Source organism: Siniperca chuatsi, linkage group LG8, assembly GCF_020085105.1.
Source record: "Siniperca chuatsi isolate FFG_IHB_CAS linkage group LG8, ASM2008510v1, whole genome shotgun sequence".
Taxonomy (NCBI): domain Eukaryota; kingdom Metazoa; phylum Chordata; class Actinopteri; order Centrarchiformes; family Sinipercidae; genus Siniperca; species Siniperca chuatsi.
Window position 1 is genome coordinate 26,263,163 of NC_058049.1, and position 144,179 is coordinate 26,407,341.

General features: G+C 40.2%; 1 long non-coding RNA gene across 1 annotated transcript; it reads left to right on the forward strand.

Annotated features, from left to right (window-relative positions):
• The first annotated feature begins 37,136 nt into the window (after positions 1 to 37,136).
• Positions 37,137 to 41,038, forward strand: LOC122880187. Its single transcript, XR_006378856.1, has 3 exons — positions 37,137 to 37,566; positions 38,747 to 38,919; positions 39,820 to 41,038. It is a non-coding gene; the product is annotated as an uncharacterized LOC122880187 (long non-coding RNA).
• Positions 41,039 to 144,179: the final 103,141 nt, after the last annotated feature.

A 144,179-nucleotide genomic window follows, 5' to 3' on the forward strand; every position in this document is an offset into this window, starting at 1 on the left:
ATTAATGATGTTGAACAGTGGCTGTACTTACCAAGTGAGATACAGTATTATAGTACAGTTTTTTGTTTGTTTTTTTCCCCAGGCTTTTATTAGCATTTGGTGTGGCAGTTGGGCCATTTTGTCGGTCCTCATCATAGGACAGGCTTAAAAGCATTGGGTTTAGGTTAGTTAAGTGTTAACATTAGAGTTTGGGAAGGAATGTAATCACACATGGGCTTCACAGGTTAATAAGTCAATTCATGTGTGAACATGTACACACAATTTGGGATGGTTACATAAGTGTTCATGTATAAAGTAGAAAGAGGCTGTGATCAAAATGTGGACTTAATGAAGGTCGACACAGCAGCTCGACCATGGGAATACTTTACAGAACTACAGAGGGAGAGAGAGAGAGCTCTACAGAGCTACAGTGAATTGTCAGAGCTGCTCCACTGTCAAGAGTTGATGAGAATACATTAAAACACGGTTGTTAAGAGCTTTAATGACAGGCATCAAATGATGAAATAGACAAAAATAAAGCTTAACACTCGCATCCGCAGTGTGACTCAAAGTGATGAAAAGGTTTCTCTCCAAATGGATTTAGGTTCGCCTCTCAGAGTAGTGTAATGTCTAGTGGGGATTAAGTGCTTGGGCCTCAGTGACGGATGTTCCATGATGAAAGTATTCGAAATACAAAAGCTTTGTTATTAGTAGGAAATATGAACATGGTGAAACAATTCAGAAATGATTGGTACCATGGTTAGAAATAAACATTGCTCTAGTCAGGTGTTAGGATTACAGCCAGGGGCAACAGAGGTTACGGCAGTTGGGTTGTGAGTAGAAAGAAATTCATTTAAAATCCAAACAGGAAAAATTCTGGGAAGCAAATGGGAAATGCTCGCCTGTCTTTAAACATTTTTACATTTTTAAACAACATTATATGCTGGGAGCTTTGAGTAGTCGAAAAGACTAGAAAGACACTATACAAGTACAGTCCATTTAGCTTAACTGCATTGTTGGCTTAAGTTTGTGTGAATAAGTAGCTGAAGGAGCATGAATAAAGGCTGGAAGCTAAACTGGAATGTTTTTAGTTTGTAGCTGAAAGTATGAATAAGTAGATAAACATTAATAAAATACTTGAAAAAGTTTGAAAATGTCTAAGTGTGTGTGTGTGTGTGTGTGTGTGTGTGTGTGTGTGTGTGTCAAACATTAGCTCATCTCAATCAGCTGTGTGTTTCCAGCTGCAGTCAAAGCTTGTGTGTGTGTGTGTGTGTGTGTAGCTGCCTGCTGGGACACTGCATACATGTGTTTCTCCTATACTGTATGTAAGTTAAAATACCGTAAGAGAGACGAGAACCTCTCCAACCTCTAATGTGTCCATTAGAGCAATTTAGAAATGTCCCCGTTTCTGGTTTTGAAAAAAACTTTCTGACCTCAGTCAATATGAAAGTCTGTAGGGCGGTTGGCTGTCACTGTTGTCACTTTGAAGCTGACTGTGCCAGTTGTGTGAGTCTGTTTGATTCCATAGTTACATGTCTGCGGTCAGCAACCATTTTCCTATGTTTTGATGTAAAATGATGTATGAAGAGTGAAAATTGCGGGAACGAGAGCAAGTTTAAAGCTGTGTTCACACCAACTACGAAGCGAATATTCGCACATTCAAATATTCAGATCGATCTGGGCTAATGCTAGTGCTAACTTGGTTAGCGATAGCTGGAATCAAGTACCAGACACATTTTCAGAATTTACCAGGTAGTCCTCATTTACTTTTCTCCACGCATACTCCTTTTTTGTCTGTTCTCTGTATAAATATTAAGTAGTAGCTATCATAGAGCATGTAGACGGCGGCTACAATAATGACAGTGGAGGTTGGCTAATTAGAGCTAATAAGTAGTTGAATTAGTGTGATGAAGACCCAGGGATTGTGAACATGATTCTACATGATTCTACGTGAATGTACGAATGACTGGGAAGAGATGGAAGATGAATTTGTTTGAAGCTTTTTTTAATTGACTCCTATTATAATTTCTTATACCTAAAAGAAAGTTGAATAATTCAAAAAGTTTTAATGGGATTTGGAAGTTTATTAATACCCAGAATATATGAAAGATGTGGAACAGTTTGATGTTTGAATAGAGTTTCTAGGTGAAAGTATGAATGAGTAGTTGGTGTAAAGTGGGTAAATATGGACATTTTGAACATTCTGTCCATGCATTTTAATGCAGAACATTTCCTGGGAAATCTGGAATATTTTGGAAACTATGAAAGGTATTAATGAGAAAAGTAATAGCAATAATGTCCAAACTGAGCTGAATATTTTGATGTTTGAATTAAGTTTCTATGTTGAAAAATGGGGACGAATCAAAAAAGCATGACGGAAGAATACTTTTTTTTGGTAGCAGAAGAACATAGGAACAATGTAGAAAAAAGTCCCCTGTAACTGTTATGCTATTAGATTATCATTACTGATGCATTTATGTCTAAGCCACATTTTGGTTTGTAAAATGTCAGAAAATAGTGACACTTTTCACAATGTTCAAATTCCATCCATCCATCCATCCATCCATCTTCTTCCGCTTATCCGGGGCCGGGTCGCGGGGGCAGCAGTCTAAGCAGGGACTCCCAGACTTCCTTCGCCCCAGACACTTCCTCCAGCTCCTCCGGGGGGATCCCGAGGCGTTCCCAGGCCAGCCGAGAGACATAGTCCCTCCAGCGTGTCCTGGGTCTTCCCGGGGCCGCCTCCCGGTGGGACATGCCCAGAACACCTCCCGAGGGAGGCGTCCCAGGAGGCATCCGGATCAGATGCCCTAGCCACCTCAGCTGGCTCCTCTCGACGTGGAGGAGCAGCGGCTCTACTCGAGCTCCCCGTGTGACTGAGCTCCTCACCCTATCTCTAAGGGAGCGCCCAGCCACTCGGCGGAGGAAGCCCATTTCGGCCGCTTGTATCCGCGATCTTGTCCTTTCGGTCACTACCCAAAGCTCATGACCATAGGTGAGGGCAGGAGCGTAGATTGACCGGTAAATCGAGAGCTTTGTCTTTCGACTCAGCTCCTTCTTTACCACAACGGTCCGATACAGCGCCCGCATCACTGCAGACGCTGCACCGATCCGCCTGTCAATCTCACGCTCCATCCGTCCCTCACTCGTGAACAAGACCCCGAGATACTTAAACTCCTCCACTTGGGGCAAGGACTCCCCACCCACGCGAAGAGAGCAAACCACCTTTTTCCGGTCAAGAACCATGGCCTCAGATTTGGAAGAGCTGATTCTCATCCCAGCTGCTTCACACTCGGCTGCAAACCGTCCCAGTGCATGCTGCAGGTCCTGGTTTGAAGAAGCCATCAGAACGACATCATCTGCAAACAGCAGAGATGAGATCCTGTGGTTCCCAAACCGGACACCCTCCGGCCCCTGACTGCGCCTAGAAATTCTGTCCATATAAATTATGAACAGAACCGGTGACAAAGGGCAGCCCTGGCGGAGTCCAACATGCACCGGGAACAGGTCTGACTTACTGCCGGCAATGCGAACACAGCTCCTGCTCCGGTTATACAGGGACCGGACAGCCCTTAGCAAAGGGCCCCGGACCCCATACTCCCAGAGCACTCCCCACAAAGCGCCCGGGGCACACGGTCGAATGCCTTCTCCAGATCCACAAAGCACATGTGGACTGGTTGGGCAAACTCCCATGAACCCTCGAGCACCCGATGGAGAGTATAGAGCTGGTCCAGTGTTCCACGACCGGGACGAAAACCACTCTGCTCCTCCTGAATCCGAGGTTCGACTATCGGACGAATTCTCCTCTCCAGTACCCTGGAATAGACCTTACCGGGAGGCTGAGAAGTGTGATCCCTCTGTGATTGGAACACACCCTCCGGTCCCCTTCTTATACAGAGGGACCACCACCCCGGTCTGCCAGTCCAGAGGCACTGTCCCAGACCGCCACGCGATGTTGCAGAGACGTGTCAACCAAGACAGTCCCACAACATCCAGAGACTTAAGATACTCAGGACGGATCTCATCCACCCCCGAAGCCTTGCCACCAAGGAGCTTGCCAACAACCTCAGTGACTTCGGCCAGGGTGATGGATGAGTCCGCCTCGGGTCCCCAGCCTCCGCTTCCTCTTCGGAAGACGTGACAGCGGGATTGAGGAGATCCTCAAAGTATTCCTTCCACCGTCCGACAACATCCCCAGTCGAGGTCAACAGCTCTCCACCCGCACCGTACAAGGTGTTGGTGAAGCACTGCTTCCCCTCCTGAGCCGTCGGACGGTTTGCCAGAATTTCTTTGAGGCCGACCGATAGTCCTCCTCCATGGCCTCTCCGAACCTCTCCCAGTCCTGAGTTTTTGCCTCTGTGACCGCCACGGGCTGCAGCACGCTTAGCCTGCCGGTACCTGTCAGCTGCCTCGGGAGTCCCATGAGCCAACAAGGCCCGATAGGACTCCTTCTTCAGCCTGACGGCATCCCTTACTTCCGGCGTCCACCACCGTGTTCGGGATTGCCGCGCGACAGGCACCAGAAACCTTGCGACCACAGCTACGAGCCGCCGCATCGACAATGGAGGTGGAAAACATGGTCCACTCGGACTCAATGTCCCCAACCTCCCGGGATCTGGGAGAAGCTCTCCGGAGGTGTGAGTTGTAGACCCTGCTGACAGAGGGCTCCGCCAGACGTTCCCAGCAGACCCTCACGATACGCTTGGGCCTGCCAAGTCTGTCCGGCTTCCTCCCCGCCAGCGGATCCAACTCACCACCAGGTGGTGATCGGTTGACAGCTCCGCCCCTCTCTTCACCCGAGTGTCCAAGACACGCGGCGGAGGTCAGATGATACGACAACAAAGTCGATCATCGACCTCCGCCCTAGGTGTCCTGGTGCCACGTGCACTGATGGACACCCTTGTGCTTGAACATGGTGTTAGTTATGGACAAACTGTAACTAGCACAGAAGTCCAACAACTGAACACCGCTCGGGTTCAGATCAGGGGCCGTTCCTTCCGATTACCCCTCTCCAGGTGTCACTGTCGTTGCCCACGTGGGCGTTGAAGTCCCCAGTAGAACAACGGAGTCCCCGGTGGTGCACTGTCTAGTACCCCTCCCAGGGACTCCAAGAAGGCCTGGTACTCTGCACTGCTGTTCGGCCCGTAGGCCGCCACAACAGTGAGAGACCTGTCCCCACCCGGAGGCGGAGGGACGCGACCCTCTCGTTCACTGGGGTAAACTCCAACACGTGGCGGCTGAGCTGTGGGGCTATGAGCAGGCCCACACCAGCCCGCCGCCTCCCCGCCCGGCAACGCCAGAGAAATGGAGCGTCCAGCCCCTCTCGAGGAGACGGGTTCCAGAGCCCAGGCTGTGCGTGGAGGCGAGGCCGACTATATCTAGCCGGTAACGCTCAACCTCCCGCACAAGCTCAGGCTCCTTCCCCAGCGAAGTGACATTCCATGTCCCTAGAGCCAGTTTCTGTGTCCGGAGATCTGGTGGCCGAAGCCCCTGCCTTCGACTGCCGCCCAGATCTCTCTGCACCGGCCCCTTACGGATCCTCCTGCGGGTGGTGGGTCCACGGGAGGACGGCCCCACGTCGCTCCTTCGGGCTGTGCCCGGCCGGGCCCGTGGGAAAGGCCCGGCCACCAGGCGCTCGCCGTCGGGCACCCACCCCAGGCCTGGCTCCAGGGTGGGGCCCGGTAGCGCCAATCCGGCGACGTAACTGGCCTTGATTTTAAATAATCCATAAGGGTCTTCTGAACCGCTCTTGGTCTGACCCGTCACCCTGGACCTGTTTGCCATGGGTGACCCTACCAGGGGCATACAGCCCCAGGCAACATAGCTCCCAGGGTCATTCGGGTACTCAGACCCCTCCACCACGTTAAGGTGGCGGTTCAAGGAGGGTGTTCAAATTAAAATAATTAAAATAATTGTAAGGAAAGCAGTAAATCCTAACATTTGAGAAGCTGGAACCATGAAATGTTTGGCATTTTACATGAAAAAATGACTTTACAAATATCAAAATCATTGCCATTAATCTGTCAATCAACTACTCATTTCAGCTCTACTCGTACATATTGTTTGGTACAGTAGATTAATTAAAACAAAGTGTCATATTTTATTAGCTTTTTATATGTTTTGTATGTGTTTGAAAAGAAAGTAGCAACTAAAGCTGTCAAATAAATGTAGTGCAGTAAAAAGTACAATATATCCCTCTGAAATGTAGTGGAGTAGAAGTGTCACGTAGCATGAAATGAAAACACTCAAGTAAAGTACAAGTACCTCTGATTTGTACTTTTGTACAGTACTTAAGCAAATGTGCTTAGTTACTTTCCATCACTGATACTAGATAACACAAGTTTTCAGTGACAGATGTCACTAAGATGAAAAGAGTCACAGTCATAAAAGACATGTCTAATGGACAATTGGAATACGATGACTAGTTTTGGTTTTGATGAAACATGCAGGCTCGGGGCTGGTAAAATAATAATACAGAGGGAAAAAAGAATGGAAAGAAGGATGAGAAATATGTTTGGATTAGAGTGTATGTCTTTGATTATATTAGATCATTGTCATTTTCTTCTTTTTTGTGGCAGCCAATACTGCACTCAATATCTCCTTGAGAGGTAATGAGGAATTTCTCACTGGGCCCTTTTTAAGCTTTTCAGTTCTTTGTCTCTGCAGGTGAGATTTTAGAAATATCTATTTTGCATATTTTTCTACTTCAGATTTTACTGTTTTCTCAATCCGTGTGTTTTTGTAATGAGCAATTTAGTCAGTTTTTGTATTAGAGAAAATATCTTGTTTTTAGCTCCACTTTCTGTCAAGCTTCCAAGGCCCTTATTCTTCTTTTTTTTTTTTTTTTTTTACATATTAGTGGAGTTAACAGCTTTTCAAGTATAATTTATTACATTTAGTGTGCTACCAAATGGATTAGTGTTTTGTACACAGTACAGGTCGCTGACTCTCTCTTTCCTCTGTGCTACTCTCATTGTTACGCACACACACACACTCGTATGCTTGCACGCAAATATTAGCACATACACTCTCACACATGCATGTTCACACACATGCACAGGCACATGCCAAGGCGCAAATAAGTAACTCTTTTCCTTCTCTAAAATACACACACACACACACACATACTTGCAAACACACACACATCATTACACCATCCATTAGAGGCAGACAGGTGACAGCAGGCAGTGGTGGCATACTGTGACAAGAATGACACCTTCTTTAATCACAGAGGACACACATACAGGCACACACACACGCACACACCTATGCATAGTAATAAAAAGGACAAAACATAATGAACAACATAGGAAGAGGTGGAGGAGGAGGGAAGGAGGAAGGGAGGGCAGAGGAGAGCAGTAGATGGAGAGAGAAGACAACATATTACAGCGACTAAGAGGAGGGATGAGGAGATAAAAATGGCTCAGCAGAGCTGAGAGGCAACAAATTAGAAGACAAGATACCAAACAAAAGAAGACAAGGGAATTTCCTGCTGGAAAAGGCAGGGTGAGACAAGCGAAGACAAGTGGAAGCAGGATGTTGAAGAAGACGGCCGTATGATTCACCTCTTCCCCAATGAAATGTACCAGATGTTCAGCTGTCAGGTGTTATGAACTTGTCTGCTCCTACTGTGTCCTCTGTCATCTGCTACTAGTGAGAAAGACCGCAGCCTGCTCTCAAATTTTCTTCTGTCTCTTCATCTTTACCTTTCTCTCCTCATTTTATGTTTTCATCATCTTTAAATCTGCCCTTTGTGGTTGTTTCCTGTGTCCTTTCATTCTCTTCTCCTTTCTTCTCTTCTGCAGTGTCTACCCAACCTAAGGGAAAGGGCCTCTTTTATTGGTGCAGCAGACCTCCTAAAGTGTTCCCTTAAGGAGTAACTTAACATCAAATCCTGTACAGGGAGCCAGTGCAGAGAAGCTAATTTGGGAGAATTATGATCTCTTTTCCTAGTTGTTGTCAGTACATGTGCCGCAGCATTCTGGATCAACTGGAGAGTCTTAAGGGACTTATTGGGGCAGCCTGATTAATAAGGAATTGCAATAATCCAGCCTAGAAGTAACACATGCATGGACTAGTTTTTCTGCATGTTTTTGAGACCAGATGAGCCTGATTTTTGCAATGTTATGTATGTAAGAAAAGGGCAGGTCTTGAAGTTTGTTTAATGTGGGAGTTAAAGGACATATCTTGATCAAAGACAACTCTGAGATTTCTTACAGTGGTGCTGGAGGCCAGGACAATGCCTATCTAGAGTATACTGTAACTAACTATATAAGATTTCGATAATGTGTTTCAGATGTGTTTGGGGCCAAATACAAAACTTCAGTTTTGTCTGAGTTTGACATCAGAAAATTGCAGATCATACAGATTTTTTATGTCCTTAAGGCATGCTTGAAGTTTAGCTAACTGATTGGTTTCCTCTGGCTTGATAGATATATATAATCGGGTATCATCCGCATAACAATGAAAGTTTATGGAGTGTTTCCCAATAATATTGCCTAAAGGAAGCATATATAAGGTGAATAGTATTGGTCCAAGCACAGAACCTTGTGGAACTCTGTGACGAACTTTGGCATGCATGGATGATTCATTGTTAACATGTACAAACTGAGATCGATCTGATCAATAGGACTTAAACCAGCTTAGTGCAGTTCCTTTAATGTCAATTAAATGTTCCAGTCTCTGTAATAGGAAGTGATGGTCAATGGTATCGAATACAGCACTAAGATCTAACAAGACAAGTACAGAGACACTTCCTTCATGCAATTAGAAGGTCATTTGTAACTTTCACTGTGCTGTCTCTGTAATATGATGTGATGATACTCTAAATCCTGACTGAAAATCCTCAAACTATTGTTAAGTAGAACGTCACACAACTGATTAGAGACTTTCTCAAGGATCTTACAGACAAAGGGAAAGTTCGATAGAGGTCTATAATTGGCTATGTTGGACTTCACAGATGAATTTGTTAATTTGTGTGATTTTAAACTGAACTTTCATTAAGAGACTGCATGCTCTTTTGTATTGCGGGCAGCTGTGGCTTAGTGGTAGGGCTGGGCGTCCACCAATCGGAAGGTTGGCAGGTCGATCCCGGCTTCCCACAGTCCGCATGTTGAAGTGTCCTTGGGCAAGACACTGAACCCCTAATTGCTGTGTGTGTGAATGATTAGTTTGTTTCTTTGAAATGGTCAGTGTATAAAAATAGCCATTTGTACAATTTATCAAGTCTCACACCCATGTCTATAATTTTCACCGTGTTGCCAATTGGAACAGGTAGAAACTCTTGTGGGCAGACAACACTTTGTATGAGCTAGTACTTTTTAAGTAGACCTTAAGCACTGTAAGTTCAGTTTGTTAAAGGGTTCCAATTGGCATGCACACACTGCAGCAATTACTTTGGGTTGCAAACCCACCATATTCCCTGTAAGAGCCATTTTGTTTTTGACTGTACTTAACTGGCTGGCTTTCTGTCTGCCAAATTAGTAAGTCTCACCCTTTCTCCCCTTCAACTCCTCCTTTGGTATGGAATAAGATAACACGCTCTAAGCTTTTCTTCCTCTCTTCTCCCCACTTGTGTTCTTCTCTTTTACTTTTCTCTGCTATTTTCTGTCTCCAGATCAGAGCAGGAAAACAGAAATCTGCCCTCAGCTTCTGCTTTTGTTGTCCTGTTACTTCCTCAACTTTCTTCTTTCTGACACCCTTTTCTTGTTTTTTTGTGGTTTTCTTTCCTGTATCTCTCTGTCTTCATTTCATCTTACCTCCATCATCCAGTTCCTTTTTTTGCCCTGTTTCTGTTTTGATTCTGCTCCAAAGCAGTTCTTTTTTTTTTTTTGGAAAACTTTGGAAACACTGCAAAAACAACAACATTCTTTCAAAAGTGCCATACAAGGTTTAAGTTGTTATTGTTTCTTTGGTGTTGCTAATGGTGACTACAATATGTCCACACAACAATCATAGAACCAGAGCTTATACATATAGCTTATACAGTGCGTGTGACATTTCTCGAAGGATATGGAGGACAGAATTTTGTCTTTAAATTCCAATCTGTGATCTTGGAGTGTTCTTTTTCATTTCATATTTGTGTCGGAGAGATGGAAACCCATCCTCTGTCAAAATCCGAGAGCAGGATGTTATCGCCTTTGCTCCTCTTTAGCCCTCTGTCATCCTGTGTAAATGCGAAACACAGCAACCTGTTCTCACCTCCTCTGCTCTTCTCTCGTCCCCTTTCCTCCACCCCCCACTTCCTCTCTCACCTGGCAGGACTATAAGAGCAAACTGTCGTCACTTTACCATGCTCCAACACCTTTCCAGACCTTGCCTTAAAGTTTCATTTCCTGTCCTCTCTTCAGGCTTTTCTTCTCACCTCCTCTGTTTTCTTTCCCTGCCCATCTCTCTCCCGTTAGTCTTTTCCATACACATAAACGCGCATTACACACTTTACATACATTACACTCACTGGTTTTTTGGTCACTTGGGGGCAGCAGAAACAAGTTGTGAAACATCACCTTTTCAGTTGATATGACGATCTTGTTAGCAATCAGTTGCTTATTTACACATCCAGCAGTTATGGAGCAATGTTATTGTTCATTTGGCGTCCTATTTGTGGCCACCTGGTGACAAGTGGTGTTAAGGCCAATATTCACTCTCTTTTAGCTCTGTTTTTGGTCTCTACCAACTCCTGAGGGAAATATTTGGCTTGTTAGCTGCAAAATGCTGTTTGGTGCTGAGCAGGTAGTGTGCAGTGAGTTTTTAGAGCTTTTTCTCTGAAAACAGCTGCCTGCTGTGGCTCAAAACAACTCTACGAGAGCGGTGTGAATTAACCAAAAAAATAAAAAGTTGGGGGCGGGACAGCTCAACATGGGCTAAAACTATCTGTAAGGGCAAGGTCACAAATGCGTGAATGCATGCAAGTGATCATCGCCTGCTGAGGCAAAATTTGTATCTTGTCGTGCTGCATGTGGGCAGTGCAGGATGTGGGTCAACCACATACACTTCTTTGCTATTGATTGAGGCTGTGACTTGGCCGGTCAAAGTTCACCAGAGTTGAACTCCACACAAAGCGAAGATGTGAATTTGCTTTGCCACCGGAAGCAAATGTTTTATATGCCCCTTCGCTCTCATAGAATCGAAGTGAGCAGTAAGCAAATATTCACCATTGTTAATTTTTCGCATGTGTGACCATGCCCTAAAGCTGAGGGTAGCTGCAGATTCAGGTGATAATTCTCTGTGGGTCCATCACTACGAGCAACCCCTTTCACATTGTAACATTGTTTTTACATTGTCATTGATAAATTGTTATAAATATCGATTACGGTCGCTTTATGGCGTTTTGTTTATCTCATGCACGCTCACGAGGACGCATATGCACGACGGGGGTGATGAAATACTTTATACTCTTTTGTTATAGCTGCTCACTATCACGTCACTGCACACAGGAATAGAAGTACTAAGCAAAAAATAAAATATACTATAATACAGGTAAGATAAATTAAGTACCAAGTGGGTATAAGTATAAAATTAAAGTAAGTGTAAAGTACAGAGTGGATTACCGGTTGATGATAAGTATGTACGGTATAATGATACAATGTAATAGTAGTAGTGCATGTACTGTCAAGTTAAGTGTAGCTCATTAGATGTTTATGAGACGGTGGATATTGCAAAATCGGCTTTGTTGTCAAAATTCTTTTTTTCCCTTTCCTCTCCCCTCCTCTTTACAAGCAGGACTCCAGGGGGTTCTGCGGCAAATAGCATGTCTAATGCTGATGTATGGGCCTTCTCTACATAAAAATGTTAAACAACCTTCATATCTTACCTGTCTCACTACCAGCTTCAACTTACTTTTGTTTGCCTAGCCAGTATTTTTTCAATCCCCTCTAGCAGGTGTGTTGGAGTGTATAGAGTTCCTGCACCACTGTTACAGGTAATGAAACACTCCTTAAGACCCTCATTTTAGAAGGCTGTGACCACATACGCACACACAAGCAAGTCTAAGGGTTAGAGGAGCAAGAAGAAGTCGACAGACTTTTCTCTCCAGGTAAACAGTCACACACCCTCACATCCCTTTGGTCACAGCAAGGAGGAAAGAAAAAGTTGTTAAGACAAACTTTGTAATCATGGAACCATATGCTCTCAGAAATTTTGTCCTTAAAGTTATGTGCAATGACAAAGTTTGCCAGATGTTCTACATCTTGCTCCTTTAAAGCAATATAAAAAATAACTTTCTTTTAACTAATAATAACTAATCTTTTTAAATAAATTATTTCAGAAAAAAAGTAAAGTTTTAGCCTTTGCATAAATAAAATCATGACAATTCTTGGGGGGGGGGGGTCATATTTTCCTTTTGGAAAGCATGAACAGCCTGAAATCTGCTTATACTCATATAGCACACTTAACATTCATATCCACATGTAACTGCTACAGTTAATACATAATATATATCGTATTATACATTTTGAGAGGGACTCTGGACAGTCCGGTCCTGAAGCCCTAGTATTATTGCTTCTTAAAACCATTACTGGAAGACCGAGAGGTCCGGTGCATTAGTCCGGTGGAGCTCATCTATATTTTTTGGAACAATGATTAACAAGCCCCCTCTGTAAATCAGGGGGAAAACGTGCTTTAACAGAAACGCTTGCGCTGCACCACTCTGCTGTCTGCCACACTGGATAGAACCAGAACCATTAGACCAGAGGAACTGTATTAGCTCGCTACTGTATGGTTATGTTTTATCCCCCAAGCCATCTTTGTCGGACAGATGATCAGTAACAACCTGCGAATTTAGAGAAAACGTGCTTTAGCAAAGGATGGTTTTGATCCATCGACCTCTGGATTAAGGGCCCAGCACACTTCCGCTGCGCCACTCTGCTGTCTCTTACATACACACACAACAATTTAACACTCCAATAAACTGCCATATAAATGGCTGAAATAACTGTGCTTGCTCAAAAAGCACATACGGCAACCACACACACTCACACACTGAACACAGAAGGCGATGGGTGTTTGGCACCGTAACCTTCATACCAGCATACGTAGAGTCATGTGCATACACACATCTGTTCACAGCAGGATACCACTTTATACTCCACTGGATGCTGAGTTTGAAAGATTCCACACATCATACACACACACACACACACCAATGCACACACTCTGTACAGATACTGTACCTACAGTACACCAGCACACATTTCTCCCAGCAGTTGGCCACTTTACTTTCCGTTCGCCTGCGCTCATTCATCCTTTGCATACACACACCCACACGCACACACACGCACTTCCCTGGATGCATGCTTTCAAAGATACGAGGGCTTAATTTATTAATGCATTTCCAAGATAAATAATGTACATTTGGATTCCATATGGGGTTGGATAAAACTCATTGCATTCCCATCAGACATCCGTCAGACATCGGAAATAACACTAACTGCATGAAAAAGCTCCAGAAACTGTATAATCAGCTACACTGATTCAAATCTCTATCATCTGTATTTATTTTCTTTTGAATCATATGGTAAAAATCAATACTTTTAACAGTAAGCATACAAAATGTCATGAAAAACGTATTCTGTGTTAATGTGTATCTTACAATCAAGAATTTCAAATAAAATAATAATGATTGAGCTAATATTGATTTCCTGTTTAAGCCAGACACATAATATGTTTGGTGGATTTGTGTTATGTAACTACATTAATGCGTCATACTGGCATCACTGTGTGCGAGTGTCTAATATTAACTTTTGGCTGTAAGGGCTTGGTGAACTTGAGGAATCGACTTGCTAAGAACAGTTTTTGTTTGCCAAAATGATCACTATAAATATTTCAAATAAGTCAAAAAATATGTGTCTTCCTTGCCGATTCCAGAGCTTTTTTGTGTATTCAGTCAGGTACTGTGTGTTCTTGTAATGTTGGGATGGTTAACTATCTTCCAGATAGCAGATAAATTAATTTAATGTAGATCAGAAGCAACAGGGAGCCAATCTTCTGTGACAGTTTTGCCATTATTTGACAAGCTAATGGTCAGAGAGACTGCACAGTAGACAGCACAGACAATATTTGAGAACAGGCACAGACCAAAGACTGTTCATAAAATAATTTTAAACCATATGTGTGTAAGTGAGAAAGGGATCCTGTTCACAAATTTAGTATACATCCCTAATTGTACACCCCTCACCCCTCTCTACTCAATTGATGTCGCTCATTCGATCTCTGCTGTCTCCCTTTCCACCCTACCTGCTGAGGCCAACTGTTGTTTCACAGTGCAGGACTGAACTTCAGAGAAAGAGTGGTAAGAACTCAAGTTTTACTTTTAACTCTCATACTCCCTTTAAATCCTCCTTTATCTTCTTCTGTCTTTATTCCTCCTTTCTACGTATGTATGTTTTATTTGTCTTCGTGGGCCGCACTGGCTGGTAAAGCATCACTGTTAAAACAAACACATTAAAGGTCCAGTGTGTAACATTTAGGAGGAGCCATTGGCAGAAATGGAATATGGAATATAATATTCATATAATAATATTCATGTTTTCATTAGTGTATAATCACCTGGAAATAAGAACTGTTGTGTTTTCATTACATTAGAATAAGCCGTTTATACCTACAGAGGGAGTGGGTCCCTTTCCACGGAGGCTGCCATGTTGCACCGACATGTTTCTACAGTAGCATTTTGGCCTTCCCACTGTGTTTTTGAAGCTAGGAAAAGTGATTATTTGACACTTCTGGAAACAACAAGGTCACATGCTCCTCTCAAAGCCTTATATGAGTATTGGATGTCACACACTTTTCCAATCACTGTATGTGTCAAAAATCAAATGCACAGCAACAGAGATGGCCGTGGTACGGTTTCTGTGGCAAACTAAATAAGCGCACTAAATTAGGAATTGAAGAGTGGTATAATGGAAGCACACAATCCATAGGTTGATGCAATAAAGACATCCTCTGCTAATCATGGACAGGGGCATTATGCTGGAAACTTCCTCTATATTGCATTGCATTGCATATTAGCAAAGTAAATTTTGGGAAAACAGCCCAATTATGTTTGATAGATTGTTCATATTCAAAAGTGTAACTGCATGAATAATATGTAATGTAATGTAATGCTACCCAGATTACAGTTTTTTTGAACAAATGTTTACTGCCAACTATTGGTTATTTCTTCAGAGCAGCAACTAAATTATTGTTATGGTTAGGTAAGCATAGAGTGCTAAAGCATTGGCTAAATAATGAAAATGTCAGTTGAAGGCCTTACTCTAGCCAATCACATTTCCATGTTGTTCAGTGATTCGTATAAGTCTGGTGTTGATGGCTCTTTCCCCCGGTTGGAGAAAAAGTTGTCTATTCAGAGCTTTGCAAGCAGGTTTAAGAATAGGGACATCATCTTCCTACATAGCTAGCTAGCTACATCCATACAAATGTGAAATGCGTGGATGAGATCAATATAGCTGCTGAAGTTGTTGTCGACTTTGTCATTAACTCTTAAACTGGCGTATAACTTTCACTGTTTTGAAAAATTTTACTTTTAATTGCTCCTTGCAAGTGAACAAAACTGTCAACTGAAACTGACACTGGCGGGACAGATACATTCAATTAATTAATTTATTTATATTGTGCCACTTCATAACAGAAGTTATCTCATTGCACTTTTCCTATAGAGAAGGTCTAGACCGTACTCTTTATAATATTATTTACAGAGACCCAACAAATCCCACCATGAGCAAGCACTTGGCAACAGTGGCAAGGAAAAACTTCCTTTTAACAGGCAGAAACCTTGGACAGAACCAGACTCAGTGGTGGACGACCATCCTCCGCTGCCGTGTTATGTTTTGATGTCCCTACTGAATGGTTAGGGCAAAGCAAAACAAAAGAACACCTCATCCCAAAAAGAAATAAACTATCATGAATACAATGTCAGGATGAATGAATTAGGTGACACAGAATGGCATGTGCAGGTGCTACATGTGGTGTGGCTATGACACACCACAAACCCATTACTGGCTTTCATCAATTTTTTTGCAGTAGTGTAACCAGAGTAACAGCATTAAAATCAGTGATGGAAGAAATATTCACTTCCTTTACTTTTAAGTACTAAAACAGGCAGGTTAAATAATCCATTACAAGTAAACTTCCAGCATTCAAAATTTGATTTAAGTACAGAAGTATTAACAAAATATACTTAAAGTATAAAAACTAAATTTACTCGTTCTGCAGAAAGGGGGGTAAGATGACTAATGTGGGTTGTTAAGAAGAAAAAACGTTCTGTTACACAAATTTACATCCATGTTTCAGACTTTTCTCTAATATTAGCTTATGTGAAATACTTTAATTATTTAAATGAAACTGAGACAAGTTTAGAGGGGATATCACACTTTGATGGAACTGCTAACAACAGACATCTGTAACATGACAAGGGATGCAAACAAAACACAAGCTCACAAGCCAAAGATCAGAATCAGAATCAGAATCAGAATCAGAAATACTTTATTGATCCCCGTAGGGAAACTCTTTGTTCCAGTAGCTCTTCTTTACGTCAGTGCACACAGGAGAAAACGATATTATACACTATAAACAGGTCAGAAATAAATTAAGTAAAATGTTGGTATAAGTATAAGATAAACTAAGTGTCGAGTACCAAGTGGGTTTACTGGTAGATGGTGAAGTACAGTATAAATACAATGTCACTAATTGTGTAATAAATAATAATAGTAAAAGCGGAGGTGCATGTACTGTCGAGAGTAATTGAGGTATATCCGTAACAGTAATAAGAAAAACTAACAAGGGAAAACTAATATTGCACTTGAGTAGTAAACAGAATATTGCACAATTATTATTAAGATGTAATGCTCAATGTCCAGTTTAGTGACCTAGGGTCAAACAGACTAATCCTTAGAGGGAGGAGTTAAATAGTTTGATGGCCACAGGCAGGAATGACTTCCTGTGGCGCTCTGTGGTGCTCTTTGGTGGGATGAGTCTTCCGCTGAAGGTGCTCCTTTGTTAAGCCAGCACGTCATGGAGCGGGTGGGAGACACTGTCCAAGATGGCGTGTAGTTTGGCCAGCATCCTCCTCTCTGACACCACCGCCAGAGAGTCCAGCTCCACCCCACAATGTTACTGGCCTTACGGATCAGTTTGTTCAGTCTGTTTGCGTCCGCTACCTTTAACCTGCTGCCCCAGCATGCAACAGCATACAGGATAGCACTGGCCACCACAGACTCATAGAACATCTTCAGCATTGTCCGGCAGATGTTGAAGGACCTCAGCCTCCTCAGAAAATAGAGGCGGCTCTGGCCCTTCCTGTAAACAGCCTGAGTGTTCTTGGTCCAGTCCAGTTTATTATCCAAGTGTACTCCCAGGTACTTGTAGTCCTCCACAATGTCCACACTGACCCCTGGATGGAAACCGGGGTCACTGGTGCCTTGGCCCTCCGTAGATCCACAATCAGCTCCTTTGACTTTGTCGCATTGAGCTGCAGATGGTTCTGCTCGCACCATGAAACAAAGTTACCCACCACAGCCCTGTACTCCGTCTCATCACCACCGCTGACACATCCCACCACAGCAGAGTCATCAGAAAACTTCTGAAGGTGGCAGGACTCTGTGTGGTAGCTGAAGTCTGTGGTGTAGATGGTGAAGAGGAAGGGAGAGAGGACAGTCCCCTGAGGGGCCCCAGTGTTGCTGACCACGCTGTCTGACACACAGTGCTGCAGCCGCACATGCTGTGGTCTGCCAGTCAGGTAGTCCACAATCCAGGACACAAGGGGGCGTCCACCTGCATCGCTGCCAGCTTCTCTCCCAGCAGGGCAGGCCGGATGGTGTTAAAAGCACTGGAGAAGTCAAAAACATGATCCTCACCGTGCTTGCCGGCCTGTCCAGGTGGGTGTGGATGCGGTTAAGCAGGTAGATGATGGCGTCCTCAACTCCCAGTCGGGGCTGGTAGGCGAACTGAAGGGGATCCAGGAGGGGTCTGACCATGGGCCGCAGCTGTACCAGCACTAGTCTCTCCAGGGTCTTCATTATGTGGGAGGTCAGTGCCACCGGTCTGTAGTCCTTGGAGCCACTGGGACGTGGCGTCTTCGGCACAGGAACGAGGCAAGATGTCTTCCACAGAATGGGGACCCTTTGAAGACTCAGGCTCAGGTTAAAGACGTGTTGAAGGACTCCACAAAGCTGGGGGCACAGGCTTTTAGCACCCGGGGCTAACGCCATCGGGGCCTGCAGCCTTGTTCGAGTGGAGCCTCATCAGCTGTCCTCTCACCTGGTCAGCAGTCAGGCACACAGCAGAAGTTACAGGTGGGGAGGGGGAGTCGTCGGTCTGGAGAGGGCCGTTAGCCTGATGGGGAGGGGGAGCAGAGTACTCAGAGGAGCTTGAGGGCCGACAGCAGCTGAGTTAGAGGGGGGATGACCAGGAGCCGGTGTGTCGAATCTGTTAAAGAACAGATTCAGTTCGTTGGCCCTGTCCAAGCTGCCTTCAACTCCTCTGCTGCCAGTCGGTCTGAAGCCAGTGATGGTCTTCATGCCGCTCCAGACCTCCCTCATATTGTTCTGCTGGAGTTTCCGCTCCAGCTTCCTCCTGTACTTCTCTTTGGCCTCCCTTATTTTCACCTTCAGGTCGGCCTGGGTTGCCCTCACCTCCTCCCTATTACCATCAGTAAAGGCCCTCCTCTTGGCATTTAGAATGTCCTTGATGTCTTTTGTTACCCACGGTTTGTTATTTGGGTAACAATGGACCGTCTTGGTTGGGACATTGCAGTCCACACAGAAGTTAATGTAGCCAGTGATGCACTCAGTGAGCCCGTCAATGTCCTCTCCATGAGGCTCACAGAGTGCATCCCAGTCTGTCACTTCGAAACATTCCTGCAGTGTCTCATAGGCCTCCCCTGACCATCTCCTCACTGTCCTTGTGGTCACAGGCTGCCTTTTAACTAGAGGCACATAGCAGGGTTTAAGATGAACCAGGTTGTGGTCTGACCTACCCAGAGGGGGGAGGGGGGAAGAGCTGTATGCGTCCTTAACGTTGGCATACAGCAGGTCCAGTGTCCTCTCCTCCCTAGTAGGACAGCTCACATACTGGGTGAAATTAGTCAGTGTTGTTGAAACACTGACATGGTTGAAGTCACCCGAGATTAAAATGAGTGCACTCGGGTGTTGAGTCTGTAGATGTGCTATGGCGGTGTGAATGGCGCTGCACGCCGATGCCGGGTTAGCAGAGGGGGGGATGTAAACAGCCACAACAATGGCATGTGAAAATTCACGTGGCAGATAATATGGCCGGAGTCCCACAGCTAACAGTTCAATGTCCGGGGTACAGATACTCTGCTTGATGGTAATGTGACCAGGGTTACACCATCTGTTGTTAACTAGAACAGCAAGCCCGCCGCCTTTCCGCTTACCGCTCCCGTGTGATCCCTGTCGGCCCGAACAGTCTGAAAGCCGTCGATGGAAACGTTATGATCCGGGATATCCTGGTGTAGCCATGTCTCTGAGAAGCACATCAAACTACACTCACGGAACTCCGTCTGACTCCGGGCTAACGCCGTTAGCTCGTCCATTTTATTCGCCAGCGATCTCACGTTGCCCATTACGAGAGAAGGCAGACACGGCTTAAATCTCTTATTCTTAAGTCTCTTTTGTCTGCACCCCTCTCTCTTCCCTCGCCGCTTCGTTCCACCTCTGCATCCTCGGTGTGTCCTCCTCCAGATCTCAGCGGGGACATCGGTTGTCCTGGGCACCATGCCGCCCGGCTTCAGCGCGATCAGCTGTTCCCTGGTATAAACAATGCGGCCAAACAGCTGATCTGCAGCGGTGCCCCGACCGAGTAGCAGAAAGATGTTAGGAACCACTGGTTTAATCTTTCAAAATACAGAGTAACCTTTAAGGTTATTATATTTCTAAAATCTTAATCTGCAAAGTATCTAGTGACTATATTTGTTAAATAAATGTAGTGGAGTAAAAAGTACAATATTCCTCTCTGAAATGTAGCGGAGTAGAAGTATAAAGTAGTAGAAAATCGAAGTACAAGTACCTCAAAATTGTACTTAAGTACAGTACTTGAGTAAATGTACTTACTTTCCTACTTTCCACTACTGATTAAAATAATTACAGAAAAAGTGTCTGCTAATCTCCAGTAGCTGTGTATGAACATTATCAGCGGCATGACAATCAGTATGACATAAAGCTGTATGTCTGACACCAGGTGTGATAGAAGTTAGGCTTGCACCATGTCTATTTCACATTACCCCACTTGCTCAAGAATTCAAATTCTATTCATACCTACTGTTTTTCTTAGATGGCAGTGGGTCTATGTGTGTGTCAGTAAGTGTTAGTGATGGATGAGGGTGACGTGTCGGGAGTTTTCATGTTAAAACTAATCCCCATACTGTCAGTCAACATTACTGACCCTGCTTCAACTCTCACCTTCTGCTTTCTACTGCTTCATTGTTGATCTCTGTTTTCCCATCTTTAATGTGTTCTGTATGTTAAATGCACCTCTTCTACTTGACCTTATCCTCATCCCTCTTTCCTCTCTGTCTTGTTATGACTCTTTTTGTACATCTGCCTTTGATAGTTTGTATGCCTCTTCCATCCCGCAGTGCCCCTCTGTCTCTCTTTCTCTCTGTTTCATTTAATCTATCTCACACAAGCCACTTTTTCTGCTGTTTAGCAGTAAATAACCTAGAATTTCCTGTTGCTGCAGTCTAATTTTTATTTCCACTGTACTCTTTTCCGATTAATCCTCTTTTAGCTGCACTCTCTTTACTGACTGTGTCTGCCTTTAGATGTGGCTGATAAATCCTGTCCGCCTGCTTGTGTATTTGTCTGTCTTTCTCTGTTAATCTCCCAGTATTTTTCTGATGACCTGCAATGTGATTATGGAAATAACATGCCCTGATCAAATTTGTGAAAATGTGAGGTTTCTGTGAAGGTATATGTTGCTTATTATTTGAAAAAGTGAGCAGCTCAAAGCAGACTTTGTGTCCACTATGATGTCAAATGCTGTTCAGCAGGGTTGTTAGTCATTAGGTGAGCTTTTCTTGGCTGTAGAAGCACTCTACTCTGCCGAAAAACACAACCAAGCCAAAGCAGTTAAAGAAACATTTTCTAGCAGCCTGTTCTATATGTTGTTGCAATAAGTTGCCAGGTTGCAAGGAAACCACACTCAGGTAAACAATCAGGAAAACAATACTTTTCCCAGCTTTTTTAAATCAGTTAAAATATTTTAAAAAAATCTTTCTATTTTTTCCCTTTCTTAATAGCAAACAATGCAAGCCATATCTATAACTGACAGCCTGGTGTACCTGAAGTTTGATTTCTGCAGTTTTATGTATATCAGTGTGTTTTTAGTAGGTTAATAGATCCAAAATAATCATTATAGAACTCCACTTTATAGAACACATACTCCTATTAAACACAGATTGGACTATATGAACTAGATTAGTTATTTTAAATATGAAAGCTTAATAAAAAAATGTATTGAACAAATTGAACTAACAATTGACAACATAAAAAGTCAGTCCTATTTCGTACATCTCTATAGATTTATATCAATCTATCAATCTAGTAAATACCAAATTAATATGGAATTGGTTATCATTTCCACAACAATCTATAGTATAACAAAAAAACAATTGCTATGTACAGTAAATTGCTGTATTATTAATGTGCTAACTCTATAATCACATTCAGAGAGATTTTCCTGTTAAGAGACCTGATACTTTATGATATATCACTTTGTAATTACATCTTCCCTACAGTACTGTTGATGATTATTTTTTCATCCGGAAAAAAAGAGAAGGTGCAAGTATTTTCAGCTTCAAGTAGTGTCTGCAGGACAGGGCATCATGTATGTGTGTATGTATGTATGAGAGGCAAAACCCAGGGCAAAATGTGCCTGCAAAAGAGCTGTTAGTTAAACTTATTGCTGTGAGCACAAGGTACTTTTGAAGGCGACTCAAATCACATAGTTATCAGCTCCTCTCTTCTGGATTTTGGCAGCCGGACAGTAAGACGACACTTTAGAGAGATTTTATTGAGAATCAGATTGAGAGTGTAAAAGTGGGTGCCACAAGAATAGAATTCTGGCAAGTGAGGGGGACGTGCCCCTCCCCATCCCCAGTAGAAATTATGCCCTTGGATAGTGCACATACAATGCAACGATAACTGTGTCCTCGATGAAAGACTTAATTGCTTATTTTTGGGCTTGAAGAATTGAAGGGGTCCCATAAACTGTCAAGGATTTTTCTCTAAAGCATCCTCAGACTAATCCAAGGGGCATTCAACTGAACTGAATGCAGATCTCTGCAGTTTAAAAAACTAGCAAAGTACAATACTTATTTATACTTATATAAATAAGTAAAATAAAAAACTACATAGAAGTAGACAAAAAATGACTTTGTCATAGTAACATGAGTAAATGTAATCTGTTACTCCCGCCTCCAGTTATAATACATGTTTTTACATTAAAATGCTCCTAAAGTATTTAAAACAACAAAAAGTATTGCAATCCCTCTTATGGCTCTCTGCTTAATTTTAACATCTGCAGATGTACTATTGCTAAAACACTAAAGCCTTATTTAGATTGGCCTAATTATGTTTGCTTCAACAAAAAGACATTTACTGTATATGTTTCTGGCTCCAAGCCCTGCAGCTGATGAAAGATACTTACATCAGAGACAACACTGCCCAGAACTATAAACATATATAGCACTATCCCCTCGATACATTAGGTGGAGATGGAGGGACAAAGAAAAAGGCATGAATGAATGGAGAGAGAGAAAGTAGAGTGAAGAATAGAGAACAAACAAAGAGAGAGAGAGTGATGAACAATGAAACACTAGGAGAGGGAGAGTGAAACAAGAGACAAAGTTCTGCTAAAGTGCTGCGTTAGATTAATGGCTCATCTTCCAGATGTGAGTGAGACACTTTTTGGCTCCCGGTCTAAGTGAGGCTAGGTCGTTAATCACCGTGGCAACAGATGAGACAATGGGCATCGATATGACATTTAGAACATTTGCCCATATTGGAGCCAATCCCCATTTCATTGCGTGGGACAGGAGCCAAGTGCCACACAGAATCACTTCAATAGTTTAACAGTAAGCACACCCACAAATTTCAGAAGACGGCCCCTGCTGAGAGAGTGCATATGCATGTGTCTGTGTGCTGTGGACTTTCTATATTTATGAGGAACAAAGATGTGAGAGAAGAACATTTTGTCACTCCTTACTTCTCTCTACTCTTTACTTCAAGTTTAATATGTTGTCTAATAATCTGTGCAGCTGCTCGGGTGAAAGCAAACGTGGCTAGTTAGAGCCGGCGAGCACAGCTTTTGACCGCTTTTAGCAAACCTGGCAACCCCACTGTTACGACAATACTTGTGTCTGGCTGTTGTTCGCCAACAAACAGTTCCAGCAGATAACTCCTCCTAAAACCTTTTAACATTTCTGTTTGTGTATGGATTAAACCCCTGGTTCCCAACCTATTTGGCGTGAGACCCTTAAAGCAGTACTCCACTGATTAAACCACTGATTGCACTCCATATAACATTGTCGGATCAAGATGGACAGTAAAAAAAAAAAAATCGATGTAGGATCAAAGGATCAAAATCGATGCAGCAGAATCAGAGATGTCTTTTTCATTCCACACATTCTTCTTCCATGTCAAAACCTGGCGCCTAAATGACCCACTTTGTGCCGACACTTCCAGAGAATCTTTGTTATGCTAGTAGCGGCTAATGTAGCCTCAAGCAGAGATGAGGAGTGGGCTACAGAGGTCTGGTAAGCTCCCTTCTTTCTACCTCAACAACCCCAGATTTGTTTCATTTTCAAACTTATAGTCTTCAGCCCTAACCGATGCTGACTCAAATGACATCACTCGAGTCAATTTTATCAGACTTCACACTTCAGCTCCCTCTGGAGCCTCAAAAGGCTTTACACAACTTGTTCCACATATGCAGTAGCACTCCCCAACGCCTGTAAACAGACTTTGCTTCACTTTATCAATCAGTGTCCACTTGCAACCCCATGTCACAGTCTGCATATGTGAGTAGTTCAACCAGTGAGTGGTGTTCCCTTGATTTGAATAGTTTTTAGAGGCCTGCGGTGGTAAACTCTGGATTAAACAAACTAGATACGATGTGTTATTTTAATTCATCAACGTTAGAGGTGTTGGTAGGCTAGGCTTTTTTTTTTGCCCTGTTTGCAGTCTTAGCTAAGCTAATCACATCTTGATTCCAGCTCTGTACTTAACACACAAACCTGAGATTGACATTGATCTTCTGATCTCACTTTCAGAAAACAAACAAACAATTAAGCGTGTTACCCGAAACTATTCCTTTAATTGCTTTTGTAAATGCGCTTGGATTAAAGTTAGAATTAGATTTCTTAATATATTTAGGTGACAATCAGGTAATCGTTAAAGAGTGGTATGTAGTGGAGAGAGTTAAACTTAGGGGAAAAAAAAGGTAGGAAATGAATGTTATCAATAGAGGTACTCACAAGCACAGTTATATAAGGTGTTTATTTTGGATAATTTTGGGGGTGACATTTAGGAGCGCATGCAGGGCTTTGGATCCCCGAGGAGAAATATGGAAAAGTGACCCCTACGTAGTGACTGATTGGGAGCCAGGCTTCAGGTGACCAAATGGTCACCTAGGGAAGCTTTGACACCAAATGAATGAATGCGGAGAATACCTGGCTTCACCAACAAAACTGAGAAGTCATTATGTCATTATCATCAGTATAATCCCATCTAGCACTAAAAAAAGAATGAATTACTTTTTTGTAAAGAAGTGCAATATATATATATATATATATATATATATATATATATATATATTCTTTTGCAGGAACACCCTGATCACATTCGCACTGTTACACACATTCACACCTGGAAGCTGCACAGTACAACCACAGTCTAATCTGCTGGTCACTGAGCAGCTCCACTGGAGCAGTTGGGGTTAAGGGCCTTGCTCAAGGGCACCTCAGTGGTGGTAATGAGGGAGGGGCAAGCGCTGCCTTTTCACTTTCCCCACCCAAATTGATCCTACTGGTCCGGATATTAAACCAACAACCTTCCGGTCACAAATATCAAAAAGCAGATGAAGCATATCAAAGGTTTGACGGTGTGCTGTCATGTTGGGGGTTAAATACTTTACAGCCACTCCATCTTTAATATTTTAATGTTAAACCCATCATGTTCTGGAGGAGAGTTGGCTAGTTGTACAGTTGGTGTATATTTATTATTTATCTGCCTGGTTTCCTTAGCTATCCAATTATCAGATTTTGGAGTACAGAGCCAGTGATTTGCTCCAGACTTGTACCTGCAGGCAAACCTCAAACATTTTCCAACAAAGAGAGAAGTTTGCTCCAGACCTAGTACACACTCAGACACGAACAAGATATTGATTTCACACTCCCTTATTTATACACGAACAAACACACTTACACAAACAAATCCATCTGATAACAACGTTATCATAAAAGCCAATGGCTGACTATGAATCCAATTTCTAGCCTCAAAAACTCAACATGTGGCAGCATTGTCGTTACATATTACTTGGTATAAGTCTACCTATCAGGGTACCTACGAGTCTGTCAACCCAATATTTACTCTGATTATACAGAACATACCTATGGCTATAGTGTAAATGAGCCTCTTTTAACATAGAACATCAGAAACTGTCCCTGAGGTTTGCCACCAAAATGTTTTGGGTGTAAACTTTAAAAAAAGGAACACAGAAGCATGTTAACCATTTGAATAATTTCCCCCTGAGCTAATTAAACATAATCTGCTCTTTTTGGATTATGTATATTAAAATAGTGTGGCAATTGTTCACTTTATGGACTCATGGGAAAAGCATTTGTGCATTAGACCATATAAACCAAATCATTTGTTTATGAGTGGGGATTCCTGAAACAGATTAATATAAATCACAAACCCTATAGGCCACCACCACAGTAGTGGTTTAACTGTGCAAAACTGTGTATAAGCCTATATTGATAACACAGTATAGGGGACGCTACAAGTGTAGTGAAACCATGGCAAAGATGTGGCATTCTCATGGCAAGGTGGGACATCTTTTAGGGCTTCTACTGTAAATATAATGCCTATAAACTGATTTATGCCTATAACCATTTATTATTAGGGCGATTAGTTTATCAGTCAAAATAACAAGCGAAAAAACCAAAAATAAAATTCAAGATGGATTGACAAGAGACGTGAAACAACTACAAAGAGATGTGGAACGTCTACAAAGAGACACAAAATATATACAGAGACATGCAAAATGACCACAAAGAGATGCCAAAAGAGACTCGAAAGGAGCAAAAAGAGAAGATGATTGCAAAGAGTGCACATTTAAGCAGAAGAAAAGGAGGTGATTTTATCATGACACATTGGTTATAACAGTGTGTCTGTGGGTGCCTTAGGCAACACTAATGAAAATAAAGCTTAAATATTTAAAATATTAAATATTTTAAAGATACAAGTTGAAAGGATATGAAGTTTGGCCAAAAACTTAATATAAATATAAGGAACACGTTAGCTCTTTCTGTAACAAAATCTGCCAACTTTACACATCCTCATCGTGGCCCTTTGTACCAGACACTCCTGATGTGCTGAAGACGTTCAATGACAAAAATGAATAGTTGATCATTTTGCACACTGAGACACCACTTACAGCATGAAGCAGATGTGCTGAATATGAGACTACCAATCTGTCTGTACTGACAACTGGCCAGGGTTACAGCTGTTGTACTGTTGCAACATTTATTGCATGTATTAATGATCATTTATAGCATCGCAGCATCCTTGACTGTTTCAGGTTGTTTATATGAAGCATGCAAGGATGGCTATTTACAGTACTACTCAAGGCTAAGACTGAGAAAACTATTCTGGCAGTAATTTCTTATGTACTCGGCACAATCCCACTTGAGAGACAAAATTAATGTTTTTTGAAATAAATTTGAAATGGCTGACAAGCCAAAAACATGGATAAACACATCGATTTTAGAAGTTCCAGTTACAGAGAAACTAGCATAATTTATTCTCATCTCTCACTCTCATCATTAGAAGAAATGGTTGACTAAAGAACCCTTTGAATTAAGAAGACCCATGATGTGCTACAGTAGTTCAACAGGTGGCACTAACACATCTCCATGCAAGCTGAACATATGCTTCGATGTTCGGCAGATCCCATGTTTCTGTTCATCTCTCTTTATAAAGAGCTGATTATGTTTCAGAGATTTTAAAAAGCCAGGAAATAATGGAAAGGAAATATGTAACATCCTGCACCTCGCACAAACCTTTTATTTGATTATTTTTTTACAAGTAATTCAGCCTCATATGGGGATATAAATTGTTTTTAAAAAGATTTTATTAAGATTTTTCAATATATACAGTCAACACCATATACACTTCACGCATCAACAAAACAAAGACCGACAATCCTGACGATTATTGTCTTTTCCATTTTCAAATAATACATTTCTTTTTTCTTTTTTGTGTAGTAGTGTGGGAGTGTAAGTGGATTTCCACTGTTGGACTATAAGTTTCTTAAATTCAAGTGATGAAAAAAGAATAATAGGTTGACCGTGTCTTCTGCTTCAAAGAAAACCACAGACAACTTCTTACTGATAAAATGATGAAATTTATTTATAGCTAAATGCCTAATAACTGAATAAATGAAGGATTAATAAGGTGTAACGTTACAGCATGTGATAAAGAAAATAAACACAACAGATGAATAGCATTAAGTGATGAAATAAACCTGGTCTTATTGGCAATAGTGAAGTATGTGATTTGATTATTAAAACAAAAACAGTGAGGGGCTAACTTAACGCTAGGGCAATTAATATGTTTTATTCGACACAACCTCTTGATCACAGCAAAGCTGAGGTTTTGCCTACTTGTTAAAGAGGGAACATTCCCATTGGCTTCGCAAAGGTGTGTGCAGGCTCTGTAGTTTAGGAGCCCAGCTGCCGGTTTCGCTCCCAGGTGACTCCAGTTGGTCACCAAGCAGACGAGGTCTCCAGCCGGTCCGGCAGTCTCGTTTCAGGACCCAACAGCAAAGGTCTGGGCCAAGACGTTGCTGGTTCAGTTCTCAGGGAGGTCCAGGATTCAAAGTTTCTTTGGTTCTAACCTTCGCTGTGTTAGAACCAAGACGTGGAGCAGGCTTCTTTCAACTTGGCTGGGTTCCAGCGGCTCAGGTAAAAAAGAGGTTAATTCTGTGAATCAATAACTTAATCACTTCATATGTTTGACAAGACATATATTTTCTCAGGGGTGAAAAGTTCCTGTCTTGTCTGGCAAGTATCCAAATTGACACCTTCAACTATTAGGGAAGGGAGAAGTCAGTTTTCAGATCCGGAGGAGTCTCAAAAACAGTTTTATTCAAAACTCCCCCCATGGAATTCCACAGTGCCGTAAACGATGCTGCAGTGTGTTTGTGAAAGTTTGGGAGACGTCCATAGTGATCACTACACTGGTGACCAATAAATATTTAGGAAATTCTGTGCTGTGCGTAGGTTTGCCTTTTGGAGCAAACTGTCATGAATAATAAATAACATAACCAGGATGCGTACGGATAAGTAATCCAAGGTAAGATGATTTTCAAGTCAATTTCCAAGATTTCCACTTGATTAACACTTGGCTACTTATTCCACCTCTTTATGTGAACCTAAAAGAGAACGTTTGAAACCATTTATGTGAGAATGCATGCATGGATTACCATTGCTACCTTGAAGCTTGCAAAAATCCTGCATTCTGTGTGAAGCAAAACACTCCCCACATCACTGTAATGTGAGGACACAGCCAAAGGATCAATATTCCAATGAATAATGAGTGACATATTTTATTGTGTACCTTGAGAAGTTGTCTTGGCCACTGGATACATGTTCATGTATACCTTTGCATGAATTAAAACAGTAAAATATAAAACATATAGCTGCTTCACACGTTTGACTGTGTCCCAGACTGAAACCATCATTGTCTTGAAGTTCTAAAGATGGGTTTACTCGGGTACAGTGTCCATGCTGTAGCCAACATGCTACCTCATGCAGAGAAAAATAAAACTGCATCATTTTATTTGTCGGTCTGTTACCTTCAGAAAGCTCAGCATCAAAGGAGCTCAGTGATGTGCGCCGGTAGCTTTACGTCAGCGTCCCTTCACACAGACTAAATGAGCATATGCCTCATCTCACTGCAATCAGGATGGAGATGAAAATACAAACCCCTGGCCCTTAATTTATTTATGAATGTCCCCACCCTGGTGACTAAACAGATGCTTTGCTCAGGTACAAAACAAAATGTGTGTGTATGTGTGTGTGTTTGTGCCTCAGTACATATTTGTAATTGGGTTCACAGTTAGTGTGCGCACCCAAGTTTAAATGGAAGCACAAATTTGTGTCTGCCTGTGCCTCTGTGTGTGTTTGGACTTGTGTATTTGTGTGCATGTGTAAGTACAGACATGTGTCTAAGTCCAGTAGTGTGTGTTGATGATAAAGTCTGTATGCCCATGTTCTCTACTACTGTTTGTGCACGTTAGAGTATCTGAGCATAACTATGTTTATGTTTGCCTTATTATGTGTGCATGTACGCATAGTTTATGTGTGTTTGTATGTGTGTGTGCACAGCCAGTGTTTTCATCTCACAGGATTCCCTCCATCAAAGCAGAGGCAGGTAAAAAATGGCGCTTCCTTTTCATATGCCACTCAAAGCAGCCCAGAGGCTCTGCTGCAACCCAGACATGCTGAGGTAACATAATGTACACACACACACACACACACACCGTGCACTTTGGTGTTTACTATAAGTAGAATACAACTCATATATATACAGAGATATACAATATGTGTCATGTTTTTGCTTTTAAACATGGTACAGTACATGAATGAACAAGAAATGATAATCTGATGTATGTCAATAAATTCCACATTGGGATGGAACAAAACTAATAATTGAACTTCACCAAGAGAAAGCTAAATGTTTTTTTTTTTTCTAAAGCTGCTTTGAACAATTATTTGTTAAAAATATAGAATAATCTGAAGATTTGGTTCTATATTACAGTTTTTTCCAGTTGCTAACAAGCATTGTTCAATACAGAAACCACATTTTCAAAACTCTTCACACAGTCAGCGAAACAGAAGTCAATGCAGACCAAACTGTGAACCATTTTTCATTGCTTTCAGACAAAATGCATTCAGTGACCACACTTTTCAAAATTCAGGAACTCTTTTCCCATTCGTACTCCACAACATGCAAAATGCTATGTATTTTCAGCACATTTTTCTAATGCTAACACACTGCATTCAGAATGATTAAAAACACATTCAAAACAGAATGATGGCAAATTCCAAGCATTTAATAGCATTTAATAGTAATTATTTTAAAATATTCTCAATTTTATAGCCAAAAATTAAAAAAATAATCATTACAAGCTAATTGCAATTTTAGCTGAAATTGCACCCAGGTGTTCTGCCTTAGTCTCATTACCATGATTTAGTATAAAAGGGCATAGTTTGGAACATAATTTGTTGGCCAATATGGATCAAAGAAGAGCGGTTCAGAGAGGGAGAGTGCGTGGAGGACAAAGGAGAGGAAGGCCAAGAGTGGTGATCTCTGATGAGATAAGAGCAACAGTTATTGAAAATGTAGTAAGTCATGGTCTCTCCTTGAGAGAAGCTGGTCTAAGGGTGCAACCAATTCTGCCACGTTCAACAGTTGCATCAATAGTACCTCCTTTTCCGACAACACAACAGGTGAGATGAGCATCCCTTGATGATAACTGAATTACACATTACAGTAAAATACAATATAATGTGTACATTTTTACACATATTGACATTTTGAAGCCTATTACAATACAGCAATAGTTGTGATTTACTGTAGGATCCAATGGTTGCCCACGAGAGGAGGGAGAGGCAGAATCTTTTCTGATGCGCAAGAAATTGCCATTGTGGATATGGTAATTGCCAACAATGCAATAAAACTGCGGTAAATTCGGGACAGAGTGCTGGCAGACAATGGCACTTTTGAAAATGTGAATATGGTTAGCACAACGACAATTGCCAGAGTCCTAGAGAAACATAAAATAAGGATGAAGCAAACTGTACATTGTACCCTTTGAGAGAAACAGTGAATGTGTGAAAGAACTCCGGTATCAATATGTCCAGGTAAGATGTCTGTTCAGTAACCAAACAGGGTACATGCACATTTATGCATAATGCCAATTACTGGGAAACTGTTTGCAATTTAGAGGGTAATGGAGATGGAAGCCAGACGAACTCCGCATACTTTTATCTTTGTGGATGAAGCTGGATTCAACCTGGCAAAAACACGACGCAGGGGAAGAAATGTAATTGGACAGAGAGCGACTGTGGAGGTCCCAGGCCAATGGGGAGCTAACATCACGATGTGTGCAGCAATGTCCAATGTAGGTTTGCTGTTACACAAACTACTCATTGGCCCCTACAATACAGAGAGGCTCATTTCGTTTCTAAATGACCTACATGTTCAACTTGTGCCAGCAGAGGAGAGAAGCCAAAGGGCATCAAACTCCCCTTCCTTCATTGATGTGTGGAATAATGTGGCATTCCACCACTCTGCTGCAGTCACACAGTGGTTTTCGGCGCATCCCAGGATGTCAGTATTGTACCTGCCTCCATACTCCCCTTTCTTAAACCCCATAGAGGAGTTATTTTCTGCGTGGAGGTGGAAGGTTTATGACCACCATCCACATGACCAGATGACTTTACTGGAGGCAATGAATGTGGGGTGTGGAGACATTTCTCCTGAAGACTGCCAGGGATGGATTAGACATTCCAGGAGGTACTTTCCAAGATGCATTGCCAGAGACGACATCAGATGGGATGTTGATGAGAACTTGTGGCCAAATGCAAGCGAGAGAGCAGACTAGAACCATCACTGTACTATAATGAACAACTACACATGTTGTTACAGTAATGTGTAGAATGTATTTTATTTATTCTTTTTTTATTATCATTGCAGCCCTGGATGCACACTGAAAATTTGGTTTATAATACATCAGAAACTGTGAAAAAATGGCCATCACAATTAGCCTACGATGACATCTTCACATGAATTTTTTTGTTTGACCAACAGACCAAAACCCAAAGATATTCAGTTTATCATAATCAAAGACAAGAAAAAGCAGCAGATCCTCACATTTGGGAAGCTGGAACAAACAAATGTTGTTGAAAAGTAAGTAGGAAAAACCAAAATTGAATGATCTACTAACAAGCATTGTGTGTGTATCCAAAGCCTGATATATCTTGGCTCGTGCTATAGAGCTCTATTGTTGTCCAACAAGATTAAGACTCTACAGCCATATTAATATGCTAACATTTGTTAATTAGCACTAAACACGAAGTACAGCTGAGACTGATGGGTATGTCATTAGTTTTGCAAGTATTTAGTCTTGAGTATTCGACAAATTGAAATTTTGAACTTATGAGAGGAGCTGAAAGTCAGAGGATCACTAAAGGGAAACAAACTTATCCTCCAGGGACCTTGTAGCAAATTCTACGAGAGACCATCCAATAGTTATCAAGATATTTCACTAAAAAAAAAGTCAAAAATACAAGGTATGTATTTGTGACCAGTTTTTAAAGATCTTGCATCTTCAATAGGAACAAGTGGCAACAGCTGGAGTGCCAGAGACTGGGAAAGCTGGGAAATTGGAAAGTATTTATAGATTCAACTAACACATTGTTGGTTTTGGTTTTCTCAAGGGATTTGTTGACAGAAAGAAAAATATAAAATATCTCTATAAAAGTCTAAGCCTTTAAACTATTAATTAAATATCAAAATGTGCTCATCGTGTATTTAGTTATTTTCTGAGATGTTCCTGGAGCTGTCTCACCACTGTCTAAAATTAGGTTGAGCTTTGAATGTAGGACGGTAGTGTCTATCAACTTATGAGATCTGATGCCAATTAGGTCTGCACGCCAAAAATGGACTGGGGTTCAAAATAAACAGGTCATTTCAGGTAAAAGGCTGGAAAGGTACGGCAGGACCGGCATGATACTTTGACAGCTTTATGCAGAGTAACTAACAGCTAAATGCTGTGGAGCTAAGCATGTCATTCCATTGTAATGTTATTAAGACAAAGCTTTAGACAGAAATAGGATTTTGCAGACCTGAGTATATGAGCCAACACGCTCCCTTATTCTAAATGTGGCTTCACAGTGTAATAAATCATCTGCCTGTCACTATTATAGAACTCTTAAATGTAATGCATGCAACAACAGAATGCTACTTAACATCAGCACTGTCCACAAATTAATCTTGTTTTGTTTTATTTAAATTATACATTCCAGCCTTCAGGGAACGCAAAGACACGATTCAAAGCAAACTGTTTATTGCTTGATTACTTGAGACAGAAGAGACAACACTTACAGTACTGACTAAAGACGGATTTATATGGTGGCTACTTTCAGTTTGTAACTGTGTTATCTTTGGTGTGTTGCCACATTGGTTGAGACTAATGTCTGTCCTTAAAATATGGTAATAAAAAGAAAGTTCCAACACACCAGTTGTCTGCTGCTTATAATATGTAACATCTCTGCCCTGGGAATGAATGAGTCATTTTGATGCTTTCTGAACCGGTGCCCTTAGTTACATCCTCCTCCACAAGGTGGTGTGGAAACTCCACAGGATGCACACTGAGAATTTCCTGCCTGCCATTAGTATGGCGTTGGAGTAATGCTCCCTCGCGAGGATGGTTTTTCGCTCGCGGATACTGTTCTGTGCGCTCGTATCACATACGCGCGCCTGGGACAACAGCGGTGGATTGTTTTCTTTTGACTTTGAATTACCTGAGTGACTGAGACGACCCAACACAAAGCAATTTATCTTTTGCTCTGCGTCTCAGAAGATGTACAGTAGACTTATTCTGGGTGATGCAGAGTTTGGAGACAATTTTTGCTTTCAGCATAAAAAAAAAACAAAACAAAAAAAAACTCCACAAAATGCTCGCTGCTAAACGCTCATTTAAAATGTGCTTTTTAAAGACAGATTTTTCTGAGCATTCACATGCATTTGAGCCATGCTGTGTTTGACATTCATACAGTTGCAGCTGGGAGCTGCTCACAGGAGGAACTGAGTGCCGTGGTCGAGGACTCTTCAGCAGTGGCTGTTGAGGATAGAGAGAGAGAGCATTGCTCAATGTCTCTCGATGCTCTCATGTTTCCCAGCTGGCCAGGGGCTGATCTCTCACCTGCCTCTTCAGCTGCGGAGGCAGTGACACCAGGCACGTCTGGCCAAGTGACAACAATGCCATTTAAAAATTGGACAAAGCAGCAAATTGACTATGAAGGTATACAGGTTGCACATTTTTTTGTAACAGAAATAAGGTGTTGTGTAATGTGCCTCTTTTATGGAGGCACTTACAGCATTTGCTGAGACTACACTATAGAGCTGGTTGGCTGTTTTACTGTGTCACTTTTTCAGAAGGGTTACAGGTTTACAGCCACTTATACTTACATTCAATTGTTATCACATGCAGTGCAGTAGTGGTAAACAAAAAAAAAAGGTGGGTTAACCCTACCATGCCTTAGCTACTCTATCGCAGGCCTATGAGAGCTATGATGGACCTTTCAGACACTACGCAGTGTTTGTACCTTCAGCACAATCTATATGATCTATATTTTAGATCAGTGTTTGGAATATAACAGAATGATGAAACTGATGCGGTGTAAACTTTAGGTCACAACCTTTCTTTTAGGTAGTCAACAGTTAACATGGTGATGTTCATGGACTGTACTTGTATAGCGCCTTGGTGGGGCCACCCTTTTGTTACATTTAGATCACAAATTGTGTCATTAAAAAACACTCACCAGAACAATAACTCATCCACAACCACGCCTTCTCAGAATTTGTATTGTCTCTCCATCACCAGGGCTGCTTCTGAATCTGTTTTTGTCTCTTTTTAACTCCTTTATCTTTTTTATCTCTTTCTTTAAATCGTGAACCAGTTGCACCTTCGTTACCTTTACCTTTCTTTCCTTGTGTTTCTCAGTCTCCACTCCTGCATCCTGCGTTTCTCCCACACTTCTGTCTCCTCTCTCATTATCACTTTCTTTACTCTCGGGAAATATAAAAAGTCTGCAAAATATGACGCAGTACATAAATGTATTAATTACAGCAAATATGGTTTTGCAGTATAATGTCATGCAAGAATATATGTGCTATGGAATTTACAGTTAAGCTAACTCGAACTATCGCGGTACTTTAAAGCAACAACTAAATAAACTGAGCAGTTAAAACAATGTAAAAAACTTTAGCCTCACTTAATTAAGGGCTCACAGCTTGCTGCCTTCTTAATGATCTTTCATTCAGAGTATTATTTGACGCTTTCAGATAATGTCATATGTCCATTCTTTTTACCTTTTCCTTCCACATGGAATTAGCTCCCGCCGCTGTTTATGCTAGCTTCAGCGCCGATGGTGTGTTAGTTTTAGCTTCCACGAAGCAAAAGTGGGTTGATGGTCATTCCGTATTTACAAGACAAAATGAGGGACCTAATAAGTGTAAAGTAACACCCAGAGAGGGTGCTAAATGCTATTTCAGAATTTCAGATGTGGTTAAATGTATTTACCCTCCACTACAGCCCATATCACATTTGACAGTTAAGAAGTGAAATGATCACAGACATTTTGCAATCCTTAGACAGAGCAAAGTTTAACTTTGCCATAGCTAATTAGAGTTTGGATGGACAAGTGTAACTTTATGTACATAAGTGCTTTAATTTCCCTAGATGGAGATACGAAAGTAGGCTATAATTATATAATGTAATTAGGCAGCAGAGGCACAGGAAATTAGACTGGTATCTTCAAATCTTGAGGGCAATGATAAAATGCATCATCTCATAAATTATAACCTTCAGTAGAACCTGTAATGTCACATACATTATTTCCTTAGTGGTGAAGCACAACGCTTTATTTTTACTTACAATATGTTATATATTGTTTATGTATTTAATCTGTGGAATATGGTATTATCATGTGTTACCATATGGTTTTATGTTTCTCTTAAAATTACCAATTTACGGAGCCCCCTAAAGGTCATGGCGAGTATATGTTTTGCGTTACCTCGCAATACTTTTCTTCTTCCATTTCTTCTGAGCCGTATGTCTATTTGTAATGGAAGGTAGTGTGGAGATTCTCAAGTTAATGCATGTAGCATTGTTTATGGACACCTCACCTTATATGATGTCCATTGCAAAGAAGTTATCAGATAGAACATAATCAAACTTCTGGGTAGGAGCTGTATGTATAAGGACCATCAATTATTGCTCCACACTTATAGCAACAAAACCACAATAACACACAACAAATCAAAATGTCAAGGTATTTCTCTAAATAAGGTTAAATTGAATAATGAATCAGAGATTAGGGAACACACTGCTTCAGTGCCATCTATGCTGAGAAACAGATCGATCGCGCCAAGGTCTGGCTTCAGAGAGAGACATGGTATTTTCAGGCCAAGAGGTACCAGACTCACAGCTCTCCTGTCTGCCTCCTCATTGGCAACAGATCAGCATGGCTCAGAGAGGATCAGTAGCCTGGAAATGTCAAAAGTGTCACAGTGAATCGATTCAAATCATCAGGTCCCGACTTCATAAAGACCACAGCTTAGAGCCTCTAAGGGAGAAAGAGAGGAGGTACACCTCAAGAGTGGAAATAAGTATTTTTACTTAAGTACTTGACTACAGTATGAAATCCATCCTAAAACTTTTTAACATTGTCAGAAAATTTGCTTCACTTGATTTACCCTGTGTTTCTGTTGTTGGCTGTGTTATTGTCTATGAAGCTGACATGAAACAGTTCAGATACAATGGAAATAAACAGAAGAGGGTTTTCACTCACCTAAACCATGAACAGTAAATGTCAGATTATGGTTTAGTTTCAGTTTGCAAAGTTGCTGCATGCCAGTTAAAAGTGGTTATTTTCTTCTTTCTGTTAGAGTTGGACTCCACATCTGAATTTGCTCATTTGTGTGATTTAAACTGAACTTTTTGTTACGAAACTGAGCCACTGAACTCAGTTTCCCACAATCCTTAGGTATTGACACCTAGGTGCTAGGTCACCCAGGCTCCAGCTACCATTGGTCAGTCTAACCTGTGACCTGTGATGTCACCAGGTCAATAAAAGGGTCAGCGGCCGATGTTCTTTCTCTTTCCTCCTGGCTCTGTCTACAGCATTGCTGCACAGCACCAGTTGCCACCACTGTGTAATCTGCTTGGAGCAGGCACACAGAAGAATCAAACTCTCTTCCAGCATCTCTTACGGCTACTGCGCAAAGTCTGACAGCTAATTTTAACAAGCAACTAAGGAAGTTAGCAGCAAGCTAACTGTAAGGAGAACAAAGAACGGCAACACAATCGAAATACTGCATAGCAAGGACTTTTCCCGGAACCACAGTTCTTTCGAGCTTGGCCCGTCTACGACAGACTGACCGCCAGCGAACGGAGCAGCACACCAAGGCAAACTCTTTTCCCTCCATGGACCGGTGACGAAATAATTGGGCATAACATAGCATAGCAGAATACACGGCTAAGCACAGGACCGTGTTACTTTTGAATGTATGTTTATTGATTTGGTTAATTGAGTTTTATTGTTATGTGTCTTCACATCATAACTACATGCTACGTTGATGTTAGTGATGTTTCACACAGACACAGGGTCCACACATAAACTCCAATTTAACCTTTAACAGAGCCACGCTCTTTTTCAAACATGGCCTCAGCCGCCATTTTGAATCTAAGCAGCCATTTTGGATCACCTTCACACACACACACACACACACACACACCCTTTGTTCTGTAGTTTAGTGCATTGTAGTTAGATTTTATATTGCATGTTTTGCTTTTATTTTATTAAATGGTAAATGGACTGTACTTGTACTTGCGCCTTTCTAGTCTTCCGACCACTCAAGGCGCTTCACACACTACATATCACATTCACCCCATTCACACACATTCATAAACTGATGGCATGCTAACTGCTCATCAAGCAACTAATCATTCAGGCACACTCACACACCGAAGGCCCAGCCCTCGGGAGCAATTTGGGGTTCAGTATCTTGCTCAAGGACACTTCAACATGTAGGCTGGGGGAAGCCGGGATCGAACCACAACCTTTAAATTGGTAGATGACCCGGTCTGATAAGCCACAGCTTCCCCTAAATGCTTGTGTATAATTATGCTGCTTTCTTTAATGTTGCACAAGAGTTAATATGCTGCCAACCTCTTCTATGTTGAGCTCAAAATCCTTCAACTTACTAGCTGGTAAGTTTTGGTTATAGTTATTTAAGTATTTATAAGAGTTCCAAATTGATAGTTTAGTATATTTTGAGACTCAGTCAATTGATTGATCATTTTCTCGTCTTTAATTAATTAAAGCTATTATTTGATTGTCTTTGATAATTTTGATTGCTAAATTTAATTGATTGCACCAACACAATTTGGTTCCCCTTTGACTATTGTAATTCCCAACAGTTGGTTATTAGTTTGTAAAGAGTGGGCATACTGTCGTACAAAGGCAAACCACAGTAACTACACATTTGGTCAAAATTTAATTAAGGCTGGAATTGGACTTTGTGACATATGTTTCAACTTGTGACAAAGTGTCCTGATTTGAATTATGTTCCATTTCAGAGAAAATAGTGTCAAATTTGCAGTAAGTCCAGGCGAAAACCAAGGCAAACCACAGTAAGTGAAGATGACCCAGCCCGGTCAGTTAGCTGTGGCTTTGTTTCCCCAGCTTTGACTGCAGATACTGCGATCTGCCTTGGTAGTCATATCCCGATCGTTGCAAGCTAACACACCTCACACACAACCGACTAGACAACCGGCTACCAGAAAGAATAAACATGGCACAATCCTGTGGGAAAATGATGGTTGAACTCGACTTGAAACGCAAATATCCAGAGAATGGTAAGGAAGACAGCAAACAAAATATGAATGGCTAAATGACAGCATTATAACCAGTTAGCCACCAATTAGGTAGCAAGCTAGCAGCGAGCAAATTACACAGACAATTTTATACTACCTGCCCCCTTGAAGGCAATCCACTCTGACAACCGCATGATCTAATTCATAATCCGGTTAATGTTTCTTGATTGGGACATCTCTCCATGTATCAAGCAGCTCATCCAATTGTCATGAAAAAGGCAGCTAGCTCAGTTAGCTGGCTGGCTAGGTAAAGTTAGCAAGAGTGCTAGCGTCCATCTGTGCTGTAGCAGCCCCTGCTGAATGATGATGACCATGATTACGATAATGATGTAAATGATGGTGATCAGATCTTCATCACCATTACTACTTCTTCATTATTGTCATCATACTTCAAAGACAATTTCTTAATGAGCCAAACACTCTGTGATGAAAGGAGCAATTTTAACATTCAAAACTTGTAAACATAAAAAAAACAATCTGAATTTGGTAAGAACTCTCAAAGTTGGATGGACACATTTAGATTGTAGATACTGCACTTTTCAATATCGATATAGTTGTTTACGGTCATCCAGTAGCAGAGTGCAGTATCTGCATTTTTGGGGTCCTAGGTCAGATCAGTGGTCATGGTTCTTATCCATGAACATTTCTTCCTAAGAAGACATTACATGAATGCATTACCACTAATCTAGCTACAACATATTTGGCTGGACAGTCTAAAAACGTTAAAGGCATTTTTCTCAGTTTCACTGTTTATGTAGTTACTGCACTTTTTTTAGGGCGGCATACATGAGAGAGGCAATACTTTTAGACAGGGAGGCTGTACTATACATCTCTGGTGTTCCCCACAGGTTTCTGAAGGGATGTTTTCAAACTTGATTTTAGGTTCACTCCAGGTTCAATCTTTGCCAGTTATGGAGCTTTAAAATCCAAAAGGAAGGAAGCCTAAGTGGAGCTACGGCAGGACGAGGGAGCAGCAACCACCATTTTTAACTGTAGTAGGGAGGCAGGACATTTGTCAGTGAAGCAAACACATCCCACAACACACTTTTCTTTAAGCTCTAACATTTTCTTAATGGAACAATGAGTTTCAAAATCACAACCAAGATGCACTTTAGAAGAAATGAAATTAACAACTAGAGAGGCTGCTTGTGGATGATCATGACTCAATTTAGGACTTTTTGCGTAGAGGCCAATACAGTCAGAAGTTCTTTTGGAGCCAGTATCTAGTTGCCATTATGGCAAGCTAACATCCAGCAGGAAATAAACTACTACGTTGCAAATTTTTGTTACTGCACTATGCTGTTAATACCAACTCAACACTTCCTGTATCAGTTTCAAATTAAAAGCCCTCTAGCGTTTCAGTGGACAGAATACCTTCATTTCCTAACAAGACTTTCATTGCAAAACATTTGCAGGACTGTGTTGTGGAAAATGAATTGCGCAGTTCCCATACAGTACTTCAAATGTAGCTATTGCCATCTTGTGGCACTTATATGTTACTACGAAATACAGTTTGGCTGGGACATTAACACACATACACCCCCAGTGACTGAAATGCGACAATAACATTAGATGAGTAATCCAGAACAACAAAGTGTTTAAAATAGGATGATTTAATGTTGAATAAAGGTCCAGTATGTAACATATAGGAGGAGCTATTAGCAGAAATGGAATATAATATTTAGAAATATGTTTTCATTAGTATTCATTAGTATATAATCGCAATCAAAAATAAGACTTGTGTTTTCATTCCCTTAATAAGCCCTTTATATCTACATAGGCAGCGGATCCCCTTCCACAGAGGTCACTATGTTGCGCTGCCATGTTTCTTCAGTAGCCCAGAACGGACTACCTTTCACGAGTTTTGCAGCCACCATAGTTTCTCCTACATGCTTAGAACGGGAGGGTGATGTGAGCGGTATTCAAATGGTCGCAAACTGCAATTTCACCGCTAGATGCCGCTAAATCATACACACTGCTCCGTTAAATTAAAGTGATGGAAATGTACCGTATGCTTTCAATCCCTTTATCTACTCATTTGATAGTACCACTGGAGGAATTTGCCCTTTAATTAAAGCTTTAAAAGAGCAGTTTGACATATTGGGGAAAATGCTTATTTGCTTTCTTGCTGAGAGTCAGAAGAGAAGGTCATTACCAGTAATTAGTAAACGCCCCCAAACCACAACTTGTCGGTAAATCGAGTTATTACGTGTAAATTAGTGAGCGAACACAGACAGTTGCTTCCCCCTGTTTCCAGTGTTTATGCTAAGCTAATTGCCTAGCTTCATATTTACGGCACAGTTATGAGTGATATTGATTTTATCATCTATCGGCAAGAAAGTGAATAAGTGAATTTCCCATAATGTTGGACTATTCCGTGGAGGTTTTAATATTTTAGTATTATAGTTATAACAGCAAACTTACACTTACACAATATTTTAAGATTTTTCTTTTTCTCCCTCCACTACAGAAAATAATAGACCAACATTCTTGTAGCTCTTATAGCTCATTTTAATGCACTGAAAGACACTCAGCATGGAAATACAGGTATATAGGTATTGTTTGAACAATAACCTACATATAATACACTATTACTTCAGCTTGAATGGAATTTTGAATGAAAAAAAAGTTTCACATTAACCTTTCTCTTGTGTCATTCTCTAATTTCACTTTTTCCTCTACTCCACTATGAATTTAATGGGAAAAAGCACATGATAAAGATAAATAAATAAAGGGTGCATGTCATTTTTCTTCACTGAAGTAAAATGACTCAGTATGTGAGTCAGTAAATGGCCCATTACAAGGTTCTGTCTTATAAAAACCAAGCAAACATTTGTGGAAATGCCAAGAGGGATTTATGTCCCAGAGACCAACATTGATTCTTTCTGTGGGCCCTGACACCATTAAAAACTAAAGGATAAAGCTTTTCCTAGGACTCTTCTGGATGATGGACAGCCATTAATAGCTCACTAATGACTCATTTTGACTTCTCCACAGCTACAGATGTTGGAAGAGGGAGAGGTTTCTAAGATGCTTGCCGGTCAACAGTATGAAGAAAAAAATAAAAAAAACACAATAAAAACACTTTCTCAGTTCAGATTCTCTTGTGTATGTGTCATTTGAGGTAATGGTACTTGGTATGCAGAACATCATGTTATCACAGTGTCAGTATACAATAACTCAAAAATCTCCTGATGTAAACTTAATACTTCACAAGTTTCCCCTATAGGGGAGATGATCTGATTCAATTAGAACAATTTGCTGAATACATTTTCATTTTAATGAGGACAGATATATTTATTAATTTCTTTGATACTTTATTAAGTTAGAGCTAATGTTAAAGTATGACGTTAATAATACCACATTACCTGTTTAGTATGTTAAGACAACAATGATGGAATATTTTTATTTTAATTAACTCTTTAATTTAGTTAAATACTAAGTTAACTCTTTAAAACTGAATATATCACGTTAGGAAATTGCAATTTACAAGTTGAGGCTTTTTGATTTCTTCTGATGAATATCTTTTTGGGCGAAGTTTATTTTTGGTGCGCGATATTCATGTTTTTTGCATTAATTAGAATGGCCAGGATAACTTATATCTAATAGTTGTTAACAATAATTTACAAAAAATTTAGAACAATTTGCACTACAGCAGACAGCAAACTTGAACACCAACATATTGTATGTCAAAGCAGCCACAGCAACTACTGTACACAGTCAACACCACGGAACTAATGCCTGAGAACTGCAAGGAGATGAAGAGGGAGAGACAGTGCCTGGACGCAGGCGACAGATGTGCCCCGCGACCAGTTCATCATAGTTTATAATGTGGATCTATCTGTCTGTTTGTCACTTACAGGGACTCCAGTCTGCAGTGTAGTTCATGCACTTCACTGATAAACCACGGAATTGTAGAGTTACATAGGCTTCACGATCAAATAAAATTTTTATATCAGGTTGACATTTCTGTCCATATTTGCACACTCCCTCTCTCTTGCACGTCCACATGAGCTCTCTCTCTCTCTCTCTCTGCTGCGAGTCTTCATCACACTTTTTTTATCAATTGATGGTTTTTATAATGCCTGGTTTTAGGGGGTGCTGCAGCCCCCTCAGCGCCCTTACTTCCCGTGTCCATGCTCAAAACTGAAACTAATTAAAGCATATCTGAGAAGCATCATGACTCAGGAGAGACTGTCGGGGCTGGCCACCCTGAGTACTGAAAATAACCGCGCTTTAAGAAAACAGATACTGTAGTCCTATTGCTAAGATGAACGTGTATTCACAATTGATGTAATCGTTGTTGCTCTGTTTGAGAAACCAATTTCAAAATATGTTAGCCTTAAAGGAAGAGCCTGTTCTATCTATCTTCACAGTAGCCTATAGTTGTGCAATAATCTGAGTTGAGTGGGCAGGTGGGCTTTTTGCAATAATCACCTGTTTGTGTTACGGTGTACTGTACAGCACCCATTGTTTAGCCTTTTACGTGTGTCATTCTAGATGGTGGAAAGTACAGTGTTAACACAAGTTTGCAGTTGTGTTATATTACTGCAATCCTGCAACAAATATTGTCTAATATGTTATAATTTTGTGACGACATTGTAGAGGCTAACACGGAAGTGTTAAAGCTAAGCTTAAACAGCAGGGAATGTGCATGACCTTTACCTGTAACACATACAACTCTTTTTCGTTCTTACCTTCTGAGTAGGGAATGATAAGATGTAGAGCTAAGTTCTGTATTATGCTTGTTCGTGAATGTCACAACTCAAGCCTTGGCTATGAAGTCCCTAGTCAAGAGAGGCAAGTCTAGTTCAGAGTCAAGACCAACAAGTCCCAAGTCAGGTCCAAGCCCTAAACTGTGCTTCAAGTCCTAAAGAGGTCATCATGTGCCCCTCACCAAATATGATGCCATGTTTCCTTTTGAAACAGTTTGCATTGTAAATTGACCAAAATAATGAATGTTTCTTTCATATTTGTATTCATTACTTTACAAATACACTTTATAGCATGCTATAATGCAATAAAGTGTATTTGAAACTTCTGTCTGTTTTTAGTTGATGACAGCAGAGTCTTGACATCAAATGCTGAGTTTCAGTTAGTTGAGCTAACTTCCAGGTTGGTTTACAAAAATATATTAATGATGGACTTTTCCATTTAGACATGTTCTGCAACGAAAATGAAGCATGAAATCAGTAGATGAAGAGTAGAGGCATGATGTTGGCTAAAGTGCAAATTGTACTTTCTGCATCTGTGTGGCTGCGAGGGTCAACGTGACTTATGACCGTGCAAACCCTATGCAAATCTGTGCACATATCCATATACGCAGAGACCCAGTATAGTATAAACAGAACTGTGTGCGAGTCTGCTGTCCACGTCCGTTTTTGGACTATATCCAGCCCTTAAGTATTTATGGGGGAATTCAATTCACTTGTTGTTTCTACAATACAAATATATAGCTCAAGGGATTTTGTCTGACATGCCCTTGTAGGAACATTTTCCTGCTTCCAGACACCTCTGGCTAATTTGATAATGAGTCTACACTGAAAGTCATAATAGGGTCCCATCCCATGTGGTCTGAAAACATATGCTACAGTTTCTTTTTGCTGGGCTGTCCTCGTCAAGGGATTTCCACCCAGAAATAGACAGTACACTGTAAGGTTAACTAATATTTGGTCAAGTCCCATCTAGGACTCTAACTCTAATTTGCCTTTATTTACCAAAGATGCAGTAATCGCGTACCCGAGTTCTTACTGAACAAATCATTCTCTTAGCTTCTATATACAGTATATGCACTAATATCTATAAAGTGCAGTGAGACTAAGGTTTAGTTGAGGGTTTCTGAGGGTTTCTGAGGGTCTGTGCAAACACCCACAACAATGCTCCTTTCTTGCCTGAACCTCTGCTGACTCGTTTGACACTAACACTTGATGAGAGCTGATTATTAAGTCCATTAATTGGTCTCATCGCAACAAGGATCAAAACATATGAGTCCTCTCTGCATGCTTGAACAAATGCCCCAGAAGCACCAAGTAATTTCAGCAAATGACTCTTTGGCAAATGAGCTCTTTGATCAAGTTACTGCTGGCCGATGAGAATTACAGCAATGACATCTCAGGCGGCTCGTGATTTAGTGTACATCTGTGGTTTTGAGTTGATGCAGAACTCGCTTGTTGAGTAATGTGATGCATTGGGGAATGAACCAGTGACCAATCTTCTCATTTAACAACAGTAATTTATCAAAGAGCCAATACGGCAAGATATCAGTGTAAGAACTATTCACAGTGCCACACAGGATTGACATTTCCTCACTGCCCATCCAAAGTTGCCTAGGAGGATCGTTCTTACAGTTAGCAATGCTCTGTGCTCTTTATAACAAATAAATGATTATTTTTCAATCAGATATTTTGGTTGCAATTAACATTAAGGCTTTGTTCTTATTAGCAAATAGGATCTTTTTTTTATGCCACTTTGAGGTTCTGTCATTCTGTATTTTTTGGTACTTTGTAGCTCTGTTACTTTTGTAGTTTTTGGACATAGATTGCAAGTCTGCATCTATATTGTGATTTATTTCAGTTACTTATGTCTACCAGCGGAGCCAGTGGACCAGATGAACCTGTTTTGGGGCCCCCAAAAAATTGCTGTTGGGCCTCTACTGATCCCATCACATGACACTTCTGTACAGCCAAGTTTCCATTAAGTCCAGTGCAACCAGTACTCATATGCTGGAATGAGACTTCACTTGTGTGGTAACTTAAACACACATTAATGAATATGCACCGCATGTGGGTACGATATAAAATAATAAAGGAGTTAAAACTAGATTTTGACACACTATAGGACAGGACCACAACATTAGCTAATAATATTTAGTTATTTTACTTTATTGGTGCAACTGTCCTAACAAATTTGCAATTCATCAAATTACCAAAACCAAGTGACTTGCATTGAAACCCCAGGGCAGTTGCCTGTTTTTTCAGGTTGATAATCCAGCCCAAAGTTTCATCTTTGTGTTTCCCTGGACAGTGTTTTCTTGCTGAGCTGGAGTAGAGAGACAGTAACACTACTGTAAATTGGACTTTTGTACTAAAAAGACTTAATAATAGTAATTTGGAAGATACATATAATTTGTCTAATTCAGCCTGTTGAACCACAATATTGGATACCAATATATCTCCTGTGGAATCACATCCCAGTTTGGGAGGCAGACAACATCTCCACATTTAAGAGTAGGCTTAAGACTTTCCTCTTTGATAAAGCTTATAGTTAGGGCTGGCTTGGGTGAGCCCTGAACCATCCCTTAGTTATACTGCTATAGGCCTAGACTGCCGAGAGACTTCCCATGATGCACACCTTTCCTCTCTCTTTCTCTCCCTCTCCATCTCTATGCATTTTTATCCCATTACTGCATGTTACTAACTCGACATCTTCTCTCTCCCGTAGTTTTGTGCTTTCTCGTTTCTCTCCTCTCTCCTTCTGTCGCTTTCAGGAGGTATTTCTGCCTCCAGAGCTGCAGAGACTGGATCTGTGGTTGTGGGCCACCTGCTGCCCCCGTGTTCCTGCTTGACAACTGCTACTACAGATGTTCTTATTGGCTCTGTTACTAATACTGTCATTATTATTCCTATAGCTGTCATTCCTATTATTATTAATTTATTAATATTAACACTGCAATTACTATTCTACTATTAAAAAAATAAAAATAATTCTATGTGGTATTTGCATTGTGCCTCCCTCCCCCTCGTCCCCCAAAACCCCTCTCTCTCTCTTGCTCTCTCTCTCTCTCTCTCTCTCTCTCTCTCTCTCAAAACCTAACACAGCAGCAGCGGATGGCCGCCCACTATTGAGTCTGGTTCTGTCCAAGGTTTCTGTCTCTTAAAGGAAGTTTTTTCTTGCCACTGTTGCCAAATGCTTGCTCATGGTGGGATTTGTTGGGTCTCTGTAAATAATATTATAAAGAGTACGGTCTAGACCTGCTCTATAGGAAAACTGCAATGAGATAACTTTGGTTATGAACTGGCGCTATATAAATAAATAAAATTAAATTGAAAAAATTGAAGCTGAGCTGAACTTTGGGATGCATTTTTACAGAGAACAAGGGAGCCCCACCACTTACTTTGGAAGCACGTTAGGAAGGGATCTTTTAATGGCTAGTATTCCATGAATGACTACAGCGACCAATAACTCTTTCAATGTACATATGGGCATGTCAGTATTGTTTAAAGACAGCCTTTTTTTTAATCATTGACATATTTTTTCTTTTTCTTCTTTTACTTATTGTTCTTAGTATGTACCTGTTTAAAGAAGCTTTGAGAGTTGTGTAATTTCCAGGATTTATTATATTATTATTTGCAGGATGGTTACATTTTTGACAATTTTGACCACTCACTTGGCTTTTATGTTTGGTTTTCTGTCAGTCTAGTTTGCTCTTATAATCTGAGTTTTTTAGTCCTGGGTTTTACAGCATTAGAGATGCTGTTAGAGAGACAGAGAAAGAAATAGAGAGAGTAGTTACGCCCACAGCAACAAAGTAATAGGGAAAATAGCAATAAAACCCCTAAATTTGCCTGAGCACTTCATGTGACTATTAGCAACAGTCTGATAATATAGTGTCATTACACTATTTTATAAGGACATAACTAATAATTCAGTTTATTGGTGACAATTGGCTAATGTGCTTGCATATTTAAATTGAAATGAAAGCATATTATCCAATTAATAAAGCAATTAGCACAGTTAATTAATGCAACTCAGAACACCCCACAAACAGAGGTGAACAGATCATGAACACCTGTAAAATGTAACGCAATCCAATAGAACAACCATGCAATGAAAATTGTCCCCAGATAAAGTTCAGAATCAGTGTGCTGATGAGGTGAATGGGACCATGGTCCAAAATTTGCACGCCACTTGCCAAATGCGAGTAAAAATCTATGTTGGCGAATGAAAACAATGACATCAGCCTCCATTGGGGCGTTGCTGAACTAGGCCTTCACTACAAACGCTCATCACTACAACACATAAGTTGACTCACCACATTTTGTTTTGCATGGACTCGCTGGCATGTAACGTATGGCTGTCAATAATTGTATCACAATTCTTTGACTCTGTCTGTCCACCTTCACTATGGTTACACTTATTTTATTATCTAGCTAGCCACCTGGCTCGATTACAAGCATCACTGGTACTGACTGGCGCTTCACAGATAAGACTAAGCCTCAGAAGTTGGAGACTAATTTCTTGGAGCGCCGGTCTGAGAGAGAGGTTGTGTCTCCTTACAACAGCATCTGGAATTTTCATTATATAGTTTCCTTTATAAAGGTCAATTGAAATCGTATCTTATGCAGTTTTATGGGCGGTAAATGTTTTCAGTTTACCAGCCACTGGCAGATAGAACAAAGAGTTCATTTTGGACACTGGTCTTGAACAAAAGACTGTCATTAATATCAACAAACAGTAACAATATTCTTGATGCTTGATGATATAAATTTACAAGACGTTTGAGATTGAAAAAATGTTTGAAAGCATTAAATGGAAGTCCTGTAACATGAACTGATGTACAGTAGATTCTGGCCCACGTGTTTGTGCTGTTTGGAGTGTCTCAACAAGCCAGTTTAAAAGTAATGTCTACATGGCAAAGTATCAATAATGCATTTCAAGTTTGTTATTAAACGTAGTGCTGCTGCATCCTGTCTTATACTACATATACTGGTGATATCATGGCAGAATAGAAAGGGAACTCATGGTTGATAGAAAGTGAATATTACATCAATGTAGGTGGTATGTTATTGTAGGTTGAAAAATATATACTTTGTCCCATTTGTCATTGTCCTTCTCTCTGCCTTTGGTTTTTCCTGTCTCCTTTTCTTGGACCTACCCATCATCCCCTATCTTGTATCTCAAGCACAAGCTGATTTATTAAACTGTGAGGAGGTTTCATATCCTCTTGATATTCTCACGATACTTACAGTATATTCTTCTCTTGAGAACAATGTTGTTTTATATGTCTTGACACAGGGCAGAGTTTGTTGGCCCACTACTACTTTTGAGAATGAAACCGTAAGAGCCATCCATGCATGTCTCTCTGTTTCTCCCTACAGCTGAATCAAAACTTGGTGCAGTCTTGGGTGCCAGCACTTCCCCCGGTGGCTTCATTATAATTTCCTTAAACACTTTTTTAGTCATGTTCTCTGTTCACCACATAGAACTCACTTAGCTTTCCTTTACCCCAATCCCAAATATTGTTAATGTTTATTTTAAGGTAAGTAATGCATACAGTATGTGGCAATGTGTCTATAATGTGTATAATCAATTTTTTGGTTAATATTCTAAAAGATGACTGAACATTGTAACTGAAAACTGCAAAACATTTTTGGTCTCTTGTTTGTGTTTCTCCTCATGTTTGTGATCGCAGTACTCTTTGAAAACAGGGTGTCATCAATCACTGTTTTCCAAGAATTAAATAAAGGTTAAATAAAAAAAAGAAAGACATGACCTTCTACAGCTAATTCCTTGCCATGACTCTAGCAGTGCAAAACCTGAATCAAGCTGCCTACAATCTACTGCATCTCTGCATCAGAGAAGGAAAAACCTTTACTCATCTTTCTCAGACTTGCAGTGTTTTACCAGGGATTGCAGTTTGAGATGGCTGACCATTTCGTGTTACCCACACCTGACCTTTTCAGAAAACTCCCAATTAATGTCCTTCATCTAAACCCTTGTGGTTCAGCTAACGTCTCTGTAGACATTCACCTTGCGCGCCACTATCTAAAATTTAAGCTAAAGAAGTCCACTCTCTTTAGTCTCCAACATTATGTAGTTTTGCAATCTTTCAAAAAAAGGAGATTTACTTCTTGAATGGGAATGTATAGAGTGGTCTTTGAGTAAATACATGGATGCCAATTGACACAGCAGACACGTCAGTTAAAGTGCCAAAAGTCATGTAAAGGAATGGATATCAGCTACCTGATAGAGACGTCATGTCTGAAGCCAAGGCTATATGTGTATACTTGTGAACATTTCCATATATGGTCAGAGACAAGTTCAATCTGACCTGGAATCTGTGATTGGAAATCCAGATTCCACAGAAGTGACCAGTTTTATAGGAGAAGGAGGCTTAAATTGGGTGAAGATAACCAATTGAAAAATCAATGGTAATTTGAAATGGAGAAAACAAATAATACAGTATAGAGGCAATTCATAACAGAAGTTATCTCATTTCACTTTTCCTATAGAGCAGGTCTAGACTGTACGCTTTATAATATTAATTACAGAGACCCAACAAATCCCACCATGAGCAAGCACTTGGCGACAGTGGCAAGAAAAAACTTCCTTTTAACAGGCAGAAACTTTGTGCAGAACCAGACTCAATGGTGGGCGGCCATCTGCCGCTGCCGTGTCTGGACCCTATTGTGTCACCACACCTGCCAACCTGTAATGTTTACATATTTCTGTTTTTCTGTTCCTTCTCTTCTCCATGCTGGGGTTATTTTAAGAAGCTATATCCAGCTTGATATTAAATCTCTTGATATTAAATCTCTCTCAAATCATGTCTCTTCAGACAAAATCAGGTAGCTAATTTTGGTGGTCAAGCATATTGTTTTTCATTGTCTCCTTATATTCCCATCAAATGTTCTGTTTATACGTGTTCATTTCGGTCATGGATAGTGAAATATTTGCTGACCTAAATAAATAAAGGTCATAGTTAACAAAGGCTGTAGCACGGCCGGGAGGTGCAGCTTTGATTCACCAGCCAAACATTGTCTTGCAACAAAATCAACTGCTCTGTTTCAACAAAACATGCATGCAGGCTGAAATTCGACCAGGGGATGCAGTGACTTAAACCAGCGGTGAGCAAGAAAAAGTATAAATAATACATGCAATTTGTTAAGCTATAAGTAGAGGAAAAGTCCGCTAGCCGCTAGGCTCTTTTATGCAATGTAAAATGCCATTAGCTTAAGCTAATAATGGTGACTAGCAAAAACCAAATATTGACAGTTATCATTGAGCCAAATTTTATACTTTTGTTAAATGTTCATGTTGTTAAGCCGTGTTTTATGTCTGTTAGTGGAGTCAACTTAAAGTAAACTTTAGTGCACCTAACGAGTTACAATTATTTACAATTATTTATGTGTTGTTTTTTCTTTTATGGCCAAAAAGCAGAAAAGGGATGGCTTCTTTCTCATCGTCATCACTTCGTCAGAGGACAAAAACAAGAAAAAGAACAACAAGAACAACAAGAAGAAGGAGAGCAACAAAAAATACCCCTAAAGAAAGCAAAGAAAGAAATAATAGTCATGAAGAATTAAAGAACAGTTTAATGTGAACAATGGAATAAAAAGCTTTTATATTCCACCCACATGTCTTGTTGTTTATGTGTAAATACAGAGAGAACAGGAGAGCAGCACATAGCTCGTTGTTACTGTGTACTTAAACAGTGAGAATGGGAGAACATTCAGAATCAGAAATACTTTATTGATCCCTGAGGGGAAACTCAGTGCACACAGGAATAGAAGGAATAGAAGTACTAAACAAATCAAAATATAATACACAATAATACAGGTAAGATAAATTAAGTACAAAGTGGATATAAGTATAAAAGCTAAAATAAGTGTACATACCAAAGTGGATTTAGAGGTTGATAAGTATGTACGGTATAGTAATACAATGTAATAATAAGTAATAAGTAATAGTGCAATAATGAGTACTGTCAAGTTCAGTGTAGCTTATTAAGATGATTATGAGACGGTGGATATTGCCCAGCAGTAATAGAAGTGTGAATAAATATCAATAAATAGGGAATTTTAAACTGAAAAGAGTTTATATGATAAGATGTTTTATAACTGTCTGCATAAATTATTCATCTTGTCTAATTAAAATAATGAAAATAAATACTAGGTTCCTCTTTACCTCATTTATCATTCAAAATTTGCTATGTTTGATCCACCTGCATGTATATATGTGACATTATTACATTACTGTATTATGTTAGTTTTTCGTCCTTGGATGACAAAACTATCCTTCCATATCTGTGCACTTGAGAAAGGTAAGTTTGTTTTCCACTCCAGCCTGTCCCTTATGAGCTGCTGCAGTGCTGGATGAAAGAAGAACAGACCCATTTCTCGACTTGTTCTTGTTCCATATCATACAATGAACTAGAAGACATGCACAATAAATCCCTGCAGTGTGGGTGTAGCTGCTGTAGCTGGCCTGCTGAAGGCACACCTGTAAAAAAAGGTTGTCCTAACTGCCATGAGAACAGTGCAAAAGCATTTGTTTTTATTGCACTTTGTCCATTAGTTTATTATTACATTTTGGTAGCACATCACAAATGAGAGAAACACCATAACTACATGTGCTGCAGGGTGTCATTGTTTATCGGCAACCGTTTACTGTACCCAGTAGGTACCCAGTTTTCAGTTTCAGTCATACTTACAAGACTGCAAACCAAAATGAGAGTGCATAATCACACAGTTTTTGTTGATACAGCATGACATTTCATACAGTTCCTCTAATTTGAAATGACTATGTTTATGGGCTGTATCTCTGTAGGTTCTGTGCTGTGCATTGGCATTTTCAGTCCAAAACAGAGTGCACACCCCATGTACCAAGGCTCAGTCCTTACTGCAGCGTTCCGGGTTCGAATCCAGCCCACGGCCCTTTGCTGTCTATTTCGGCTGCACTATCGAGGTAAAACAGCCCCAAACGCCCAGTAGGTGCCGTCTACTAGGCTACTAAAGTATAGCATGACACCTTTACACACATTAATGCAGTTGTGTACACAGATAGTCTATACATCCTGATGAGGAAATGTGCACATGTTCTTATTTTCATCCTTTGTTACTTCCTTCCTTCTTTTCTTTCCTTCTGCTCATTAAAGAGCTCAGCACACACACTCTAGATAATATGTCTGCAGCCTTTGCTATTCGCCGACCATGACTGACATTTATCTGTGAACCTCAGTGTTTGTGAAAAAACATTCTCGGTTCATGATGCAATCCACTGAAAGCGTTGGTGCTCAGTGCTGCCTTGCTTTGGGGTCAAGAGCTTGCAATTTGTCCCTCTCAGATCGAGTTTCTGCACAAATAGAAACTCATTTCTCATACCTCAATTACAGACATTTCACATGTAGTGGAAGATAAAAAGAAATAGAATTACAGCTGAAATTCCTAAGAATCTGATTTGCATGGACTTGCATGTGTCTTTACCACATGGTCCAGAAGATAAATTGTAAGGAAAATTTTGTTTTTCACATGACAAATTCGCAAAAATCATGACCACGACCACTCAGAGTTTCCAGCTTTGAAGGAGCCGTTTTCCAAAGGGACATTATCTCTTTTTATTTTTGTGTTTCTGTTTGTTCACTCTCTATTTCTCTTTGTCTCTCCCACTGCATGGCCACAGAGAGACCTTTCTCAAAGTTACACAAATTCTGTCTCATCTTTTATATTTGTCTTTTTCTCTTATAATATGATGGCTGCAGACAAGCTATGTCAAACTTTTTTTTGTGTTTGTCAGACTCCTTTTAGTATAAAACAACAGGAACCAAAAAAGAAAATCTACCCGCAATGTCTCTCCATCCAGAGACGGCAGTTTGTTTCTGTCTGGTTTTCTACGTCAGTCTCTCCGAGTTTCAGCCGTCGCCCTAACTCTCTTTGGGATTCCTAAATCTCTGTTGGGACCCTCTCCTTCTGGTGGGTGTTGCTGTGCTTCTCATACTTTATAAAAATAAAGACATCTGATGTGTGTGTTTGTTAGAAGCTTCCCTTGAGGGCCACCACTTCTGTTGAACACTGAAGACTTTAAAATAACTGTTTTTGTGACCTGAATAACCCCATTCCCTTGGGTTTTATGACTCATATCTGGATGTTGATTACAATTAATATTTATACAATTGTCATAAATGTAGGTCTCTCTCAGTCACATATTTCATCAACTAGGATCATTTTAACTATTTATTTATTCATTGGGTTTTCGGTACAATCTTAGACCATATTACCACACACTGACTTTGATCTCTTGAGGTCCATATTTTAAATGGCTTTGCTTTAAGAAACTTAATGTTTAGGCTGATGGAGGCTGTTTAAACTATAATATGTTTGTAATAAGGACATCCACTGGAAAAGATTTGCAGTGTCTTTAATATGCAACTTTTCCATTACCCCACAAAAGACTATAGTCTGTGTAGTGATGTGGATGACAATAGAATAAAGTGATTATTTTGGATGCATATTAACTACACAGTTGAATGTTTTTGCTGGTTGACTGCAATACTTATTACGTCAGCCAAGAAATGTTACTTTTGTTCCTGCTTGCTTGTCTGCTGAGGATATCTCAATACCTGCAGCAGATTTCACTTAAATTTGGTGGAGAGGGTCACGAAATGACACACAAAAGTAAAAGTGTAAGTGACAGCTGTAGGGATCCTTTCCATAAGGTTGTCAGACACTTAGCCTGAGCTGAGCCTGTCAGAGGCAAAAACAAGCACTTTTAGCGGACGTACTTTTGAGGGGCGATCTACTGAACCAGTTCCAAAAACCTTTTGTACCTATTAGTCATTTAGAAATACAGAATCAGAAATACTTTATTGATCCCCGAGGGGAAACTCTTTAAAGACCCCATAATATATTTAAGACCCCATAATATGTAAAAATAGGGCCCAGGTTAAAAAATACAGAGATTACCCTTAAAAATTACTGTAATTTTTCTCATTTCAGCCAAGTGCAGATGAGTGACCCTGCAAAATGATTATTTTGTACGGTGGCCCCTGAGGATAAAACACATACAAGAGCAACTGCACAGGCATTAAAATAATACTCCACCAATTTAGCATTTCACTTCTATAACACTGTCAGACTCATGATGGACATCGAAAACCGATGCAGCAGAACCAGAGATATTGTCTTTTTTATTCTGCACATTCAAAACCTGGTGCCTACATTACCCACAATGCCACTCTGCCGACCGTTCTGACTGATATTCGGGTGTGTTATGGTAGTAGCCGCTAATGTAGCCTCGAGCCGCTAGCCTCAAGCAGAGATGACGAGCGGGCTACAGAGGTCTGGTAAGCTCACAGCTCCACACCCCCACATTTTCTTCATTTTCAAACTTGTAGTCTTCAGCCCTAACCAACACTGACTCGAGTGACATCACTTGAGGACACGTCACGCTGCTCCCTCTGGAGACATAAAAGGCTTTGTACAACTTTTTTCACATATGCAGTAGTACTCCCCAGCACCTGGAAACAGACTTTGATGTGTAAAATCCACTTTAAGTTCCACTTTAAGGAAATACGTTCTAAATCAAGAAATACAGCAATTACAACAGCAAGTAAATGTGCAAGGCTAAAAACACAAACATTATGAGACCTGTGTATCAAATCCAAAAATGTTGAAAATTCACTACAAAGTACAAAAGGGGAAAGTACACACAGAGAGGGACATGCGCTACAAAACAGAAACAGTCACAAATGCTACAACACGAAAGAGAAACACACAGAAAGGAAAGCACTTCCTCTGTATTGCTCCGGGGTGCTTAGTTTAATTTTTTCTCATGCCATATTGATAAAAGGTCCTTGTCCATATACTTTTATGTGTGCGGTCAATACCACAAAATGTATTCTTCTTTTATTGCTATTTGATGTTAGTTGGGTTTGCGTTTATCATATGTACCTCGGCACCACTGCGAATGACTGTTCTTCCTCAATGTGTTTTCCGAGGCTTTAAATAAATAAAATAATGATGATGATGAAACACTTTATTATTTTTTATTTCTTCAACTATACATTCATCTTGAAGCTACCTGCACCTCTCGCTCTGCAGAACATGCTGTGAGGAAAGCGTCTTTGTCAAATTTAGACTGTTGTGCAGAGATACAGCATATACTCTCTGACTGTCTCCTAAGATTAATAACTACCACAGTAATAAAACAACACATTTATAAATTAAGTTGGGTCCTGTTTATGAGAGACCACTCCTCAAGTTAAAGTACAGTAAAGTCAAAGTGTAGTGACATCGCTTTCTCTCAATGAGGACAGTAAGTGCCGATTGGGTTTTATGGAGCATCGTGTGAGCTAAACTGGAACAATGACTCCCTGTGCAGTTCACTGCTTAGTAGGCTAGTGTTGCGCGGGGCGACCCACAACCCGTCGGGAAAGCTTACTAGAAAATACCACGGGTTCAGGCTGGCGGGTCCAAAAGTGACAAAGCAGCGTAAGTTATTAATAACTTACAAAAACACTGTGCGTTATAGTGAGCCGTCCCGTGAGTGTGCTCTGCACTCAGCTGGTCGTAAATAGGTTAAATCCTGGAACTGTGGACTCCTTTCTCTTTCTACACAGTGCAGCCAAACACCACTACTGCCTAGCAAACTTTGAAAAGCACTGTCATAATAAAATGGCCGTACAGGCTCATTTTCTGCGCGTGACTACAAGGTCTCAGATCATACAGTTTTCATGGGGCTGTGTCCTTTCATTTGGTGAAATCAAAGGTAGGCAGGAGGCAGAATGAAGAGTGATAGTACAGTACAACACAGAGTGAGTAAGTGGGTGAGGCAGCTGTTAAATTATTCTCTTTTGATTTACAATAATAAAGTCATTTGATCAGAGGAATATGTCCCCATTTTCTGTATTGCTCCCTCCAAATATCTCTCACTTCTGTGAGTTCCAAGGCTGAGAGCCCAGGCGAGGGGGGACAGAATTAAGATTAAAACAATATTTGTTCCAAAGTTAGCACTGCTCAGCCCTGGAGAATGAAGTGTGGGTTTTTTATTTAACTGCAAATCTTTGAATCTACAGGAATGTGCGTCAATTCTTCTGAGCCATCCGGGTGAGATGAAAATGCAGAGATTTTTCTTCTATGACTTTGAAAACACACCACACTGCCAAAACCTGTTTAAGTCCACGGCATTAGAACAATCAGAATGTTTGTCTTTAAAGTTGAAGTGCAGAACTTTTACATATAAATGAACGTCCGTTACATTCAAGCCTTTGCCAAACAAGTTCACATAATGATGATTAAGCCTATCACCGCCAGGTAAGTCTCTGTATTTGACAGTATACCACAGTTTTTAAATCTGGTGTCTGTGGCGACATTCCCGCACTGGCGCACCTTAATGATGCGTTTTAGGCCAACCAGCAATGATTGGTTTGCCAGAGCGGAAACGGGGAGCAACCCAGAGCCATGGAGAGAGATCTGCTATCCACCATTGCTGTAAAAAAAAAAAAAGGTCCATTGGAGAGAAAGTTTATTTTTGAAAGTTGTTTATTTTGTTCATTATGATTGTATAGTTTGTGTTAATATGATCTGGCAACGTTGTATTGTATGCAGTCGCGCCAATAAAGCCACTTGAATTGAAATGGAACGGAAATGACGCGACTCTCTCTCTGCATGGCTCTGGAGCAACCGTAATGACGGAGTAGGCTACAGCAACTGTATGACAGAGCGTATGGCAGAAAAACCTAAGAAGTGTTCAGGAAAAGTGTCTGATGCTTCAGATAAAAAAGAAACGGGGCGTTCAGAGGAAGGATTACAGTCCAAAAAAGAAAGCGATCGACGGCGAGGACAAAGACGGCTAACCATTGGTGTAGCTTTAGCTTTTCCTTGTTGGAGAGCGCTGAGAGAAGGGACTGAGGGCAGGGGCCTGGGGCCAGCTTACATACATCATCAGCACACCTCGACAGTGTTTGTGTAATTACTCTCACTGCCAGAAGGGGGAGACAAAAGTTCCACACTGCAGGTTGAAATCTCCACTTCAAACACCTCTCCTTTTCTTTTTCCAGCTAGAGTTCCGATTCTACTTTGTATTTACAAGCTACAGTAAAACCGACTAGCAGGGAAATACCAATCTGCATCCAGACCATGCAGGTGGAAGTTTCCCAAATAGGTTTTTCCCCCATAAGTAACTCAGACATTTTTTATTATGGTTTTTAAAAGAATCACATTGAATGTGACATTTGCAAATATGGTTTGGGTGATTTTGAAATGTGGTCCTAAATATGATTTATACCCTGTTGTGTGGCAATACGAACTCAGTCTGAGGAGTTATCTCAGAACTGATGTGACTTTGATACACAGTGCAACATTGTCATGACTGGGGTTAGAAGAAAGACAGAGGAAAGCTGTGATGGAGGTGTTTAGCGGGAGGACAGCTGGGATTTTAAATGTCAGACAGTGAATAATTTAAAACACTGGTTCAATGCAAACGAAAAACGACACGGAAAAATAAAATAAACAAAAAAAGAGAAAGATCTTCAAATGAGGTTCATAGATTCGCTTAAAGTAAAAAAAAAAAAAAGCCAGCCACTATATGTCAAATTTAGAATGTTTGGAACAGCTTGCCAGTGCATAGAAGGTTAGTTACCATTAAATCCCTGTGCTGTTTTGGAATATTTAAATAATTAATGAAGCTATTCACACTGTAGCAGCAGTTGGAAGGCAGAGATACAAATGGACATAACATGGAGGGTGCTTTTGCCTCAGCAATTTACACATTATTTTTTATCATTTATCTACTTCCCCTGGCTGTTGTTCGACCCTGCAGTATCCCGGCACCACTAGCATTTATCTGTGCTGCCCAGCAGCTTTACGATCGCAGGTCTTGCACTCAGGTCAGGTCGGGTCTGGAAATGATTTAGAGATAATTGCGGGTATTGCGGAAGAAATGAGGCTGTCTGAGTCAGTGTCTTCAGTTAAGTCTCTTCTCAAAACACATTTTTATCTGAAAGCATATCCTGATTTTACCTGAACTGGCTGTTTATTTTATTGCTTTTGTGTATTTTATGTATTTTATTTCTTTATATTTCGTCATTCACTGTGATATTTTATTTCTCTTTTTGTGAAGCACTTTGTACTTTGTTTTGTTAAGTGCTCTATAAATAAAGTTTTATTATTATTATTATTATTATTATTATTATTATCGCAGCGAGCTACTGAAGCTAGCAATGGGGCAGTCGCAGCTGGATTTAGTGAAGAACGTTCATCCAGATATTTCAACAAATACAGTTTCAGTGTGCCCTGGCTTCACCAGGAGCTGATGGCATGTAATGAGAAGTTTTGGTTCTCGTGTGGGCAAAAATCTGAAGTGCTGATACTCTGGTCTGGTGAGTTCAAGCACTCATCTGAAGGTTAAGGCCTGCAGAGTGAATGTAGGCGTTACTCTCTGCGAGAGACATGTCAACGACGGTGAACAACAATTATGATATTAGAAGTAACTGCACATACAAAGTTGAAATAATTATATGTTAGAAACATTCAACCGCATTGGCTTTAGCAATGATCTGTATTTATGATTGCATGGATGGGAGCGTATGCTTCATTTAAACATTAGTTTAAGGTCATTAGTCTTACATTCGGTTTCTGCAAATCTGCCTGCAGGTGAGATTAATCACATTTTGCCCGATGCAGTTACACTCTACTCTGAATCCAAGGGGAATCGTGTCACCAAACTGCCTTTACAAAATGTAAGATTTTAGCCTCAGTATAAACTAGATTGAACAACTTTGTATTTTTTCCCCCTGCTGCATGGCCAGTTTTATTGGAGGCATCAGAAAAGTCTCAAGTACAAAAGCAGGTCATTGACTAAGAAAAGGAAAAGAGGAAGGTGGCCCCTTATTCAGAAAGAGAGAGTGAGGGAGCTTGGGAGAAGGCGAGCAGTGGGCCTTATAAAAAGGCTGCACTGAATGAACGAGCAGCAGCGAAGAAAGCGGAAGAGAAAGAAAATGGAAAGAGAAAGAAGAAGAGAAAGAGAGAAAGGAGAGCCTCTCTTTAATAGAGCCTTATAAAAAGCTTTGTGAATGGCCTCTGTCTGTCTTTCCCACACAGGTCATCAGAGAAAAGTCCTGTCCACTTGAAAAGGAGCTGGTGCTGAATAGACTCGACGTCCACTTCAGTCTGACAAAGAAACATTCCTGCTTTTATTGAAGGAGGACCGGAGACTCGATTTCAAGTGAGTCAAAGGGAAGAAAGGAGGAAAAAAAATGGGGAAAATTTTGTGAGATAAATAGAGATTGGAGGAAAAGGCAGGCAGGAGAAGGAAAGAGGAAAACAAGAGTCGGAAAAATTGAAAATCTCAGCAAAAGTGAAAAAAGAAAAATCAAGGACATGAAAGCACTGTAATTCCATTTCTTCAACAAGACGTTTTTTTTGTGACTGCAGCTGGCCTAAGCTTGCAACAGGAAAGAGATTCAATAGTAAAGTCCTAAACTTTATAGTGTAGCTGCAGTTGGAAGATAGCAGAATGGCTGAGTGGTTACACAGACCAAAGAGCAGCACTTTGAATATGAATGTGGCTGCATAAATCAGTGCCCAGTCAAATAAAAATGGTCTTTAAAATACCACACATACATTACCTCACACACACTTTTAAGTCGTTCAAAACAGCACATTCTCCCAATCCTGCAAACATGCACACAAATGAGCATGTATAAACATGCCCATTTCCGTGCAAAAGCTGACACACATACAGTTTAGCTTAGCCTAAATGCTCGCACATAAACTGAATCAACTATAAAAAGCTTTTTAAAGTCAGTGCAGTCGTGCTCTGCAGCCAATCAAATGTGAAGAGTCAGAATGAATCACTACTGAACATAAAAGTTCTCCTAGTTCTTTAAAAAGTGGCATTACACAACACATAATGATGTGGAACTTCCAGTTTTTGACATCTAGGGACACATTTAAGGAAAAACATAAAAGAACGTCCTGAATGAAAGCAGTGTGTGAAAGGTTTTTGATGAGTTAGAGCCTTCCACTGAAAAACAAAATGCGTTTGACCTGATGGAGAATCCTTTGTAGCTCATTAATGATGGGAAATGGTGGCGGCATGGTGTGCGAGGCCTTTTTGACCTCTTTTACTTTGTCCATTCTTTTCTTGTCTTTGGACGACATATCAGAAAAAAACATTTTGACCTGACAAAGGTCCATTCACATTGAAATATTTTACCCCTGGACACCCACCCTGACTTCTCTTTCTTGTTTAGATGATGTAAATGGAAGCAGCCAAAAAAAAAAAAAAAATCTTTCATGATTTGGGCTTTTCATCTGGTTGGAAATCTTAAATGGGCACACAAAGTTCTCTTCAACCCTAAAAGCATGAACCACAGTGAGAGCGAGAGGGTGTGAGTATGAAATTAACACAAAGGAGGACGGAAAGAGCATCTGTAATTTGGCTAGAAACACTTTCTTTTTTTTTCTGTCATCGAAGGCTTTTAGCTCTGGGAATGACAGCGGACCCTGTATGTGTCTGATTCAACTTTTTTGGACAAAGACTGAAAGCATGAGCTGACCATGGTCTCGAAAAATGGCACCCGCTGACTCAAGTGAACTTTTTGAGATTTTTGTCAGGCCATTGTGTAAGAAGAGAAATTCTTAGGGTTTGTCACAACAGGATGAATGTTTTTTTTTATCTGTTTAGTCAAACAGAGTTTTGACAACAAAAGACTACATTTCATTTTCTACATTTTAGAACAAGAAACAGGGATTTGAAACCTGCTGTAAATTGCTAATCCATCGGCATGTAAAGATTCTGTTGGACCCCATACTTCACTACCAATGTGCTGGATGACTCTATCAAATATTTTAAGACAGATTTTAAATTTTAATTTAATTAGTTATAGTTTTTCAAGCAAACTATCATGATCACATCACTGTAAGACTCAGTACACTGCTATTTTTAAACCTGCACCACATGTAGCCAGTATCAGTACAACACATGTGACATTTACAGGGGCTCATTTGACACCATCAGACATTTTACAATGCAACAGTTTTTACAGTTTACAAAATCTCTAGGAAGTCACATGCTATTCAAAAGTAGGTCAGTTTTCCTGGGAACAAAGCTTGCAGTAATTTTGTGGGCATATTGACCAAACAGAATTTTTTGGACTGAGTCTAAAGTAATAATGTTATGCCCTGTCTAGGGGTGGCCGAGACACAACATGAAAGAGAGCCATCTTCCTCAAGTCCCAAGCAGCCACAGAGACAGATTGCTAAGATTTAACAACTGAGGTGTTTACGATGTGGTATAAAATAGACGGAGCTAAGAGTTGACTTTAGGGTGGGCAAAGGCCATAATAACAAACAGACAAATGTAACTAGGAAGGTATAACAAATATAACCTGACAAAATTGAAGACACACAATAACTTACCTCCCTAACTAAAATAAACAGGGGAAAACAAGATCAGCAGAAGTGGCAGCCCACCCTTACAAACTCCTGGAGAACAAAAACCACCAGCATGGCAGAGATCCTTCAAACTGCAATGCACACCTTTTCAACAGAGACAAGTGTGGCCCTGCACAGCAATTCCACCATCTCGGCTCTCTATATAGTCGAGTGGCATCAGGAAGGAGCCAGTCACCTGCAGGTACCGGTAGCCAGTGTCGCCAGTCTCCCCTGTGGGCTGGAACACACCTGTTTGCACACATCCCCACTCACACAACTGTCACACATCATGCCGTAACATTTTCACTGATAAGAGAAGCACATTAACACAACAAAATATGGCCGCAGTCGTAACAGATAATCTCATATAATCTTCAAAGTTTCATTTAAACAAATTCTACACTATCACTGAACTGCTAATAGATAATAAATGGTTTCACATTTGGCGGTTTCTGTAAGTGGTGTCTGGAAAGATGTTGCTGCTTAAAGAATATTTCTGGCAAAAAGGAAGCAATGCCTTTTAGTTTAACAGATTATTTGAAATAAACAGATGCAGAACTGAGTATTTAGTATGAGCACTGAAAGCTGCACAGACAAGGAAGATCACCACCTACACAAACTCCACAGACACAGACCATCAAAGCAAGAACACATCTTAGTGTTTGACCGGCACTAAATGCCCACTGCTTTAGGGTTTTGCTGTATCTGTACCAAAATAACTATACTTAACATTTTTCCTCTTTAATTCCCCCTTCTTCTTGCATTTGTTTTCTCATTTTTTCTTCAGTTCTTCCCTTACTTCCCTTTTATTTCACCGTCTTTGTCACTGTGTCGATTCTCTGTTATCTGCGTGACTATAAAAACACCAAGGAGTCCAGATGTCCAGAGGAGAATGAGATTCCATTGCCAAGACGATCTACACTCCTGACTGTATCATAAAGGCATATTTGACAGCTGAGACATTGGTTTTGCCAAATGAACTTTTGACAATGAGAGCAATTTAATTGATTGGCTGGAGTCATAACTTGGAGCTCTAATGGAGTGACTTTCTCACAGTTACAATAAAAAATTATCTCCACCCTCTATCAAAGAGATAATCATTAATATGCTTCAGTGACTCCGTTAGCCAAAGAGCCTTACAGTAATGTCCGTGCACAGATATTCCATCAAACATTGCACTCTGGCATCGACACTCTCTCTATACACTCTTAATTATTTTCATATTGATGATACTGTATGAGATTGTGCTGATGAAAGTCAGTCAAGAGCTTAAGGAGCTAGCAGAATGTTTTGCTACTCAACTTTGTGGGGCGATTTATATGTATGGTTTGGTTTGGTTTTATTTGTTGGTTATGGCTGGTTGAGCTTTTCCCAACAGGACAGGATGTGAGCTAAGATTTATGCACCAGGCAGTTGAATTCAAAGTAAAACAAAATGACTGACCAGAGAAATGTTTCTTCTTCAACCCAAACAAAGACAAATGTGGTATAAACATATTAAAACAAAATCAAAAAAAGCTTTGTTAGCTTGGAAAAACTGTATTTCCCATTGTCTGACTGTATCATAGATATTCTGTATCAAACCCAAGACTTTCAAGATTCCATCAAACAGAAATATTCTTGGGATCTTCACTAGAACTTTAAAATAAAGTTCAGTGGGTCTGAACAGTGTTTGGCTGCAAAGCATGAGTTTGTACTGACAGAACCACCGGTGGGTCGGAGAGGTTGAAGAGGTCTGTTACAGCTTTTCAAAATGATGAATGACTATGGATACATAACCATAGATGAGGACGACCCTAGTGCAGAGGTACAGAAACTCATGATGTCAAGTGTTTAATCAACAGTCAGGCAAGCAAGATTCAACACAAAAGACTAAGGACACTTACAACAGAAACAGTGCAGGGAGATTCGAGTGTTGTTGCCTCGGTATACCTGGGTCTGGAACTCTTAATGTATCGAGTATTTCGGGTTATTGCATTATCCTCCCAAACCATGAAGCTGTAGGCTACATAAAACTGATAACTTATGAAATCAAGAGGGGTTTTCCTTTACTTCCTTTGATAATTGTGTTGATGCTACATGTGTATTATTTTTACAGTAATATAACAAAAAACTACCAACTCGTATGTATGTTGACATGACCTGAAGACGATAAGTATTTCAATCAGAAGAGACTTAATTGAAAAAGAGGTTTAAAGAGTAATCAAGTTCATGTATTTGACATGGTGCACAATAAAAAAGTTGAGTCTTTGGCGATTAGACCCCATCATGTTGTCATTATTTTAAGTGCATAGTGATGCCATTAGCTGTACAGGAATATCCCCCCATGGAGTCTAGACACTGGTGGTTGTGGTGAAGGGGTGAATAGCCTCTTCACCCCTTCACCACAACCACCAGTGTCTAGACAGATTCAGATCTTCAGCCATCGCTGAAGGTATACAAGTTTGTAGAACTGAACTGTTGCAGCAGCGAGCGCATACAGCTACGGTAAGCCCCGAGGGGAAAACGTGTATCACTGCTTAAAGCTAAACACAGCACTTGAGTGTGCTATTTAAGGTTGTATATGGTTCCATTTATATGACTGGCAGTTAGTTTGGTAACATAAAAGCCGAGTAGGCGGGAGAAGGCGAGAGCTTTTGTCAGTGTCAGAGTGCGAGTGATGGCTGTTTCCTAGAGTTGGTACGTACCAGTGCAGACCCGGTACGAATCAAACTCACAAAAGTATCCATAGAAAAGAATCGTTGGTTAATTTTTGGCCAGCACTAAACAGAAAGCCTATCTTCATAAAATGTAGTACTCATTGGCTTTTTCTTAGATTCACTGATATCGTTTCTTGTGTAGGTTATATCAAGACGGAGCATTCTGTAGAATCTACCTGTACACAGGTAAAATGGGATGAGGCTTAAGACTTGAGTTAGTCTAGAGGTCGTAGAAAAAATGTTGAAACTGTCTCAACCTGCAATGCATCCGACAACACACTGCATTAGCCAATCAAATACGTGCAAGCGCACATTCCTGGTGGATTACTTAGCAAAGTTACACGGTAATTCTACTGTTTACCTGCCAATCGTTGAGATGGATAAATTATCATCACCATGATAGCTTTCCAGAGTTATCTATTACTCAAACTGAACTTCTTGGATTGTATTGCATCAGCCCAGCTCATGTAGTCCCTTGCGTTTTGTTAACAAAGTGCTGTTTTCAGTCTGAAAGGAGTGCATGTGTCCTCTCAGAAGTGCAGGAGGATCAGCACCATGCATGCAAAATGGGTGCAGTCACCTCAGCTTGGTGCTACAGTATACCTACATGGGTTTTCTATCTTAGGTGCATGTGATGCACATCACCAAGTGATGCATTACTTATCAGTGTGGGTAAGAATAATATGAAAACTGCTGCTGAATTATTTCCTTTTTCGAGTCACAAAGTGTTTTAAGACACTGATTATATGATGACACCACTTTGGAGAGGAATTTTATTTGTGATGTAAAAGCTTGAAGGTCATGACTGAAAGTTAAAATTTTTAGTTGATCTTATGACCATTATGATTCCATTAATGTCAATGACTCCAAGGGCCATACAGATGAATGAGAGGGTCATAATTCCCATCAAACCCATTCCTTGCCCTTTTAAAGACGAGCAATAAAACATCCCACCTTGAAATGATTAATACCATGTGCATGGGTCTCTACCTAAAAATAAGCTCCAGTTTTGTTTGGGTAGCAGAACGTTTGAGGGGAAATAGAATCAATTAACACCCAATTAATTAATTAATAATTAACATCTTAAAATCATGTGCACACACATCATGTGCATGAACGGATAACAACTTTTCCAACTTAAACATGCTCTCCGTTTAGGTTATATTCATTTAATTGAATCACCACAGCAGCATGTCATCTTAATTGATCAGGGGGGAAGTTAATTACATAGACTGCACAGAAGTGTCCCAGAAAATAGGGCAGATATGACCTTCTTGCCCCTATTGGCCTTGCCGTAAAATCAATACTTGGAGTTCAGGGAATAAGGGGCTTACTGCTATTGTTATTGGGCCTGTGAGGAGCTGCACCTGGAGATGAGTTGAGCTAAAGTCCCTGTAAATTGCTTTGGGATTATTAAAAGGTTCTGGTGGCAGGGCCTGTGGAGAATAACATCCCTGAGAAGGAGAAACAAAAGAGAAAATGTGTGGGAAAGAGAAGAGTAGAATGAGTAAAAAAGTGAAGGAAAGAGAGATAAGTTATATTTGGATCTGCTGATATGAGTCCCTGTCCCTTCCTTCTTCTATTCCACCGAGACACCTAATTAAAGGACCCTGAAATAGAGGTGACCACACATGGCCTGATTATAAAGTGAGGTTATTAATCTAGATTCCACATCTGGTAAAGAGCTGAGAGAGTTGGAGAAAGTCTCAGCCATGCCAGCTTTGGTCCTTTATAGTATTTTTAACTGGCTCATGAGGATTTTCTTGACCTGAAGTTTCTTCTACTCATTTACCACAAAAGTCAATAGTCCATTCAAGCCTATTTGTTTGATAGAACACTATTCTGATTCTGCAATCGTACGCTTGGAGAAAACAGCCATGCCAGCAATTTCACTATATCCAATATCCTTAAAATATCACTGGCTGCCACATGGTTTCGATAGTGATTAGTATTCTAAAGATGCAGACTCATTAAAATTCCCCCACAGTTCACCCCCTGAACTGTGTTCCCGTTGCCATTTTCATGCAGCATACAATATCCAGTGGCACCCATCATTGAAACCCCCTCTCCTGCATCCATCCTGCATTAACAATGTTCCAGCCTCTGCAGCCCAGCATTACTCACATGTTGTACAGAAAGGCTGAACAAGCATAAGACTAAATTAAAGTGTGATCAGTGCCAAGGTTGGGGTCACTTCCCTGAGAGTTCATCAAACCTGTCCCAGTTTACTCCTCAGTCCCTCACATTCCCACTTCCTCAAACACATTCATCCTGTACACCATATGCACCATATATAACCCCTTTCCCCATCACCTGACTGCCCCACCCATTTACACACCTGTTCCCACTTCACACCTGTTGCCACTTCTCATCAGCCCTGCAGTTATCTGGCCTTCCCCGCACACCTGCTCACCTGTTTCCACTCTCCCTCATCAGCCCTGCAGATAAATGACCAGCTCACTCACACCCATACCCATGCCAGTTCATCCCAGTTGTTATGGTGGTTTTTGCTTTGTGCTAAACGGTGCGTTACCTTTTTTTGTTACCTGGACCTGTACCTGCCTGTCTGTCTGCTATCGGTATCAATACATCATTGAACTGTACCAGTCTGTCTCCTCTGTCTGAGTTTGGGTCCAATCCCCCCTGCCCTGCACTGTGACAGAATGAAGAGGCCAAACATGGACCCAGCAGATATAATTTCTGATTAACTCTGTAATCTGATTTGTGACCTCATTCTCAAAGACATTTGGAGGAATGCCCCTTGTAATGAGGACAGACAAGCAGCCGTGACCATGGCACGCAAAGAGGTGTCCTCTTAAGTCTTGGCTGAGGAGTGCAACAATAAAAACAATAAAATGTAGAAAAGGTCATATTAAAAACAATAAATAGCAACCATGTTTATGAATCAGTCAAAGCAGGAACACTGCACAACAACCATCATCTAGCAGACACTTAAAATGATCTACTGACACATACCTGTCCAGCTTCAATACCTCTTGTACTTGTAATTTGTTCAATATATCTGGTGCAAAATGCAAAGAGCTAATTTACAAAGCTCAGTATTGATCTGAGGAGTTTCAAGGGATATAAATGCCTGCGAATGTGTTTGATGACAAATGGATTTCTGTTTTAAAATGCAAGTGAGGTAGAAAGGTCACTTGCCTACCAATGCCATATAAACAAAACGGAGGCAGTGTCTTTCCCTTCTGTCACTGAGAGAAGACCATCCCACATTCCGGTAAAGTTCACAGTGATGAGTTCTAAAACCATACCCAGTAGGAAAAATGTAGACAACTGTGGTGAACTGTATCAAGTGGTTCAAGTGTGGATGCAGCTGCGTCACTATAATGCGAGACTGACTTTATAGTTGATTGCACATTTGTCACTCTGTTTTCTTAGAGAGAAGCCTGTACAGTGCACCCCGTTTAATTCTCACCTTTTTGTAAGCTCAGGCACATGTGTTTTAAATTTAAGCTTATCATTAAGCCAAATGCCCAAGTATTTTTAATCTGTGACACGTTCAATTTGGGCCCCACTTAGGGAACGAATACTGTAGGCACGATGATCACACTTTCTTGTTCTTGTAAATAGCATATATTCTCTCTTTCAACCCAACCAGTCCAGGCAGATGGCCGCCCACCCTGAATCTTGTGAACAAACTGTTATAAAACTCCAATAACAGATATCTAAACAGACTTCTTTTGATTTAGGAGGGGTAGTGTTGCATAAACAGCATTGTCAACATCAATCACAGATATAGAGCATAGTGAAAATTCACTGTATTTAACAATGTTTTACAACTGGGCGTCTCATAAGCAATTCTCATAAAAAAAGCAACAAGCAATAAGTAAGCAACTGATAAAAGTAAAAAAGTATGTGTTGTGTTACTAAAGAGGTCTTGGCTTGTCATAGCAGAAAAGGCACAGATGCAATTAATAACATTAATGATGGGTGCAATATCTTTAGGTGTCCCAGTTCCAGGGCCCTGCAGTTGTGCATGCTGAATCAATGTCATGGCTTAGTGGGACACTTAAATGAAATGGAGACAGAATTCAATCTTCATGTCTGTAAAGTCGATGTCTTACCCTCAAAGACAACCTCCCCCCCCCAAACTCTTAACACTAAAACATGGAGAATTGTATGAAGACTCCTTTCTTTTTGTGACTCTTGGACACATATGGAGTCCAGCTGCTCCAGTGGAGCCCACCTAAGCAAACACCTGCTTCACAAACTTTCTTCTGGGTTGCTGCTTAGACAGCCACCTGTTAATAAAAAAAAACTTTATTTGGAGAGATTTTATTGCTCCTTTAAGACCAAGAAAAACAGCAGAACTGCAGGGAACACTTAAAGTATAAAATAGTCAAAACAGTTTGTCTTTCCACAGAATAGATTGGCAAGATGAATCCAAGTGACAGATGCTTTTATCTATTCAACCCACTTCACTAATGAAGGTAAATACATACTGTCAGGTAAGTGTGTGTGTGTACTGTGATTTTTGGTATGCATGCATATAGGCAGAAAACAAATCTTAAAGAATAAAAAAAAACTAGCAAACAAACTCATCCCTAAATCTAGGGATTAGAGGTATGTTGGGATTTACAATGGTTCAAGGGGCACCAACTTGTATACTTGTGTAGGTGCAATCAGTTAAATATGGTTAGAATCAATTGATTGAGTCTCATAAAATACACTAAACTATCAATTTGGAACTACGATTAATAATTAATTTATAACTATAAGCAAAATTACCACTAATAGCTAGTAGGTTGAAGGATTTGGAGTTCAACATAGAAGAGTTATTATTCACTCTTGTGCAACATTAACGAAACAAGCATAATTATACACAAACATTTATTAAGAGATAATGCAAAAACACACAATGTGAAGTCTAACTCTAAATACACTAAAATACAGAAAAAAAAGGTACGTGTGTGTGTGTGTGTCCAAAATGGCGTCAAACTATATAAATCTAACTCAAAATGGCGGCTGGGCTGAGCAGCAGCCACATGACTAGATAAAGAAAGAATGTGAACATCGACTTAGCATGTGGCTACCAAATTAATCTAACAGTGAAAACACATCACAACAATAAAACTCAATGACCCAAATCAATACATATATACATTCACAAAAGTAACACGGTCCTGTGCTTAGCCGTGTCAAAGTCCCACAAATGAATGAATTTAAATGGTGGAGTGCCACTGGTAGGCATTGCAAATATATGTGTCTGTGTGTGTGTGTGTGTTTAAGTAAAACATTCTAGCACAGAAACAAAGCTTCCTGAACTGTTTTGACTCTCTTAAAACAGGGATTGTCAGTTTATATAGGATTGGGAGTATAGAGGCGTCTTGGCTGGGTGGCTTAAGACAGCAAAGGAGAAGATTTAATGGGAGGAGAAAGATGATGTGAGTGGATTATAAACTCTGACAAACAAAACATATTACCGTGCTGTCACTGTCTCTGCAGCTCTTTCTCGGGAAAATAGCAGGATTTTCATACATTTTTTCTCTTCTTTCTTTCTCCTTTACCAGTTTCTCTTTTGCTTGTTACATTCCTCTCACTTTATCCCCTTGTTTCTCACACTTGACATCCTGCATCCTCTCGTTCGTTTCTGCATCCAAATTGTCTGTACCTTCACTATCTTCTCCTGTCATTTCTCTCGAGGATTATGTGAACCGAGCGTCCTGCAGCTCTTTCTCTAAGTAGCCTCACAGCTGCTACAGTGCCTTGGCTTTAAAGTCTGGATGGATGGATGGATGGATGGAAGAGCCGATTCTTTCTCTTTCTCCAGCTCACACCGAGGCCTCAGCTATTTTCTTCTTCTCCTTACTGCATCTCAACAGGAAAGAAATGTAATGTTCTTTGATCTCTCCTCTTTCCACTTCTCTACCTCTCTCTCTCTCTCTCTCCCTCTCGAAACACAGATTACGGGACTGTGTAGAAAAGGAAATACTCCTATATATTTTTCCTCTACTGGTATTCCCTCTCTCTCTCTCTGCAGACATCCACTACTTAATGGTCCTAACCTTTCGGCTTATAAAGGTCAACGTCAATAAAGCGATTGCTTCTGCTTGTCATTAGCGGAGGACTCCTGGTGCGTTGATAGATGTGTATCTATGTGTGTGAGAACTTCTACATCACACTTAAATCCGTGATGTGTTTGTGTTGCTTCAAGCAGAATTCTGCAGTATCAAGTATCTTGTGGCTTAAATGTACTGACATGAAATTGATGAGACACAGTGCAGGAGGAGGCTGGTTTTAAACTGACATAGCAGTTACTTCACACTAAAGTAAGGCAACTACAGCAAAGTTTCATCAAATTCAATTTTAATGTGAGCTGTAACTTTCCTCAGTATTCCCCACTTATACTGCTATATGCATACACTGCTAGTCAACAAAAACTGATACAAAGTCGATGTCTATTAAATTATTTGCCTATGTATATTAATCATAAATGGCAAATAACAGAGGCTATAAGGGGGTAAAATAGTCAAATAATGCATACATTTGTGTTCAGAGGATCTACATCAATGCGCTACTAACAGATGGGGTGTAATAAAACTGGGAAAGTGTAAATTGTGAGAAAAACTCAGACATTAGTGATTTGGTGTAATATGCCCTGATAGAACATGTTTTTGAAATCGTTATCTTACAATATTGGGGCATGTTCAGGGTGAAAATATCACTGTGCAAAGGGCTCCATTGGTGTGGCCTGAAGAATTTGAGTAACTGATCCATGAGTATAAAGGCTTTAGAAGAAGTCAAAACGCTGCACAGTGCTGCACAGCAGTTTATAATATCATGAGAGGGAATTTCACAACCCTAGAAAGTTATCACGGAAGCAGTAGTTTGCCCCTCAGGAATTCTTGTCCATGTTGACTGAAACGTTAACAGGTTAGAGTAGCCACACAGCCCGTGTGAGCAGCGGCGCTCTAGAGATTCGGCTTGTCGCCTGTTTTTTTCACTTGATGCACACGGTTCTCAGAAGAAATAGACAGTGAAAACGATCTGCTGATAGTCATATTGACATCATACCAGCAACATTATACCTTTCACTACAGTTTCAATATCTGTAGAATATGTCACTGACAACTGAGCACCTTCTTCTTTCTAAACAAAATAAATTTAGAATGAAATGAAATGAAACATTATTGATGGCCATTATCAAAGGCAAACTCAATCTAGAAAGATAGGGCTGGCTGTGTGGACACCACACGCATGTCATGCACAGGTGGTGGTAGGCTTTTTAATAGAGCAGTTTTTTCTCTTGTCACCGCACTCAGCCAATCATGGTTGTTTCATTTCCTTTTGCCATTGTGCCCCAGAAACAGTACAGGTCCCATATGGCATCATTACCGCTGAACCAGCAGGGGGGTACGTAAGTTCATTTACATTTGAAACCCAGGAGTTCTTGTGTGCGCCAACAATCAGCAGGTGGTCACTGAGCAAGTTGGAGTGCATAAAAACGCCTCTGTTATCCCTACTTACTGTGCAAAGGTAGTCCTACAGTACACAATGTACTTTACTGCAAAATTTTGACTGAAAGAGGGAGGTACAGTAACACTGGGAGTATGAAACATACATTTATTCATCGAAATCGAAACATGTATGGCGATGATAGAGAAGATTACAGAGCATTTTTAGGACAATCATAAAAATCAAGAAGAAGAAGATGTTGCAACTGATGTCAAGCTGGAGAACCAGGAAAGCAGGAGTAGGACCCAATTGCAGACGATCAGGCAGGGTAGGTGCAATATAAATCATTTAATGAAAGAAAAAGGCTTATACTGATACAGACAGGCAGTAGTCACACAAAACAGGTAAGCAGTCCATCATAGGCAAAAGTCCAAAGGAACAACCAAAATCCCAGCTTCCAGGAAGGGTATAAGTGAAATTGAGAAAATAATCCAAGTACTAGTAGTAGTAGTAGATAGTATCCTTAGCTACTAGCTAACATTAGTTTAGCTTAATCTACATATTAACAATGAACAATAAAATTATCGTACCTTTTTAATCAAAAACAACTATCAACACCAACAACCATACTATCAAAGACCTTAACCAGGGTGAAAGTTAACGTAGCCTAACTGAAACAATGTAACCTAACTAAATACACTACACTGACATTAACTACATTAGCTGTTGTAAGATATAAATGACAGCTCCGTGGTTATAAGGTCTTTGATAATATGGTTGTTGGTGTTGATAGTGTTTGGTGTTGACAGTTTTTGTTTAGAAATGTTGTATTGTAATTTTATTCTTTGTTAATATATAGATTAAGCTAAGCTAACATTAGCTAATAGCTAACTGAAACAATGTAACCAGACTAACGAAATACGGTGCAGTTTTACACAGACTTTACAACTACATTAGTAAGGGTACACTACAAATAAGATGTGAAGTACTTTGTGACTTTTACCCACCTGAAAGAATAAATGAAAAATATAAAAGATGAGTTGGCTGGCCCTCTGGCTAGATAACTGCTAACTGAAGAAGCAGCGCAAAGCTTTAGGGACCTGAAAGTTGCCCACAAGCATCCTCGTGCCTTTCATACTCAAACAGAAATGTATATGAAAGTGTGTGCTAGATAATATACATAGAACAAAAATAATAAATGCACGCTACTTATCACTGATTATAAAAAAAACAGCTCATAGAAAAACTGTGTGCTCTTACTTTGAAATGCGGAAATGACGTAGTCAGCAGGCAATTATGCTATCCGAAAATGGCCGAGTGATACATGTGGATTTTAATTCGGACTGGCGGAAGGTTTGTCTCAAAACTCTGTGTGTAAAATGCAAATCCACAAGTGTAGAACTGACATTCTGGATTCACAAATGCCTGTTCAAAAGTTGTAAATGGAAGATTTTGACAAATGCTTTTCATTTATTTGTAAATTAATTTAATGTATTCAACTGATATTTTTTTATCTTGTGGAATTTGTGCAGATCCGTTTTATATTTGCAAAATACTTTTGTAAATTTACAAACCTTATTTTGTTTTTGTGGAAGGTGTTTTATATTTACAGATAACACAAAGTAGCCTCTGGAAGTCTAACTATCAGCTCATCATATAACACACAAAAACATGAAGCAGTGTAGGTTGTTTGTTCACTTAATTTGCTTAAAACAAATTAAGGAGTATTTCAGAGTCACTGTCTGAATGGACTTTTGATAAGAGCCATATATAAAAAAAGTAAATAAAAGATTCTGAAGCTCAGGTCTAAAAATAATATGTAACACGTGGTTTTGTATTTTGTCATATAAAACATTGCAAACAAGAAAGCAAGATTAAAAAAATCAGAATACTATGCCTTTATTTTATTTCTCACATTCTTTTACATGTGTAACCTTTTCTCTTTCTCTTGTCAAAATGGTAGTTAAAGGCAACTAAAACTACTTGGTTATGGTTAGAGAAAAAATGTGGTCATGGTAAATAGTAAATATACTGTAGTCTAAACGCTAGTCTGAGATGACGTCGCCATATTGGAAATCAGGCTGGCGGTTCTATGCTCGCTCTCTGCTACCCTCTAGTGTCTCACCTTCTCAAATTGTAGAACTCCCCCCCTGGGTCTGGGAAACCGTCTCGTCCTCTCTGGCTGTTAGCTTTGCAGCAGCAACTGTAGGAACAGTTTGCTAACTCACAACCTAGCTAACGTTAGTTACATTACTTACTGTGTAGTTGTTCGCTCTGTATCATGGTATTTGTCATGGTATTGGATTTCTCCAGAATCACATACCCCACCTTTAAACTACTATCTACACACTCCATAAGCTACTGACTACACAAGCACAACTAATAACTACTAGACACACAAATGAACGGATAAATGCAACCATGAATGAATGAATTTTATTAATTATCTGAAGCAATTTAGATACAGTATCATACCTATATTGATGGGAAATCCTAATTTTGATCTGCGCTTAATTGATCTTATTAAGCTAAAGCATCAACCCCAATATCACAGTGAAAGTATTTTGTTTCACCTGAGTTTTGGCTGAGCAAGGTAGACGATGCTCCGGAGGGGGGAGGAGAAGCAGTGCTGTCTCTCTGTGGGGCACTCTGCGGCATGTTTGAAAGCATTCAAACCCCCGGAGCATCTTGTGTTTTCTTGTGTGCAGCTCCCCAGGGGCTCGGGAGTTTTCAGACACGCTCTCGGCCTCGAGTCGACTGACTCTCCTTCCCTAAGCAGGCTGATGATCTTTGTGTTTTGAGTTCCACTTGATGGAAACCAGAGATTGCGAGGTGTTCTCTGGGAAGGGACAGTAAAGTCCTCCTAAGACACAACCAGGGCAAGCAAGTTGTAATTTACTAAAACGGCTTAGATTGTCATACTTTGGCTTCATACAACCTTCTTTGTTCATGCTCGGTGAGTTCTTGCAGGCCTTGCATAAATCAAGAAATTGTCATTAAATTTTACATTAGTGACATCGAGTCCTGCAAAGGTCATGGGACAGCAGAGGTTCCTGGGGGAAAGTTTATCTCTTAGTAGACTCTGAAAAGTCCAATTATTTTTATCAATGGAGATACAAAATGTTAATCAAAATCTACCTTGATCATGCTACAGTCATTTTAATTCAATATAGATTGAACATATAAGAAGAATGTTAAGGGGTGTGAAGAAGCCTCTGTTTTTACATGTGTTCTTCACATTTACATGATTCACAGTAAATTGTCATAATATAGCATGTACTAAATCATATTTACATTATCATACTTATTCTGACATTTACCTATGATTTATATTCTGACTTAGAGCTGATTTAGATCTCATTTGGAATTAGAGAAAAAAATAATTATTTGTTCAGAGAGGAAGGAAGGGCAATATTTCAAAGAACCAGAAGGAGAGTGAGTGGTGGCAGAGCGAAAAAAGGATCCACAAAAGGGAACAAAACCTTAATCAACAAATATCCTTCTACTTTTCTTAAACCGCCATCCTCACAATGTCCTTCATGAAGAAAAGAGGGCTTCTTGGGACACATCCATGAATGCAGATTTGCCAGGCTGTGTCAAAAATCATACTGTTTCAAAATAGTCTCCAAAATGATACAACCCATAAAGAAAAGAGTGGAAAAAGCCCATTATGATTCTTATGGCACATTGGAAGAGTTTCAACCCCTGCTATGGCCAATCAGAGGGGGAGAGCTTTCCCAAACTAAAACTCTGCAGGGAGCCACAGACTCACAGCTTCCTGAAATGCTCTTCAGGGAAAACTATTCAACAAAGCAGAGATTTGGAAACTACAATACCAGAAATCATCCTTTTATGGAAATAAAAGACGAATGTATTCATTAAAATGTGGTTCGCAGCACTGAAGTCCTCAAAAGGGAATTGCTACCCTGAAATACAATTCACCATGTGACTCATATACTCCTGGACAGAAATCCAAATTTGACAGTTTACTGTTTTGTACTTCTTTTGTCACAGTTTCCCTCCAGCCACAGTCCCACCTCCTCAAACATTTACTGCCATTCTCGTCCTGTCCACCAGATGCCCTCTGACTTTATTTTCCACTCCCACATCCAGCCACTCCCTCCTGCCCTGCAATAACCTCTTTCCCTCCAGTCTCAGTCACCTGACCTTCCCCGCGCACCTGCTCACTGTTTCCACTCTTGCTCATCTGCCCTGCAATCACTGCAATAGCCTCATTCCCTCCCCTCAGCCTCCTATATATAATATACAGTATCTCACAGAAGTGAGAACACCCCTCACATTATAGTAAATATGTTATATCTTTTCATGTGACAACACTGAAGAAATGACACTTTGCTACAATGTAAAGTAGTGAGTGTACAGCTTGTATAAAATAACTCAACACACAGCCATTAATGTCTAAACCGCTGGCCACAAAAGTGAGTACACCCCTAAGAGAAAATGTCCAAATTGGGCCCAAAGTGTCAATATTTTGTATGGCCACCATAATTTCCCAGCTCTGCCTTTACCCTCTTGGGCATGGAGTTCACCAGAGCTTCGCAGGTCGCCACTGGAGTCCTCTTCCACTCCTCCATGATGACATCACAGAGCTGGTGGATGTTAGAGACCTTGCGCTCCTCCACTTTCCGCTTGAGGATGCCCCACAGATGCTCAATAGGGTTTAGGTCTGAAGACATGCTTGGCCAGTCCATCACCTTTACCCTCAGCTTCTTTAGCAAGGCAGTGGTCGTCTTGGAGGTGCATTTGGGCTCGTTATCATGTTGGGATACCGCCCTGCGGCCCAGTCTCCGAAGGGAGGGGATAATGCTCTGCTTCATTATGTCACAGTACATGTTGGCATTCATGGTTCCCCTCAATGAACTGCAGCTCCCCAGTGCCGGCAGCACTCATGCAGCCCCAGACCATGACACTCCCACCACCATGCTTGACCCCCCACCCCTTTAACCTCTGCAGCAATGCTGGCAGCACTCATACGTCTATTTCCCAAACCCAACCTCTGGATATGACGCTGAGCACGTGCACTCAACTTCTTCGGTCGACCATGGCGAGGTCTGTTCTGAGTGGAACCTGTCCTGTTAAACCGCTGCGTGGCCCTTCAGGGTCAGGGTCTTGGCCATCTTTATGTAGAGCAACAATTCTTTTTTTCAGATCCTCCAGAGAGTTCTTTGCCATGAGGTGCCATGTTGAACTTCCAGTTACCAGTATGAGAGAGTGAGAGCGATAACACCAAATTTAACACACCTGCTCCCCATTCACACCTGAGACCTTGTAACACTAACGAATCACACGACACTGGGGAGAGAAAATGGCTAATTGGGCCCAATTTGGACATTTTCACTCAGGGGTGTACTCACTTTTGTGACCAGCGGTTTGGACATTAAGGCTGTGTGTTGAGTTATTTTGAGGGGACTGCAAACTTACACTGTTATACAAGCTGTACACTCACTACTTTACATTGTAGCAAAGTGTCATTTCTTCAGTGTTGTCACATGAAAAGATATAATAAAATATTTACAGAACTGTGAGGGGGGTACTACTGTGAGATACTGTATACCGGCCCAGATCCATTGTTCCTCTGCCAGTTCGTCAATGTTGCGCTGTTGTTTCAAGCCATTGCTTTCATGCCTGTTACCTGTTTCCTGAAATCCTGTCACCTGTACCTGCCTGCCTCGTGTTCTTGTAAGCCTTGTACCGTATTTTTGATCTCCTCCAGCTCTGCCTCCATCGTCTGCATTTGGGTTATGTGAAGAATTATAAGGGTGACCCGATTCTTAACAGCAACAAATAAGAGATATAATTTAACATTTTCTCAGCCCATCTTCTCTGCCCCATTCAATACCAGAAATACCTTGAAAATTGCCAACAACAAGGCTTTAGCTAAATGTTCATTTTTATCTTATCACAAATGGCCAGGGACATAAGCAATAGTGAGCAGCTCAGGAATCAAGTAAATAATGTTGAGTCTCTTAATGTTTTTTTTTTTAATTTATAATGTTTGAAGTTTAAAAGGTTATTTATTTTGTTTTGTCAGTGACTGGAACAGGAGACGCACATATGATGCAAGTCTGAAGTTTTTCTCTTTCTTACTTTCCTTCTCTCTCTTTTCAGAGTCGATGAAATGCCATTTAAATGTCTGTCATTAAATTCATTTTTAGCCCTAATATTTGTAGTAAGTGACGATTACGCCATATTCACCTGCCTCACATTACAACCAATCAAGTTCCCGGATGGCAGTCCACGTCGAAGAACCTCTTCATGCAAATGTCGACCAGCATCAAACCCATGTCCAATCCTAGTTGAGAGAAAGGCCGAGACAGATGTTTATGTTCCTGTTACAAAGCCTTCTAGCAGCTGTAGTAATTATGATGGGAGCCAAGGAGGAAGTCAGGTGACGTTGCTATAGCGCGACAAAGTCCATGTAGGGAGGAGGTCGCGGTGGATGGATGGATCAACGAGACTTTAACATGGGAGACAGCGGTTTCAAACTGAGAGTCAACATTGTTTTTATAAAGCATAACAACAATCTTTCCCTAACCATAACCACGTGGATAATATTGTAACCATGATGACGAAGGTCCCCTTACCTTAACGAAATAGTAATTTTAAACCAAACCACAATGTTTCTCTAACACTAAGTACTTATTTTAACCCAAAGCGTGATCTTTCCCTAAACCTAAACAAAGCGTTTTTGTGCCTTAACCTAATCATCAAAACTTAACCATAGCATTGTCACATCATAAAACAGACATATTTATGTATATTTTTTTAGACTTATAACAGACAAATTATGTCATCCGTGCGTTTATACTTCTCTTTACGAACCATTAACATGTTATGCCTTTAGATACGTTTTCATTTTCCCTGGTCCTTTCTTATTTGTGAACTCCATTAGTTAGGAAACATTGTTCATCTTGAAAACCATGCACATATACCATATAAGAAAAAAACCAAAACTCCTCAGGTTAAATGAAATCCTCCACTCTTCATAAAATTCAATACCTCTCCTGACAGGTGCTACAAGTTTGGAGCCTTCTAAATTTCAACATGCCGCGAGAAAAACAAAAGGAAGACATAACCATTCACACATGCTGATATATTCTATTGATTTGACTCCTCTTGTAAATAGCCACAGCTGCAGCATGCTGATTTGAGCCACTATCTACCTCGCTGTACTTTGCATTTTACAAAGGTGTTGTTTGGGCCTAACAATCAGATTTATCAAAGGTGCATTCTGCATTCATATGCAAATGGAATCTACTGCTTCAGTGTGTCTTGTGGGAGCTGGTTAGTGATTTTTTTGCTCTCATATTGTTTTAACTCACACAACTTTGAAGAAAACTTTTGGAACTGTACACATACAGTATGCACAGTTGCAGGTACAAATCTTCAAAACAGCTTCAGGTTTTTCATGAAGCTCTGGTAGCTCTGAGTAACTAGAGGTACTTCCACCCGACAGAAAAGAGTATACAGCTCTTTATTTTCAATATCATGTCCATGCATAGGCATCTCCTGCTTTCCTACAGAGCATGATTAAGTGCTGATGCCATTAATTTGTTTGTTTTTTTAAACACTGAATCAACTCGGGAAGCATTCTGAACCCTTTAAGTTGCTCTTAAACTCTTTACAAAGTTAAGATTGTCCTAAAAAAGTACAAACTTCCTCTGAGATTGTCACCATAAAAGCTCCAAAATTCCAGCCCTCACAGGTCAAGTAACATCAGCACACCACTAACAATAAATCACAGACAAACAATAATTACCTCTCCCTCACAAATCAGCATGGATAGATAACCTTAAATCTCAGCTCATTACTTCTTATCTCACCTGCCAGCCTCCTCAATTAGCAGCAAACACTTTGAAGTGCATTTGCGTAGAAAATCATTAGTTTTACAATTAGTTTTATTGATGCTAACAGGTCTGCCTGCCTACTGGCTGCTCATGTCCACTCCCCACCTTTCTTAAGTTCACTTTGTACCGAATTGGGGAGCAATAGTGGGGAGATTACAGCAATTTGTGTGTATGTGTGTATATGTGTCAGTGTTTTCAGTTATATAACAAAGGAAAATGTTGTTAAATAGAAAACATATCCAAGCTAGAGTGCAACAGAGCACTGTGTGCTTTTGTGTTAAAAATATCCGTTCATTAAATGCCATTATGAAATGAATTTTGAGTATGAGTGGCCCCCAAGGGACTCAGCCATGCACTTCTCCTTGCAGTGTCAGTGTCTTGCTTTACCCATGAATTAAAAACAAACGAAATACTTTTCTTGGCCTATGTTACGGGTGAAAACACAGCCAACTTTTAAATGAAATGTCACCCTAAATTCCAGCTTCTCATTTGAAAAGTGCAGTATTTTGCATTAAAGTCAAGACTGGGCGTGTCAATGGAAAAGTTCTTTCAATTTTAATGTCTTATAGTATTACTGTGATTGCTCATTTATACAAAAAGCAGGAACAAGTGTAGCTATTGAGTTGTCACAGCGTTTATCTCTGCAGGATGAAGAGAATCACAGCAACCCACAAGCAAGTCCAGGAATATAATTCTGTCCAAAACAGTAAACAATAGCCTCATTAGGAGAGGTAACACAATGAACATCATCGCCGTGCTTATTGTTAGCGCCTCAGTGTCACTGTTGCCTCCTCTCAGCTGTAATATAACAACAAAATACAACCAGGTAGCTGTGACTCTGCATATGCCTGCCAAGCCTTTGTGAGGTTGATGCAGGAGATTCATTTATGTCCCAGTGCCATTTTTTCCCAATGCATTGAGCGGTCCGGTTTTTGGCCAGCAACTGCCCCAACGAAAAAAAAAGAAAAGAAAAAACAATCAATATTAAGTCACTAGCAAGTATGTTGCTAGTAATTCACTGTTGTCACATTGAAAAAAAAACTTGTTGGCCCTACCAATCATTCACCACCATTCACCTACGAACTTAAAACAATTTAGTTTTCATCGATTCAAACACAAAATCACAACAGAGGAGACCCCAGCTCCACATTTCCTGGGTAGCCTCTGCTGGTAGCTGCAGCACTGAGCATAAGTGATGAATGGTCTAGAAAAGCAAGAACTTTTTTGAAAAGCAAGAACTTTTTTATTCTGTGTGTCTGAGGATAAAGTTGGTAATTATATTGGTAACTTTTGGGGTTGGGTTTGCTGCGGTGAACATTTCTGATTGGTCAAGCTCCGACCTGCGGAGCAGCAGGTGGTTTGACCGCCTGGATCGATGCGTTGCTGGTTGACAGGCCAGCCTTCTCTGGCGCAGCGGCTCCGTCGGAAGCCGTGATGGAAGCCACGGAAATGGATGACCAGTCGGTCGAAAGTATGATGCTTGTTAAATGCTATAGCGTTAACTGTTGTCATGCTTTTGCTACCCTAGCCAAAAGCTAAAGTTAGCTACATGCTAAAGCCAACCGCTAATGCTAACTTCTCATGGTGTAGAATCGGGGTGTTCGTTAAGACAAGGGTTGGCTAAATCGATTGTACAAAACGATATCTTGTTAATGTCGTCGCAGTGAGACGTTTATTTTTTTTCAACATGTTTTTCAGATGAAACGGCCGGGTAAAGTGAACTGCAGGCTGCAGACCAGTGTGTTTACTCCTGCGACCACCAGCAGCCCTCGACCCATGTCTCCTGCTGAAGCACACAAATGCTGTATTTTGCACATTTATATTTCTGTAGATTAATAAATAGTGTAGATTAAACAAATGTGTGTATAGTGGCTTTATATATGTAAAAACACAGGTAATACTTATGTAATATTATATTCTAATATTTACAATGCTCTGAGGAAGCAGTGGCTCTCAATTTCAACATTATACACCGGTAAGCTCAGTATTTAAAACAGGTGAGAGTGCATAAGTTCAAATAAGCAAAGGTCCTTATGCTTATGTGATGCGTTAAATAAGTTAAAACAATAGAGTTATGCAGCTGTGTGATGGGTGGAACCTAATGGGTGTAATTTGCCTAATCTTCAGACAACAATGGGGTGAAGGAACTTTTAGTTCTTTAGTTCTAGAACTTTAGATCCTCGCTTTGTCGCAGTACGGACATCAGTGGACTGTGAGGCTGCTGAGGTTCTTAATGGACTTTCTACAGTAATTGGACTTTATAATTCCATTTTCCTTCCTTCTGGCACAGAGCAATACATCTCTAACTTTTTGACTTATTACTTGTAATTACATTCAATTTGCACACTTGTATGCACCACATGAAAAACAGCATACTTTTTTAGTACTTACTTTAGTACCTGACATTTGTTTATCACTGTTATTTGTACTGTGTGGTTTGTTCTTGTACTGCTGCTGTGATATGCAAATTTCCCCCGGGGATAAATAAAGTTTCTTATTATGATGTCATGTTGTGGCAAAAGTGTTTTGCTGGATGACCATGCGTTTTTGTTTTAGCCCGGAGCCCTGTATGTGTGTATGGCCTGAGAGTCACCAATTCACCTAACCTGCATGTTATGGGACTATGGGGGTAAAGTGGAATACCTGGTGAAAACCCAGACAGACAGGGGCGAACCCAGAACTCCACAGAAAGGCCCAGGCAGCTTGTGGATTTGACCGGCAGACCTTCTTATGACTACTGTTGTGCTATATCTGACATTTTCAAGGTCATTTATTTATCATTTTACAACACAATGTTGTATAATGATGTGAAAGTTTGTTGTCCCTTCATGCTACACACATAGAACATAACATATAATTAAATTATGTATTAAAATAGGGTAACATAAAATCAAAAACTAATTTATATACACATAGCTTATACATATACAGCTAGGAAATAATTCTATAGTGCATTTTTGGCTCAAGGTCCGCTGCTCTTTAATCCAGCGATGAGACTGTCATAGGTAATACGTGTTTCAGCAATAAAGCCAAAAAAAAATCTAAACAAAATAACAGATGAAAAACAAGAATGTAGCTAGCGGAGTTTGAAGGAGCTGCAGCCCGCAGCATCTGCACGCCGCAGCCGTTGCCATAGATCCAGTCCATTTGAACAATTTTGGCTTAGCCGTTTAAATCAAATCCAATCAGACATCATTCAATGATGTTTCCGCAGTAAAGCTGAAAAAAATAACAGATTAAAACAAAAATGTAGCAAAGTTTGAAGCAGCTACCGGCCGCTGCATCTACAAGCAATCGTTGCCTAGACTGTGCGAATAGCCCTACACAACAACAATGTGAAGTTTTATTTTTCAAATTCTTTTTCAGCCCCCAGCCCCTCACGACCCTGAACAGTACAGAAAATGAATAGATGGTTCTAACCATGTGTATTTCATGTATGCACTTGTGGTTGTGACTGCCTTTTGGGGTTGTATATACAGAACATGTCAGATAAAACTTGAACACTTTGATGTATAAAGATGTATGTGAACATCAACCTTAAAGTGGCTAGAATCTACATTTGTATAAGCACAATGTATCAAATGACAATGTGAAAACAATGTGACGGTGTGAAAGGGGTCGCTTGTAGTGATGAATCTACAGAGAATTATCAGCTGAATCTGCAGCTCCCCTCGGCTTTACGGAGCTTTACAGCGAGTTTCAACTCATTGTTTATCTGTCAGGCCCACAACGTTACTGTTTTGGTTCACTCTCACTGCTCTCATAGCGGTGTTTTCAAAGAAAGAGCTCTAAAAGCCCGCTGAACACTACCTGCTCAGCAGCAAACGGCAGACAGAAACAGTAACCAATTAGCTGGTGAACACACTGGTGCATTTCGCTGCTAAAGATATTTACCTCAAGAGTTGGTGACCAAAAATAGATATAAAAGGAGAGTGAATATTGGACTTAGATTCATCAGGTGGACACAAACACCGCTCCAAATGAATGATAATGTTGCTCTGTGTCTGATGGATGTGTCAATAAGCAATTGTTTGCTAAAAAAAATAAAATCTCTTATTGCAGGTTTAACAATTGAGCTGATTGTTACACGATTTTTTCCTCAGCTGTACAGTGAGAACTGAATTATTAGTCTGACAAGCTGGTGCGTGACTTTTCAAACAGTGTGTTAGTAGGGTTCAAAGGACTAAACGGCCTTTAATTGGTGTCTCAAAGAAATGACATGTTGGGGTCTCAGGATAATAGTTGGCATGGTGCCAGACTTCAGAGATAACTTTTTAGCAAATCCAGCCATTTTTGTTTGAGTGAAAGGAAACTCCCGCCTTTGGTTTTCTCCACGTGGCCGTATTCCACCTTTAGCTGTAGCTTTAGATATAAACTAAATTTTCCATGAGGCCTAGTCTATCTAAATACTGTATATTCTGATGCCAAGTTATCTCATTGCACTTTTCCTATAGAGCAGGTCTAGACTGTACTCTTTATAATATTATGGGATCAGTTTATGCAAAAGATCTTTGTCTCATTCCAGATCATTTGAGTTGAATGTGTGCAGTGTGCTTCACAGATAGCCTTGGAACTTATGTAATATATCTCCAGCTATAAACTGTATGCATGTCTATTCTCAGACCAAAAAAATGCCATTTGGGAAAAAAAATCAAACCTTTTAGACCCCAACCTCATGCTTTGAAGATAGACAGGGTAAGGTATAATGGTGCTGAATGATTAAACACGTCTATTGAAACTATACAAAAGACAAGAGGCTCCCAAGAAAGTGGGCCCTTTTTAGTTCTTCTAGTCATTGGCTCGGCTCGTTTGCCAACTACATTTTCATCCAAAGCTTCTAAAATATTCTCTCTCTCACTCACACACACACACACACACACACACACACACACACACACACATTTGTTTCACCCTCCCCATGGAGGACGGTCTTTGACATAATGCTTTTCCTAGCCCCTTACCTCAACCTTAACCATCACAACTAAATGCCTAACCCTAACCCTAACCTTAACTTAATTGTAACGTGTACCCTAAAACCAAGTCTTAACCCTCAAAAAGCAGTCTCTACCCGTGGGGACCTAAATTTTTGTCCCCACGGTCACACAAGTCCCCATGGATTCAGGTTAAAGTCCCCACCGGGGTATAAGAACATGAAACATAAACACACACACACACACACACATATACACTTGTGTGATTTACATTTCAAAGGCTCTTCTGTTGCAAAACTACCTGACTACAGCTGGGGACAGTGAAACGGAGACAGAAAGAGCAAAGACTTTAAACACCAGATCAAAGCGAGGGACACAGCACGCAACAAACCTGAAGGGCAAGATGGAAACACTGCTGTCTGCACAGAGACTCAATCTGACAACTGGGACAAATGCCTCTAGAGTAAAATGCACTAATGTCTTCTTCAAAACTGTTTTGATTGTACATTTTTTGAAAGATAAGCCATTATATTTTGATATAAAATGGCTATTTTGACACTCAAACGTTCATTTTTCTAAACATGCAGACTTTACCAGGAGAAATTCTTGTGTTGCACATAAGCGATGATATTTCAAGTAGAGGCAACATTAATCAAAAGATTTATCCTTACAACCCTCTTTAATCCAAATTGTCTTATGTTTCTGATATTGTGCATTTAGTTCAGTCACGTAGGCACGGATGTGCCGGTGCCACCCAGAATGACGGCTGGTACACCCAGATGTCATTGTGAAAATGTTTGCTCAATAGCCAGGGTTTTATTGCGCCCAAATAGCAGACATCGCACGTACGTCTGCTCAGAGCGGTTCGAAATCGGTGGCTCTATTCAAATTCAAACAAGCTACACTTTACAAGGAGGGCTGGGTGAGGACACATCAAACTACATATATCATTAAATGAATTGACTGCACAATGGCTTCAGATTGTTTCAATCATTATGCCCAACAGCGGCGGTTCCGATAGGCAAAAAAGCCCAGCTCTCCGCCCGTGCACAGGCTATGGCTCTCGACCTCACTCTCAGTGCTCTTCTAGGTTGTTGCAACATTGTTGCGGAATGTTGCAGTCTGTTTGTTACATTGTTGCAAGACATTTATAGCTGGAATGCAGGATAGGTTATGTGCCTCATGCAGAGTTTATTTTGAGCATACCCTACAAAACAGTGGTTTAGCTACGTCATTTTGTGCTTCAGCTGTTGGCACATCCAGTTTTCCTGAGGCACGGCCAAAGTTTTCGTTCTGGCTACGCTACTGGTTCAAAAGGAAGAGAACATTTCATCATCCCTTTAAAAACATACCATGTTTGCATTGTTGCAAGGGTCTGTATGATGAAGGTTTTGTCATCTGCCACAAAAGGGAGCACAGAATAAGAAGTTTTCACAGTGATGAATTTACTTTGCTGCAGTCTCTCCACAGTGCTATCCAAATTACTTTCAGAATGATATATTCAATAAACATTCTCCATCTAAAGCTGTTAAATAATAAATGTCAGCTTTTATTGTGTATTGTCATTCTAATCAATTGCCTGAATTATCCTATATGAATAATGCACTACATTTGGGTTAATAATAGCTTACCCCACCGTGTTGACAGAGCCACTGGAGGAAAATCAGAAATGACAGCAAGAGACTGGATACTCTTATTCATGACAATTAAGTTTAAATTTTCTGAACAAAAAGACAGTGGGGAGAATGAGAGAGCTCATTGAAAATAGCTAATGCCTGATTGTACTAATGAAATATATTTTAAATGCCCTTGTTAATCTCCCAGTGGAGAGCAAGAAAGGACATGGTCCTCATTGGTGGAAGAGTGAGAGCCATAATGAGGGAGAGTGGAAGAGATAAATAAAAAAAACAAAAAAACAAATATATATATATATGTATGTGTGTGTGTCACACAGAGAGAGGCCATCTTTAGTTAAATGCAGGCTAAACGAGTCTGATTCCTACAGCAATGACACCTAACATGCCACATACAGGGTGGGTTAATGACCAGAGCACGGGGGAGAACAAAACCAGATTTACACTGTGATTTAAAACCTCCTCTCTGGTGAGTGTGATGTCAGACTTTGAGACCTTGTCCCGCCACAAATTCAAACATTACAAATCACAAGCTTTGACATTGGAAAATGGATACCATGGATAAATACTGTGGAAAATAAATTTAGTGGCTCCATGGGCTGTCAAGTGTTGGATGTTGGAGCTAACACAAATCTAAAGGAATACTTTGACTTTTTGGAAAATATGCTTGTCCACTTTCTTTCTGAGAGTAAGATAGATATCACTCTCATATCTGTGTGGTAAAATGTGTACCTGGAGCCAGCAGCTGGTTAGCCTAGCTTAGCATAAAGACTGGAAACAGCTAGCTTGGTTCTGTTCGAAGGTAACAAAATCCCCCTAGCAGAAACTCTAACGCTCACTAATTAACACAACAATTAGCTGTTTTGTGGAGATTTATGTGCTGGACTATTTCTTGTCCAGAACGTCCTGGAGTCTTCACTCTTTGACTGGTCACTGGTCCTGGTCAAGGAAATGCCCAGCACGTAACCTCCTGTAACTGTCACTTTTAAACTTTGGTCTTTGTGCGGATTAAACGAACAAGAAGGAACCTGAGCAAGGCTAGTTGTTTCCACCTTTTTTCAGCTTTAAAGACTCTAGTTGCTGTTATGTGAAGAAAGTTTCAAGTCTTTGTAACTTTATCAACAAACTGAAACCAATGGCTGCCTTGAGGGTACAAAGTCACATTAATCAATCTAACCTGTGGTATGCTTTGAAAAATAGCTGACAGTAATGTATGCATAATTTGTTGCAAATGGGTTTAAACACTCAAAAACACTACTATGGTCTGTTGATGGCCTTAAGCAAAGGCACATGAAGGTGGTAACATCACTAAACACTGGAAGCTATGCTGGCTGACACAAAAGCTCTTGTTTTAGATTAATAGAACAACAAGACAATGGCCCTATAAAGGTTAAGTGGTCTGTTCCCATTGACTCTTAACTTAAAGCTTCTTAGAGCTGATTAATACTTCTGTGTTTGCGGCAATCCAACCAGCATGCACTTTCTCAGCTAATGTCAGGGAGTTCATTGGTTTGTGAAAAAATCAGGTCAAAGAAGCAAGTTTTCAGTCTGCAACAACAAATTATTTAAAAAAATTGTCTAGCCAGCCAATCATTGCATTGCTATTTCTGTGACACCAGCCGCATTGTGGATCCAACACGCCTGAGCTTGGTTCCAGACCTCTGAATCACTGCCCACATTTCAGATTCTTTTCAGCAATTGAAATAGGTCTGCTGTTGTGCTGTTTCCCTGGTTGGACAAACAACCGAACCAATGAGAGCTTTGTAGGTGGAATCCAGAAGGGAACATCATCTTCCTGTGCCAGAGCCAGAAAAATAGCAAAAGAAAAATGGCCACCAAAGTGGCAACAAGGATGAATGAGACTGAAACAACTATACAGGTTGTTGTAAGTAGACATAGATAAATTACTGTTAAATTGGCATTTTTCTACCATTCGATCAACATGACAAAAGTTAACTGTGCCTCACAACCGCTAAAGCTAACTGCCTCTGAGTCGATTAAGAATGTGTTTGAAGATATGTCAGATATGTAATTACTGATTGGTTATAGCGCAAAATAACTCTCTAACTACGATTTGTTTTTGTAAAAGAAAAATGGCAATTCAGTCAGTCAGGCTAACACTAATCTCTATAAACAGATTATGAATCTTATTATGAGGCTTATGAATGCAGAATCTGTAGGCAAGGGACATGATTTTGGTATTGGAAGCGTTCACTTGCCACTTGCTGTGGTAGTGGGCCACAGCACCAGTCTCTGCAGCTCCGGAGGCAGAAATACCTGCTGAAAGGAGAGAGGAGAGAAAGCACAGAACTATGGGAGAGAGAAGATGTCGAGTTAGTAACATGCAGTAATGGGATAAAAATGCATACAGATGGAGAGGGAGAGAAAGAGAGAGGAAAGAGTTGCATCATGGGAAGTCTCTTGGCAGTCTAGGCCTATAGCGGCATAATATAGGGATGGCTCAGGAATCACCCAAACCAGCCCTAACTATAAGCTTTATCAAAGAGGAAAGCCTTATGCCTACTCTTAAATGTGGAGATGGTGTCTGCTCCCGAACCCAAACTGGGACCTGATTCCACAGGAGAGGAGCTTGATAACTGAAGGCTCTGGCTCCCATTCTACTTTTGGAGACTCTAGGAACCACAAGTAACCCTGCATCCTGGGAGCGCAGTGTTCTAGTCGGGTAATATGGTATTATGAGATCTTTAAGATATGATGTAGCCTGTCCATTAAGAGCTTTGTAGGTGAGGAGAAGGATTCTAAATTATATTCTGGATTTTACAGGGAGCCAGTGCAGAGAAGCTAATATTGGAGCTTTATGATCTATTTTCCTAGTTCTTGTCAGTACACATACCACAGCATTCTGGATCAGCTGGAGAGTCTTAAGTGAATTATTCGGGCAGCCTGATAATAAGGAATTGAAATAGTCCGACATAGAAGTAACAAATGCATGCATTCGTTTTTCGGCATCATTTGAGACAGGATGTGCCTGATTTTTGCAATGTTATGTAGGTGAAAAAGGCAGTCCTTGAAGTTTGTTTTATGTGGGAGTTAAAAGGATCAATCCTGATCAAAGATAACTCCGAGGTTCCTTACGGTGGTGCTGGAGGCCAGGGCAATGCCATCTAGAGTAACTATATCTTTAGATAATGTGTCTCGGGGGTGTTTGAGGCCAAGTACAATAACTTCAGTTTTGTCTGAGTTTAACATCAGAAAACTGCAGGTCATCCAGGTCTTTATGTCCTTAAGGCATGCTTGAAGTTTAGCTAAGTGGTTAGTTTCATCTGGCTTGATCGATAGATATAATTGGGTATCATCGTCATAACAATGAAAGTAGAGGAAGCATATATAAGGTGAACAGAATTGGTCCAAGTACAGAACATTGTGGAACTCCGTGACTAACTCACCGTTAACATGTACAAACTGAGATCGATCTGATAGATAGCATTTAAACCAGCTTAGTGCGGTTCCTGTATTGCCAATTACATGTTCTACTCATGAAGTCATTACTACTGAGGGCTATAGGAATACATGGTTCAATATTAATAATAATATAATAAAACTTTATTTATAGAGCACTAATCAAAACAAAGTACAAAGTGTTTCACAACAAGAGAAATAAAATACCACAGTGAATGATGAAATATAAAGAAATAAAATACCTAAATACACAAAAGCAATAAAATAAACAGCCAGTTCAGGTAAAATCAGGATATGCTTTCAGATAAAAAATGTGTTGAGAAAAGACTTAAATGAAGACACTGACTCAGACAACCTAATTTCTTCGGGCAAGTTGTTCCAGAGCCTCGGGGCCCTGATAGCAAAAGCTCTGTCCCCCTTAGTTTTCATCCTGGACTCAGGAACAGACAAAAGACCCTTGCCCAAAGATCTCAAACTACGTGAAGGTTCATAAGGGATTACAATATCTAAAATATAGTCTGGAGCCAGGCCATGAAGAGCCTTAAAAGTAATCAACAAGATCTTAAAATCAATCCTAAAACAAACAGTGAGCCTATGTAAAGAGGCTAAAACAATGTGGTCATACTTCTTGGTCCTGGTTAATAGCCTAGCAGCTGCGTTTTGTACAGTCTGCAGTCGTGTTTTTTGATTAAGACAAGTGAACAGGCTTGAGGAGATAAAAGCATGTACAACATTTTCTGCATCACTAAGATTTAAATAGAACTATGACTCTGTCAGTCTGGCTACAGTGCTGAAAAGAAACCCAGGGTTGTTTTTATTTTCCTCTATTAATGATGAGTAGTAAGCTGCTCTGGCATTACGGAGGGCCTTCCTGTATGTTTTAAGACTCTTACCAGACTAAACGATATTCTTCCAGGTTGTTGGAACACCATTTCCTTTCAAGTTTTAGTAATGTTTGCTTTAATTAGCGGGTTTGGGGGTTATACCATGGAGCTGACCTTGTTTGTTTTATTATCTTCTTTTTTAGAGAAGCGATAGAATCAAGTGCTGTTCACAGTGAGCCTGGAGCACTATCAACTTGATGGTCAATTTGGGAGGCGCTGCAATTTGCATAGGAGACCTCTGTTATATTGAGACATAACATTGAATTAAATGCAGATGGGATCGCTTCCTTGAATCTAGTCACAGCACTATCAGATAGACATCTAGAGTAGGAGTTTTTGCCTAATGGCATATAGTCCAGTAATAGCAGTTCAAAAGTTATTAAATAATGGTCCAATAAAGAAGGATTCTGTGGAAAGACTATTAAATGTTCAATTTCAATGCCATATACCAGAACAAGGTTGAGGGTGTGGTTAAAACAGTGAGTGACGTCATGTACACTCTGACAAAAGGTTAGATATAGGTCTATAGTTGACTAAAACCCCTGGATCAAGAGTGAGCTTTTTAAGAAGAGATTTAATTACAGCTACTTTAAAAGACTGTGTTACATAGCCTGTTACTAAAGACAGACTGATCATATGCTAACTAAGGGTAAAACGTCTTTATTAAGCAGCCTAGTTGGAATGGGGTCTGAGAGATAGGTTGCTGGCTTAGATGAAGAAATCATTGAAGTTAGTTGAAGAAAGTTGATGGGAGAAAAACAGTCTTAATATATATCTGGTTTTACAGTTGTTTCTAAGGTTCCTGTGTTTGAAGATAACTGTTCAATTTCAATGCCATATACGAGAACAAGGTCGAGGGTGTGGTTAAACAGTGAGTGGGTTTATATTCACTCTGACAGAAGCCAATCGAATCTAATAATGAGATCAACGCAGTACTAAGGCTATCATTTTCAATGTCCACATGAATATTGAAATCACCTACAATAATTACTTTATCTGTTTTAAGGACTAAACTCTGAGAATTCAGATAAAAATTCAGAATAAGGACCAGGTAAACACAATAACAAATAGAATTGGCTGTCGTGTTTTCCAGGTCGGGTGTGAAAGACTAAGAACAAGGCTTTTGAATGAGTTATAATTTAGTTTAGGTTTAGGGTTTATTAATAGGCTTGAGTCAAAGATGGCTGTAATACGTGTAATATAATACACCGTTTTGAAAAGATCTTTTCTGCGATTTTGAGGGTTACCGTCAGTTGTGACTCACACAGCACACTGAAACGATTGTTTTACAGTATATTTCTTGTTGATTTTATATCAGTGTGTACAGTTAAATTAATTTGCTTTATATGAGTGTTTTATGAAATTCATACTTTTATTATTACAAGGTTAAAATATAATCAATTAGTTTTGATTTAGAATGCAGAATCACTATGTAGTTGATCAGGGACAGGCCTTTCAAGAAAGTAAGTAAAGCTTTATTTTTATAGCACTCACACACACACACACGAAAAATATAAATGAATAAATTATTTTATATATATATATATATATATATATATATATATATATATATATATGTAGATATATATATATATATATAAATAAAACACAGCACTAAACCAAACTGAAACAAACCAAAACAAACAGTAGGACAGGAATGGAGATCTATAAAAAGGCTTGCCTATAAATATGGGGTTTTATAAGCCACTTAAAGAAGTTCAAAGATTCAGAAAATCTGTTGGTGGAAGATGATTCCAGAGGGCTGGGGCTAAAACAGCGAAGGCACGATCACCTTTTGTTTTGAGGTTAGAGCGGGGGATGGATAAAAGGCCGAGATTTGAGGATCTGAGTGGTTGAGAAGTGGAATGAGGAACGAGGAGATCAGAAATGTAACTGGGGGCAAGGTCATGCAGAGCTTTATATGTAATCAACAGGATTTTGTAGTTTTCTGAATTTTACAGGAAGCCAGTGGAAGGAATGCAAGAACAGGTGTAATGTGGGACAGGTAGTTCTAGTTAGCAGCCTGTCAGCTGCGTTTTGAACCAGCTGTAAACAATTTAGAGCAGCTTCACTGAGGCATGTGTAGAGGGAATTACAATAGTCGGAACAAAATGAGTGTGTTGATTAATGGTTCAAGATCTACAAATGACAAGATACGTCTAATTTTAGTAATATTTCTTAAATGAAGAAAACAGGTCTGGAAGAGCTTGGTAACCTGATGGTCAAAAGTCATATACTGGTCAAAGATGATACCAAGATTCTTAGCGGTAGATTTGATATTAGAGTGAAATGGTCCAATAAACTGAACAACTGCAGTGGCAAAGTTATCAGGTCCAATTTAAAATAACTTCTTCTTGTTTTGTCAGGGTTTAGGTGGAGGAAATTATGAGACATCCAATCTTTGGTGGTGGCTAAGCAATCATCGCTAAGCATGGAGGGAGGACAGTTGATTCAGGTTATTAGGTTTGGCAGAGAAATAGATCTGTGTATCATCGGCATAAGAGTGATATGACGTCATTAAAGCGGCTAAACAAGTGACCCAGAGGAAGCATGTACAATGAGAAGAGTATTGGTCCAAGGACCGACCCCTGAGAGATTCCACACAGCAGGGTAGCTGAAGAGGACACATGAATATTGATACAAACATTAAAATATCTATTAGTCAAATAAGAATTAAACCAGTTTAGAATTGTACTAGAAATTCCAACCCAGTGATGCAACCTATCAAGTAAAATGGCATGATCGATGGTATCAAAGGCAGCAGTTAAGCAGTTAAGTTAACACGACCGTGGCGGATGGCCGCCCACCATTGAGTCTGGTTCTGTCCAAGGTTTCTGCCTGTTAAAAGGAAGTTTTTTCTTGCCACTGTCACCAAATGCTTGCTCATGGTGGGATTTGTTGGGTCTCTGTAATTAATATTATAAAGAGTACGGTCTAGACCTGCTCTATAGCAAAAGCGCAATGAGATAACTTCTGTTATGAATTGGCGCTATATAAATAAAATTGAATTGAATTGAATTAAGTTCAGTAGTATTAGGATGGAATATTCACCTTTGTCTGCATGCTTAAAAATGTCAGTAGTCACTCTTATTAATGCGGTTTCAGTACTATGATTGTGATGAAAGCCAGTTTGAAATTCATCAAAGATTTTATGACCCTCAACCAACTTAAATTTTTTCAAGGATTTTGGATATGAAGGGTAGCTTGGAGATCAGTCTATAGCTATCTCTAACTGGGCTGGATTGAGAGAAGGTTTTTTTAAGAAGAGGCTAGACACTGGCAATTTTAAAATACTCAGGTACGGGCCTGGATGTGAGAGTGTTGTTGATAATAGCGAGCAGGCTGGGACCTAAGACAGGAAGGACGAATTTCAGATATTTCTTATCACATCTGTATCACAGGGACTGGAGGAGGGAGGTATATGAGCTACAGTGTCAAAAAGGATCTGCAGGGAGATAGGGACAAATTCAGACAGCAAAATAGGACGGTTGAATGGTGCAGAGGGTAAAACAGGGCAAAATTGGACCTCAGATCATCGATCTTGCCAATAAAAAACTGTTTTCACAGTCCATAGAAGATGAGGCAGGAATCACTGGATGACATGGATTTACAAGCTGGTTAATAGTACTGAACAGACACCTTGGATTGTGTTTGTTACTAGTTTTCAAGTCAGAGAAGTAGGCATCTCATGTATCTTTAATAATCCAGTTCAGTTTCAACAAAAGTTCCTTCTTAGGGAGATGGTGTACTTCAAGTTTAGATTTTTTCCATCTACGTTCCGCTTTTCTATATTTCCTTCTTTGTTGTCTGATGATATCATTGACCCAAGAAATCGTATTTATAACTGGGACAGCCCTGGAGGTAAATGGAGCGCAACAGTGAAAGGCTGATGTACACAAATCATTAAACCAACTAACTAGGTTATTAAGATTAGCAAAGTGAGGAGGGCAATTGGCCAGTCCAGAGAAGTAGCTGTAAAATGTGGCTGTGGACTGCTCATTAAAGATACGAGAGTGGATTATACGTTTCCGGGTTAATGTAGTGGGTAGTAAGGGTGCATTTATTATCAGAGATAAAATCAATCTTCAGGGAGTTAAGAGACATGTCTAGAGTAAGTCAAGCGTGTGTGTTATGTGTGGGACCAGAGACATGCTGCACAAGATTAAAAGATTTGGAAATGTTTGAAAAATCCTATAAATATATCAAATATAATAAGCACAAGAGTGGACAGTAACTTATTCAGAAATCATTGAGAAAATCCATATTTGAATTGGGGGGTCAAAATTATTACACAGCAAATTGGGTTCACACACAATTTCAAAAATGATAAATGAATCAAGACTGAGTGGAATACAAGTGGAATTATTCTTAAAAACAGCTGCAATACCCCCACCACGGACTGTTAACCTAGGTGCATTCAGAAAATTATAACTGGGTGGGCAGAGCCGACAACGAGCACTGAGGGAGGGCGCAGGGCCCAAATGGGAGCAGGTGAAGCATGGGCCGAGGTGTGGGCAGAAGGCAGGCTGCCAGGGAGAGCAGTACCCGAGGAGTCAGTGGTAGCAGGGCGGCCCAGATGGGCAGCGATCCCACTCTGGGAGCCAAACCGCCTCTCAGAGTTGCTGGGACCAGAAGGCAGCAGGTTCAAAGCATCCCCACTGTCCAGGGCTTGGAATTTATTGCTCAGCTGAAGAGCTTCAGATGAGAGCGGTCGGAGGGAGCGTCTAGCTCGACCCCTGCTACTCTTGACCAGGACCCATGGCTTTGAGTTGCAAGGAGTGGAGCAGGCAAGTAATTCTGACATAAAAGGAAGATTGGAAATTGCTCTATAATTGTTCAGAATTTGCGGATCAATATTAGGTTTGTTAAGCAGCAGTTTAACAATGACAGTTTTAAAGGCTGAGGGCAAAGAGCCCATGGACAGTGACTTATAGATAATCTTAAGGATAGGACTAATTAAAACAGGAAACAGTTCCTTAAAAAGATTAGATGGTATAGGGTCTAATATGGAGGTTGCAGTATAACCTACCTGAATGCCTACTTGTTGTGAAGAAATGAGATTTGTTGTACTTGCCATCCCTTTAAGAAAATCACAGAGACACAGTTTTTAGGCTGTTGTTTAAGTCAAACGTGTGCTTGTGTTGGGCTGTGGGCATTTTGTTAGTAAAAGTTGCAAAAATGAAGATGGACTTGTTTTTGGCAGTTCATTTTGAGGTGAAACACATGACAGTATTGTCTTAGGGATGTTAAATTAACAAAAAGACATCCAGCATAGTCACATGAGAGAGGGCATAAAAAGAGAGGGAGATGTCACTCTCGACCGAAATGAGAGAGGAGATTAGAAGGAAGAGAGGGAGTGAGGGAGAGGCATCGCCCCCAGAGTGGGAGGGAAAATTGAAGTGACACACAGAAAAATGTTACCACACAGCCAAAGGAATCAAGAGGGGACTCAAAGAAAGTAGCTGAGAGAGAGAAAGGCAGAAGGAAAGTTGCCCACAGCTAGAGGGGAAGTGGGGCTTTGAGAAACCAACGGAAGGTCAAAGTGACTTCATCAATCACTACAGACAGCTCAGTGAGAGACAAGAGGGGAAATGCATAGTTAGGACTTGGGGCACTCTGATCACTTGTATTAAAGCACAGTATTGCTTTGCTGTTGTGTGGCACCCTGGGAAGCTTCTGTTCAAAGATTGTCGGTAGGTTCAACCGGTTTTACACAGCAGACCTTCTGTTTGAGGTTGCTGGTGACTGTTAAGGTTCAAATGGGGGAATAGAGAGATATGTACAGAGACTGCTGGGAGTTTGTCTAAATGAAGCAAAAGGCAGGTGGTGTTTGATGTTGTGGTTAGGTTAATGGAGAGGTTTGTTCTATGCTGAGATGCCTACAGTAAAGCTGAAAAGGCAACAGTGAAGGTGGAGTCGTGCAGTAGAATGAAAACTACACTTAGTTTTAAAAAATTCTTTGAGTGAGTGCAACTTTATCTTTTGACCTTATTATTTTGAAACAAATTATAACAATAGGTAGGGTTTACAAAATGCTCCCACCTTTGCCAACCAAATACCATAACCATTAGAAATACTGAATGATATATTTGAGATCATCAGTTGAAAATATAGTATTTTAAATACATTACTAATCCTCTCATACAATGAGAAAACCCTGCAAAAGATGGAAATTGAATAACAAACTTGAGATACTAGCTGAATGAGTAGAATAAATTGAAGTGTGGGCAGTACTGTATGGTTTTGTGTTGTTTTTGGTAAAGCTGTGACAGGTTTGAGAGAAAGGAAAATGACAGAGTAGCACAGTGGCTCTTTTTAAACTGTTGTGTGAGCAATGTGCTTGGTCTATATATTTTCCTCCATATATGTATTTATTTGTATTTTTCAAGTTCCAATCAATTAGTTTGAAGACAGAATGACTCAGTTAAGGAATGCATTTCTCTGTCAGACAACTGGCAACTCATTGTTTTATATATATTGTATTTCCAAAAGCCAAAACCCAGGACAAGGTTGGGGCCGATTCCAGACATTTTTTTTTACATTTTGACACAAGTTGTAGAAATTTTTGTTTTCCAATTACCTAAGGGTGCTGTGTGGATTGATGAATTTCATATCACCAACTGTCAATTTTAACAAGGACAGTTTTCACACAATCTGAATCCTTGCAACAATCATAGGAAAATCAATCAATCATTCAGACTTTAATTGTAAACCTTTCAGAGAAGTTAGTGTAGTTCAAAGTACATCACATGTGACTGACAAACTAATAAGACATTTGAAATTCAGTACAAGCAGTAAAACAATGGAAGACTAATGCATGCAACATTTGAGGTAAAATGTAGACTTGAATATGTAAAAAAAAAAAAAAAAAAAAATATACAAAGGTCTGAGACTACAGTTCTACACAACAAAATAAATCAAATGTATAGGGTTCAAGTTTAAATTTAAAGATGTCCACAATCTCAGTTCCCCTCAGATCTCCCCTCTGGCAGGTTGGTTCACACTAAAAGCTGCCTCACCAGAGGCTTTTGTCCTGCGCTTAAGACCAACTAAAAGGCCAGTGCCTGAGGACCTAAAGGGACATTTTGGTTCATACATAAAAGGCATTTTCAGACAAGTAGCTTGGTGTAGGATCATGTAGTGAATTATAAAAATCAATCCCATAATTACGTGTGTCGTCTACTTCTGGTCCTCTTCAGCACTCTACTTCAGTGACACCTTGTTTGTGAGAGTGTGTGCTCTCCTTGACATGGCCTGCTGTAATCCCTCACTGGCTGACAGTTGAGTTCAGACAGGCTGATTCTGGGGCAGACCTCTTGGGCTCACAGCTAAAAGCCATCTTCTCTTCAATCCTCACCTCAAAGCAATCTATCCAGCCTTCAAAAGCTCTCCTTCTCTCTTTGTGTGTGTGTGTTCATGTCTTTCCTTCTCTTTCATCTTGCTATCTTTTTACTTCTTTCTCTATTTGTGTTTCTTCCTTTCTTTACCTCAGGGTGACTCTTAGTTTGGCTGAGGATGGTCTCTCTCCCTCTCTCTGTTTTTTTCTTTCTCTCTTTCATTCATCTTTCCCCTTAAGACTGCAGTAGTGTATTTTGTGTACTTCTTTGTGGCTCATCAAGACTCAAAAGCGACCAAGCAGCCAAATGCTGAAATATGATTTGTGATATCAGCCTCAAACTCTTGATTGCCAAATAGATAACTGTTTTTACTCCAAATACGCTTTTATCAGTACCAATTTATATTTAGTCGAAAGGCAATGGAAAGCCCCTGTGCGTAGAATTAGCATGTGATTCTAGGATGTTACAAATTATTATGTTGGCATAAATCAGAAATTAGTAAAAACTATTTAACTAAAAAAAAAATATTTTTTTGAAATACAATGTTTCCCCTAGGATTTTTTCCAGCACCGGTGCTGAAGTGCGTGAATTTTATTTTGTGCCGCCGGAAGATATTTAGCGCATCACGAGAAGGGCTTTAGACACATATTTGCACACAGTTGTACATGTCGAATTATGTTTAATAAAATGCATAGTTTAGCTAATCAAATCAAAACATAAAACATAGCCTAGTAAAAACGCACACAATCTAGGCATATGCCTAATGTTACATTCATTAATTAATTGATGTAACGTTATGGTGAACTGTGTAGAGTTTAGTGGTCCTTAAGATATCTGATCCATATATATATATATATATATATATATATATATATATATATATATATATATATATATATATAATAACTTCTGTCCCTTCACCCTCCATGGGTGGTCTTATCCTTCGAGCTCTGGTCCTCTACCAGAGGCCTGGGAGCTTGAGGGTTCTGCGCAGTATCTTTGCTGTTCCTAGGACTGCACTCTTCTGCACCAAGATGTCTGGTGTTCTTCCAGGGATCTGCTGTAGCCACTCCTCCAGTTTGGGGGTCACTGCCCCGAGTGCTCCAATGACCACGGGCACCACTGTCGCCTTCACCTTCCAGGCCTTCTCCAGCTCTTCTCTGAGCCCTTGGTATTTCTCTAGTTTCTCATGTTCCTTTCTCCTGATGTTGCCATGTGTTCCCATCACTTTGTAGCTTGTGGATAACACTGAGCTACTAGTTAATAAATATATATATATATATATATATATATATATATATATATATATATGTTCTATCTCTCTAACTAGCAGTTTGGTTTGAAAAGTGGGAGTGGACACAATAAAATGGGGGTTCTGGGGACTCCCCCAGAAATAAAAAAGGATTTGATATAATTTTCTGCATTTCTACATGCTTTTATCATATTCCCAGCTAATTAATATCACATAATGATGAATATGGCTGTCATGCTTAGTTTAATCATTCTGCCAGAGAAGTGGTGAATGTACATGAGAAAAAGCCGTCTTACTCTCTGCATGTTTAACCCAGAACCCTACTGAACATCACATGCTGTGGTATTCAATTAGGGATATAAACCATACTTGAAAAATAGGACTGGTAGATCTATGGCACATTGTTTATGGCACTATAACATATAATTCCATACAGTTCCATTTGCAACTTCAATCACAACATATGTACAGTATGTATCAAAATGTGAAATTAAGATGCACTGTCGGTAGTTCTATCAAGATCACTGTAAATTAATGTTTTATGCCCACAGTTAATGTTTTAAGTTCAGGGTCTAGTACTCTTTATTATTAAGAATACATTATGATTATACCTTCTCACTGTAAAATACATTCCTTTTTTACTCCCTTTTCATCAACCAACTCACGTCTCCTGCCTTACTTTTAAAGAAAAGTATCAAACTTTGCTGTTGTTGGCAATGCATAATTTTTTTATTTTTCTATTGCAAAATCAATAATGTTACAACTCGAGTATGTCACAGATATGCCAGGCTCCACAGTCTACTAATCATCCACACCTGCACCCTATCACACTCCTGCTCCCCATCAGCTCATAATCACAGCCAGCACATAAAAGCCCAGTACTCACCTCAGCCAGTTATCTGACCTCGTTTGTAACAAGGACTCCCCATGCTACTCAGCATAACACTTATCTACCTTTCCCGAGATCTCCCTGTCTAGCGATCTCCACTCCAGTGAGTCTTCCCTCCAACAGACTTCCCCATCTCCATACCTGTACACCTGTCCTATCTGGCTGTAATCCAATAAACACTATCTGTTTCCATATCGGTATCCCCTGCCTTTCTGTCTGTAACAGAAGGTCGGACCCAACCGAAAGATTACCGCCATGAGCTCCGCTGACCCCTTCCAGGACTTGGTGGAGGATCTACGACGATATCTCTCCAGCCATCCACCACCAGCCATTCCAACCATCACTTCCGGCACTTCCTCAGTTACTCCTTCACCACCAATGTATTCCAGCCTTATTGCCCAACTAGTGCCATTCTCTGGCTCGGCAGAGGACTGCGATGGACTTTTGTTACTGTGTTCCCTGGTCATAGAGATGCATCCACACCTGTATCCCACTGAGCGATCCAAGGTAGCCTTCCTAATCTCCTTACTTCACAGACCAGCACTCCGCTGTACAGCATCTATATGGTCATGACAATTTTTTCCCAGTTTCCTAACACACCTCAGGAAAGAGTTCGGCACTCCAGTCGTTAATGCATCAGCCAGTCCTCCGCCTGCACCTCTACCGGCCAATCTCCAGCCTTCAGTTCCAGCTCCACAGCCGTCCCCAGTTCCAGCACCATCACTCCCTGCTGGATCGCAGCTGCTCCTTGTTTCCGGACTTCCCGCGGACCGCAGCAGCTCCTCGTTCCCAAACTTTCTGCCGGATCACTGACACCTCCTTTCCCGGCTGGATCTCAGCAGCTCCCTGGACTCCCTGCCGGATCGCAGTCGCCTCTTTTCCCGGCTGGATCTCAGCAGCTCAATGGATCACTGGATGGACCTTCCCGGCTGGATCTCAGCAGCTCAATGGATTCCCTACTGGATCGCAGTCGCCTCCTTTCCCGGCTGGATCTCAGCAGCTCCCTGGATTCCCTACTGGATCACAGTCGCGTCCTTTCCCGGCTGGATCGCAGCAGCACCAATCCCTAGCCGATGCTGGATCGCAACTGCCTACTTTCCCGGCTGGATCGCAGCAGCACCAATCCCTAGCCGATGCTGGATTGCAACGGCCTCCTCTTCTGGTGGGATCGCAGCAAGCCGCTGGGTCACAGCAGCAGCCGTACCCTCCTTCTCGGCCGGAGTGGCAGGTTCCGGACTCCCGGACCCACTGATCCAGCCCGCTCCTCTACCAATCATCCTGTCGCTGGCTGCCTGTCCTGCTGCCCCGTCGCCAGCTCCTGATCTGGTTTGTCGGCCTTCAGAGGGCTCCCGCCTTTGCCGCTGGTTTCCAGAGGGTTCCTGCCTTTGCCGGCAGTTTCCAGAGGGTTCCTGCCTTTGCCGGCAGTTTCCAGAGGGTTCCCGCCTTCGCCGGCAGTTTCCAGAGGGTCCTGCCTTTGCCACAGGCCTCTAGAGGGTCCCCGCCTTCGCCGCAGGCCTCCAGAGGGTCCCAGCCTTCGCCTTTGCCTCAGGCCGCCAGAGGGTCCCCACCTTCGCCGCTGACTTTCCGTCTGGCCTCTAGATGACGTTGATCTTTGTCACGGACCTCATGCGGTGAGATCCACACAAGGCATACCCTCGGGTCGTCCGTCCAAGGTCCTCAGCTCCACACCAGGCCAGTCCCCGGATCATCCACCGGAGGTCCTCAGCTCCACCCTGGCTCAGCTACCGGGTCGTCCGCCCGAGATCCTCTGTAACACCCAGGACCAGGCTCCGGGTTGTCTGTCCGATGCTACCAGCTCCACACCTGTCCAGGCTCCGGTTTGTCCATCCGAGGCTCCCCAACTTCACACCTGTCCAGGCTCCGGGTCGTCCACCTGAAGTTCCCAGCTCCACACATGCCCAAACCCCGGCCGTCCAACCCGGATCAACCCGCTCCCCGTGGTGGAGGACAACCACCACGTCGGTGGGGTTTTTCGGCCCTTGGGAGCTGGCCGTGGTGGGGAAGGTACTGTCACGGATACGCTAGGCTCCACAGTCCACAGTCTTCCCTCCAATAGACTTTCCAGTTCTCCATACCTGCACACCTGTCCTATCTGGCTGTAATCCAATAAAAACTATCTGTCTCCATATCGGTGTCCCTTGCCTGTCTGTCCGTAACAGAGTGAGTCCACTTGATGAGTATCCCGGCGTATGCTTGTGTTGCATCAGCTGGGCGGAATTTGCCATCAAATTAATATGAAATGAGCTGTTCCGCGTCATCTCTACGTCTTGAACGTCTCTACGGCTGAACTTTGTTGTAATAGGTAGGTAGCAAGTCGGCAGCAGAGCCTTCTTTGCCACCAACTGTAGTTTTGACAACCAATAACAGCACCAGCAAACATGACCATTACCCACTGTGGGTAAGTTTGGGTTTACTGCGGGCAGTGGCAAACGCACACTAATTGCACGTGGGCCCCCTGTGGGTTGGCCCATGAAGGGCCCACAGCAGTTTTGCCTATTGGGGCCCCAAAGAGGGTTTTCTGTGGGGAATCATACTGTGGGCTTGCCCAGTGGAAGCCCAGTTAAAACTTTTTGACTTTTTAGTTTTTGTTTTGTTTTGTTTGATAATTCATATTAAAAGGATAATTACATGGTTGCAACACCAATGTGCATGCAAACACAAAAAAGTCACGTGACTTATTTCCATTATGGTCCTTGTTGTATTTGTAGTTTAAGGTCCACATGTAAATGCTGCAAAAAAATGAGAGATCTGCAACAATGACAGCAGAATATAAACACACATAAATTAAAGTCATTAATAATGGTTTATTTTTTTAACAGAATAAATAAAAGGTTGTATGGTTGCAGACAACAACAGTCACTACAGTACTGTATTCCCTGTCGTCAAACTGGCTTTTTTCTGGCCATTTTCTTCTCCCAGCCTGTTCAATCACCTGCATACTAACTCTGTTGTCATTTCAGACCCTGCCACTCCTTCCTGACCTGCAATAACCCCTGTTCCTGCCATTTCCATCACCTTCTCACCTGTTCCCACTTCCCTTATTACCAATGCAATATACTGGCCCATCCCCACCTATTCCCTGCCAGATAGTCAATGTTGCTTCGTACCGTTGCTTTCCAGCCTCTGAACCCCAAACCCTGCAACCAGTTTCTCTGTTGTTTTTCTATCGAGAATATCTCCTCTATTCTCTATTTCCACTCAAACACACTTGTTAAAGCTGAAGTAGGCAGTATTATTTCATTCTAATTTTGGTTGAAATACTTAATTTTGACCATTCCATGTCACTTACAATATTTAATTGAAGGGTTCCTTTAAAAAATGTGTGTCTGTGGACGCCTGCCCCTTTGTATTTAATTTTTTTAAAAACTGGACCCAACTGGATCAGAAGAGACATGTGCCTGCCTTTCGGCGATTACATATTTCCACCCACGTAGTGTTGTTTGTGGATTGCAATTGCATTTACGCTTGTGTTCAATGCGCTCACAACGCATCTCTGACCACCTCCAGAGGTGGTTTGGCCAATCGGATCGCAATCCATCCTCAGTGCGTCTTGGGTGCATTTACACCTCTACTTTCATCTGGTCAAGCACTATCCGATTGCAATCCGATCACCCAAAACACATTTTAATGTAAGGTGTTAAGGGGATCAATGTCTCTTCACTCAGAGAACCAAGGTTACAATGTAACCAAATGATCCTGAATCTTAACAATTGTTACTTTAAGCGCAAACAAGCACAATCATGCATATGTGTGTGTGTGTGTGTGTGTGTGTGTGTGTGTGTGTGTGTGTGTGTGGTAGAGTTTGAGTATGGTGAAGTTCTGTTAACCTTGACAGAATGACCTTGTCGTAGCTGTTCAATCGCAGTGACCTTAAACACCCACACACATTAATGTACATGTGCTGCTATAGGTACATACAAGTGCATGCAGTAAGATGCACACACTGACACTCACACATGCACACAAAACCCATACATATATGCACACACATTCAAACACATTCGCAACAAAATACAGGACCCACACATACACTATCATCTGGCATCTGCAAGTGTCACACACACCAACACATATCCATATTCCAACATCTGTACTTCATCATCTTCAACTAGTAATTTTGTCTTTTGTTCAATCTCAAAATATACATTATATGACAAAGATTGAGAAAGAGAAATGTATACTCACATTATGATTTGCATCTTCTGGCTAAACTGGGACAAATTAAATATGTAATGTTTTTTAGGGAGCATAAAAACCCATCTGTGTCAGCATGGCTTAATAAAAGTTTAGCTGCCGGATGTCCTGTCATTATCACCCTGATATGTTTAACATAATCAGTCTGCTTAATGAGATCTTAATAAAGCCACACAAACATTCACTTTAAACAAAATTTCTATACAAACATTCTAGACCAACATTCCTGTCTTTGCATAGCCCATGAGCTTCATTAGTATGAACTGTGTGTCTTTAAGCAACTTAGCAAAGTTTTTTTTTTTTTTAAGCAAAGTTACATGCGCTAATGAGTTTTTGCTTATTAATATTGAAATTAATGCAGCAAGGGACTCTGAAATCTAATCAAGTCACCTGCTCTGTAGGGGGAACCTGTGGTGTAAGTGTGAAGTTAGTATCATGTACTATTATTGGCTCGTTGTGTTGACAAGAATGTTTACACACCGACTGTGGTAGCGAGAGAGAGAAAGAAAATAAGTCAGGTAATTTCTGCTTGTCTAAAGAACAAATGTAGTTAGCATTAAACAAGCAGACAGTCTGGACATTTGACAGCTTATATCCTTTTTATGTCACACTTTTGTTGTCCATGGGGCACATTGTTATCAGCAGTGCTTGTGATCCACATTGATCCAGTCACATCAATCCCTGTCTCCTGCTGAAGACAATATTGCTCCTATGTATCAACTTCTAGGGTTTTGGCCATCAGGAGATGTTGTGGAGACTGTTGGAGTGCACACTGGGGACTTGTGGAAAAACCTTGAAACGCTGTCAGGTCGATGAGAGAAGCAGCAGCAGCCATCATTCAACTCAGAGGGTCCTTGAAAAAAAGTGGAAGAGAAAAAAATAAGAACTCAATCAATATAGGAGCCATCAGAGTCAGTCAGAGACACATGGAGAGAGAAGCCATCTATTATCACCTCTAGGCTTGGGACACTGTAGAGTGTGACTTTCAAAGTGTGAACAGAGTTTAAAAATGCATTGCGTTAATAATTGCGTGATAATACGTCATCTTGTAATTATCTGCCATTTATGCTCCTGATACACGTATAAGGTGTTACGACCCCGGGGTGATATTTGTTTCACCGTGCAATGTCAGCTGTTAGCAATTAGCAGTACAAGTAGGAGTGAGAAACCCTTTTTGTTTATAGTTTTTTACAATCGCTATGACAGTTTTTTTTAAAAATACATTTAACAAGTTTCCTAAACGCTTAACACGGTTAGCAACATCCGTCTTTGTAGGCTATACAATTAACACATTTCTTGTTGCTTTGATACAAAATGCATACAGTTAACACCAATTTAAAATGCTTGAACTTCTTTTACACACAAGCTCAACCAAGACCAAAACAATGTAATTTTCCAGTCAAATTTACAAATGCTTTCACACTGTTTGTCAGAACAGATAACATCATGTTCTAAACATAACTTATATAGGCTAAAGTCAACGCGAACAGCTGTTCATATTGTGAATTGAAACACAAATATATTCCCTGTATTTTATTCCATTGCTAATGAGAAACAGCTTATTGCAATTATGCAAATATATAAATCACAGCTGACCACTGCCAGGGGTGGATAAGGCATGCCAAAAGATTCTTCCCACGGTGCCTTGCCAGAGAAGATATCAGGTGTGATGTGGATGAGAACATGTGGCCAAATGCAGAAGACCGGGCAGATTAGAAGATTACTTTGTTTTTTTTATTATAATTCCGGTTCTTTTTCTGTTTGTATGTCTTGCAGTAATGTCCTTTTGCAAATAAAGTCTTCACTGCAGCAATTCTGTGTCTGTATTTTATTTTTACATAAACTGTACATTTTATAAAGCTACTCTCATTCATTTTTTGTATTGAATTTCTGCAGCAAAAGAAACAAAATGCATGCATTTACTAAATGCATGCATTTAGTAAATGGCATTTAGTTTTTGAAGGGGCTTCAAAAGAAACTACAATGCAAAACACAATCTGTGATCAATCCAATATACTGTCTATTGTATAAGGGCAGACCTGACACATAAAATTATGCAGTTTCTGTAATTTTAGCCGATGATAGTGTTTTTTTTTTTTGTCATTGTGTTATGATTGACTAAATGTTCCTGTTGGAAGAGAACATGTGTTAGTGTTTTGAATAATTATTTGATTTTAAAACATGTTTGTTAGACAGTGTATTGTGTTATTATTGTATTTTGAAAATTAGTTTTGGGGTTTAGTTTACAATGTGTGATTTTGAGCATGAAATTAACCATTTTGCCAATTGTGTGTTTTAGGTGTGTTGGTGCGTTAAGAGTTTAGGAAAATTGTTAAATGTATCGAAAAAACTGTCAAAGCGATTGTAAAAAACTGTAAATACCTTGTTTTCTCCTGTGTTGGGTGATAGAAGCCTTGGTTAGCGTTTTGTCTTTTCTTGTTTTAGGATTCGCCAAGACTCGTTTTTATTCACTCTGAGTGAATTAAAAACTGCTAACTTGTAAATTCCCTTGGTTCTCTGGCCTTGCTTGGGAGTGGGAAGAGTGGCGGGCCGCACTACGTGTTGCGTCCAGGTTCCCCCAGTGCTGGGACGTAACATAAATTGGGGGCTCGTCCATTCTTTCTTTTGTCCGTTGTCAGGGCTTATGTAACACAGTAGCTTAAATAGTTCCCGTCCCATTTTTTTCACAATTGAGAATGACTTCCGGATGGGAGCCGAAACGTCTTGATTCTGAAAACAGTGTCCAGATGACTACGACTGAAACCTTTTCTACGATAAATTGGATAAATGTAGAAAAGCTGATTTGATTTCAGTGGGGGAGTTTTTTGATGTGGAGTTAAAGAAGCAGGCGTTAAAAGAGTTCCGTCAAAAGCTGACCAGAAAGGGGTTTGTTTGGGGAGTTAGCTCCTAGAGAGGGAGATGTACCGGGTGATCAGGCTGGTACCCCACCCCAAGTAAGCCCACCTCAAGGCCTTGCAGCTCAGACAGGCATGACTGTGGAAGAGCTGAGGTTAACTCTAAAGATAAGAGGCAGAGGTGAGAAACTTTTTTTCTTAATTTATCTAACCATGCAGATTGCTGTGCAGAGATTGTGGTTGTATTTTTCCAGGGTTTAAGATATTTGTCTCTGAGATTTCTGCTTTTACCCCATTCACTCAATGTCTTTTTCCAGACACATTGTACCCATTAGTCTGGATAATCCATCACGATTTGTGTCAGGACTATTTCTTTGGTAGAAAGTAGTTCCAGTAAAAACTGCAGAGGCAGAAATCTTGAAGCCATTTTTTTTTTTTTGTGTGTGTGTACTTGGATGATGGTGATGAGAGTTTTGATGAGTGGTGCACAACGCCTCGTGCTACTGTGCAGTCTGGCATCATTGCTCTCTCCACTCTCTGTCTGCATTGGAAAATCATGTCAAAAGCCGACAGTCATTCTGCTGGTGATTATGTGTATAATGTCAGTGGCATCACGCCATTTAATCTCATTGTATACTGGTTCTCATTAGCTGCCGGAGGTCTGCATTTTCCCACCTAAAAACTTTATCAAGACCCATCCAGGTGTCAAGCTATAAATATTAAACATGTTTGATATTATCAGGGTAGCCTGATGACCATCAGTCTATTTAGAGTGACACCCCACAACAACAGATGCTCTTTGTCAACCATTATTTTTTCCCCCTCAGTGGAGGAAATGTGACTCATCACAGTAAACTCTGCTGTGTTGCCAACTTAAGTCAACTTTAAACTCTCTTTTTGTAGTTTTTGGCTCAAATCAAAAGGGGCCATGGGTCATGATGAAGTCAGATTCAGAAAAAAAAGAAAAAAAAAGACAGCATTCTGCTAGTTAGACACGCACATCCCAAACCAAGATCAGTGACTCCACACACACACATTACAGTGTATGTTTTGGCTCTGGGCGTTCTGCTGCCCCCTTTTCATCAGTGCTGCAGCCAGGGCAAGGAAATAAAAAGAAACATGAATAAACTAAAGTGACAGTCTGTAACAGAATTCACACATTCACAGATAATAAATATAAATCTATTATATTTCCAAGAAGCAAGTCACTTCTGAATTGTATAAAGCTGCTTTTGGTGGATCTGAGGTCGTTAAGTTCTGGCCATATACTGGGTCAAATTTCAGTGACACTGAGTTTGCGCAAGCACTAAATTTGGGGCAAGATTTCTGAGTCACCCAAAAAATCCTTTAACCTTTGTGCTGTGATTGTCAGTAAAAAGACTGCCATGGATTAACATTTGTGTGTAAAATCATCTCCAACATTTGTCTCTTTGGACTAAAATTATAAAATATTTTTTACACACTTCCTCAAATAAGACCGGCAATGAAATACAGTTTTTTTTATTCGCCTTGCTACTATTTTCACAAGTAAGGTGTACATTTTCAAAACTCTTAGTGCAAAAATCTAAACTGATCACACTTGTAACGCAGCTAGTCATTCTTTCAAAACTTGATGGAATGCTTTCAGTCAGTTGTACATGTTTTCAGTCCACATAATTATTGTTTCAAACACAAGATTATTGTAATATGTAATGGGAACATTTGGTTTAATCACCGAAACACAACAGTATGATCTTCTTTCAGTTTAGTACTTTTAACAATCAGTTCATCCAACAGCAAACAATGCAAGATACATGTTTCAAATCAGCCTTAGAAGTGCTGTGCCACATTAGGCAATACACTTACATTACTTACATTTACATAATCTATAATTTCCAAAATATCCATCCTATGTGTAATCAAGTAAAGGATCAATGAAGACATTCTCTACAATCATTTGGGCAAATTAGTTTTTATTTTTCAGATATAATTGTAACATAGGTATACTTTCTATTATGTAACTAAATGAGAACAAAACATAACATTTAGTGCACACATTACATTAATTTGGATCAAGCCTGTCTTGAGCATTTGGCTATAGATTCTCATCCACATCACAAATAATGTTATCATTGTTCAAGCACCTTGGAAAAAACCTTCTGGCATGACGAATCCATGCTTGACATTAGTCTACATTGATGTCATCACATGCATCGTCCATGGCCTGAAGGAGGGTGGCACGCTTAAGGGGTTGGCGATCATAGACCTTCCACCTCCATGCTGAAAAAAATTCCTCAATAGGGTTGAGGAAAGGAGAGTATGGAGGCAGGTCATGAATCGAGGATGGGCCTGAAACCATGCTTGAACTACCTCTGCGTGGTGAAAGCTGACATTGTCCCACACAATTATATAGGTGACCCCTTCACCTTGACAGGCCGGCTCAATTTCATTGGGAAACTCAAGATGTGCAGCATTATAGGAGCCAAGTAATGGCCTACGTCCTACGACGCCATCTTCAGAGATAGCTGCGCACATGGAGATTTTTCCTCCACATTGTTCAGGCACTTGCACAGTGGCCCGTTGGCCGATGATGTTCCTTCCACGGCGACAAGTTTTGGCAAGGTTAAAGCCGGCTTCATCAACAAAAATGTACTTGTGATGGTTTACATCAGCGTCAAGCACCATAAGCCTCTAAAAAATATATTTTGGTTAGTTCTTTTTACAGTGCTGTTCAAATATACATATGACGTAAGTGATGCATCAAATAGTAACAGTAATACAATATACAGTGCTGTACCTGAACATACGCAGCCCTTTCGTTGTTTCACCCGGTCATTGTTTCTCTCAAAAGGCACCAGGTAAATGTGTTTCATTGATACCTGGTGCCTCTTTAAAAGGCGGGCTACTGTTGGTAGGCTGATGGATGCCACATTGGCAAAGGTGTCATTGTTCTCCTCAATTGCCTGCTTTATTTCTGACAGCCGTATATCATTCCTGGCCCTCACCATTTCCACCACTGCCAACTCTTGCTGGTCGGTCAGCACACGGCCACGGCCACCACTATGGGGTTTTCTGTCAATTCTAAGCATAGAACAAATATACTGTCAATAGATCATACTGTACAAATACTGTAACATGTCTGATAAATTTACATGCATTACAATTTACTGTGAATGTAATAGTATACATCCTCCACATTTATCGGTTTTCTTGGCGAAAGGTTCGGATGATAGAATTGACAGTTGATCTTTTTAGATTTGGATCAACTAATCTGGCAGCTTCTGCCATAGTAAGGCCTCGGTTCACCACATGATCAACGATGATGGCCCGGACTTCATTAGAGACAACAGTTCTGCCTCCCCCTCTCTCATGACCAACCCTTTGATGGTTGGTCAAACACATTTTATTTCTGTAGTTCTCAAAATCGATATACTGTTTATAAAATATATAGGTTTACCAAACGGTTCAGTGACTAACCATTAAGATCAGTTGGATTAAGTGTTGGTCAAATGTATTTACAAATTAGATGAGAAGCATATCAAAAGCATTGTGAGCATTGCATTGTGAAAGACAATTACTTCATATGAAAGGTATTTCTTTGACACACTGATTAGGTGTGGTGGAAAAGTGATGTACTTTGTCAATTGAACATGTGATTACATGTTTGAAAAAACAGCCTTTTTGATGATCTCCTTTGAGTTTTGTACTAACAATTGTGAGGTTTTACCACATACTTGTGAAAATAGTACCAAAGCGAATAAAAAAAAAACTGTAAAATGATTTAGAGTCTGATAGTTGTCTCGAAGTCTGGCTCAGTCTTTCATATTTAAGTTACAGTGAATAAAGATACTGTTTTATAATTTAACACTGTACAAACTGCCCATAGAAAAATACAACTGTTATTTGTGATGAGAGAGAAAACCATGATAATGCATTAAAACCCAAATAATAATATGGCCTGTGAATTACTGAAAAAAACCCTTTTTTTACAGAGGTTTTACACAAATCTGCTTAGACTTGTTGTTGTCCAAACATTACAGTTTATCAAACTAGAGAGTTTTTACATAACAGACAATAGTGAATAGTAGAACATGAATGAATGCAAAGACATGGTCAAACGATTAACAGGATTCACTCACTGTTCTTCAAAAAGTGCTTCAAAAAGCACACACTGTAAAGACGCACTATTGTGTCAGTTGGTACACGTAAACTTAAACTGCAGCTCTGATGATATTTATCGCTGGACAGGATGGATGTAGCATCTGTTAGCATATCAGTACTGCCTGCTCCACCAGTATTTAGACGCTGAAACAGTCTTCCAATGTCAAAAACAGTCTTCCAATGTCAAAAACAAGAATAACAAAATTGAGTAGACAAAAGTAATGTTGTGTTATAGATTGCTGAGTAGACTGCCAAAAAAACAAGCAAACAAAAAAAGAAAAACATACACAATGAGAAAATTTTGCTTTCAACCTAAAGGAATGTTTTATTATTAGATTACTTTTATAAATATCAGTTTATGTGTGGGGAAATAGCATATGCATGTTTTTTGTGCATACACATGGTTTATAGGTCAGGCCCTGGCATTAAAGGAACAGCTCACCCCAAAAATACATATTTTCCTCTTACCTGTAGTGCTATTTCTCCATCTAGATTGTTTTGGTGTGAGTTGCCAAGTTTTGGAGATATTGGCCGTAGAGGTGTCTGCATTACTATATGAGTTGAGAGCCATATAGTTACATTATATTAAAAAAAAAGAGGAAAAATATGTATTTTTGATTTTGGGGTGAACTGTGCCTTTCATGTGTGATCTGTATGTGGATTTGTTAACTGAATAATGACATCTGATCACAGGGCCTTTGCATTTAAACTGGGTATAGTAAGTGTTTTACAATTACTTTGGCTTAGTTTTTTTTTTTTTTTTTTTTACTGCAGAATTTCAATCATCAAAAGTCCAAATGCAAAGAGCCAAACTGATTTAAGTTTTTACATTAAACAAATGGCTTTCTGTGTTTTCAGTGCAAACTTACAAGTGATTGAAATCTATAATGTTTGATGTCTTGAATAAAAAGATTAACTATGGCAAATACAGATTAGAAAAATTAATATTCCCCCCCAGACACATTTTAAAGCATGTAAAAATACCCTGCTGTGATTCATATTATATTTAACATAGTTATCCCACAAAAAAAAAAATCTTTGAAAAGGGCCTGGAAGCACATCTACTCATTCTCCCTCATTGAGAAATTCTGGATCTCTGAATGTCCTGCCCACCACCGCTGCTTGCTAGGTTGCCAATGACAGCCTGGTTGTGGGTGAGAGACATACATCCATGGTGAGAGAGCGGTGTGCAAGATGGCTAGAGTTAGAGGAAACATCGGAAAGATTCAGCCATACCGAGGTGAGTGAGATGGTGAGTCTATTGTGCACTAAAATTGGCGACTAGCAGACATATCAGAATGGTAAGTGTAGTTAGCATCTTTTATTTTTTATGTTGTTTGTTAGCTTGTAGATGGCAGTGGCTAACACAGCGTTAGTGGTTGTGAAACATACAATAATATCTGCTACGACCGTTACAGTGTGTTCACATTGTTATTACGTAATGTTAGTAGATAGTTGAAGGAAGCTCTAGGCTCCGGTTTACATCCAAAAACTGCACACATAGTTTATTCAGTTAATAAAATGAAAGATTTCCTGCTTCCATCATTTCAAACACTGACTTCTGTAAGTTGCGCACATTCTCATTGCCATTTGTATAATGTTGAGGAAATGACAATTGCATGCCGTGTGTGAAGAGAATTAGTTATTGTTGTTTGATTCTATAACTAAACAAGGCAGCCATGTTCAGAGTTCAGAGAACATTTAAGATCACACACACAGACACACACACACTAGCAGTAAAGTGAAGCAACAGATTTCTTCACGACAACAGTGTAGGAAATCTGTGTTTCTGCCTGCATTCTGTATCAACATGTAGTGAATATGAAGCAGCAGCAATTTAATTAACATTCTCCACCATTTAACATGTAGTTAAAATTGAGCTCAGTTTTACACTAAGCTGTTTTTCTTGATCAGTCAAGAGATAATGCACAAATTAGCTTCGTGAGGGGATTCATCTAAAATCAGATAGCAAGAGGTAAAACAAGGAATGGATACGTAAAGTGATTGAAAGTAAGTTACAGAAAACAAAGGCAATGATCTATATATGTGAAACATTTATTACACACACAACTAACAACACACTAAACAACTAATAACTACTAGACACACAAAAGAATGAATAAATGCAGCCATGAATGTTATGAATACAGCAATGAATAATTAATAAATGATAGAGGACCAGTGTAATCAGATAAGTAGATCATTTTGGCATTGACCAGTGAAAATCACCCTGTATGCGCCATTCAGCAACGTATCCTCATACAGCGGTTCGTAGATAGCTTACGAAAAGTAATGCACCATTTTTCGTGCATAATCCTACGAATGTCCAGCAACCAGCAACAGGCATACTGGACCTTCTTCGTCATGGTAACAATAAACACGTGGTTAACATTGTGAAACGGCCGGAATTCGGTTAGGTTTAGGCACCAAAAGTACTTGGTTAGGTTTAGGAAAAGCTCATGATTGGGGTTTAAATAACTAAGTTACGTTAGTAACTCATAGTAAGTCATGTGACGTAAACACGTAAGTCACATGAAGTGAATCATGTGACTTAACTTACGTAGGTTATGTAACTTACGTACGTAACTTAAAATAAGTAAGGGTCATAATTACTGAGGCCACTAGAGGTCGCCACCTAATGATAAATTTAACTGCCTCATGGCTCCATATTACATGGGTTATATATGAATTATAGTGCATTACTTTCCATAGGTATAACTACGAAAAGTGAATGAGAACGGCCTCTGTTCAGCAACTGAGAGAAGTTTTGGGAAGCGCTAGTGAAATATTTTACGATTCCATATCATGATTATATTGAAGGGAGATTCTACTCCTGACCTCACACTAATTTACTTGTTAGTAACCTATTAGCATCAACCCTAGTATAACACAGGAAAAGTAATGTTTTCACCTGGTGGTTCAGATAGCCAGGGGACAAGTTGTGTTGGAAGGGAGGCGCAGTCGATTCTCCTGTGTGGGCAGCTCCGCATGTTTGGATGCGGTGAGTCCGACCTGCAGTTCGACCAGTGATTCCTCTTGTGGAGCTGTCAAGAGCTCGGGCTTCTTCGGGCATTGTCGGTCCCGCAGTGCAACGCGGCTTGAGTCGATCTCTCTCAGAAGGCGGCTCACATCTTGCCTACCTGCTTGGCTGTGTGTTCTGTAGCCGCGATGGCTTTCAGAGTTTGATAAACTCACAGTTCGTTCAGTTCTAACATAGCCATTTTAGAATGCTGGATGTCGGCCTTCAAAACGTTCTGTGCGGATTCAGTTGATGCTCCTGTGCCCCGCCCCTGAAGACAAGCGTAGACCGCAGAGCCGGAGGAGACACAGAGGGTAAGAGAGCTGGGCTCGCAGAATCACAGAACTTTGTCAAGGGTCTGCAAAGTACTGAAGAGAAGAGAAGCTTTAAGAGCAGAGAAGGCCAGACTGTTTGGGCTTTCTCTGTTTTAGTAGTCTTCTGTCCAGGGGGGCGGCGATGTGACGTCATCGGCACAATACTTCACTCCCACCCCAGATCTGTTCTGTCGTAATTATTTCCCTGTACTAATTTCTTCCTAAAGAATCAGTTGTTTGTTACCAATGTAATGCTTCCATGTTAGTTGCAGAAAGACACTAAACATGCTATATGAATAACAGGATAGCATCCGTATGAGTACTAACTGGTAACCCAGGAAAATGTCATAAATAACAATCATGTTACATCTGTTATTATTAATACACATACATATGTTCCTATATATATATATATGCATACATACATATAACAGCAAATGAGAATGTAAAATAAAATCAATATAGGTCAGTGTTATGCCCATATTCTTCACAGGAATGTCTTTTGTTTGTCTCTTAGAGGCATGCAGAAGAAGGGGGAAGAATCAACCCCCCCTAGCAGACACACAGGCGTTGTGTCTTTCAACATTCAAATTTACTTTATCTCCTTTCTGGATTAGTTCCAGAATCCTGTTTCAAAATCAGCATGTTGAAAGAAAACTTTACATTCACATACCAAAGGAAAGTAAGACAACAGGATGTTTGGGGAAAGTTTATCTTTGAATTCTCACAGAGCCTGTTCATGAGTCAGAGGCAGGCTGTTTAGGAGAGGGCATCAGGTTTCTGTGGAATGGTTAAATTGTTCATCATCATCATCATCATAGGCCTACAACAGTTTATATTCTCACAGGGCTAAATAACAATTAAAATGGCTTTAATTTAGTTGGATTACCACGTCAAGAGAGACTTCAGGACAGTACACCACTCTCTCACACATACACACACATTCAGCATTTGTAAGGACACCAGAAATCTAATCTTGCCTTAGTGTGTTATATTAAATACTTAATTAACCCTTCGTAACCCATGAAAAATAATTTGTGGATACCTAATATCTCTCTCTTTACACACACAAGGACATCAGCACACACAGTTTCTTCATGAAAATACATGATGCACTCTGTGACCTTGTTGGGTGATTTGGACAGAAATTGAATTAATGTTGATTACTGGAGTCATGCAGTATAATTTGTTAAATGGGGTTTCCAAATGAAGTGAGAGATAGGACAAAGAGAGTTAAAAGTTAAAAATAGGTTAAAACAGGGCTGCAGATCTGGGTGAGAAAGGCATATTGCTAATAGTTAGCTGTGGAGCTTGAAAGCTGTTTGAAAGCTGCTTTGTTGCTGTTTTTTTAATTGCAGTTCAATACAAATATGTTTTAGAGAGGATTATTTCAAAAACTGTGCAGGTTACAGTAGTTGTCATATATGACCTGAGTAACCACAGCTACCTCGATATGCAATCCTGAGGCTTATGTTTATTCAACAGATTATCCAGTTCATGTTAGATGAAACTTGCTTTAGAGTTTATATTACTACCTATACTGATGCTGTTTATCAGAATGCTTTTAAAAGTTATCTTCTTCCTTTTAATGTAGTTTACAATAATCCTTGTAGATATGTATTGGGATGTTTTTTTCCTTAGTCATCTTAGTCATGATGCTTGATTCACCCAAATGCCTTCGTCTTGATGTAAGACAACAATTCCATTAGCTTCAACTTTACTTCAAATACATACATTTCTAATATCCACATTGTTTCAAACAGTTGTTATCTACTTCAAATTATTCACTAAGATGTTCTAATCAGCTCTTTTTTATGGTTCCCATAGTTCATAGTGAATTGAAAAAAACTTTATTTAAAGGTGGGGTATACGATTCTGGAGAAATCCAATACCATGACAAATATGATATAGAGCGAACAACAACACAGCAAGGAATGTAACTTAACGTTAGCTAGGTTGTGGGTTAGCAAACTGTCGCTACAGTTGCTGCTGCGAAGCTAACAGCCAGAGAGGACGAGACGGTTTCCCAGAGCCAGCACAGCAGCTCCAGACAGCGATACTCACAACTCTCCTGCTACTATAGCTAACATCACAACAACAGCAGATCTTGGCAAACTAGAAAGTCAGCTGAATGTCCGCGGGCAAGTCTTTTAACGTTACCTGATGCAAATCATGGCTGGAAAAGTGTCTGAATCTGACAAAAAGATGTGTATTGGATTAAAATCATCTACCCCAACTTTAAGAATGTTTAGTTTAGGGCTGCAACTGACAACTGTATTATTGATGAAAGTAGCTTTTATTATTTTTCACAATGGATGAATAATTTATACTGTAAAATGTCAGAAATGAATGGAAAATGCCCATCACAATTTCCTTGAACCCGAGTTAACATCTTCAAACTGCTGTTTGGTTTGTCTCTCTAACAGTGGAATGCAATTACCTAAATTCATCTACATATGCATGTTCAATTAAACAGTGTACACATGTTAAACAAATAGTTTAAATTATGAAGTATGACAGTGAGGGCACAATATGAATATATAAAGATAACCGGATATCATGTTTAAAGATAGTGCTCCATTGATTCTAATGGAAGTTGCTTGAGGGTGTACATGCCAAAACAATTCCTCAGTCATGACTGGCACAAAGATAAGAAACTGATATGGCTCTTCTAGAAAATGTTTCTCATATTTATTTGACCTAATTGCTTAAAATGGGATAATACAAAGATTTCAGAGTGTTTGTGTTTGTGAAGAAGAAATCCTGTAAACAATCATTACAAAAGAAAGAGCTAATGGTTCAGTAGTATTCAGTAATGTGGCCAAAACCGCCTCACAGCCCAGTACTGTTCCTGTGAGCTTGGGGTACAATTTAGCTCAAATGACAGGACAAATATATCTTTTTCTTTTAACAAGACAAATGTCTTTTACCTGCAGCCTCGCTGTGCACATTCAAAATAAAGCCAAAGAGAGAGCGAGTGTAATCCCATAAGCTTATGACTGCATGAGTGCACATGTGTTTTCATGTGTGCTGAGTAAATATGGGTATTTAGATTTCTACATGTGCGTGCACACCTGAAAAGCTTTTTGGATGAACTGTGTGTGTTGTTGTTGTTCTCTCTTTTTCCAAGAGTGTGTGTGTGTGTGTGTGTGTGTGTGTGTGTGTGTGTGTGTGTGTGTGCAGAGCTGTGCTAGCGTGAACAACATCAGGCCTTCCAGCAGGATCCAACAGAACCAGGTCAGAGAGAAAAAAAAGTGAGAGAGAGAGAGAGAGAGAGAGAGAGACTGGAATTTGCCACTGAAGTGAGAGAGGCAGAGAGATGGAGAAAGACTGAGAGGACGAAAAAAGAGGCGATGAAAGACGGTAAGAGATGAGACAGAAAAGGAAAGAGGGGATGAAGGATATATGAGAAAGATTTGAGAAATAAACAGGGAGAAACGGGGACGGTGGGAAAGTAGACAAAGTGACTGAGAATCACCAAACAGCCATCTGCCTCGGAGCTTTACAGAGTACTCAGCATAATGCAGCTCCACAGCACACGTGGCTCTCCATCCAGAGAGGTATGCTGTCTAACTCTGCAGCCCAGTTTAAACTCTTTACCACTGCTATAAAGATCTATGGATATGACAGGTAGGGATGGGCGGGTCCATACTGCGGGATCGATACGTCGATACTCACAAGCTACTCATTTGGTATCACTTCCTTTTAGAAAATATTGATAATAAAATGATATAAATACAAAACGTGGGTGGCTGCATCACTTCCAAACGTTTGCAGTACTTTTGTATAATGCTTGTGCCAATAAACAGCCCTGACATATTTAGCTGGCCCGCGTCACATGACTGTGGAAACCTGTGTGACATGAGAACCGAGCACCCGCAGTCTTTTAAAAAAACATTTGTTTTTTATCTTTATTTCAAACTGTCAACAAACATAGCATCAAAAGAAAACATCCGAATCACATACATACAGATGGAGCATTGAGAGAACAAATCGAAGAGCAGTGTCAAGCAGCCGCACACTTCCACATCAAACTTGTGATAGAATGGCAGATAGGAAACGCAGCGTGGCGTGCTGCTACTTTTCACCTGTAGATAAAAATACAGCAAGATGCGCTGTTTGTGACAAGAAAGTGCCAAAAATGGTGGAAGTTGCTCTGGAAAAAAATCATGGCCTGTTTAAGAAGATTATGAAATCTTTAAGAAAGTGCAAATGTGCACATATCTCATGTTATGGTATTTAAATTTATTTAATTCATTTTTATGTTATAATTATTTATTTATTTTAGAATTATTTAATCAGTATTTCTGTAAAATACTGCACTATGTTTTACATTTATTAGCACAAACATTTTTATTTGCTTGTACTCATTTGCTTTTGTAATACATTTCTTATGAATGGCCAGTATGTGTCATGTGATTTGCCTTTAAGTGTAATGATCTACAAATGACCATTATTTAGAAAAATCACATACCCATTTAACCATAACATACCCATTTTTCATCATTAGTATTGATATCGGTATCGGTATCATTAAAACAAAAAGTATTGGTATCATATCGAATTTAAAACGTTTGGTATCGTCCATCCCTCATGACAGGTTGTAGGTTATAGAGCTGTCTCGGCTCTGCCTCAAGTTCCTGGTAAGCTTCACGCACCACACATGATTGGTGCATATGTTACCAGCCAGCTTAGCAGTTAGTGGTACAAATTGGTGTTTGGGGCGATAAATGGTAAATGGCTATTAGCTGTTTTATCCATAGCGCTTTACAATTATCCCCCTGCTGGGGTTCAGTGTCTGCCCAAGATCACCTGAACATGTGGACGCTGTGGGGATCAAGCCGCCAACCCGGTGATTAGTGGACGACCCGCTCTACCTAGTGAGCCACAGCCACCCTGCCATGTGGGTGCACAGAGGTAACCCCCCCCAAAAAAAACAAAAAAACAAGGTAAGTCTGCAGTTGGTAAAAGTCGGTAAAATGTGTGCAGTATGTTCCTGATGGCTTGGTACTTTGGAAGGGAGATGTGCTGTGATGGTCAGTGTTGCTGGTAAAAAAAGACAATGAGGAGGAGGTTAGTTAGTTCCACCGTTAGTCGGGGAGGGCACTGATTCCATTTACACCTGGGATTAACGCGTGGCATATATCTGGATATGTTATGTGGATAGCCTTAGCATTTACTCCCGGTAATAAGCAGTGCTGGAAAGTAACTAAGTACATTTACTCAAGTACTGTACTTAAGTACAGTTTTGAGGTACTTGTACCTTACTTGAGTAATTCCATTTGATACTGTTTACTTTTACTTAAATAAAAGATCTGAGTACTTCTTCCACCACTGGTAATGAGCATTCTCATTATCTCGATGATTTGCATTATGATTGTATCTCAATATGCAAATGAGTTAGGTCGCTCTGCATCTTAGGTGAAGGTAAATGATGAAGGATACTCTTGAGATCCATAGGCTACCTTTTGGTGCTTACTTACTAGACTAACTTTAGATAGGTGTGGTCATCTTCTTGACTGAGTAGCCCCAATTCGCCCCAATTGTATGGATTGTTAGGGTAGTTCTTTAATAACAACTGTCATTTGTACTTAAATAATAGTGGTGGTGAGATGATATAAAAGGCTCAGACACTGGGGAACATTGGCGGCTCCACTCCTTTTCTTGGCACCTATTTGTGCAGCATGAAGCCACCATTCAAGATGGTTCTTTTTTCCTATAGTGTTTTCCACAAGTGTTCTAGGCCTGGTCAGAGGTAGTCAATATGTACAGTTATATGGAAAGACATCAAACTGAAGTTGCAGAAATGGAGCAACAATTAACCAGCACCCGCATGAGTCATAATTTTCCCCTCAGGCACTTTTCATGGGCCTCAGTATGGACAGCTGGACAGCTGTAGGCAAGGTTGGGGCTTGAGACTCCAGCGTGGCATTTAAACAGTGTTTTTTTTTTTTTTTTTTTAATTTACACTTTAAAGAATATGTTTTCCATTGGTAGTTTTATTTAACTTTAACTTGATATTGTCAAACCTCTAAGCTTTTCTTTTAGTATTTTTCATTTTGTGCACTCTGCCCAACTCTTCTTCCTCTCTCCTGTATTGTCCTGTAATGTCCAGCTTTGTGAGGTCAAAGGTGACATTCATGGTGCTGGAAATTAGAAATTTATAGAAAATTGTTGTTCTACTGTGCTATTTAAATCTATGGCCAGCTGCTGCAGAGGTGGGTTACACCTGTGGACCGCACTGATTGGTAGGATGCTTCACATCTGAAAGACCTTTCCAAAACTCAGTTCTGAACCAAGCATCAATCAAAGTTCAAGGTTAATTTATTTATTATCATTATACAACATATAGTCCCTTCATGCTACACACAAAAAAGCCCCTGTTTTTTGTATTTTACCTTTTAAAAAGATATAACAACTGCACACAATGTGTAGCATGAAGGAAAAGGAACTGTTCACTCTCCATAAAACTGAAGCTGATGTGTGTGTACCTTTTACATAATCACATCACAGAGCCAGCTGAACTGTAAGCTCAGTGCTGCATCAATGAGAAATAGGAGAGACATTGCATTTGAACAACACATTATAGGCCACATTTTGCAGCGTAACACCCATACACATTGAAAGACTACAGCTACAACAGGCTATTTTAGCAGGTCAGAAACCTTACTTTGTAGTTACAAATTGATGACCAGAGGCTGCGGCAAAATTCAAACATGAATGACATTACTGTGGATGTCTGATATTATACCAAACTGGCGTCTTGTCACGCAGCAGTAGATCAAATGGCGTCTTTGCAAAAAATATTTCTTTAAGAAACAGAGGAACAGGGGGTGAAAAAATGAGTTAGATGGAATAGGGCCAGCGGTCAGTACATGACCTTGTTCTGGTCCAAATAGATAGCTCTGTCATCTGCTGTATGTGTGTGTGTTTGCTCATGTGTTTGTGTGTGTAGAGAAGTAGCATTAGCCAGTGTCCTCACACCACCCTCTGCTCTTTCTTTCTTCCTCTCTCTTGCTCTCTATAGGGGGCCTTCTATTCAAGTGTTTTATTCAAAATGTGAACAGTCAAATTGGAAAAGAAATGGACATAGTGAAAGTCAATACATTTTGCTTAGTATCACAAAGTACTTTCGATGCTCATTTGAGGCAGGAAACGTTTCGGTTGATGGAGAATTGATGTAATAAATGGCGGTAGAAATGCTTTTGTCGAATACCTAATGACACAGGCCACATATGATCAGCCCAGTGAAGTGTGGAGTCTCATTGGAAAATAGTTGAAAAGTGTTTTGGCACTTTTGAAAATGAGCTGTGTGAAGTTTCAGTCCTTACAGAAATGTTAGTCTACTATAATGGTCATATGGCAATAACATGCATTGCTTTTTTTTCTGTCTGCCTTTCATTAAATTCAATTTAGAACTATTTCTTGTACTGCACTGTAGCTGCGCTGTAATTTTTACTCTCCAGTTCAATCAGACTTATTGTATTTTAGCTTATTTTGATGTTCTATTTTATTTTTACTCTTTTAAAATCCTATTTATATGTGTCTTTTTATATTGTCTTAAAGGACCAGTGTGTAACATTTAGGAGGAGCTATTGGAAGAAATGGAATACAATATTTATATGTGTGTTTTCATTAGTGTGTAATCACCTGAAAATAAGAATTGTGTTTTCAATACCTTAGAAAAAAACGTGTTTAGTTAGAGTTTCGTGGCCACATAATTTCTCCTGCATGCTTGGAAGGGGAGAGTTTGGCGAGCAGTATTCAAATGGGTGCAAACTGAAGTTTCACCACTAGGTGCCACTAAATCCTCCCCACTGGATCTGAAAACATTGAGCCTCATGCAAGAACCACTCGTACAAACAGATTTGTTCTTAAATGGCATGTACAAGTGATTTAAGAGAACTTAGAGGACTGGCATTCACAAGTTTTTGCATGTTTAGAATACTTTCTTATGCATGAACAAAATTCATGGATGGTATAGGCCTGTTGTACAACACGTCACATGTAAGTCATGGTCCGCTTGTCCGCTAGCATATCGTTTGTCCATTAACAGATAGCTTAGTATAGGCGTACCAGTGACTAGCTAGCCAGCTATGTAGACACAACATGTAAATAAGACAATTTTGTAGTTACTAGAAGGTGTATTCCTCCTCTTTTGGCGGAAGTGAGCCACCTCCACCTCCCTGCACCAAGCTCAGACGTCTTGAACACCAAAAATGTCAAAGTAACAAGAGGGTTACTGGATTAGTAACTGTAATGTAATTACTAACTTTCAACTTGTAATACATTAAACTACTCATGCTGAAAATAGTTTAATCACATTACTGTCAATCAAGAATGTGATACTACCCAGCACTGGTCACAAAGGTACACATGCTTACTGTTTTACAGCCTGTTCACAGATATAGCCAGTTATGCAAAACAGCAATGACTAAGCTGGCAATATCAATTTTGAGATTTCAACACACCATGAAAAACATTAATCTATCTCTAAATCTTACATTTATTTTTTGCTATATTTCAATGAAAACATACCAAAAGAAATAGGGAAATAGGACGTTGAAATCGGGAAAATCAGATGTTTCATTGAAAGCTTTCTTGGTTAAAAATACTGTAGAAAAGGCATTTAGAAGGAGCGTGACATAGACTCTTGGGATTACCTAAATCAGAATGGAAAAGGTTTAATTTGATTTCTTCTTTAAAGCAAGGTCTCCAGATAAATTTATTCAATTGGTGCCCTGCATTTTAATCCCTTCCTGAAAAATTAACCTGATCTTGCCTACGTAAGTTTTACATTGTGAAGCCACAGGTTCCCATGCATAATGGTGGGCATAAAACATTAATAACCTATAACACTCTCAGTAAATGCTCGAAAAACTGCTGGAAACTGGCTGCATGGGATAGCTCTGGGTGTTTAAAACCTTGAAGTAAAATGTGCATAGTGTTGATCCATGCATGCCGTCTTTGACATTTCTGACACGTCTGTTAAAATCAGTGAGATATTCATGTGAGATTTATTGTATATTATATTTGTTTATCTATTTAACTATTGAAGTTTCCCTTAGTCCACACTGTGTTTTAAATATCAATGTTTGCCAATAATGAATTCATGACATTTTAATTTCTACAGCAAATGTTTAGGGATCAAGCCACTGGTGCTGAGGTCAGTGATGTCATTTGCACAGATGTTGTATCTACCATACAGTATATGCATAAACATCAGAAATCACAGGCAACAAGCAACAAAACTTTGCTGTTTTGTATGTTCATTGTACTCCTTGATGTAATTCCTGTTGTGCTGCCTTGAGGACTAAAATAAATAACACAAAGGTAAAAAATGTAACTTTTTACTTCTTATTAGGTGTACTGTATTTATATAAAGCTTGGCACCTACATTACCCACAATGCAACTCAATCTCTCACAGTTCGGTGGGAGATTCAGGCGTGTTATGTTCCGTAGCGGCTAATGTAGCATCAAGCTTCTAGCCTCAAGCAGAGATGAGGAGCGGGCTGCAGAGGTCTTGTAAGCTGCACAAACCCAAATTTTTCATTTTCAAACTTGTAGTCTTCAGACCCAACCAACAATGACTCCAGTGACATTGAGGACATTTATCAGACCACACACAGCTCTCTCTAGATCCACAAAAGGCTTTATACAACTTTTTTCACATATGCAGAGGTACTCCCGGTCGAGTTCCCCTTTAACTAAATGGTTTAGGCTGCACTTACAGAGTGGTAGACGAAATATTAACACCTCACAGGAAAGGACTTAAAGGTATCCTGTGGTATATCTGACCACTGGTGGATCTACGGAGCAATGTTTTGTTAAGCCGGTCCCCTTGTTTGTTGGTATCTTGTGCTCTACTAGCATGCACAAAAGGGTGCTTGCTGTAGGGGGTTGTAATGCAAATGTGTAGTGCATGCAAGTCAAAAGAGACAAAGAAAAAGATGTTAGGGCACCTTACCTCTTTTGAAAGAGGTAAGGTGCCCTCTCCATAGGTCTGGCATATCCCAGTCCACTGCTAGTCGTGCGCTCCACAAAGTTCTCCAGGACTCTCTCCAGTTCACTTACGAGTCTGCTTTGGGCTCTAGAACCCTCGGTCGATGAGTTTGGTGGAGGTTATCTATCTTTGCCTCTGCATAACCTTAACCTCCAAACAGACCAGAGCTGGGTCCTCACATTCCAGTTAAAGGTGGGTTACCTGGAAATTACCTGGCTGGTACTTGCTGCTCCTGAGGTGGTCCCGTTCCCTGTAGTGTCCGAAAGCCCCAATGAACTTGAGAAGCAATATCCAGACACATTTTCTGTTTGCGTTGCTACCTGGGCCATGTCAAAGAAAGACCAAGGCAAAAACTCTGAGATTTCTCTTTCCAATACCTTCCTAACAAAAGATCACATGCTGGGGTTTGGTCAAGTGTTGGCTGGCCTTTATAAACCCCGTCAAGCATCCACACTTTCTCTCTCACATTGCAGCCGTTCTCAGCAGCATTATCTCCTATCTTGCTTCCATTGAGCCAGGGTCACAACACAATGCATTAACTAAATATTAAAAACATTTTGGCTTTGCAAATGTTTTATGAGGAAGGAAATGCATCCATCAAGTTTGTTCAGTCTCCAGGATTCACATGATATGTTTTGATGAGGAACAGTGATTTTTCAATCACATCTCATGGTCTTCTACAGCGAACGAAGCTGGCTCAGGTGTCATCACGTGACCTAAGTGGTTATATATAGCCATACAACCACGTCTTATCATGTGTCCAAAGATTCATACTTTCATGTCACATGCGAATGTGACATGAGTCTTCTCCATTTACTGAAGAGGACCATGAGATGCGATTGAAAGTTCAGAAAAGCTTGTAAGTGGACCTTTGAGGGAATATGACTTTGCTACACAAAACTTTGTTTACAAAAAAAATTCCACAGGGTCCCTTTAATTATTCTAATTATTTTGATAACATTGCTTTGTGTGCTTTTTGCCTGCAGTATATTCAACTCTTGCCAAGTGTAAGTACAACATGAGCCCTCTGATGAAAACATTATTGGATATAAACTTTCTATCTCTAAAATATCAGCCATTAGAGAGTAGCCTTGTTTCTTATTATTATTATGACCCTGAGTCATAATTTGTATTTGAGTGTGACTATGTTGAGTTGCAGGTGATGGCTGGTGATTGGAGTGGAGACTGATGACACCTACTTTAAAATGGCACCTGCCGATGCTGGTTTCACTTCGTTTCTTTCCTGGCTCCCAACCAGACCATGTTGTGCTGTGCTGTGCTGTAACCAGACTGTGCTGTGCTGCTCTAGTGATCGCCGATTTCGTGTCCTTAGATGGATCTCTGTTGTACATAATGTTCTAAAAGAGCAGTCCTGGTAGCTGTAGGGGTGAGAAGCCTTTTCTGTTATCTTTTCTCCTGTTTATGTTAGAGAGGTATAGCTGCCTGTTTTTTCTTATGTTTTCCTTCATTGAAGATATAAGGAAGTTAGTTGTTTTGGCCATGCTCTCCCCAACGCCCATTTCTACCGTGATTGATGAATAAATCAATTCTGTTTTGGATCCGCTGTGACACTGGTCAGCGGGTGGGGAAAGAGGGGAGTCATTTTATGCTATGCTCAGGTTTCCCCTACGCCGGGTGTAACATTATATAATTGTTTTTTGTAATGGTTTCATAAATGCTGCCTCTCCCCCTCTGTCACATACCTTGGATGATGTCAACAGAATGTATAATCTAACTGTGTTGGTTCAGTGAGTTAGCTGCAGGCTACTACGTTTTTGTAGCTTATATTTTTTTTACATTTTGGCAAATTGGCATTATTAAAAGTATGCCGAATTAGCTATTAGCAGTTCCTGTTGGCAGTGTATCCATGGATGTACAGACAACTATCACTGGATTACTTTGATACTGAAGAAACCTAAAAAATGTCAAGATTCTCAGGCAAGTTCTGGAGTCATAAGGAGCATTTTTCTTTATGATTTCTAAGCATATTTATGGACATTTATTTGCAATAGACATCAGATATAATGATATGAATGAAAATGTAAGTCAAACTGAATCAAGAATGTGTGCACCATGTCTGTGTTCAGAGTTATGACTCTGAGAAAGGGAGTGAAGCACCTTAATTACCTCCACGAGCTGTGTGTCACAGCCACTGCTGCTGCTCCAACTGCTGACCATGTTGGTAGCCAAATCAGCAATAACTAGCTTCCCGTCGTTTTCAGAACACTAGCATGAGCAGTATCTTTACCTCACGCTGTTGCATGAAACATAATTTCCATGCAACTTGACAGTTACACGAAGCAATAAAAAAAAATATTCAAAGTCTCATGCAACATGATTTAATGGTTTATTTCACAAAAATTAGCTAGCTAGATTGGTAATTTTTCATCTGTCGTTAAAGTTAAATACTATGTTAAGTAAAGTTAATGTAAATAATGTAAGTACTATTATTTTATTCATTTATTAAGCCTTTATATGTATTTATATGAATGTGGTTCTTGTCTGTTTATCCAGTTTTTATCTGTCCTTTGTTTGTTTAGCCTACTGATGCACATCACTGTTGCCCTTATTAAAATTGTCCCAAGGGAATACAGTTGTATGTATATTTCACATCATGTTTCTGCTCAATGTTAATCATTTCACCTAGGCTACTGGGTTACCTTTTTGATTACTTTATCACACGTCATAACATTTGTAAATTCATGTTTTAAGTACCCACTTACGGTTGTGGCTGATTCCTTGCTCATCCTGTCCATCTCTGTCTCCCCGACTGTCATAGGGTCCCAAAGGAATCTCTGCTCTGTGTAAAATTACGCGGGTGTCAAGAGAGGAGGAATTTAATAACCCAACGTTATACAGAAGGCGATAACAGCAGCATATTTCAGAAGATTAACTAATAAAACAGACTACAAACGCTAGCAACATGTTCAAACAACCATCATGTTAATGTTAACTAAGCTAGAAGTAACATTAGTCATGGGCTAACTGCGGTGAAAACAAACTTTGCCCCACTCACCAACCTTGCATGAAGTCTCTGAGGCTAATCTCCTCCCGAAGTATCCCAGAGACCTTCTTCTGTTTTATTATTTTGTTCATTTAGGTGATAAGTCGTTGTTGAGTTGAACTGACACCACATCCAAGGTAGTTTGACATCATCATCTGACACGTTATCAGTGTTTTGATTGGCTGTTGACTGAAACTAGTTTCACTAGTTTCTGCAGTTGAGTTGCAACTCAACTGCAACTTTGTTCCACTTAAGTTTCAACCAACTAAAGTTGCATGAAAGTTTCACCATGTAAAGCCAGCCTAAGGTTTTCTATTTGGTTCCACTATGCTCCTTGTAGGAACAACTGCTGTTTCATTGAATCAGCATGTGTCAAAAAATCCTAACAATGCCGATATAAAGCTTCTGTAAGCAGTCCTATTCTGTGTGTCTGCTGCTTCCTCTCTTGATAAATCCCCCTCTTGATCCCTCTGCATCACATTTCTGCTTTAACTTAAATACATCAGCCTCTGTCTGTGCATCCATGTCAGGCTCCACTACACAATGCTATTCTGTACTGTACGTGAATGCTGTCTCCCGCCAGTAACACATTCAGCCCATGGCATCATTACAGCTATAGCATATGTTAGGTGATAAAGCCATCAGTGCTTAAGCACTGCCGTCAGTGCTAATGTCGGGTTCATATGTATCGCAGCCGGCTGTCAAAGGCTTCTCCAAGCATTTCTATTCATCATGTATATGAAGCTTCCCCCACTGGTGATGTATTCACCCCCCTGCTGTGGTGTTTATGCATCCCCTGCCTTCACGGTGATTTCAGATCGCTGCTCTCTGGGTGTCTATCATAGTCGACAAAGCACAAATAAACCGGATTGTTACTCCCTGCATCAGTTTTCCCCTGACGTTATCATCCCAGAACTCTACCACTGCTCTTGCCTCTTTCATATCCCTGTTCTCTCTCTCCCTCACTCTTGGTTTCATTTCCTCTCCTCTTTGCCTCATCCCTCTTACACTTCTCTTTTCTTTTTTATGTCCTGACCTCTTAAAATTCCCCAGCATGCCTGTCTGCTGCCACTGTGCTGGGGGATTTTGCAGGGATGATCAAGTAAAGATGATGTGCTTTGCAGCTGTTTTTTTTTTCTCACCCTCTGCGGCTGTATAATACTTTACCTACAACAGTTTAGATGATGCGCTGCCGCTCATTGGCACCAGCTCCTCACGATACAAGGCTTGTTACGCTGCCGACTAAACATAAAAAAAGAGGCACTAACTAAGTGCCAGCGCACTCGAAAGTCAAAGAACAAAGACTTGTGTTGCAGTTGAAAGGGATGTCAGTGAAGGAAATAGGGGCGTGGGTGGGAGAGGCCTCTCAGGTAAAAACATCTGATTGAAGGTGAGTTTTGAAATACTTGATTCAGGGAGGAAAAGACAAAGCAAAGCAGAAAAAAAGTAGGAAACGCAGAAGATGGATTTTCTGGGTGAAGTGTAGACTGGAGGCGAAAGCTGTGATCCTCTCTCCTCTCTCCCCCTCCGTGACACACTTCATGAGTTGCCAAATTAGACGTGGAACTTATGAAAAAGCACTTGAACAGGCAATTATTTTCCCCCTCATGAAAATCCCTGTGTTATTGTAGGCTTATTAGGAGATGAATGTGCCTGGCATTTAGCTTGTTGTTTGTTGCGCAAATGAATGGCGAGAAAGCAAAGCGTCAGAGCAGACTTTATTAGTCTCTGACAAACACATACACAACACTCACACACTACTGCAAAGATTAAAGGGTTTAAGAATACTGTAAGCTCATGAACACCTGAGCAAAGACCAACCATGTCTCCTACAAAATATCTTTGTATTCTACTAATTTGCTTTGCAAGTACATTTTGACGGAAATGTAATTGCTGCCTGGATTAGTTTCACTGGGTGTACAAAGAGCACGACTCTGACGCCAGACACACAGGTTCATGTACTGCTTCCTATGCATTGTTAGGTTTTGGCAACTTAGGCTCTTGGTTGAGGTTAATGAAATATTGTGTGGAGTGTGAAATTTCATTATTAACCAGAAATAGTAGTTTGACAAAACACTTACTAGCTCAGTTGTTAGTACGTCAGTTCCATATTAGGTCATGTGATGACAATGACGTGATTGATATTTTTCGTCACGTTTTAGTTGAAAAAGTCAATGTGTCCTGTCTCGTGCTTCAGTTAGTTTTGACTTTCTCATTATTTAAATCTACATTCATTTATTTTTTTTACCTCTTTGGCTCAGCAGAACAAGCTGAAAACACTGACATATTATCATCTTATAAGTTGACATTTGTAGGCCAACAGTTGCCTATGTACACATCCAGCAGACACAAAGCAATATTAGCATTCATTTGGAGTCATGTCTCTGGCCACCTGGTGAATGGAAGTCCAATATTCACTCTCTTTTTGCTCTGTTTTGGTCTCCACCAACTCCTGAGGGAAATATTTGGCTCTTTAGCTGCTAAATGCTCCACTATGTTCACCAGCTAGTCTCTAACTGTATCTCTACAGTGGGTTTTTAGAGCTTTTCCCTCTGAAAACAGCTGCCTGCTGCGGCTGAAGACGATGCTATGAAAGTGAAACGAAACAGTAACGTTGTGGGCCGGACAGCTCGACAATGAGCTGAAACTATAAAGCTCTGTAAAGCCGAAGGGAGCTGCATATTCAGGTGATTCTCTGGCCACTTTCACATCATCATTTGATACATTGTTATTTTAAACATTATATCAGATTATAGCCGAAAAAGGAAATGTCTTCACCCGTCACTTGCACACACAGCCTCTTAGCACAAACATTGCTTATTACAGCAGAGGGAAGTGTGGATTAAAGATCAGAATTTGTTCAGTCTGGATAAACAGGGACAAACAAAAAATTCAGCTGATGAAGTTTAGAGCTCAGTATTTATATTATCTCCTGCCCAGACTATAAAGGTGTCTTTTCTGCCTGCTAAATCCTTATCTTGTAATCACTCCTGTTCTGTATTTGGGGAAAACTCTCTTTTATAGTGATTTGTATGAAGTGAAACATGCTCTTTTATCATAAAACAGTCAGGAAACCTTGTCAGATGAGTCATTTATTTTCTGAATGATAATTCTCTATAGGCATAAACTTTCAAAAGCAGAATTATTACAAAGGTGTGATGTCAAAGACATTCACTGTTGGATCTCTTCCTTAGCAGTTGTGTATCCCATTTCCCGCAAGTCCCATTTCTGATAATTTTGTTCAGGAGAGCTTTAGCCAATTAATTTAAAACGATGCAAACTAAGTATATCAGACTGTGAACCCAAGAACCAAATTAAGAAATCAGCAGGGGTCTAAAAATATTCAGCACAGGGAATGTCATTCTATAATACTGGTAAAAAATAAATGGGAACAGCATAATCATAAAATGCAAGACAACATGAACTAAGTGTTCTATGAGATTACTGTGCGCATGTGTGTTTGTGTGTGCATGTCGAGGTGGAGGCTTTTGTATTCAGAAATCTCATCTGGGGAACGCTGTCTTGAAAACATATTAAGTTGTTTTCAGCATTAAGCAAGGTTACTTCCCAAATGCGATCTGTTACAAAATTCACAATTATCGCTTTGAAAAATAGATTAGCTACACAAGTACAGCTGAATGGTCTCAATTGTGTTTGATGAATTTGAATGTGCCTTTAATTCAATCTACCGGCTTAATGTTTTGAGAATATTCATAATTTATACTCAGTATGCTGAATGTTTGTAGAGTTCTTTGGAGTACAAACAGAATAAGAGTTGATCAGATATAACAATTTTTATCAGTGTGGACATTCATTTCAATCTGACTGTATAAGTAATAGTAGTGCAATAGTCCCATCACTACTGGGTCTGTTTCTTTATCGGGATCTAGAGTGAGCATGGTGACAATTTCAACACTCAACCTAAGTATTAAAGTTTTTCGCCGTTGTTTTGATCCACTTCTGTTAACTGTGTTCTAAGACTGCAAGTGCAGTGTTGCAGTGATCACAACTTCAAACGCATTCATTTAACTCTTATTGATTTCTGGGGTTTTTTCACACAGTTCTCTTTTCTGTTCACACAACAATCACATAGAAAGCATTTGCAAAACACTTAAAGCAAGTACAGACAAAGGAAAGTCTTCTGCTTGCAATATTTTAAATCTTAAATCCTAAATAGGCAGATTTAGGCTTTAGCCCACCCAAATATATTGTCAGCCCAACATATTCTATAACCCAATTGTGTGTGTGTGTTTTGTGCAATCTGTCCTAATGTTTGTTATGTGCCATTGAATCACATGGCAACCTCTTTTATCCTGTCTACTCCGCAACCTGGGTTATGTTCAGTTTTCTAGGATGCAGCCTTGGAAGCCTGCATTTTTATTCTCTGATTGGTCTTTGTAGGTATCTAACTCCACATACGTTGTTTGCAGATCAGTGAAAATGCAACCTTATTGGTCACTCGGTGATTGCTAAAAAATGGTTGCAAAGAGAGAAGGAAATGTAGCTGTGATGTAGGGGTGTGTGAATGAAAGGTGGGTAAATCAGGTGTGCAACTTTGCGAAGAATAGTGATTTGTTTTTTTCATGGAGAAATTTGCAAACTCATATCTCATGCCCAGGACCCATGTTTTTTTCATTTTGCTGTCTTATTGCATTTTCTTTTTAGACAACAGTATTTGATTTTGATGATTGTAAATGGAAATAGATTTGGTGTTTGTCAGAGATATCCTCAAAGCTGCCTTCTAACACTGCATCAAAACAATTGACAAAAACTGTATTTTGGCCCCTTTTACCCAATATTACTTGGATTGGTTTGAAATGGATGGTTATTTGCTGATCATTTAGGTATCAGTCCTACTACCTACTGACTACTAAGGAATTCACTTAGGCTGATGGATTTATTTCTCCTTTTTAGGGCCCAAGCAGCAACCTATTGACATACAAGGAATTATTAGGGCCCAAGCGCAGACAGACCAAATAATAATAATTATTATTATTATTATTTATTATTCATTTACATGCTCCGTACTTTAACGAACACCTCCTAGAGAATTAATTGGATCGACTTCAAATTTTTTCCATGAAACAGTTAGTGGTTGTAACTTTACTGTACATGGTCCCATCTGAACCAAATTTCACATGTATGATGAGTCCCGCCCTAAACACATCTAAATGTCAATTTTCAGTCATAGTCATAGCACCATCTACTGGCAATACGAAATGACACGTTTTATACTTTGACATACTCCTCCTAGCAGGTTGACCAGATTCACCTCAAATTTGGGCAGAAAAGCCTTAACACATTGATGATGCTATAATGAATGGCGTGTCTGTGGCATGGCGTTGAATGTCGATGTTTCCCCATCACACAGGAAGTTGTTGTAACTTGAGTGTACATGGTTAAATCTGCTCCAAATTTCACATGATTAATAACAGTCCCGTGCTGAAGACATCTACATGGCAGTAGTAAGTCACCTCTTCATCGCTGTTTGCAGCTTTAATTATTATTATTGTTATTTATCCAAAATAATCACATTTTTGAAGGGCTAAAGGTGCTCGAAAACTCATGAAGCTTTGCACAAAATTCAGAAGTGGTGAAAATTTACATTTGATATAGGTCTTGCGCATGGGCGTGGCCCCTAAAGAGCAGCCCCTGGGAAACAGTTCACTTAAATCTACGAAATTTGGGGGACACATGTATCATGTCCACATGTAAAAAAAAGCCTCTTGGACCCATATCCTAAACCCAACAGGATATCGGCCATTTTTTTTTTTTTGTGGACATTTTTTGCTACTCACAGGCTCTGTACTTTGACAAACTCTTCCCAGAGAATTAATCAGATTGTGTTCAAATGTGCCAGTAGTCATAGTGCCACCTACTGGTAACAGGAAGTAAGCCTTGTGTGACAATTATCATTTGATTTACATGAAAATTTCAGGGTGATCTGTACACTTGATATACTGGAACATGATGTATAATTAGTGGGTGTTCTCAAGTTCTCGAGCCAACGAGTGGACACAGGAAGTGACTTTTAACTCCTCCATGCAGCGTCCAGAACACTTGAAAATTCAGAGCCGCGTCGAGCCGTTCCTAATACAGCATCCCTGACTGGCTTCCCACCCACCCAACAACAGTTGTGTTGGTTAGAATGCCTGACCAAGCTGGAGGCCCTGCAGCCAGGAACTGAACCCAGGTCTCTGCAGTGGACACAACAATGTTTGTGGGTGTGTTTGTCCTAGTTGTAGCACACACAGTTGCAATGCTACAGTATACACAAATATATTCATGACACACATGAAAAGCAGTTAATCGTTTTATTTTGACGTATTATTGGAGTCTATGTTAAGTTATGGCATTTTTTAAAATAAAAAATTTCACAAGTCATGAAAAAGTCAAAATGGAATTACATCATATGCAAAAAGTTAACTGGGTTCGTCTGCCTCGCTGTACTGCCTCAGCTGCTAGGTCTGAGTACTCTGAGTATTACAGACTTTTCCGTTCATTCGCGTCACCAATTGTTCTATGATTAACAGGGACTTTAACGAGGTTGACCACAAGATCAGGTCTGGCCTGAGGTTAGTTGTGATTATTTCAGGTGTAAAGCTGAGCTTCTGGTCTAGATCAACCTGCATTTTCCAGTCCCGGGCAGCGTCTAGCAGGGTCGATTCCATTTTTGTAGTTGGCTTCACTGGAAGTTGTCCTGCTCTTATAAAGGCAGTGGTTTTTGAGAATCCAGGCTTTGGGGGAGAGATGGCATTGTTTGTGGTTCTCCTCCCTTCCAGGATCAGAATCAGAATCAGAAATACTTTATTGATCCCCGTAGGGAAACTCTTTGTTCCAGTAGCTCTTCTTTACGTCAGTGCACACAGGAGAAAACGATATTATACACTATAAACAGGTCAGAAATAAATTAAGTAACATGTTGGTATAAGTATAAGATAAACTAAGTGTCGAGTACCAAGTGGGTTTACTGGTAGATGGTGAAGTACAGTATAAATACAATGTCACTAATTAAAACTAAAACTAATTGCTAGTTGTCTCAGGACCTGATTGTGCCTCCAGGTGTAACAGCCTTGGGAAAGACTGTCAAACCCCAGCAATGCTAAGGCACATCCTCGTTGGCGACAAAACCAGAGAGGGCATGATGGATCTTCTCCAATCCACTAGTTTAGGTTCTTGGGTGTGGGAAGAACATCGTAGGTGGCTCTGATGATGAAGCTCAGTCTGCTTCTTTCCATCTCCCAAAGATCCTTCCAGGTTGGCTTACGTTGCTCCAGGTTTTCCCAGTTAGTCCACTGTCCCTGTTTGGACTGCAAGACTGCCGTTGTGCATCTCTCAGCCTCCTTTTGCTGCCAGACCTTGGCTACTACCAGCTGTACGGCCTCAGTCCACGTCCTCCCAGTTGCCAGTCTGGGAGCAGCCAGTATTGTATTATAGCATATTGAGGCTCGGCCAGGGTCATGCCCAGCCTCACTTTGGTGCATTTGTACTCTTCAGTGAGGCTAGAGACAGGCAGTTTCCCATACAGGTCAATATTGCTAGGCAATGCGATAGTCCAAGCCACTTCTTGATATAAGAACTGACTGTTCTCTCCAGCTTCTCGACTTTGATAATGGGGACCTCATAGATTGTTAGAGGCCATATCAGACGGGGGAGCAGTCCGAATTGCAGGCACGACAGTTTCACCTTGCCAGGAAGCAAGGTATTGTTTATGCTAACAAGGCCTTTGATGGTTTCTTCCTTCAGTTGGTCACTCTGGTCTGAGTCCTTGAGGCTTGCATTGTACCATCGCCCTAAGCTCTTGATTGGCATCTCCAACACTGTCGGGATGGTTGTTTTATTGATTTGGAATCTCTGGTCTACAAGTTTCGCTCTGATGATGGATATGCTTCTGGATTTGCTGGGTTTTAACTTCATCCGTGCCCACATTATGTTGGCATGATGCTTTTCCAGTAGACATTTGGTACATGCGATGGCTGAGGTCAGGGTGGTCATGTCATCCATGTAGCCGCGAATGGAAGGTAGCTGCTGTCCGCACTACAGACGTTCTCCTCCTACAAGCCATTTGGAAGCTTGGATGATCAATTCCATTGCCATGGTAAAGGCTAGAGGGGAGATGGTCACCCTGCTATTATTCCCACTTCAAATGATTGCCACAATATTGTGTATTCTGTTGTTTTGAGGCAGAATTGCTGATCTTTGCAGTTTCTGACCAGGTGTGTAATAGTCGTTGGCACATGGAAGAACTCAAAGGCTGTCCAGAAGAGAGAATGGGGGATAGATCCAAAAGCATTGGCTAAGTCCAGGAGTAAGATGTGCATCTCTTCTCCTTCCCTCTTTGCAGTCTAGATTTGATGCCATATCATGCTTGTGTGTTCTAAGCCTGGTATACCAGCTTTCTGTATTGACGTATCAATCAAGTTGTTCTGTTTCAGGTATGTTGTCATCCTTAAACGTGATACATAATAAAACTGTACATTGTGTTTAGTGCTAACTAGCAAATGTTAACATGCTAACAGGCAAAATAAGTTGGTGAATATGGTAAACATTAAACCTGCTAAACATCATCATGACATTTGCTGACATTAGCATTTAGCTCAAAGCACTTTTGTTCCTATGTACAGCCTCAGTAAGCCCATAACATGGCTGTAGACCTTTAGTCTATTTTTTTAATAATTACATTATCTGCATTATCTTATTACATTGCCCACAATTTTTACATTATTACATTATATTAAAGAAAGCAAGGAAAGCTAATTGCTTGATGTCATGGTAAAATTGAATTTTGCAGGTCATGCTCCACACATGTTGGCTAATGACAATGGAACTTGGTACAGAGACTACTGTGGAGTTTTAATTAAATCAAAGAATGGCCAGTAGACCTTAGAAATATTTTTGGGAATGATATGTTTGTCTAGAGATTTTGCCCAGTTGACTCTCCAGAACAAAAGATGGGGCTCGTATTCATAATCTTTGTTTGAAACTTTTGATTACCTTAAATTAAACCACATTAGTCCCAGGAAGAAATTTGACTTTTGCAGGACCAAGGAATAACAGTACAACAAAGAGTAATCAGGTCTACATCAGAACTGAGTAAGTATAGAGAAAATGTCAATTGTATTAACACTAGAACGGCCACAACGGTCATTTTGACCGTTTTGAAATTTAAATGTGCAATAACTTTGTTGAATAAAAAAATACAATCCTGCTGGTATGTGACTTTTCCTAAAAGTGTCTGTATTTTTATTTACAATGGGTTTCATATAAATTACACAAAAGGAAAAGAAAATATCATAATTTTTACCATATAGTCATATTGTCCGCACTGAATTTCGTGCTATTCTATTGTTCTATCTTTCGCACGCTTTGTTATACAAATAGGAACTATTGTCAAAGAAACATCGCTAGCAGTCTCGAGTGCTATTAGCATATGCTAATTTGCTTAAAAATACAAATTAGACTATATTGGCAGTCAATATCAGTACAATCATTTAAGAAATTGAGTAATTGCCTAGGTTGGAGTTTATAAGGAGCCTTTAGAAAATGGCTGAAATGAATGAAAGAATGAAGAGAACGATGACTGCTGCCATGGCCCTGGAAATGCTTCAGAACTTGGACAGCAATGATTCTGATGCAGGGGATCTATCGGAGGTGGAAAGTGACAGCGACCTTTCCTGGGTGCAAGAAAACACTTCATCCTCATCAGAGAGTGATTCAGAGTCCATACCGAGGAAAAAGAGGCGGCTACTTTCATCGGAGACTAGGAATCCAGATGTTCCGTTCACGGCTGACGTTCCAGGTGAGCTAGGCTGCCCTGCGCTCCGCTATGCACCGCTGTCCTGTCTTGTGCTGCTCTGCGCTAGTTTTAGCCTGGGCTATCAGGCCGCCCTTGGAGTCATCTCGGCCAGAGGAGCAACTGGCAGAGTAGATAAGAGTGGAGTTCATGGAGGGAAAGGGGTGGCATGGCAGTTGGCACAAGGTCCCAGTCAGCAGCAGAAGCAACTACCACAGCAGACACCAAAACGGAGGCAGTGCCAGGTTCGGAGAAGCTGCAAACAAAATAAAACACCCGACACCTGCTGCAAATGCAGCAAACCCGTGTGTGGAAATTGTGCACGGAGAACAGAGGTCACTTGCGTTGACTGTGAAGCTTAAATAGCCAAACACGCTATTGATGTAATTAGTTAATATAAAATTAGTAGCCTAATTCTTTTATGGTTTTAAACTTCATCGCGGATTTTAGATCTGCTTGTTTCCAGCTTTTCCAATTATTTTCTGTGTTATAAATGTGTTATAAATGTTACAACAAACTTTTTCAGAATCAGATAGATCCTTTTAATTGTTATTATCTTGTTCTGAGTTATGCTGAATAAATACGGAAAAATACTGGTGTGAATTTAGCTTATGCAATAATTACGGTTTACTATATGCGATGATGTGAATATTGATCATTGTATAATTAAACTTTTTTAAATGTACATTTGGTGTTATTTGTTTTTTTAAAAGCTATCCTAACACATCAAATGGATTAATCCATTTAGGTATTTATCACTAGAGTTTGGAATCTAGCGGTCAAAATTAGGTCAAGAGGTGAAAAAAGCAACAAAATATTCTGCTTAAGTAGGTTCTCATGCAGATTTGACAGCAGCCATTTATAACTCTGCCTAAGCACAAGGGAATTTATTCAAAATGTACAAAATGCAATAAAACATGTAAGAGACTCCACCGTTTGATACAGTGCTATGACTATAGCAAACCATAACTCTCTTAAAAATAAGTAAAAGTTCATGAATATATATCCTAAAAAAGTATGAAAAACCTTAATTTCAGTAATAATAGTAATTATAATTAGAGACCTCCATCCTTGCAAATGATTAATTAAAATCACAGTGTCACATGAATGACATTTTAAGTTTACAAACCACATTTTGAATAAGCAGTCTACTTTGCTATGACCCGTTCTCACTCTTGCAGTAAGATGTATTACTTATCTCCAAGTGGTGCTTTTTGTTTCCAACATGCGCACACACACACACACACACACACACACACAGAGGCATGCACTCTGCCACACACTCATGCACATCCATCAACAAACACTGCATATTACAGTATTTGTAATGTATGTCCTTGGTGAGAAGGCTCCTGTACTAGACAGCTAAGCTGCTGAATAACATGTCACACAGTGCTTTTAACACACGCGCATACACACACACACACTCCAAGTACAAGCTATATCTTTACTCTCTCCATACGTCCTTGGTGAGCAGGCTCAACTGTTAGAACTAGATCACAGGGCTGGAGGATAACATGACACACAAAGCCTATTTATTTAATCCATTTAAATGTTCATAGGGTGTCTGACAGAGGAGAGAAGGGGTGTGTCCATGTAGGAAATGTGTGTATTTACTGTACATGCATGAGTGTGAATGACAGCACATGTGGTGTGTGTGAGGGAGAATCGGCATGCTGTCCTTGTCTACAGTCAACGTGAGCATGTTTTGCTGCTGACTTTGAAGCTTAGGCTTGATATGTTTTGTGCATGTGCGTCTGTGTGTGTGTGTGTGTGTGTGTGTGTGTGCATGCTGGTCTGACTTCAAAGCAGACCTCTGGCTCAGTCTCAGTTTAATATTAAGCGTTCTGAGCCACTGGAGCCCGCAGTGTATGTCAACAGAACAGAGTGATTTGAAACAGTGAAACATTTGCATTGTGACTGTACACACACATGCAAATACATACTAAAACGCATGCCTGAGTGTATATATACGGTGTGTGTGTGTGTGTACTAGAGAGTGAGCCTGCACATTTGTCTCTCAGTGCAAGACAGAATATGTGAGTGTGCATGTTGGTCTTCCCCTGCTTACAGCAAACAGCAGCACTTACTCAGTCAGCCTGATAAAGAGAGCATTACGGAAGCAATCCATTTGCCTGAAGAAGGCTTGCAGATGAAATAGAATAGTCAGGCTGCTGGGGGAAAGAGAATACAATTTGATGCATTACTCAACATGTCAAAAAGTATTTTCCAATTTATTCTGCGTAACTTTGGGAGAGTTAGAGGGGCATTTGTTTTGAGAGCAGCCAGCAGAGCCCAGTGGTGCTGAGAGGGATGGAGGAAAGAGGAGAGAAAGAAGAAGGGAGAAGAGGGTGAGAAAAACTGGCAGAGACATTATGCTTTAACAGTTGCACTAGGCAAGGTTTTTATGTATATAAAAAAGCCTCTCTGTGTATTTGTATTTGCATGCTTTATTTCGACTGCCTTGATAATGACTACATTATCAGTTGTGAGGTGATCTGGTAAATTCAGATGATGGGTATGGCTTCTCCAAGCAAAAGCTGTAATGAATCAAAAGTGGAGTAAAAATGTTTCTGGTACTGCAGTGAGTAAGCAGTTTTGTCTTGAGCTAGATGGACCAAAAAAACGGCTGAACTCTTTCACTATGACAGCCCCTATCATTTAGGTCCAAAATAATCTGGGGTTCACTGATATCATTGCTGGGAAATACATTTAAAGGGCTACTCAGCAGTTTAGTGATACAGTTCCATAAAGTTGGTGGACTTGTGAGAGACAGATTTAAAAAAGTAATGGTCAAAATCAAAGCAGCAGAGGCCAAGATATCCTGATATCCCTATTTTCGGTCAAGCTCCAAAAATACTGGATCCTACAATTCCCACAATGCAACTAGCTAGCGTAATTTGTTAAACCCTTCCTGCCTTGTAAATGTTAACATCCTTCAAAGTCTCAATCCCAAGCAGAGATGCCCCTGACAACATCATAGAGTTTACTCAGACTTCAGAAATCCTTCTCCAGAGCCACAGAAGACATTATACAACTGTTTTCACAGCCTGGGTAGCACTCCATTAAAAATTAAGTTTCTGTTTTCAAAAGCCGTAATTTTAGTAGTGAGTCCACATTTGGATATTTCTGATCACAGATCGTCTTTTATGCATCATTTGTAAAACGTTTTAGACGACCACAAATACCTTTTCACTGAGTGTCTTGAAAAGACTGCTTCTTCAATGCAGGGGACATGCAAGGACAGATACAGGGACCTGCTTATCCTCTGCAGGGTCACAGAGGGCTGGATCTTAACCTAGGACCCACTAGATAAGAGGTGACATAGACCCTGGACAGGTCCCCACTAGGGTAAAAACAAGGCTATAGACAGACAAATACATTCACACCTAGATTATCCAGTTCACCAAACCTGTATGTCTTTGGAATGTGGCAGGAAACCCACAGAGACAGGTGGAGAACATACAAACTGCACACAGAAAGGCCCAGAATGCTTTGAGGCAACAGTGCTCATATACCAGCTATTTTCATTTTTCTTTTTAATTCTTTAACACCAAATTCCCTTTTGGGGAGGGTCAACATGGGCCATTTTTTATTGCTAGACCCTTGCAATGAATTCACACTTTAAGTCTACAAGGATTTATTTCATTATTGAACTGCCAGACTGCTTTGTAGGTAGGGCTACATCATATTTGTAAGAGTTCAGTTGCATATTGCACAATACCTGGCTCAATATATACACAACATGGTCGGTTTCATGTAGCTTTTTCGTGCAGGACAGTGGGTGGTAAAAGGTTAAAAACTACTCTACTACGCCAGGCTACTGTAATGGATGTTTTTATATTAACAAAAATCCAATGACTGTATGTAAGGTGAAAGTTGTTGCTCATAGTGACAAACCCACAGAGTTTTATCACCAATGTACAGTTCCCCTTAGCTTTATGGAGAATTTTAGCATCATTTAGCTAATTGTTTTGGTTTTCTGGCCCACAAACTTTACTGTTTTGGTAAAGTCTCAGTCTCAACACTCAACACTCTTTATCAGCATCCTTTGCAGATGTGGCAAGCCGCTGTTTTCAGCGAAAGAGCTCTAAAAATGCCCTCTACCAAATAGCTAGTTAGAGCGTAGCTAGTGAACATAGGGGAGCATTTAGCAGCTAAAGAGACAGATATTGGTGCAGACCAAACCAGAGCTTAAATAGTGAGTATCATTGAATAGCAGACTTGCCCATTGGCTATATTACACCTTGTTGCACTGCCCCCGAGTGGCCAAAAAATCAGTTAATGCAGTTTTAAGTCTATGATACTGAGGGTGCCCTTTTAGGTTGATATATGTTTTGTTACCATGACTGATTTTGAAATCACCCTGAGTCTATTTGTTACCAGAGGTTGTCCCAACTATAGTTTAGACCCATATATAAAGAAATTATCACACTCAAGCACTCCAAGGGGGCTTTGACTCAGGTCCATCGGAAGGACTATTGACCATGTGTTCTTTTAGAAATGGGTCCAAGTTTTTTCAAGTCTAGTTGGGTCCATTGTGTCATTGTATTCAAGTTTCAATGCTCATTAGAAAATGTTTCTCTGGAGGACATGACCCATATTCTAAATAGTCCTTGTTGGTGGAACAATGGAAAATAAGTCTATGAAGCAGCATAGCAGATTACAAGATGCAGTTTGCAGGTGCACTCTCTTTTTCAAAAATCATGTACAGTATGTTTGGGTTCAGCTGTGATCTATCTCTCTCTCTTCTCAGAATTTCTGTTTTAAAAAAAGAGCGAAACAAAGGGAAATAGGGCATGGTGAGAGAGAAAGACTGCATACTAAAACGTGAACAGAACCTGAACCTGAACAGAAACTGAACTGTTAAATTGTTCCTTATTTCATTGTGGTTACTCTCAGCAGGCAGGCTCGAGCTGTTGCGTCAGAAATATCAAGCACGTCTGATGAGGACACATCTCCCTCCAGACACGGCTGCGGCACTCGGGAACAGCGGGGCGCTGACCTTCTCCCAGCAGGGTGTCGATGAGGCGCTGCCAACATGTGTATTCTGACTATTACAACTACAACCTAAAAAACACAATCATGCACCCATGAATTCTTTCTTGGTTTCTCTTGCACATATGCAAGCTCTCTCATGTCATGAGCACATCCTACACCACCCTAAGACACTTAAAGCACTGCTAAAAAGAAACCTTTGGAAATAGGCTTTATTTCTCTGGTTCTATTGCTTGTTGGTCGTGGTTTATGCTTCTCACTCTTCTCACTCTGGCCAAATTTTTTATGACATGATGTTGAGTCAAGGTTATTACAGCACAGCTACAATGACGTTTTTCAGCCCTTTAGAAATAACAGAGCATGGCTTTTCTTTCAGTCTTCCAATCAGGAATCATAGAGGTAATTAGAGAGGAGGTAGAGATGTCTCCACTAGTTTTGTTTCCATTAAAATGTTATGCAAGATTTAAACAAATCTCTGCTGTGGACTGAGTAGCTTACGGACTTATTGTCATACAAACTCACACTCCATTAACCGCCAAACCAAGGCATTAACTTACAGCCTATAGTTGGGGAGTAAATGAGTTCCCCCTCCTAAAATGGTACAGTTCTACTGAAGTCTGGACAGCATGGCTATTGCAGTATCGCAGTAGTAACAGAAAGTAAGCAGTGGTTTAAAAAAATTAGAAAGAAGAAGGAGACCTTAGCACACTGGAAGTTGTACAAGTTCCATGATTGCAATGGATGACATGAAAGTTAAGAACCTATTACTTTATATTCTATTAACACGGCTATATTCTGTGCATGTGATCAGTGCAGGTGCAAACTATTTGGTGTCGTGCTTTAGGTAATGGTTTAACCATTGCACTGAATGAAATAACTGAGAGTAGCATTACAGGCATCTTAGTGGCACTGACAGAGTAATACAAACAGTTGTGGAGACCAAGTGACTTCTTAAAGGTGCTACTGATAACTATAGCTGCTTTTCCATCAAAAGTACCAGTAACTTTTATCCCCAGGAACTACTTTTTAAAGGAACTAAAAAGTTCCTTCAGCCCATTGTTGTGTGCATTTCCACCGCAGTCTAAAGACCCGGGAAGATTAGGCAAATTACACCCATCACACAGCTGCATAACTCTATTGTTTTAACTTATTAAACACATCACCTGCAATTCAGCATAAGGACCTTTGCTTATTTTACATTTAAGCACTCTCACCTGTTTTGAAAACCGAGCTTACCGGTGTATAATGGTGAAATTGAGAGCCACTACTTCCTTCAAATTAGAATATGGTAACACAAGCATAAGCATTACATGTCTTTTTTCATATATAGTAGTATATACTTGTTTTCAGATACAAGAACAGCCACTATACACACATTTGTTTCCACAACTATTTATTAATCTACAGAAATATAAATG